At 39.7% G+C, this 114,997-nt stretch overlaps 7 protein-coding genes across 11 annotated transcripts; 1 reads left to right on the top strand and 6 right to left on the bottom strand.

The window, feature by feature from the left end:
- Positions 1 to 16,904: 16,904 nt before the first annotated feature.
- On the bottom strand, positions 16,905 to 29,683 carry eefsec (eukaryotic elongation factor, selenocysteine-tRNA-specific). The gene is made up of 7 exons (XM_034223745.1): positions 28,897 to 29,683; positions 26,853 to 27,060; positions 26,500 to 26,596; positions 25,910 to 26,074; positions 23,425 to 24,069; positions 21,818 to 21,974; positions 16,905 to 17,754 (listed from the first exon to the last, which is right to left on the bottom strand). Exons 1-7 carry the CDS (start codon positions 29,198 to 29,200, stop codon positions 17,573 to 17,575), a joined length of 1,758 nt encoding a protein of 585 aa, XP_034079636.1. The 5' UTR covers positions 29,201 to 29,683; the 3' UTR covers positions 16,905 to 17,572.
- A 113-nt stretch (positions 29,684 to 29,796) lies between these two features.
- On the top strand, positions 29,797 to 35,852 carry ruvbl1 (RuvB-like AAA ATPase 1). The gene is made up of 11 exons (XM_034223748.1): positions 29,797 to 30,113; positions 30,702 to 30,788; positions 31,164 to 31,296; positions 32,296 to 32,447; positions 32,757 to 32,846; positions 33,430 to 33,579; positions 33,691 to 33,754; positions 33,859 to 34,057; positions 34,171 to 34,273; positions 34,572 to 34,663; positions 35,477 to 35,852. The coding sequence occupies exons 1-11, from the start codon at positions 29,973 to 29,975 to the stop codon at positions 35,634 to 35,636; spliced, it is 1,371 nt and encodes a 456-aa protein (XP_034079639.1). The 5' UTR covers positions 29,797 to 29,972; the 3' UTR covers positions 35,637 to 35,852.
- A 10-nt stretch (positions 35,853 to 35,862) lies between these two features.
- Positions 35,863 to 38,192, bottom strand: mustn1a (musculoskeletal, embryonic nuclear protein 1a). Its single transcript, XM_034223749.1, has 3 exons — positions 37,603 to 38,192; positions 37,393 to 37,519; positions 35,863 to 36,783 (listed from the first exon to the last, which is right to left on the bottom strand). Exons 1-3 carry the CDS (start codon positions 37,699 to 37,701, stop codon positions 36,677 to 36,679), a joined length of 333 nt encoding a protein of 110 aa, XP_034079640.1. The 5' UTR covers positions 37,702 to 38,192; the 3' UTR covers positions 35,863 to 36,676.
- rft1 (RFT1 homolog) lies at positions 36,877 to 42,912 on the bottom strand. Of its 2 annotated transcripts, XM_034223747.1 has the most exons (11): positions 42,637 to 42,912; positions 42,471 to 42,556; positions 42,218 to 42,340; positions 41,710 to 42,001; positions 41,494 to 41,628; positions 41,114 to 41,374; positions 40,885 to 41,029; positions 40,673 to 40,778; positions 39,526 to 39,775; positions 38,829 to 39,009; positions 36,877 to 36,976 (listed from the first exon to the last, which is right to left on the bottom strand). In XM_034223747.1, exons 1-10 carry the CDS (start codon positions 42,697 to 42,699, stop codon positions 38,845 to 38,847), a joined length of 1,626 nt encoding a protein of 541 aa, XP_034079638.1. In that variant the 5' UTR covers positions 42,700 to 42,912; the 3' UTR covers positions 36,877 to 36,976; positions 38,829 to 38,844. The 2 variants fall into 2 exon arrangements, with proteins under 2 accessions (XP_034079638.1, XP_034079637.1); XM_034223746.1 differs by lacking the exon at positions 36,877 to 36,976 and having other exon boundaries at positions 38,457 to 39,009.
- A 1,230-nt stretch (positions 42,913 to 44,142) lies between these two features.
- prkcda (protein kinase C, delta a) lies at positions 44,143 to 60,253 on the bottom strand. The gene is made up of 18 exons (XM_034223835.1): positions 60,092 to 60,253; positions 56,312 to 56,441; positions 55,986 to 56,185; positions 55,821 to 55,887; positions 54,478 to 54,634; positions 53,975 to 54,006; positions 53,725 to 53,810; positions 53,067 to 53,196; positions 52,884 to 52,984; positions 51,672 to 51,768; positions 50,569 to 50,699; positions 50,162 to 50,335; positions 49,967 to 50,058; positions 47,629 to 47,691; positions 46,690 to 46,828; positions 46,360 to 46,548; positions 45,323 to 45,451; positions 44,143 to 45,200 (listed from the first exon to the last, which is right to left on the bottom strand). The coding sequence occupies exons 2-18, from the start codon at positions 56,418 to 56,420 to the stop codon at positions 45,042 to 45,044; spliced, it is 2,055 nt and encodes a 684-aa protein (XP_034079726.1). The 5' UTR covers positions 56,421 to 56,441; positions 60,092 to 60,253; the 3' UTR covers positions 44,143 to 45,041.
- An 8,183-nt stretch (positions 60,254 to 68,436) lies between these two features.
- Positions 68,437 to 90,026, bottom strand: LOC117551193 (FYVE, RhoGEF and PH domain-containing protein 5-like). 3 transcript variants are annotated; one of them, XM_034223945.1, is made up of 21 exons: positions 89,807 to 90,026; positions 86,299 to 88,834; positions 82,083 to 82,236; positions 81,433 to 81,491; positions 81,305 to 81,335; positions 80,452 to 80,603; positions 80,193 to 80,349; positions 78,176 to 78,263; positions 78,037 to 78,087; positions 76,657 to 76,715; positions 75,019 to 75,090; positions 74,743 to 74,811; positions 73,406 to 73,489; positions 73,089 to 73,168; positions 72,848 to 72,944; positions 72,084 to 72,221; positions 71,832 to 71,934; positions 71,066 to 71,199; positions 70,815 to 70,940; positions 69,917 to 70,071; positions 68,437 to 69,509 (listed from the first exon to the last, which is right to left on the bottom strand). In XM_034223945.1, the coding sequence occupies exons 1-21, from the start codon at positions 89,814 to 89,816 to the stop codon at positions 69,473 to 69,475; spliced, it is 4,392 nt and encodes a 1,463-aa protein (XP_034079836.1). In that variant the 5' UTR covers positions 89,817 to 90,026; the 3' UTR covers positions 68,437 to 69,472. The 3 variants fall into 3 exon arrangements, with proteins under 3 accessions (XP_034079836.1, XP_034079838.1, XP_034079837.1); XM_034223947.1 differs by having other exon boundaries at positions 70,842 to 70,940; XM_034223946.1 differs by having other exon boundaries at positions 78,176 to 78,260.
- A 15,750-nt stretch (positions 90,027 to 105,776) lies between these two features.
- On the bottom strand, positions 105,777 to 110,616 carry ccdc174 (coiled-coil domain containing 174). Of its 2 annotated transcripts, XM_034223685.1 has the most exons (12): positions 110,486 to 110,616; positions 110,182 to 110,289; positions 109,725 to 109,825; positions 109,590 to 109,648; positions 109,354 to 109,504; positions 109,004 to 109,099; positions 108,779 to 108,915; positions 108,571 to 108,665; positions 108,133 to 108,268; positions 107,859 to 108,011; positions 106,477 to 107,048; positions 105,777 to 106,428 (listed from the first exon to the last, which is right to left on the bottom strand). In XM_034223685.1, the coding sequence occupies exons 1-12, from the start codon at positions 110,525 to 110,527 to the stop codon at positions 106,279 to 106,281; spliced, it is 1,800 nt and encodes a 599-aa protein (XP_034079576.1). In that variant the 5' UTR covers positions 110,528 to 110,616; the 3' UTR covers positions 105,777 to 106,278. The 2 variants fall into 2 exon arrangements, with proteins under 2 accessions (XP_034079576.1, XP_034079575.1); XM_034223684.1 differs by having other exon boundaries at positions 105,777 to 107,048.
- Between the last annotated feature and the right edge of the window lie 4,381 nt (positions 110,617 to 114,997).

Genomic DNA, 114,997 nt, shown 5'->3' with positions numbered 1-114,997 from the left:
AGAGAGAGAGAGAGAGAGAGGAGAGAGGGAGAGAGAGAGAGAGAGAGGAGAGAGAGAGAGGAGAGAGAGAGAGAGAGAGAGAGAGACACACACGCACAGGCAAATCTTTACCATGCATACTGTATGATAGCAATATTTAGCATCTTGAATATCATATCCAGGTCAAAGGTTAATGTTTTTCAATCAAAGTTGGTTCAATACAAATATTAAAGTTTGTCCTATGGAAGTAAAATACATTACAGAGTAAAAAGTTTGACTTTTGAGTCTGAAATTATCTTTACATGTAAATGTGCTTGACATTTTCAGTAGAACAGTTCTTACATTTAACTGTGATCTTAAATATAATATTTTTTTAAAGTGTGTTTAATACTGAGTCAGAACTACAAAAGAAAACGTTTAACCGTCTAATCATACAAATGTTGTCCAAAACTTTTATTAAACATTTTAATCCAAACGTCTAGTGTAATGTCGCCTGATGCAAAGTCTTTATAAGTTTTATACAATTTTGATTTGATGAACATTATGAGATTAAAACACTGATTCTCTTTGGATTGGGATTCTCAAACGTTCTTGTAATGTTAAGGAGAAGTAGCAACAGCAAAACAGCATACGCTTAAACCATGACTTTGCTACACATCTCATCGGTTCTGCATGCCTCTGTCTCAGCTAGAACAAACTTACAGCGAAGCACGTTTTCTTTGGAAAGCTGTGGGACCAAAATATATTCAAAGAGTCTCAAATACCAACCCCCCACCAGTGTACTTCATTCAAAACTTTGGCAGAGCAGCAGTCGGCCAAGGACAGAGATGTCAAGCCGAATACAACAACAATCAAACACTATCAATATTGATTCACCGTTTGGCTGGTTACTTATTATTTAAGCTATTTACAATAATGGCAACGTTATGTAAGGTCCATTCAGGAAAGAAACTGATCTTTTCTTTTAAAGTATTAGACGTGAAAGGGTTGAAGGGTGAAAACAGAGTGAAGGAGAACATTTTAAACAACTTTTTTTTTAAAAAAGAGGAAACTCAGCCAGATCACAGGCTGCAATTACCCCTGCGTGCCGCGGTGATGGAGGTGATAACGTACGCTCTGGGGCGAACAGAAAGCTGCCACTCTGAACCTCAGCTCACCCCGTCTCCCTCCACCTCGAGCCCAACGCGGCCGAGCAGAAGTCCTCCACTTCTTTCAAAGGGTTTTCCCAGAGGTCAGGCAGAGGTCGTGTACAGGAAAGAGCTGGGAAGTGCACGACGCAATCAGAACATCTAATTGCAAAGCCTGCTTCAAGTTTTTGGGCTTTTCCATTTTAGTTGATTTTTTTCTGTTGTTGTTTTGGTGGCTGAGACTTTTTGGCCGAGATCCTCCATGCAAGCTTTTACTGCAATGAGAGGACTACTTTCTTTAAAATATGATCAAAGTGGAGGTCAGTTACAATCAGCTGTTGCAGGAAGCAGATTATCTTTCACAATTTAAAACAATTTTCTGGAAAATGTGGTTAGAATTAAAAAGGGGCTCAAAATGCATAGTGTGCAAACGTTAACACAGAAATCAAAAGGATGAGCCACGACATCATCCATTATGTTCGACTTAATATAAATTAAGGGTGGCCTGGAGAGTTTTCATGTATACAAAGTTATGCATACTTTCAGTCTATCTTTGAGGGCTGACAAATATGGTATAATAATAATTATAATAAGGATATGAAGTTGAAACTGTCTTTGTTTGCACCCTACTATGTTTTTTTGCATGGTATCACTGCCAACTGTTAACAACAGGATGGTGCATCACGTCACCCAGCATGTGAATCCTTATGCCTTTATATGATACTAAGTAAAGTGGGATGCACTCCAAAAAAAATTGCAGAACTACCAGTGGTCCAAAACACCAAAGCGTACCTTTAAATACTCCATCTCACCACATGCATAACAACACATACTGTATGGTTTGCCTGTATGTGCACACACACAAACACACACACACAAGCACACAAGCACACACTCACTTACAATTCACCTCCCTTTCACCCCTCTTCCCTGGGTGGGAGTCCATTTCCGTCTCCTGATACATAAATAAATAAAGGGGTATATAGTGCCCCAGGACTGGGATGGAAGAGACGGAGTGTTAAAGCAAGAGGGAGAAAGAAAAGAATAGTGGCGGACAGATGGAGGAGGAGATGAGGAGGGGGAGCTGTAATTGTTTCCCAGCTCAGGGAAGTTCAGTCCCGATGCAACCGGGCCGTCTCTCCCCACGGAGCCCACCTCCCCTCTCTCCCAGACACGAGAGGGAGGCCTCAATCAAACATATGAGCCACAGAACATGACCTGGCAAGTTCAGCAGGGAAAGAGGGGAGTAGGAGGAGAGTTAGTGTGTGAATTGATTGAATTACACTTGGCCAAAAACACCATGTGTGGGGCTGAGTGGAGGAACTGCGGCTAATAACAACTCTATACACTGATTAAAGCAGTTGTTACCACCGCTGTTAACATTGATGATACTCTGTTAACAGTATAGCAGTTATAACAGTGTGTGCGTGTGTGTGTTGGATGGAGTCTTCTAGAAATACTGAATTAAGGACGAGAATTGAGGTTAATTTAGTTTGTTTTGTTTGGAGCCAATCTAATGGCGGGTAAATGAAAGCTTTGCCCATCGGGGACTGAAGGAGTGAAACAGAAGAAGTGAATATTTTAAGCTAATACATTTGTCTTCTAGGGATCATATATCCTTTCCCTTTCTCTCTTCTCATCCCTCACTTTCCCATGGAGGAGAATAATAGCTCAAAGCACAAAAAATAATTAAGCTTCCAAATGTAATTATCTAATTTAAAATGGCCGTCCGCGCAGAAGCATTGTACATGGTGGAAAGGGTGCTTCCTTACGCTAATACTCGCTGTAAGTGTTGTTTGTGTTCGTATCTCTCACAGTCGTATCAGTGTGGGCAACAGAACATGCCAATCATAAACAACCCAAAAGCTACATTCATTAAACAGGACCCATGCTATTCTACATCAGTGAAATACAGTAACTGCATCCATGTCAACACAAAGACTGCACTATAATATATCAAGGTCCCAGAAAACTTCAGATCTGCTCTCAGTTCTTGAAACATTGTGTGTGCAAGTTAAACTTTATAGCTTGCACTGCATTGTTATATCTATTCCAATGTCTAAATGTCTCACCTTCTATTAAGTTGACTCTTTTTAGATGTCCTTCGGTATTATTTTATATATTTTCTTATTGCCATTCTGTCTTAAAGCACTTTGAATTGCCTTGTTGTTGGAAGGTACGATACAAAATATCTATCCTTGCCCTAAATATAATAGGAGTCAATAGATGACGCACTGACTCACACACCTATTTGCTTACATTTGCATTGGTCTTATTTTTGGACTGGGACATCTAGACCACATAAAGCCTCTATTGTTCATATGAATTCTGCATGAAAGGCCGCGGGGTCTGCTGGAAACATACGTAACTGTAAAATAGAAACTGCCATCAAGCATAAAAGTAAAATTGAAGATTCAGTTTTACTGACAAGACTGACTTGACTTTTTAAACTCAAGTATAGTACAACATTAGTGACAGAGTGCAATAGCCTTGTTAAAAACTGGGCCATAAAAAAAATGTTTTGTCCTGTAAGAATCTAAAAGATCCAGGCCAGCAGTCATCTCCAAATCTCCAGCATCAGTGGGATATTGCGGTTTGAATGTAATTAGTCTATGACCACTTAGTTCAGGCTGTCACTGCTAAGGTCAAATGAATAAGCCTCCATATTTGTCTCTAATCGAGCCACTAATCTGAAAGATCTCAGAGCCTGAATCAATCCTCCATTCTGCCTCTATTGATCTCATCTCCTCCGTCTACCATTTTCACTCCCGCTTTTTCGTCTCTGTCTCCTCCCCAGCATGCTTTTTGCAGTAATAGATACTGAAGATGTCAGGCAGATTTAACATTTATTGCTTATTTAAAACGGCCTCTGACCCACACACAATACCCTCCACCACGTCCCCGCAGACATGCGTTGAAAAGAGAAAGCAGTAAATGTTAAGGGGCTGTCACTCTTGTTGTTGCAGTAGCCATGAAATGATCAAGCTTGGCTAATGGCAGCCTTATCTCTGCACCAGGTTTAATATGGCTTTTCAAAGCCTGCTTCTCCAGGTGGGAGTTATGTCATTAAGCTTCTATATTACACTGAGACAGACCACAATAACCATATGGTCGGAGTTCAGAGTGAGATACTGAAAGGTTTTCAAAGCCCGGAGGCCTGGACCAATGCATCAAAGTAGGACAACCTGATTGTAAATGTCTACATGTGTCCGTTCCTCCCGTGGTAGCAATTATGTGCATGCCTATTTGTGTGTTTACAGTCAGTTGCGCCCACGTTGCTTCAGCTATTGCCTGCAGTGTTTTCTCAGGCAGCTGAATTGAGTGAATTTATTATTCAACATGTTCTAATTAATCAAATTGCACACGGCTGAACTGCAGCACTTCATTCATATGTATACAAAAGCAACTGAGCTTTTGAAAACCCAGGGGGGGAATCATCCATGCTACAGAGAAACAAAATACAGCGGGGGGAGAGTGAACGCAGGCCTGAGCCACAGCATCACTCACACAGTCCAGGACTAAAAGGCGGAGGAAAGAGAGGCACGCAAAGCTTGACTCATAAGGGCAAGTTTGTTGACAACTAGAAGGGATTTCAGTTTGACTCGGCTCTGTTGTTCTTAATAAAATGTAATAAACATGCAGCTAAACAAAACAAATGTAGGCTGAAGAAAGGTGCATAGTATAAGCTATGCTTTCTACCCTCCCGCTTCTACTAATTTTGTTTGTTTTTCGGATGTATAAACTGTCTAATTGTTGAAATAGTAGAATAAAATTAAATAAAAAATAAATAAAAAGGTAAGCAGACAAATGCAGCTTTAAAAGTTATTGGGGTAAATAATGTGCATAACCCTACTACTGTACTGTACTGTATATGCATGAGATGATGTGGGGAATGGACATTATAATTCTCACTAGTGAATATAATTGTGTCTTTGAATAAAAACAAGAATGTGAAAATAAATGTTTGACTTTATAATAAATCTTGGACTGAAGTTGAGGTTAAAAAAACTGTTTTCTCTAAGGTTTCCAATACAGAGTTAAAGTGTTGGTTGGAGAGGATTTTCTCACCTGACAGGAATCTGCACTGGACTATACAAATAAAGTGTTAGAAAAGAAATGAGGCGAAACAGAAAAGGAGGAGGAATTCGTCCACTGACAGAAGAAGAAGGATAAGAAGAAACAGAGCAACACGTTTGTGTTTGTAAACACAAAGAATGAAGAGGAAATAAAATGTTAACAAAGGGAAGGAAATGAATGAGTCATCTTCAACATCCCTATGAGTCAGTCATCTAACACTTCCCGCTGAAATTCCTTCTTTGGAATTCATCAAAGCTTAAGATTCACGGCACATTTGATCAAACAGACTCTGTGATTATAGAGAGAAACACGCAGAGAGCGGTCAGACCTTGACAATAGCCATCATGTTGTGGTGAGTGTGGTATTTACATGAACTGTAGGCATCCAAATCACTGCTGCGAAAACACACAGTGCCAAACAAAAACATACAGTGCTGCAGTGCTAAAACGAAATGTGTCAACCTCAACCGCTCCGAGACGGTGGATGAGGGACAAACTTCAGTTTTCATTCTTAATGTTTACAGAAAACAAAGCCAGTAACACAGTCTGTGTACTGAGGGTGTTTTACAGTTTGTATTCATCATGTCAGTGGCAGTTCAGGCCGTTACAAAGCATTCATACTTTGTTTAGCCTGAAAACACACTTTCTCTCTACTTCCTACTACTGTTTGTTATTCTGTGTTAAAGCTATTATTTATTATGAAATAGTCTTCAATGTCCTTATTGGATGGGTTACAAATCATTTGTTCTAGGGCTGCCACTAAAAGAATACTGTGTATAAAAAATCAAGCAACAGGGGGACTTCTAGTTTTGTTTTGGTTGTCTCTTCTAGTTTTGTCATATTAAAGGTTTAACAATGATGATTATTTTCTTATTTGAGAACCTGAAACTGAAAAATGTCTTCCTTTTTTATTTGGTCAATGACTTCTGATACTTAATGGATTACAATAAGCTTTGATGATTATGTCATTTCGATCTCTTAATTAATGACGGATCTGGGATTCATAAGCTACACAAGTTAGGGGTGAAACTACCAAAAAGAAAAAATGCCAGCCAAAAAATCTTCCTTTCTTTCTAGATGTTATGCAGCTATGCTTCCCAGTAGATTTGCTTGTTGTGGTTTGAGAATGTTTTGGTGTTTCTGTGCTGCTCATCTGTGTCTAAACTTCATCTGCCCTCATCGCTGTGTGTGATAGCTCCCCTCCTCGCCGTCTGAATCACAACTCACATCAAAGATCTGCTCAGAGCATCAATCCTGCCTTGGCGCTGGCTGATAAAGCAACACCTCATCCGTAACTCCAACCACATCCCTCACTTCGGTGCAATCTGCTCGAAACCAGCCTGTACTTGTATGTCTGGGTTTTATTTTTTCATGAAGCAAAACAAAACTGAAGAGCAGTGCTGGAAGGTGGAGAGCTACAGCAGAAAAGAGAAGGCCGGTCAGAGAGTCACACACTGAACTTTCCTGCTACGTCTGTGACATGAAGAGATCCAGTTACATGCTTTAACTTCTGTCTGGGCAAGTCGGAAGCATTCAAGACACCCAACCCCCTCCCAGATATTGCTGATTAAATAAAATAAAAAGCAAGATAATCGAAGCTGCATTTATATTTATGAAATCTTATTCACAGGCTGGTGTACCGCGGGGGGTGATGTCTCGTCCCCCAAAATCATTACCAAACAGTCGGCCTGACCCCATGCCAAATGCAGAGGGAAAAGGGTAAGGAGGAAAATAAATAAATCCTCAATCTTAATGGCTCATTTCCGAGGGACACTACCCAGACAACCCCTCAACCCGGATCCTCCATTAAATCTTTCCATCCACACACACTCGGAGGAACGCATAGAATTCAGGAGTGTATCTAATCCGATGTTTCAGACTGACGGGTGAGAGCAGGGCCGGTGAAGCTACCGGCCAAAACAGGCTGAATTCATGATTTGTTATTTCTGTGCTTGCTCGTCTGTTTGTTTTTGTGTCTGGGAAAATTAACCGAGAGACTATACAAACTGAATAATTAAAAAACATTTAAAGAGATAAGAAGTAACAGTGGTGTTTCATTAATTAGTGTAGCTTTTTTCTCAATGATGTGATTTAAGTGAGTTTCAATAATACTTATTTATTTTGTAAAACTAAACTAATAATTGTTAGTGGACTTTGCAAAACATAAACACAAAAACAACCATATAACCCAAAAATAATGATACAAATGTTAGTGTAACCACTATATTACCCTATAAGAGAATTAGCAAGTATGTGTTCACATCACATCAGATTATTTTATATAATGATGAAATGTTGTAATTTCAGTATTTTGAAGGTACTATCTCTTAAGCAAAAACCATCACCCTATGAAAGCCATAAGATGAGGTGGAAAGCTTTACAATAATTATTATAAGTGGACTTCAACTTAAGGCGACCTTTTCTTATTAGAAATGAAATCATTTTCTTTAGAAAAAAATTATGAATTTCTTCAGAGTTTTTAACACATTTAGAAACGGTTTAAACCTCATGAACGATTGCACACATTGCACACATTGGTGTAAAGAGAGATTATTTCCTTCTAAATCGCAGTAAGAATCTGATCATTTCTTTAAGCTATGTTACAATGTGTTATCAAGCACACATTATGGATGCTTTGAAAGGAATTGTTTGAAAATAAAGTAATAAACACCTTAAAATGGCTGTAGATTAAAAGTGTGTCATATAACGTGTGCGGCTAGCTTCCAGCAGCGTTAACCTACATTATTGAGAGTTGTAACAAAATAAACATTAGCCATTTGATGCTTCAGGACGCAGATGTGAAATCAGATGAAGAAAATAGAGAGGGGAGATATTTTTCTCTGTGCTATCAGTCACTATATCTGCCGTTCAGTGTCATCCTCCAATGGCCTCTGCTCCTGTTGTCTCCTCGCAATGATGTTATGTACACACACCTGATGATTAATATGCAGCCATGAAGCAGTGAAAAGAGGAGCGACGGGTAGAGAGGAAACAGAGGGGAGAAAGGCCTGATGGGAATCTTTTCGGGACAGTAAACACTGCATGAATTAACCTATCAGAGCTGACAACGTGAGGCGTGATCAGCAAACAAATGGAGAGAGGGCGAAAGGAGAAAGAATATAGTATATACACAGATTATATAATTTACTTAAAAATAGGACAATAGAGCTTTTGAGAATGTGTATATATTTAAATATAGATGTATCCTTTATTGGTTCAGCTTCAGGTCGTTCTTAGTGTTACTGCTATTAATAAAAGTCATTGTTTTCCAAAATGCTGCGTCTGCATGTGTGTAATAGTGTGTTAAGTGCGTACTCAATGTCAATCAAAGCAGTTTCTAATTAAGAGTTGCTGTGCAAGGTTAGCGATTGTTGCCAGGGAAGGAAATCACTATCAGCGGACCATTTTCATATGAATGAGCTTATTTAATTAAACTGAACAGCTAATGAGAGCCTATATCAAAAATAATACAATGTTTTACCAGCCATGTAAGAAGGGAACAAAAAAAAACTGCGATGGTGACATATAGAACGAAAAGGAGCTGAAGAGAGAGACAAACGGAAGTGAAAGGCAGGCAGATTAACTGGTTCTGAGCAGAAAACAGATATCTGTTGTCTTTGAACCTGTAATGTTATTTCTGCGCCGACAGAAGCTCAAAGAATCCAGAGGCCCAGATTGAGTTAGACTTTGGTGCACAAAAGGAAACGAGGAGGAGAAAGAGAGAGAGAATAAATGTCGACTTGCATGTTGTAAGGCTGAACCACGTCGGAGAGCGAGAGAAGCAGGAAGGGAGATCTCAGATGAAAAGCAGAAAAAAAACTCTCTTCCATTGTCGGAGTCTGTGTTGGTGTGTGTGTGTGTGTGTGTGTGTGTGTGTGTGTGTGTGTGTGTGTGTGTGTGTGTGTGTGTGTGTGTGTGTGTGTGTGTGTGTGTGTGGTGTGTGTGTGTGTGTGTGTGTGTGTGTGTGTGTGTGTGTGTGTGTGTGTGTGTGTGTGTGTGTGTGTGTGGCTGTCAGGCATGCACGCATACTTGTGTGGCTGCTATAATTTTTCCATTTGAAGGTTAATTAACGCTTGAAGTAAAAGCTACAGGACTGCAAATCAAAGACAGTAAACAGTCTTCCAGCCGCCTCAGGGGATTATTAGAAAAATAAATGAAAGCTGCGTAAAACAATTAAAATATTTGAAATGTGAACTTTGAGAGGCAGTTTTCTCTCCGCTTCACTTTGATAACACTAAAATGAACAAGGACAAGTCACTGCTATAGATCAATAAGAAAACAAGGTATACAAAAAAGTGAATAAAGAGTCAACTGAAAAATGATGCGTACGTTACATTACATTTCATTTAGCTGACGCTTTTATCCAAAGCGACTTACAATAAGTGCATTCGACCAAGAAGATACAAACTTGAAGAAAACAGAATCATATAAGTACATCAGGTTTCATAGAGCCAAACATTTCAAGTGCTACTCAACTGGCTTTAGATAAGCCAGTTCTTTATTAGTATATAAGTGCTTTGTTAGTAATTCTATCGCTCGAAGTGGAATCGAAAGAGATGAGTTTTCAGTCTGCGCCGGAAGATGTGCAAGCTATCTGCTGTCCTGATTTCAATGGGGAGCTCATTCCACCATTTTGGAGCCAGGATAGCAAACCCACGTGTTTTTGCTGATGGGAACTTGGGTCCCCCTCGCAGTGCGGCTGCAGCGAGCCGTTTGGCTGATGTAGAGCGGAGTGCACGCGGTGGGGTGTATGGCGTACAAAATTAGATACATTTAAAAATATATTACATTTCTAAAAAATGTAAGATGACAACCTAATAATCATAGAGGTTCCCTTTTTTGATACTTCAAACTGAAAACTACAGATTAATGCAGGAGCCAGTGGGCAAGCAGCAAAAAACACAAGGGGGAGGCACAAAAATGCAATTTAGGCTCCTTGAAAGTAGAAGAAGTGACAAAGTGGGTGTTATGTTAGTGGTTTGGAGGGCAGTGTGTTTGTTTGATTTGGGGCTGTGCTGCGTGCATGTCAACACCCTCAATCTGGAAAACCAGAGGGATATGGGCTAATTAAGACGGGAGACAACCGAAGGGGCAAAACAGGGAAGAAATCAAATTAAAGGAAAGAGGGGGATTAGTGAGAGAGGGAAAGTGCTTTCTACTTTTTTCTAGAGTTTAGCTCAAACATTTGAGAGGAAAAAACAAAGTGGGGCGGTAATCGGGAATGAAGTGTTAGATGAGAGCTTTTGCTAAAATTGACTTTGGAAGTTATTTCAGACCACATTTGCATCACATGAACCCCCCTGCCTTGTTTTTACATTCCCTTTATCTTTTGGTCCCTTTTTAAGTCTCTTTCCCTCTGTCTATGTCTGTCTTTCTGTCTCCTTTTAGTTCTCTCAGAGGAGCTGTCCCTGTCCCAGCCCCGGAGCTCGTATCTGATGGGCAGCGGGCCACTGTTTTCATAAACACAGTTTTTGGAGGGCTAGCATACATAAACAGCAGCACCACAGGCTGCAGTGTCAGATCTCCTCTAAACCTCCGTCACTCACTCTGCTCTTCTAAAAGCCCCATCAGGCAGTGTTTGGGCCAGCCTGACAGTCCCGGGCTTTCAGACGGGTCCCAGACAGAACCAGCGCCATGTTTGGGTCGCCCTGCCGACTCTGAGCCCCCCGGCCCGTCAGAACCCCGCCTGTCAGTCCAGGATTAACTCTGTATACACTGGTCCATTACAGTACACACAGCGTAGGCCTCAGGGCACAATAAATAACCTTTAATCTGATAACCTTGTGTTTGCTTAAAAAAGTATAGAGGGCTGTGCGGGTTTAAAATGGTATGTTAGCATCTTACTCTATGAAGAACCTTTACATCTCTAAACAGTTTTTTTTCTGATAAAAAAAAGAACTGTGTGTGGTTTCCTACAGCTGAGAGTCTGAGGTTCCTACGTGTGCTTTGGGTTTTCCGGGGCTCCAAAAACCTCTGCATGGCAGTGCAGCGGCTGTATAATACATACACACATTAAATGAATATATATTTTGTATTTATCCACCTTCATCACAATAATAATAATAATAATAATACATGGGACTTTTATAGCGCTTTTCATGAAACTCAAAGACGCTTACTTATAACAATAAGCCTACAGAACAATAGAATAACTTTTGGTAGGCTTAATCCTCCCTGTTTCAAAATCCAATAAAATAATTTAAAGCCGCTATTAATTAGCCATCGTCATTAAAGATGAAATGACAACATTTATCTGTAAGGTTTGGGACAACCAAATAACTATGACTCTGCTGTTCTGGTCAGCTAATGGAGCAATTTAGCGTCCTTCAGCGTGTACTTTTGGCTAAAGCTCAGTTCACCGTTCTCAGTCATTTTTGCAGCAGCAGCTGTTAATAGCACGAAAATAAATCTCTTTAAACCCGATGCATCACAGAGTTTACAGACAAAGTTAGTGACTAGCTGTTATAGAGTGAATATAGTGGATATTCTTTCACTATTAAGCACTTTTGTGTTAGACACATTGACGTGAATAAGACACTCTTTGAACTTCACTGATAAATTAAACAAGTCGCTAAATATATTTTAGGCTCAGCGGATTTGGGAAAGCTAGCGATACAGGCTTTAGACACATGAGGAGTGAGTTAGGACTTTGTTTATGACTATCATGTTTGATCCCTTATCTAAACACAACATCTACCTCTGGGTTGCAGCAGACCAAAAGGACTCCCCTCAAGACATTTCATTAGATTGTGAAACAAGCATGAAAATCCAAGAATAGCTGACATCTCTTTGACATGTCTTAAAGTGGAAGTGACTTTTTCACATGACCCTACACATCTCATGACCCCACCAGCAGCACTTTTAGTTGAACTGCACCCCCAGTTTAAAGCGCACGTCCCTGAAGCAGCCTGAAGTCTCCTCAGCAGTAACACAACGCTCAAAAGGGAACAGCTTCAGGCTTTTCCTTCAAATTCATTACTATGTTGGTTTAGCATAATTATAGCGAAAAATGTTGTGCCGACAAACGACCTCAAACTAAAATCCAGTAGTTTAATACTAGTTTAAACTCTCCACTGAGCTGAACGCAATCTTGACAAAAATTCAGACTAAGAGAGTATAAGTCGAATCAACTGAATCCTATCGTTTTGCAGAACATTTTTATTTTCTTGGGAAAAAAACCCATTTTGAAAGACTTCAATGATGTTGGCATGTGTTATCTGGGATGTAATGTTTAACTTAATTTACATTCAGATAGTTTTAATAGTTATAAGGGATTATTGGCCATTAGATAAGTGACTATCAGTGTGTAATATGACATAACTGTCCACTTCATTAAATTAAAATAGAGAACAGAGTCATTTATAACATACGACTTGGCTTGTTTGATCATTTAAGCATGTACTTTTCTTTGTTTTCTGTAGTGTGTATTTCTTTGTTCTATTTCATGGGAGTAAAAAGGATGTGTTATTATCTGGTGTAGTAGAATAATAAATAAAGGGAGGCTGTAGGAGGTGCTTCCTCACTATTTTGCTAGTGTGAACATTTATCTCTGCCTCCTCCTCTTCTCTACAGTATGTGAAAGTGAGTGACAGGGTACAGGCTGACATTCTTTAAGGTGATGCTTGATGCTGCAGGCGACCTCTGACCTGAACATCTGGACTCTGCTGAGCTCAGCTGTAATGATCGCTAGTCTTCCCCCATCAGCCTCTGCCTTTCACTGACTGTCCTCTCGTCCTGAGGTGACGAGGAGAGAGATGAGAGGTTGACAGCAGCAGTGAGAACAAAAAAAACAGTTGTGTGTGTGTGTGTGTGTGTGTGTGTGTGTGTGTGTGTGTGTGTGTGTGTGTGTGTGTGTGTGTGTGTGTGTGTGTGTGTGTGTGTGTGTGTGTGTGTGTGTGTGTGTGTGTGTGTGTGTGTTTCAGGGTATGAAAGCAGAATATCAATACATTGCTTTTATTGAGGTGCCAGCACTAATTAGCATTTTCTTTGTCTGCGTAAATGGGACTAGAATAGAAGTGCAAACAATACAGTGGTGGTTTTGTCTAAAACTAACTGACACACTTTGACTCAAAGAATCTGCACTGATATTAAAAATAGGTTCATTTAGAAATGTGAACAATGCCATAGAGAGACAAGTTCATTTGGAATTTAAATATAATTATAACTAACTCTATTAACGCTGTAATACCACAACTCATCACTAAGTGAGGCAGATTGAGATAGATTTGTCTCGACATTATTTGTATAAGCAGATCTACAATCCATGTCTGACTGTGCAATCTGATTATATAAATGCAAACCCACAGAATGCAGAAAGACGTTACCAGCCAGTGCTATCTGACAATGAAGCCAAAATACATTATATTTAAACAGCATAAAATGTTTTTCTCCCAAAACTGCGTGTGTGTTAAATTAAATTTGGGTTTAAGTTCAATAAACCAGTTTAAAAAATGGTTTGTAAATTGAATTTATTTATTCACATTTTCTGATTTGTGTGCTGGCTACGATTATTCTATCCAATAGCAGTTACAACAACTATAAGCAGCAACCTGACCAGCTACACTGCACGCACACAATAAGGCATCAATAAATAAGTGTAGTATCATTAAAGTCCCTTTGTTGCTAAAACTTAATGATTACTTTGAATGCAAGACACTTATATTTTTGATGATCTAACAAACTAAAACAACATTTCAGCAACAGTGAAAGCAAGTCTGACATTGCACATCAATAAAGGTGTTATTGGCAGGCCTGTATTTACGACCAGGATTTATAAAAAGCATTTTTTTTTTATTATTCACAGCTGATGGGGGGTGGGGTATGAGATAAGCAGCGCCGGAAATGGAGGAGGCGCCTGAAAGAGGCTGTGGCGGTATTAATTAAACAATGCCCTTTTTAATCATAGCTAATTATATTTGCAGGCGAGGGTTGAGAGGAGCGAGGGGGCTGAGGGTGATTCTATCTGCGTCTGTGCTCATTAGCACGGTGGAGCTGTCTGATACAGCTTCTGTCATCATATAATCAGCAATAAACATAATCTATGTCCGAGGTGATACTGTTACAACTAAGACTAACACCTAACATAGCTGGTAAGAGATCAACCACACATATACCACCAAACAATACAAACTGCGAATATAATAGTGTGAAGTAAGACAGGAATATATTTTAGTGATGAGAGCATGTTCGCAGCCTAACCATCTCCCCACTGGTTAAATTGTTAATTAATGTTCCACCCATTTATCAGTCAAACGAGTCTTTTCAATCTCTTCTGCCTTGAACCACAATTTAAACTCTATTCTTGCCCTCCTCCTTCTCCCTGTCAATTTTCCTGCCTCTGTTCCCTTCCCTGTTTCTTTCTGCCTGTTATCTCTGTTCATCAGCGACCGTTTCACATCTATAAACATTCGGGAGCTCAAATGTTGACCCTTGACTCCTGGCTGACCTGGAGGTCACCAGCAAAAAGGGAACAGGGGTATTGGAGGGAAATAAGTCTTATCTTAAATCTTGTCTTAAAGACTTTTATTTTTGCCGCTGCTTTTAATTGAACTATTCACATCTTAAACTGCACTGTAACTTTTATCCATGTATTTTTTCTTTTAATGTTTATTTTATTATCTTTTCTTTTTAATGACTGATTTTAAATGCCATTTTCTTAATGTCTTTCATTTTTTGTAAAGCACTTTGAATTGCCTTGTGTTGAAAGGTGCTATATAAATAAACTTGCCTTGCCTATCTCTGGAGTGAAAGAGGAGAATATATGGAGTCTTATGGGGAATTATTTGAATCAAGCCATAAACGCAGGTCAAGATGAGCATGAGGAACAGCAGGTGTGTGTGATCACGTTCCCATGTCAGGTATAAACCTCTTGCCCTGGCTTGGTGACTGTGTGTGTGTGTGTGTGTGTGTGTGTGTGTGTGTGTGTGTGTGTGTGTGTGTGTGTGTGTGTGTGTGTGTGTGTGTGTGTGTGTGTGTGTGTGTGTGTGTGTGTGTGTGTGTGTGTGTGTGTGTGTGTGTGTGTTGGGAGGCGAGGTGAGAACACACTCCCAGATGCAGTCCCATAGCCTTCCTGTCTTTAGCCTCCTGCCACAATCAGCTACGGCTCTAAAAGCAGCTTATGAACTCACCTAAGCTCGGAGAGACTGTGGTGTCTCTCTCTCCCCACACACACTCTCACACAGACACAACAGGATTTGCAAGCATGTTAAAACATAGTGGGGAAACGCGGTACACAGCCTTTGTGTTAATGAAACGTGAGAGGATCTTTATCAGACAAGGCGGTGGAAAATCATCATCTTCTTACGAGACTCATTGGCAAATTGATTCAGTGTTTACAGTTATATCAAGAAAGAACTCAAATAAGTGTGTATGAAATATTTTAGTTTGAACATATTCTTCTTAGATATTTGATTTGATATTTATTAAATGAATAAATTGTTTTTTTAGATCTAAAATACTTCAACTGAGCGTATTGCATCAATGACATCATATATGTATATGTGCATGATATTATTCTACCTGTGAAATGATGACATTAAGTTAAATATTTAGGAGCCTAAAAGATGATTTCTATGAGTGTCTCATGAAGAGACGTCAGGCCAGGAATGGGCAGAGAAAAAGGTTTTAAATAAAAACTAGAGAGAAAGAGAAATTGGAAAGACAGGAGTAAAAAGCTAAATCATTTTTTTCCCTGTCTGGTTTTCTATAAGAGGAACGAGAGGAGATAAGACTAAAAGGACTGTCACTCAGAGGAACAATCCTTCCAGTGTCCCCTCTTGCTCCTGCGGCTCCTCCCTCCTCCCTCTCTCTCCAATTTCCACAGATTCCTGCTAAGATAGAGTCGCTGTTCACAGGGACAGTTTGCTGACATCATCCGCTACATACCGAGCGTCCTGCACTCTCACTGCACTGCCCCACGACACTTCTGAGACAGGATGGACACACACATACACAAAACACTGACACAGGATAGGACTGGCTGATGAATAGCCCCATCAATATGTATTTTCATTCTTACATGTTTTGTTACTCTTAACAGTTTTTTCCTTTTTTACTAATTCATACATGGTAAATGAGAACATTTGCAAAACAAGAGGATGTCACGTGTACATAAAACATCATCAATCTCTTAATACTCCAGTGTACGCTTCATTTATATTTATTCACTCTTTTATAGCCACTTCAAATCCAGTGACAAAATGATTATATATTACACAAAAAGTACACAATTACCAGAGATTATTTTTGTAAGACCATGTTTTGCAGACCAGCGTGATATCATTCAGTAGTTTCTAACAGCATGCCTCTGTAGTAAGTTCACTTCTTATGGATATTAGTTACCGTTGGGATTGTTTATATATCGAATTGATTCTGGAAAGAGTGTAAGTGTGCATAACTCTCTTAAAATGTGCCCATTATGCTGTAAAGTACAGATGACAGCATAAACTAAACAGAGAGAACCGCAGGTTAGACACACATTAAAGTGTGGGGTTCCCTATGAATGGGAATAGTATCTCTTTTGACTGCTGTACATATGCCGCTGTTGGTACTGCACCAACAAACTGCAGCTTGCTGGAGTGCTTCATATTTCAAAAGTATATATTTTGTACATAAACACTGTTTTGGGTTTTTTGTGGGGTTTGGGCCACAAGTATCTCGTCCATTTTTTAAGTTTTATTATGCAATATCAATGTTCACACAGAAAATATCAGTCAGAAACACATTTTCAGCAAAGGGTTGCTTTATTTGTTTTTCTGAAATCACTCATTCATCTTAAGAAACTTCTAGACTGGGATAACCTCTATCCTCGGCCAACTGAGGCTCTACAAACTGTCAATAAAGTCAAATGAAATGACAAGGGGAAATATTGCAATACGAACAAATCCTTTTGAAATCACACAGTCAATAAAACCCAAAATAAAACATGACCCTTATCCCAGCCAGAGAGCAAGAAGCGAGTGTAGTGACCTGTGGAAATCCTGGAGTCAGTATTTCTGTAATTCTAGCTGATGTGTTTTTGCCAATCAAGGCTCAGCGAAATCAGAAACATAATGAAAAAGAAGTTTACTGCAAGTCAAAAGAATTCAGACAAAACAGTACTGATTGGTTAAGACAACTCAAAAGCATCGGGAACAAAAAAGCTGCTTCCACCCTTGTGATGAAGCAAACTGGATTAAGTCCATCTCCATGAAGGGAGACAAAAAAAGGAATTGTTTCACATGCGTTCAGCATTCCACAATCATTGCATTTCAGCAGACTGTCGCCATCACAGGAAAATGATCATACCCCTGATACAGAGGCCAGTATTCCCTTCACCTCTACATGACCTCTGGGACGGCCCCGTCTGAAGCACTAGGACACCATGACAGGGTGAAGTGAGGGCAACACTGGTCAAGACTGGACCATCTTTTTATGGGGATCGAAGACATACCGCTTGAAATGCAAGTGAATGCTGACAGGCTGAGAATCAGTTTTGGGCTCCTCTTCATTTGCTGCTCCTCCTTTGCTCCCACCCTTCCCTTTCTTCTTAGAGGTGGAGGATAACAACTGCTTGGTTTCTGGGCAGAGACCCTCTGAAGAAAAGATAAACAGGCATGTCACGTAAAAAGGTTGATTACACAAAAAACAATCGTTGAATAAACAAATCCCCATATGTAATACATCTAGATTATAACGGTCCTACACTATGTGCAGCATTTAGGCCATCTCTGTACGTATCTCTGATGCTTGATACTGATCTTTTCTTCCCTGTTATGTGTGCAGAGGCTAGGCGCTGTATCAGTGGAGCCTGTTCAGTGTGCTGACCTCGAGTTCAACTGATGCCTTCATCCTCCTGATGTAACGGATGAAAATGTGCAGAGGTCTCCTCAAATATCTGCGTTAGTCTGGCTCCTCCTGACTCTCCTCCTCCTCAGCCCCGCTGAGCTGTTCCCTGTGAACGCTGAGCTCTACATGTTCCTCTATGCTATCACACTCTCTTGTCTTTGTTTTGCACACGGAAAGTTAGAAATGTTCTGGGTAGACTCCTTTACACGCTGGCTGTTTGACGTCACGCACAATGGCGCCAGCATTCTTCTTGTTATCGTTATGCCAATGTGAGGGTTGTTATGGTTGCCGCGCAGACAGAAATCTCTTCTTGTTATCTACCATCAGCTGACAATGTCCGCTTACCACCACGGAACACACTCACACACCCAAACTTCAATGATGCGTGTTCAGATACAAGTGATAACAAGTTCACCTTTACACGTTTGTCCTCAAATAATTTACTTAATACAGGGTTCATACACTTTTTCACCAATGACTTTTCCATAACCAACGCCGTTACCTAATTTTCCATGACCAAAAAAATTACTCTTTTCTCAGCGGTACCACTGAAAATGGTTTATTTTAACATGGAACAGGAAAATAACGTCTGCATATGAAACATGTTGTGCCTATCGAAAACAAATCAAATAGGCTTACTAGCAACTAAAATCTCTCACCAGCAAAATACCTCGACAGTTAAATGCCATTTTACGTTTCATTACTATACGATACAGTATTTATTATCATTATAGTATTACTATTTCGGCGATTAGCTAAAATATAAATTATATTTGATGCAACTTTAGTTACATTTCCATGACTTTTCCAAAACTTTGGGAAACATATTTAGTTTTTAATGACCGTACGAACCCTGTTAATATTTATATAAAGAAATGTCTCCGTTCTCTTACATAACAAGAATACTGTTCATATTTAAAAAGAGAACGGGACATTTGTAGCATTGAGCATTTGATTAGAGGCACACTCAAGGCAGTGTCCAAAATATACGAGCCAACTATGGTTATAAAATGGCGCTGATTACTTAAGTGGCCAAGTTGGCAGCAGGTTTATTTTGGAGGAGCAATATCATACCAGGTTTAAAACAGAGAAGAGGAGGGCCTGATAATCTTACTGTCCCTATAAATCCATAGACAGAAGATTGCCAAACACAATCTACATCTATCTTCTCTAATGTGCAGATTTACAGATTTCTTTATTTTATTTTTTGGGTCAAACAATGGTAATGGTATCCCCTTAAGCCAGGGGTGGGGAACCTTTTTCCTCTCAAGGGCCATTTCAATGTTTTCAACATCCTCCGAGGGCCGTACATATTATTGACCTCTGCTTAAAAATACTAAAATCACAGCCCACTAATTTCACCTTTCTTTCATGCTGTGCAAAGAAAAAGCAACCTTTTAATCCAGATATTTTACCATGACTCACGCATGCATGTGCACGGTTGTGGCATGACCACCAAAACAGAAAGATATGGACACAAGATGTGTGCAAATGTATTTAGACTATCCATGTGAACATGATTTAAGTTGGGGGGACCTAACCTCCTCTAGGGGGGTCCGGGGGGCATGCTCCCCCGGGAAGATTTTTTTTTAAATGTTGAAGTTCAAAGCATCAATCTGGTGCACTTTGAGAGCAACATTAGTAGATCTATGGATACATCTCTCAACACCCAGATGAAACAGAACTGTAAGCAGATTTTCTTTTTCTTTATGGATATTTTACAAATCACTCCCCTTTCAAACTGTATTCTTGTTTATTAATAACAACTTTTTTTACTGTCATATAGTATTTTATACCTGTTTACTTTATTCTCTTATTTTTGTATAACTATAATGATCATATAAAGATGTGCCTTTACCTCACTGGTTGTAGAAAAAGCTTCTTATATTCGTTAGCATAGCTAGCTAACCAGATGCTAATAACAACAAAGTTATTGACTGTATGACAGATGAACAGATCGCCACTGGGCTTTCAACTAAAGACACAGCCACGCAAAAACTGCAGCATGTGTACGGCTCCTTATCGGTACTGCAATTTTTGGAAGTGCCGGAGCGGAGCTGCGTTCTGGTGCTCACTGCTCCCTGTCAGAACTACACCCCTGTCAGACGAGACATATACCACGTGATGACACGTTAGGCTTGTGTTGTGTTCAAGGACTCTGACCTTAGCCAGGAAAAACAGTTACTCACTTGTTTAATTATTTTGCGGTCTAGATTTCTTTAATTTTTTTCTTTTTTGCGTGTGTTTATAAATTACCTCGAGGGCCACACCAAATGGTCTCGCGGGCCGTATACGGCCCGGGGGCCGGAGGTTCCCCACCCCTGCCTTAAACTGAAGGAAATGTTGGTGAACATTTGTGGACCAAACCATTTTAATTGAATAATAGAGAAAACCAGAAATAATGCAGATATGAGCAGAGTGACAGAAAATCAAGTAAGTCTACATGAAAGCCTTCAACCTTATGTAAGCATCCTTATTAAAAGACTGAAAGTAAAAGAGATTTGGATAGAGCAACGCAGAAACGGGTACTGACAATCAGCAACAAGTCATGCAAAGACAAATATGTATTTATATTTAAAAGGAAAAGCAGAGTTGCAACATGTACATACATTTGAGAAGTAAATAAATTGTAAAGCTTTAAAAATGTCTAACTGCCAGAAAGCAAAACGTCAGAGTTAAAATACCAGCAGTAAAGATTAGCTGCACCTAAGACATTATGACATTGACGTTGGTGAAAAGTATTGTAGGATATTAGATATATTGCCATAATTTCACCTATTTTTGCCCCAAAAGGGAGAAACTATGAGGTGTTGTGTTTATATAGTGTTGGGCGATATGAGAGTAAGTACTGTGAATAAATGTGTCCACCAGATCAGGCAACACAGTTTCCACAGGGGTATCTATTGTCGCATGATTTCTAAATCTTGCTGATTCACGATGTAACGTGGGTTGAACAGACATGAGAGCAAAGAGAGGTTGATACAGAGCAGGAGGAGACATCCCACCCAACTCATGATGAGGAGGAACTCTATTACCAGACACACACTGTAGTTTCTTTGACAGTGCGTTTAGAAATAAAGATGGAGCATATCCTGTTACACATTGTGTGAGTTTTAAACTGCACGTTGTAACGTCAGGCTGTTATTTATTTGTAGTTAACGTTACATTCTGTAGCACTGGAAATTATACTTTGTTTTCAGGAAGCCCAAATCTAAAATCCCAAAAATATTTGAGTGTTGTCTTATGTAAACTGGGTTTTTTTGTTTGTTTTATATTGAACGTTCATAAAAACAAAGTATAAAATATGTTTGTTAAATTAATTTACAGAATAATAAGGCTACTACATTGTGATATGTGACATCTGTAACCTGACATGAAAAAGTATGTTCACGTTTTTGTCAAGTATGTGAGTCAGTGAAAAGGATGTAGGTGAGGTTCTCTTTCTAAATGTTTTTGTTTTCTCTTCCCTCCCGGTGCGGAGCAGTGGGTCCGAAGCAACAGAAGGTAAAATAAACACGGAACAGACTTCCCCCGGAACACAAGGCAATCCCCGGAGGAATTCTGGGAATGTGGCTCAGGATGTCGGGCCTACCACTCTTACCGCATCCTGAAAAACTGTCCGCAGAGCCCCCAACGTCCAAGGAAAGATGAAGAAAGTGCTCTCGGTGTGAGTCTTGATGAAGAGGGAGGCTATGCAACATCATCAAAGTCACAGGAGATTGATTTGCCTGACTCCGCCTGCATTAAACAGTGTCAGGAGCTACAGTAGTGGGATTGGTGGTGTCAAGTCTCACCTGAGGTTGTTCTTACCTTGCACTCGAATCTTGAACTTCCCGCTCTGTCCAAACCCACCCTCGATGACACCAGTCTCGCCCGTTGACAGTGTGACCTTTAACCCGATGAAGAGCTGGAGGTTGGTCTCCTTCTTGAACAGGTTGCGGCCAATCACAGTGTAATCATCGGTCACCTGAACACAACAGAGAGGAAGAGCGCTCCATGAGCTGCAGGACTAATGACAGTGATTAGAAGCACTTAAATGGTGTGGAAGCATGTGATCTAATCAGGGCTGTGAAAATGTCAGGATGTGCTTTAGTTTGATCTCATATTTCCTTCCTCTAATCTGGGTCTTGTGGGTTGTCATGATTTCACTGTGTCAGCATGGCGGAGTGAGGAAGAAGAGCTGATCTTCAGTCCTGTGTCCTCATCAACTGCACTACTCGCCGCAAGCCGCATTCCTCGAAGCTCGCCGCCTGGATGTCTGGCATCCTCTGTTTCATCCCCCCTGCACATTTTATGCTATATTTGTTTGTATTTCTTTCTTATCATCCATCACTAAGTCGATTTTACCCGCCACTAATCTGATAACATGAGGGCACCGCTCTGTCTCCGACTCACCCCCTCGCGCCGGCTCTTCCTCTCTCTACTGCCTAACCCTCATTCATTCTTGAACATTTGACCCCGACATCCCTCAAGCATGACTGATGCGCTGATAAAAAAAATACTGTTGCTGTTACATGTCCAACAGCCCGTCATATCTCAACAATGCCAGCAATGTGTTCTTTTACTCAAAGTCTAGAAACATAACTGGCTCTTTCTGAGAGACAGATGAAGTACACATGTAACTTTACATGACCGAGGACTGACCTCTTCTCACACGCTGTTTGACTCCTGAGTCACTGACTGGAGCTGTCAACAGCCTGAGGTGCTAACAGCAGGAAACTAGTTCACACACTTGACCCCTGACCTGAGTCTGACCCTACACAAGGGCGCACAGAAAACCTTAACTGTACAGTGCAGTATGACGAGTCATAACAAAAACATAAACTGGGAAGAGTTAGAGAGTTATAACACATTGAAAAACTCTTATATCTTATGTTGATTTCCAGAAGAAAACAACAGCATTAGATTAGATGAGATATGGATCGGTATGAACTGGAGCTCAGGATTGAGGATGGAGCGTGACAGCAGTAAAACAACAACAAATTACAACGGCGTGTGTAAGAGAGAGAGAAAACGCTGAGTCTGATGGACTCACTCACACAGGCATGTGGGTATTCCTGATACCGCCACTCAGGTGTGTCCAAACAGTGCCAACGTCTAACCGCTAGACAGGACGAGTGGCGTCAGTCTGCCACCCACACACCTCTGTGTCACAGCACCTGCTAAGGCATGCATACACATTCATGCCTCAAACACTGATCACAAGGGCGGCGTGTTTTTGTGTGCCTGTTTGTGACTGTGCAATAGGGGCTCTGTCTGAGAGGCACGCTCCATTGATGCCAGCAATGACAAACATCCAAAGAAGAACCAGAGCACTACAAGGTGATAGAAAGGGGCACGGGCAACACTCCGGGGTAAGGAGAGAGGACAGTAAGGAAAAAAAACTATTTAAATAAACGTCTGAGAGTTCAACTCACCCGTTCCAGCTGGCCCTCCTTGTGTTTGGTCTTGTAGATGCGCAGGCGAGGCAGGGCAGACTCGGCATAGCCTTTATCTTCAAACCCTTGGAGGAGACGGCCTTGGAAGGCCAAGCGGCATGCATTGGCGTGGATGTCTGTGTCCAGCTTTGAGCCAATCACCAGGCAGAGTAAGGGGCATGTGACTGGCCGCTCAAACTCCAACAGGGCCCATTGCTCTGGGTCACACCCTGGACTCGCCTCTCCCTGAGCGATGACATATTCATCCTGGTGGAAGTACTCCCTCTCGAAGGTGAAGGGTGTATCCAGCGGGCAGGGCTTTGATGGAGGTTGGTTAGTGACTGAGGGGGGCTCTGAGGCACCCAGGGGTGGCAAGCCAAAGAAGGTAACCCTCGCCATGACTGTCTCATGACCCACGGTGATGTGGAACTTGGCTCGGGTGGATAGAGAGCCCTTGAAGTAGCCGATCTTCCTCACAGAGATGAGAGCTGCATAGAGGGTGCGCAGGGACCCCGGGGTGCACACCACACCCCGCTCTAACAGTTTGGGGTCAAACTGTGTCACGCACACACCCACGCGATCCCCCTGCATGGCCCCCGACACCGGTCTCCGAAACATCTGCACCGACTTTATCTTCTTGGTCACCTGATGTCAGAGAGCATAGAAATATAATAAATAATCATATTTTTCATAATCAACACAGATTTCCAACAAAACTCAGAGAAAGATTTAAAGTATGTTACATTAAAGCTGCTAAATGTGCAAGTGTTTTTCTGTTCTTTTTGGTTTGAATTATTTATATTTGAAGTTGAAAACGTAGAAACTATACCATGGAATTCCGCATAAGATTAAATAACTGAATAACAGTTATACTTTCAATGAAGACCACATCTCTTTAGAGTGGATTAACGTGCATTTATTATGCTTTTTGATTACACTCATGATACACTGCATCTACGGTGCAACACATCCATTGTCAAAAAACAAATACATATTGATGCATCAATAATAATGCATGCTTAATCATAATGTTTCATTGTTAGAGGCGGGTAAAGAGCGATGTATTTTCATTAATTTAAAAGCATTTATGCTGCATCATCAGTGACTATTGTGTGTCTTCTTTAGCAATAAAACCCTTAAAAAGGGACAGCTCACCCTTAAATTACATATTCATATTTTTCTGGGAAGCTTCTCTAATGTATTTGTGGGTGCTTTGAACCAATGTACTTCTAACAAGTGAAAGCAGACCTGCACGGCCGGTATTTCAAACCCTGCAACTCACATCAACAACAAAATGTTGATCCTGTGAACTGTACCTTTAATGTATAAAAATGACATAATCAATCATGATAGAAAAGCAAGTTTAACAATAGGTATTTGTTCCTTTTCTTACTTTGCATGTATCATATTGTTTCTTTATACCTTAAAGATACATTTCTACAGTAGGACCGTATACCATTTACCACCAACAATCAAATGAAATTATGAGTATAAACATTATTAGAGATGCATCAATATGTACTATACTGTTGTAGTTAACACATACAATGATACTTATGATACTGCATAGACTAATATTATAAGATATGTTATATTTATTTATTAATTGTATCAGTTTTATTCCACTCATGGCAATTATTATAAAACAAAACATTGGACACTTTAAGCAGTTTTTTTTGTAGACCATGAGTAATGACTTTCATAGAAAGTGATATGAAAGTATCTCCACTGTACAGAGATGTGTTATAATATATTTAAAGGAAAATTGAAATGAAATGCACATACTTAAGTTTACACCTAATTAAATATGGACCGCTAACAGTTAAGCTACTTCTTTCTTTAAAATATCACAGAGCTACATTTAAAAATACTACATTGCCCATAAATGCACATATTGTTTTGATCAAGTTGGTCTTTAAAAATATATTTATATCAAGTTTTGTTAACTTAATTAAAGATAGTGATGTTTTTTTTACTGTACATCCACAAACCTTGTTACGAATGAACGATTTAAAGTTATCTGTCCTGCTACATGTTTATCGTTCCAACTATGACTTGGGTATTTGGCATACCAAAACATTTTCTGTTTGTTTTTGCTGTCCATCAAACACTGACCAACACAGTGGTATCTGCACAGGTTAAGGCTCCCTATCAAATGACTGCTAGTTTAGCCATTTGCTGCCACCTAGAGGTGAACATGAAAACTGCAGACACAGTTTTCTGAGCCTGGCTGATGGTGTGCATCTGCTCTGAATTACCAAACTCCTGGGCCGCCAACCCCCCCCCCCAGTCCCCTCATCCTCTCCTCACATTAAACTGACACATCCTCTGCACCCACTCGGACACCCCTTCCTCGGTCTGCCCACTTCCACTCAACTCCTCAACTTCCGAATCTCTGTGGTTTATCGAAAGAATTTCCAGCACTCAGTTACCTGCTTGTAAATATCAGAGATTCAGAATGAATGTCCAAGTTTTATAAACATACCTTTAGTGCTGGGATTTCCACAGTGTCATTGATGGCCAGCGACCCCTGCAGGATGGTGCCTGTCATGACTGTTCCCTGACCACGGATAGAGAAGCAATGGTCCACAGCCATCAGGAGGTCACCTTTGGGGTCTCTCTGGGGGAGGTACGTCTGTTTCTTCAAAAGCTGATACAGACCACCAAGAGGGCAAGAAGAAAAATATATTTGATCACACAAAAGATAACCACTGTCATTATTCTGCAAGGGTACACGATTTTAAATGTTTTTTCTTTATTTTAGTTTGGGTGCTTTAGTATCATTTCCTAAAGAGAATATGAATATATTATATATGATATATAAAACAACAAATACAGTGATTAACAGTTTGCCTTTAACCACCGCCATGTTTTACTTTCAGTGTTTACTTTGTTGATTGAACAAATAATCTATTATGTTTTTTCCTCTGAGAATTTTCTTAAGCATTTTATCACCAATTGACAATGACATCTGACTCGCAGCACTTGTTCTTAAGTGCATAAGTGAGAACTTATGTGCACTTTTGAGCTAAATTAGTAACAATGGAGGGGGACCAGTGTGTTTCCGGAATTTACCTCTATTAACTCTGGCACTGCTTGTGGCTCCTCTGTGTCAGGAGCCTCCGGGCCCCCAGGCTTCGCTGCCACAGCAATCACTGGACATTCCTTAAATCTGGCCAACAGAAAAACAGTTGTATTGAAAATATTTCATGCTTTGATGTTGAAGTAATGGATAAAGTTTCTTTGAATAAGAAACAAGTGGGTCTGACAGACAGACACTGGAATGCAGGCAGGGAGACAGAATGTGTAATGAGTGAGGAAGTCTGACAGAGATTCAGTCCTGCCGGCCACCGGGAGTACGCGGGATGCCATAACCCACACTTCCACAGAATTCCCCACCATATTATTAAACTTGCATAAATGCAGACCTGGTGTTCTCCAGGGTTTTGTGCAGCCTCTTGGTCATTTTCTCAATGGCACTCTGTCTTTTGTTGGGAGGCAGCAGGTCGATCTTGTTGAGAACAACCACCATGCGAGGGCAGGTCAGCTCTCCTATCAGCAGACACTCTGCAGTCTGAGTCTGCACGCCTTTCACCACGTCAACCACCAGCATCATCAGGTCAATTATTTGGGCACCTAGAGAAGGCAGAAAATGAAAAAACAATAATCAATAGGATGTAAGATATAACTGACTTGGAAGAAAAGCCGCAAGCAACTATGAAAAGATGTAGGAACTGTGAGTAGAGACTATGAAGCCGACAACAGCAATATAAACAGGAATGGATATAGATACCTAAAAATAACAGTTGAACAAGAAGAGAAATTAGGGGAGGGGTGCACTGAAGCAAAGAGATGAAAAGGCTAGAGGGTTGAAACCAGAGCTGCAGCTCACTTGGTTGTCTTTCCTTTCCCTGGCACACTCTCTTTCCTGTGTTCTCCTCTTTTCTCTCCTTCTATTTGGCTCCCTCTCTTTCCTGTGCTCTCCCCACTTGGGACAGAAGGGGAAGTTTAATGCATACCCCAATCCCCACACTTTCCTTCCTCCCTAATCTACAGCATGTGCCACCCCACTGGCTCATCGATTTAATTTAGAATGTGTGCAACCCTGCACAGCAGTATTTATTAAGTGCATTTAGTCTGATTTATTACCATGACTTTTACTTATATCAGAGTCTGTATATTACACTCTTTAGGTTTTAATAAGTCTGCTTAGAGAAAGCAGGTAATAGAGAAAGTGTCCCTCTGAGTTATCGTTCTCATGTATCTGGTCTTGAACCCACTGTAGTTTAGGGCTGCTCAATTAATCATATTTTAATCGCAATTACGATTTTGGCTTGCAACGATTGTGAAAACAACACTATAAAAATAAAACGATTATTTATTTATTTTTCAGTTGAATTATACTTAAAGTTCAGGGTAATCAACTGTTAAAAACATACTGTTCACATTTTATTTTTTTCAATAAATGGATGTTTTCAAAGTAAATGGATAATCGTTTTTAATAATCGTGATATCAATTATTGACCCAAATAATCGAGATTATGATTTTTGCCATAATCGAGCAGCCCTTATTTCTAACAATCCCAACATCTAAGTCAATATAGCAGGATCAACCCAGAGGCTGGAAGAGAAAAGACTCCCTCTGCTGGATAGGTTCATGTGTGTGTGATAACAGTGAGGAGGATGTAGTGTAAGCACAATGCTACTGTCACCATGACTGCAGCATTTATTAGACGAACACAGACATTGGACATTCGTATTATTTTGTGTTCTACTATGATCTGTGATTGACACACTGGTACTTATACGTAGTACGAAAACAGTTTAGGTGAACTTTATAACCTTCACAAAATGTAAAATGTATGTGTTAGGGCTGTTGTGTTGGACTGCATGTGTGTGTACTTAATATACAGTGTGTGGAACTGTGTGTGGAGGGTGAGGTATGGTTGCTGTGGCCTCAGCTTGTATTATATACCACTAATATAGGTCACCAAATCGTGACTTTATCCTATTTGTTTACCATTCTTTTATTTGCTGTCATTAGCAGTCTTGATGGAAGTAGTTAGATGTTTGACTTTAGTGAAACTGAATACCACACTGTGTACTCTGTTGTAAAAAAGTCCTGCATTGAAAATATAATTGAAGTATGTAAAAATGTACTAATGTACTTAAAGACTTCAAAGTAAAAGTGGTCAATGTAGAACACAATGAAAATAGTATGTTCTGTTAAACAGCTAGTCGATTATATGACTAATTGTTTCAACTCTACTGGTTTACGATGTTAGGTAGTGTAGTTGAATGTACAACAACATCGTAATCTATAAACTAACTAGTAACAAAGTAGAAGTATAAAGTAGCATTGAAATAAAAGGCTCAAGTAAAGCACCATACATGTGTACTGTACAGTTCTTGTGTGACTGCACATAGTTACATCTAGCACCAACACACTTGCAGAGAATTCAGAGAGCTCACCCCCAATGATAGTCCGAATAAGAGAGGCGTGTCCGGGACAATCCACCAGGGTAAACTGCAGATTGTCATACTGCTTCTGGCCTTCGCTGTCCCGCAGGTGGTCGGGAAGCTCCACCGTGAAGGAGGAGAAGCCGAGGTCAAGCGTGATGCCTCTCTCCCGGGACTGCGGGTTCTTGTCGAAGGCAGCAGTGGAGGCGGTGCTGCTCAGCGACCTGGCGAGCGATGTCTTCCCGCTGTCGACATGTCCGAGAACCCCAACGTTGAAATTCAACGTTTTTGTCCGACTGTCAGCCGACTCTGACATTTCTACACCAGTTGGATGTAATGTTAACCGGCTTGCGAATGTTGTTTACTTCGAGCTGGACCTTGAACTCAGCTCCAGCGTAAAACTGAGTTATTTGCTGTCTTTTCATTTGTTGACACACATAAAACACCTTCAACAACACGCTTTTGTTATAAGTAGTGGCTTACAAAACATATACAGCTATAAAAAAGACTTTAAAGTTACTTTAGCATTCAAACACATGAGATAAACGTCTTCCTCGTTGTCAGTGCTCTCCGTACTCGAGACAACATGCTAAAGCGGAACGGTTGTGTTCAGGAGCAAACAAATATAAAACAGCGGTTAACTGACTTGACATCAAATACACTTCATTAAAACTTCAATGTACAATTTCAATGGTGTGATGAATCCCCTCTATCAATAAGTTCTGCATTCATTCGAGACTCTTATTTACACTTTGACAAGTTTCTAGCCGTTTCTACTACGACAAAAGCAAGTGAAACACAAGCGGAAATGAAAATGTCGATGACAATGAATGGCGTGGATTACAGCCAATGAATGTGTCGCGTCAGCCGACATCAGCCAATAGTTTTACTTGACGGAGTTGGGCGGGACTTCCGGGTATCACTTCCGCTAACTTTCCCTAGTTACCCACATGGAAACCAATTTCCCTGTGTTTTGAGTTTCGGCGCCGATTGTAGCAGCGATAATTGCCTGACTCACGGGGATATTTGATTCGCCGTAAACCAGCCTTACCGTTTTTACTCCTCATATTTGTAAAGTAACAGTAACTATGAAGATCGAAGAGGTAAAAAGCACCACTAAAACTCAGCGGATCGCCACTCACAGTCACGTCAAGGGACTGGGGCTAGACGAGGCCGGGAATGCTAAACAGTCAGCATGTGGTCTGGTCGGCCAGGAGGCTGCAAGAGAGGTAATGTTCATGTTTCACTGCACTCGCTTTACTCTTGTATTGTTTAGTGGACCGCCACTAAGCGCTGAGGATATTTTCCAGCAATGATTTTGCTAAGAGCATGCAGGTGCACCACCAAGCTAGTTCCGTTAGCACTGTGGTGTCGCTGTTTCACACTAAGGTCAGAGGTGAGCTAAAGGGAAAGCACCTTAAATAGAAATCACATTCATATTTTATTGTAAGAGAATGCATGTACTATTAATAAGTACATATTCTATTTATATAAAGAGCATATTCACAAGTTGTCTACAGATATATAAATCTAGTCATCTTGATGTTCTGATTTCCAGTCTAAGGAGACACCTGACTTCTTAGGGATGCAATGCTGTCTAAAATATAGTATCACAGATGGATAGATTGGCCAGGGTTTTATTGTACTTTGGGGACAAAGCAGACATTTGAGTATAGTATCTAAAAGCTATCAGCTTTGAATTCAATTGTAACTTGACTCAGACTGGGTATCCCACAACCAGCTACTTGTATTACATTCAATTCCTGTTTTCCATTGGATGTCTATATTCATTATGTTTAATTGTTTCCACTCTCCAGGCTTGTGGAATCATTGTCGATCTGATCCGTTCAAAGAAGATGTCTGGAAGGGCAGTGTTACTGGCAGGGCCACCTGGTACAGGAAAGGTAAGTGTGTAGTGTTCCTTCAATGGCAATAGTGTCAAGGCTTTTATTGTCATTAGTGCATAGCTACAGTGTAGTTATGACAATGAAAATCTTAGGTCACAGGCTCCTCCAACAGTGCAACACAATAAACAGATAAAATAGTACAGGAAAATAAAATAGAATATAATAGAAAGTGCAGAATAGTTTATATAATTGGAATATTGATATATATATATATATATATATATATATGAGTTGCAAACAGATGAATGTTATGGATGTTCTTTCAAAAGTTCAGGTGTTTAACAGTCTTGTGACCTGTGGGATGCAATAGAGCAGTATTGCTTAGTTTAATGTTGCTGTAGATGCTGACTCTTTTTTTATTTGATCCTCCAGACTGCCCTCGCGTTGGCTATGGCACAGGAGTTGGGAAACAAGGTGCCTTTCTGTCCCATGGTTGGCAGTGAAGTCTACTCGACAGAGATTAAAAAAACAGAAGTATTGATGGAGAATTTCAGGAGAGCTATTGGTGAGTGTCACTTAAATAAGAACTGGCTCCTTGGTCATCACTTATATCCCCCAAATCAGTCAGTGGAACTGAGGGTTTGGTAGACCCTGATCTGTCAGGGCCTATCAAAAGTCTCATCGGCTGAACACAAGGGCCATTTTTATATATGGGCAAAGATTTTATCAAAAGCAATAATAAGGCCATTTTAAAGCAAATGTTTAAATGAAGGAAAATGCAGATAATAAACAGATGTCATCTTATCACCAGACTTTCTCTTAGCCGAAAAAGGTCTAATTTAAAACCACAGCAGGGTCCATGGATTATCCTGACCTCTCCACTTCATACAGAGTATGACTAGATTACACTCAGATTAACCAAGATTTATTTTCAATTTACTCTTCCTCTCTTGGTGTCAAACAACTTTATAGGGGAAGGGAAGAGTCATTGGGCAGAGAGAGCATGGTGTCCTCCTAACACACACCGTTCTCATCAGCTGAAAGGCGAACTTGACCGGGTGTATGAGAATGTTGTTGAGAAGGAAGGAAGGCTGATAAAGGGACAGGGTTGGTCTGACTGCTGATGGTACCTGTCTCAGGGTAGGAAATGGAGCTTAGGTAGAGGGAGAGGTGGTCATCAGCACCTTTTGCTCCTCCCCTAGAACAGGATACAGAGGGGGGTGGGGGTTTCATTTTGAAGTTGTCATCACTCTGCTGATAAGAGCGGACACTCCTCGCCTTACTCTTTGCTGTGTGACCCTCCCCACAGCAGATCAGCCACCTGTGTGCTGCTCATACTCCGTGCCGGTCTGCATGAAAGAGCAACAAGACTCGGATCATATTACACAAGATGATGCCCATACATATTAGTGGCACACGCACACATGCTCCCTCTCTGTAATAAAATGCTTTTTTCAGTAGACTGAAGGAAGTGGCGGCTTAGTTGACACAGGAATATAAAGACCAGATTGAGCTCTCACTCTGCACTGCGCCTGTGAGTGACTGTAATGTCGCCCACATTCAGGACTGCGTATCAAAGAAACAAAGGAGGTGTATGAAGGGGAGGTGACAGAGCTGACCCCCTGTGAGACAGAGAATCCCATGGGCGGCTACGGGAAAACCATCAGCCACGTCATCATTGGTCTGAAGACGGGCAAAGGCACGAAGCAGCTCAAGGTCAGACTGGAGCTGTAATCCTTTCCTTTCTTTTTTCTATTTACTGCATCTAAAGCACACAAGATGGTGCACTTATACACCTAGTCAAAGTAAATACATTTATGTTACGTTGTCATTTTTTAAGGTACTTTGCACATGTGTTTAACTTGCATATCAGCAATAACATTCATCTTGCAACCAGATTGTGTTCGATTTGATTCTCTCTTCCTCCAGTAGTATAGAGTATTCTTAAACCCTTTTTGTCCCCAACACTGACCAGTTGTTAAGGAGCTGTTTCTTACATGAAAACGTTTTGTCTTGTTTCCTTAGCTCGATCCTAGTATTTATGAGAGTCTTCAGAAAGAGCGAGTGGAACAGGGAGATGTCATCTACATTGAAGCAAACAGTGGAGCTGTCAAGGTATTTGTGATGTCTTTCATGTGTTCATCCCTCCCTACTGCTGTCACACATTTTATAAAAGTAGAAAGAGATGTAAATACAATGCTTTAATTTAGTGATAAGCCACAAATGCAACATTAAGACATATTTGATCAATTCAAATGTCAGTGTATTCTGTCATCTTGCCTGTCTTCTTCAGTCCTTCATGGTGGTGTCCTTTCATCTCTTTCAGCCCTGCTGCATTTCTCCTGTACTCTGAATCAAGCCTTTCTCATTCCTGCACCTCTTCATGCTCCCTCTATCTCTCCATCTCCCTCAATGCTTCTTTGACAGGCCACGATGACGGCTCCTTTAGTCGGTGCAGGTGGGCTAGGGGCGCAAATCAGGAGGGCTGGACAACACATTTGTTACTGTTGAAAGCTGTATCATGACGTGCCCTCTGAAGCCCTTTGATCCCTCAGCTGCTCCTGGCACTAGGTTCAATCATACACCTGCTCTGGCTCCATCTCTTCTTTCACTGTCCAGAGCAATGTGGCCATTACTCCCTGTGGGTCAAATGTAAATTAATTGTATTAATACATATTGTTATACTGTGTCTTTACAGAGACAAGGTCGTTGTGACACCTTTGCTACAGAGTTCGACCTGGAGGCAGAGGAGTATGTGCCGCTGCCTAAAGGTGATGTCCACAAAAAGAAGGAGATAGTCCAAGACGTCACACTGCATGACCTTGATATTGCAAATGCCAGACCCCAGGTATGTTACTGCAAAAGCCTTGTCATTTACTGTAGCTGCTTACATAAACAAAATAGTACCAGTTTACAGCTATTCCCTACAAGTTTACAAATAATTACTGTTGCATTTCAGGGAGGCCAGGACATTCTCTCCATGATGGGACAGCTGATGAAGCCAAAAAAGACAGAAATCACAGGTAAAGGAAACCTGAACGCGTCACAGTCTAGTCTACACCCCCAGCTGGATTAGCGACTAGTTGACTTGTGTTTGATTCATTACCGTTTTCTCTTCTGGTTATAGATAAGCTTCGTAATGAGATCAACAAGGTGGTGAACCGCTACATCGACCAGGGCGTAGCTGAGCTGGTTCCTGGTGTTCTGTTTGTGGACGAGGTGCACATGCTGGACATCGAATGCTTCACATACCTCCACAGAGCACTGGAGAGCACCATCGCCCCTATCGTTGTGTTTGCCTCCAACAGAGGAAACTGTTTAATTAGGTAGGAGGTCTAAAGCGTTTTGGGAGGAAAGAAAATACATTTTTAAAACACAACAGATATGATATTTTTTGATGTAAAATGTGTAGTATTCAAAGTGATTTGTTTCTCAACAGGGGAACAGAGGACATCTGCTCTCCACACGGGATTCCTCTTGACTTGTTAGACAGAGTCATGATAATCCGCACAATGTTGTACACATCACAGGAGATGAAGCAGGTGAGTCTAAGTACCTCCAGTTCAGTGTAGAACATTCAGGAAACCAGAAACTTTTTCCCTAACAATAGGGGCGTTTATAAAATATTGGGAATAGTAATTAATACATAAAGTGACTGTTTTTAAATTGAAAGCCCTGATTATTAATAAAAACATAATATTGCTGTTCCAAAGAGAAGTGGCCGGCAATCACTTGCATGTCCGGGAACTTCTAACAAAAAAATGGTTGTCCCTAAATCCCAGTTTTTTTGGTGCCTTCTGACATTTCTTAGGGTGTCACTAATGATGTTGTGGTTTGTAGATCATCAAGATCCGTTCTCAGACTGAGGGGATCACCGTTAGCGAGGAAGCACTTACACACCTGGCAGAGATCGGCACCAAGACCACCCTCAGGTAAGACTAAACTTTGCAGAGTGTGGGTGTTTCTCAATCGCGAGTAAAGCTGCTGCAGAGCCACTATTTCAAGCATACTACGTCATCGAGTGCCGCCGAAGTACTGTTCCATTGTCCAGCATACTTGGAAATCTACCGAGCCCGGCGTACTCCGTTTGGAGAAATATCGAGGCTGCACATGAGTAGACTCCGCGGTCTTAAAATCCCCACAATGCTTTGCGCACTGCCCAATTTCCAAAATCTGTGGCGGAAAATGTAAGACGGGGCCTCTCATATGACGCACACTTGCTAGCCTGTTCCACTCTTTGTTTTCCAAATGTCAGGAAGTATTCTTGACTCGCTTCTGAAGCAAGATGCTCGGCAGACATGTGCTACCAAGCAAGCGTACTCGACATTGAGAAACACCCTGTGTCATAATGGAGTGAAGAAGTTGGCAGCTTTACATTGATTGCCCACAGTGGTTTCATAGAAAATTATTTTAACACCTGAACAGGCAATTATCAAGTAAGGTATAGTGTTTTTGTTACCTAAACATTTGTTTTAATATACTTCAAGAAACGTTTGACTCTTGATAAAACAGTCTCCATGTAGTTCTGATGCCTTTTTATATGACCATTTCTATATACAGTAGTTATTCTAAATGTTAGTTATCGGTGCCACTGGTAGTTCTGGTAAATTCAGATGAAACTCCTTCAGCTAAGTATCATACATTTATTATCAGTATCATACATTTAGGACCTGCAACTTCTCCTTGAAGTGGCTTATAGTGTATATACATGTGAGATCATACTGTTACTTCCTGTTTCCTCTCAGGTACGCTGTCCAGCTGCTGACGCCAGCCAGCCTGCTGGGCCGTGTTCAGGGAAAAGAGAACGTGGAGAGGGAGCAGATAGAGGAAATCAACGAGCTGTTCTACGACGCCAAGTCTTCTGCCAAAATCCTCCAAGATCAACATCACAAATTCATGAAATAGACTAATATCATCTTTTTCTTTCACGACTCAAAGGGCTGGTGTTCATCCAGCTGTTAAATGTTTGGCTTTGATTCTTTCTTTTTTCTCAATCTTTACCCTCCATGTGGCTCATTCTAGAGTTGCCACCTCATCTACTGTAGTAGTTTTGTTCTATTCAAGTTGTATTCATTCAGTACGTTCATGAAAATATTTTTTGGAATAAAAAGAAAAAAATAACTCATTGTCATTTATATTTTTTTAACGGTTTATTACATCAATGGACAATTATAATATTGCTGGTACTTCTGACAATGAAAAGTAGAATGGGTGAGACGGAATGGGAAGTCTTGTCACAACAGATTTCCAAAAAAAGTCTTGCCGTTTCTCTCCTATTTCTCATTATTACCCTGTAGATAAATGCTTTGTGACAAAAACTGCAATAATTAAAGAAAACACCAGTATATTGGAACAAGTTTTTCAATGTATTTGTTTAAATATAATACAAATGACAGTACCGTTGTTATATGTTGAGTTGTGTATTTCTATTGGCTCATATTACATTTTTAAAAATCTATTTATTTATCTTTTGACAAAATACTTCTTTGCTCTTAGTCTTTTAACTTTATATTTTTAACATGAAGGATTGTAGTAATTCGACAGATCTGAAGTCATCAGAGCAAATGTTAGCATTTAGCTCGCCAGACCCGCCACTGTGTGTCCCTAGGAAAACACAACTTTTTCTTACTAATCTTATTTCTTTTTTTAAATGAGTAGAAGACCACCCAGTAGAATCTTCCTTTATGTCTGGTTTATACAAAGAAACACGCTGAAAATGTGTTAGCTTTCTCATTAGTTCAGGTAGAAATATTGAACAACTGAAGAAGTTAACTATCGCTATAATACACATTTCATAACCAAACATAATTAAGTGTTTAACACAGGCTTTAGAATATTGAAGAACACCAAAAAAAGAGGCTTTTACCGAGGCTTTTAGTGGCCTAAAGCACAGCTGGAAAACCAACAGATTCCAAACATGTGTTGTCCAATCATGGTCAGGGAGCCTACTGCTTCTTCCTGATTATTGGTGGACCTGCGCGTGCGTTGAGAACAGTCTCCGTTCCTGCCCTTGCTCCACTGAACACAGAGGGAGCTGCTTTACCAACTTTCTCTGTGAAGAAGGACAAACAACAATTTCATTGTTAATGTGGGAGAGAGAAGGGCAATGTCATTTTGTAGATATGCTCTGTATTATCACACACACACACACACACTTTAAAAAAGTTGTTCCCTTGATGCTTTCACGCAGTCAGTAACTGTCAATCAGCAGCTCTTGTTAGAAGCTTTCTTCCAGTTCAGTCCACCAATTTCCATTTCATTTTAAGTGTGTTTCTTTCTGTATTTGGGCTAGAGCTGGGTCCATGACACACACACACACACACACACACACACACACACACACACACACACACACACACACACACACACACACACACACACACACACACACACACACACACACACACACACACACACACACACACACACACACACAATCCCACTGGGAGACTGTTTGAAAAGAATCTCCCATCATTAAACCCCCCTGTTCTCTCTGTATATGGAGTGGAAACTTCAGCATCATGAGGAAACGCCCCTCGCACAAACTCACTGCCATGGTGTGATTTAACCAGATGCAGAAAGAAAGCTTTCCATCTGTAAGACTAGTGTCAAATCATGATTCCATGTGTGTTTATCATGGTGTTTATGTGCGTGTCCTCACCGCACTCCTGCATAACTTCAGTCGTCTTGCTCTTCGCCGGCCCACTTCTGCCAAGTTTGTTTATTGTTTCATTCAAATCCTCTTCGCTCATCTCAGGACGCTGCATTTCATCTTCTTCCTGCCCTGGCTGGAAGGAATAAAAATATGAGACATCACACATATGAGACTTGTGCAGAAAGTCTTTAATAATATAAGAGAGTGTCCTCCTACCTGAGACATGTTGGTTGAGCAGTTGTAGAAGATATCCTCTCTTGTCAGCTTTCTCTCTCTTTCTCTTGTGAGTCCAGCCCAACATACACACACTGGCATATATACACACCCTAGCAGTGATTCTCCAGAGGACAATAAATCTGTTCTTGAGACTAATAAATGACGTAATAGGTGTATACGCTCCTCCTCCTTTCTGTCTCTGTGTTCTCATGTTTCTGCTGTCCTCCCTGCTGCTTCAAAAGGAAATGATGAGATCACTGCTAGTCTGCTACAACCTTTGGCATTACATTTCCTCTAATAAATCCCAATGATGTAAGAATATGGCAATGTCTCACTCTACATTCACCACCTGGTCATTAGCAAGCCAAGCCATTTGGACTCAAAGTTCAAAAGGTATGACTCAAAAGATAAGTAACTTTCTATCAAGCTTCCCAATAAAGTTAGACCATGGCTGACTCAAGTGCAAATACATGTTCCCACCCCTTCCTGCTCATTCTCCATAATTACATCATTATTCAGCCCTCAGGGACCCTTATTTCAGCGGCCATAAGTACAAAGGAAGGATTAACGAGTAACAAAAGGTGTTTCCAAGCAACATGTCAAACAATGGCTGAACTGAAACCTCTACGGTCCATAAAGTACAAATATGTTAAAAAGCTGGTGCATATTCCCTTACAAAAGATATGTGTAGCAATGATTAACCAACATTCTAATAGTTTTGTGCCATTATGCTTTGTCAGTGGAGTTCGAAACAGATGTCCCCCTGCTTATTTCCCTTGTCGAAAACTAAGCATGTGAGCAAAATAGTGGATGTTAAGTTTAAAATAGACTTCCAAAGAAATTCAACCTGCTTAAACATTTCATGTTTTTACTTCATAAGTAATTATAACACCACAAATATAAATGTATTTTTCTTGTTTAACTGTGTATGGCAATATTCCGTTAACAAAATCATCGTTCTCAAAATACATTCATTTCTAGTAGATCAGCATTATCTAATACAACATATATCATCATGACATGTTTGTATATATTTAAATGGGCCAACACAGGATCGAACACACACACACACACACACACACACACACACACACACACACACACACACACACACACACACACACACACACAGTCAGTTTAAAAAAGTTGTTCCCTTGATGCTTTCACGCAGTCAGTAACTGTCAATCAGCAGCTCTTGTTAGAAGCTTTCTTCTAGTTTAGTCCACCAATTTCCATTTCATTTTAAGTGTGTTTCTTTCTGTATTTGGGCAAGAGCTGAGTCCTTATGAACTGAATTAGCCGAGTCTCTGTGAGAAGAACAGCCACTAACACACCGAGAAGACACGCTGCTCCAACACTGATATGGACGAGCCTTAGCAACCAGCCGCTGTCACAGCAGAACACGCCCTGCAGCCAGAGAGTAAAGAAGCACAAGTTAGGGCTCTTGCACAGGCTCCACTACAGATTAGGCATAAACAACATCAACATCTCATGTCACGATTATCCTGCCCAAAATAGTTCAAATTCAACATATTATCCGAAATATGCCTACATCTTTAATAATGACCCAATAACTTACTGGAATCATTTGAACTAAGATTTCTGTTAGAAAACAATAATTGCATTGCCTCACAGATAGGACACACATTTTTGGTGAATATGCTTTTTAGTGAAAAAACAATCCCATGGTATAAATAGAGTATAAATACTTTTTAAAGAAACTTTTTGGGAGTAAGTTCTTTTTTTGGAAACCAGGCTTTACTTTTCGCTTTGCTACCATAAAAGCCAGCTAGACAACTTTATTGCGAATTCCCCAAAAATCATGTATCGTCCCATCCCTAAGAATGATTATATAGAATACATCAAACTGAAATGCATTGGTTGATATTAAGAGATACAACTTGTTACACGACTCTCTCGTACCTCAGACAGCGCTGTGACAACGGCACTGACAGCCAGAGCCAGCAGGAGGAGCGGGGAGGGCAGCAGGCCCCGCAGAGGTTTCCACTGACTGGACAGGAAGTAGCGGTGAATGTAAAGAACACTGTGCAAGATGCGGAGGCCCATGTTAAGGCAGTTTGCCAGTATGAAGCCCACACTGCCAGCCCACCATGTCAGCATGTAGGACAGGAACAGGAAAGACAGGGAGAGAGCCAGCATCACCAAGTTATACCTGAGGACAAAACACAAATAGGGATTTAACTTACAGGTTACATGAATAAAAGCATGACAATTACTAGAAATACTGAGACCTATGTAATTCCCCTGTATGACATTCACAAGCAAAAGCACAAACATAAAAGAGGGAGGTAGGTGCACATAAAATAAATACATAAGTTAATATAAAAACAAATAACATGCAAATATAGGAGGTGATATCCTCTAGGCCAGTGCTTCTCAACATGTGGTCCACGGAACACTGGTGGTCCGTGAGTGCCCCCTAGTGGTCCTTGAGTATATTGGTAACATTTCACATTTGAAATAAATAAATACATTAAAGTTTCCCGCACTCTCGCGGGAATATCTCCGCAATGGAGCGAGCTTAAGTTTCTTTCGATTGCATGATATAGCCCAGCGCAACACCTTCATCACACATGCCACTTGTTTGTACAATTTGCAGGCGATTTGTAATCTGTTCTAGAAAAACGATGTGATTTTGGATATTTGTGGAGTTAAGTGGTCCGCGAGTGTTTTTTTATTGGTTAAGTGGTCCTTGGTGTGAAAAAGTTTGAGAAACACTGATCCAGGCAGATGAAACTGATAAACGTGCAAAATATCCCGAAAATCTGTGCATCTAAATATTTTAAATAACATTACTAAAACAAATATACTATATTTGGAAATGGCAAGCTAACCTTGAGGGGAAGGCTGTTAAAAAGCAGAAGGCTGATAACCTACAATCACCCTTGGTTTCCATTGTGGTCAAGAAACAGCTAAAAGGTTTTGATCAGCTGATCTTAGGGGCTTGGCTGTAAGGTTGGGACATTATTTAATGTAACCGCAAGCTATACCACGGATGGCCATGTAGGTAGTTTATATCAAACTGAATGTATATTTCTACATAACTTACTTGTCAACCTCTCGTTGGCTCATGGCAGCAAATACAAAGCACTCCGTTACACCATTCACAGCGAGAAGGAGAACATAGCTGCTGTAGAATCGCAGCAAAGTGGGCCCTTAAACCAAGAAGAAAAACAAACAGAGAGCCGTGACTAAGAACGCTATACAAAGCTAATTTTGTCACATATATCCAATACAACGAGTTGGTTGAGGCTCTGTTACCTGCCCCACTGCTTAGCAGCGAGCCACCATAAAGGTCCAGAGCCAAGTGAGAGTAGGCGTAGCCGAACACTGAGATGATCAGACCGACCACCAGCACCAGTTTCAGAAGACACTCCAGGACCTCTGCTGCAATCGCAACGTCTTCCTGAAAAAGAAACCCACGACATCTAAGTAACCCAATGCTTCATTTCGTGGAAGACTTATTTTTGATTATTTTCAGGAATCACACCTGTTTCTGACTTTTGACATCACGTCCCCGCTCCAGCACTTTGGCAAAGAAGATATAAAAGCTTTCCTCGATAGGCAAGAAGATAAAGCGAGCCACCATGGAGCCCAGATTGTTGACGATATCATAAACTCCCTGGTCTCCGAAGCTGAGGACATTTAAGAAGGTCATGACGTAGCGCTCTCCCTCTGTCAAGATCTGCTTTAAGAAGGACTGCTTGAAGAAGCTCCATGTGAGCTGGGCCAGACTCCAATCAACCAACGGCTATGAACAGAGAACAAGATGAGCATTAGTACTGTATGGTAACACTTTTAACTTCCAGGTTGGTTTTATAAAAATAGATTATGAATATTAAATAGTGCTTTATTGAGTTGCCGTACTACCTCTCCTTTTGCTCTACGGGGCAAGAGATCTTTGACACTGTGCAGGGGGAAACCCTTCTCCTCTGCTTCTTTAGAGCCCAAGAAACGAATGAAGTAAACAGCGTAGCACAGCACCAGGAATCCTGTGTACACCAACTAAGAAAAAAACGGTTAAAATCATTGCATACAGAGTTAGTTATTACAGGAATAATGGGTGATTACCAGCAAATGTCTTACGTGAGCAGCAGAGAAGATGTAAAGGCCCCATTCACGGGCAAACATCACCATCACCACAGTTATGCTGCACTTAGCGATCATTGCTAAACTCTCAGCGACCACTTTCAGACGGACAAACATGTGAGCTTGGGCCAGGACCCAGAGGGGCTCGGCCAGGAGCTCCTGCACTCCTGACAGAGCAAATAGCACCACAGCAGGGCCGTAGTAAGGGATGGTCTGGGGGTCCGGGACCTCTAGCAGCCACAGCCATACACAGATCAGCAGGGCAGCCCACAATGCACCAAGAGGCAACCTGAGAGGTAAGAAAGACAACACAAGACACGCAGGAAAGCATCAAAGCTTAATAATGTGTTCTACTTTCAGACATTAACTTACATAAAACACTCCCAATAAGAGGTGAAATTGTATTATCGTTATAATGATTTTGCATCTTTATTATCGTGCAGTAGAACTAAACCAAATTCACAAGTTTAGAAGCACTTTACCCATTTCATAAAAGCCAACTCACGTCAGCCATAGCAGGTTGATAACTTGTCTCCAGCTGTGGTTCTTCCCAGAAACCCCACTTAGACAGGCTCTCCGGAAAGCTTCTCTGGATAGAAACACTAATGTGGAGTACAGGAGTGTAAGCCTGCACAATAAAGACACAGACACACAATGTTACAGCAGCTGATGCATTGCAATGTGTTGGCATTGTGCTATTTTTCTTATATAGGCTGGTTGCCCTGTTCTCACAACTCAGCACCTGTCAGCATCCTTACCTGACGTTGACAACACCTATCAGTTCTTTGGACACAAACCGCAAGGTAAATGCATTCAGGAAGAAGGTGAGGACACGGAACATCACCTAAGATAGAACACATTATATTAGTCGTCGGTAAATGTAACACACTGGGCTGATATATCCCGACTGTGAGCCCCCTGTACCTGTAACAACACATTATACGATGCAAGAGTGGATGCATTCTTCAGTACATCCTGAGAACTCATCCTGGACTTCCTCTGACTCGACTTAAAAGCGTTAAGTCAACAACTTATCTGCTGCTTTCTACAAAGAAAACTCAATATGGAGTCATGCTGTCAACCCCGTCTGTGGTGGCAGCTTTAAAACGTATAATGATAGCGCATTAATCCTAACGAAAAGTTTGAAATGAGATGTGGTGAACAGCAGCAGAGGCTAGAAGCAGCATACTAGTAGTAACACTTCCGTACACATTTTACGGAACTACGTTGCGCGGTGACGTCAGAGAGTGATACGTCCAATGAGGTGTCGCTAGAGGGCGTAACCTTCCTTTTAATCATCTATTGTAGGTCAGTGAAGTCTGACAGAAAAGGATAAATTACTTGATTCTTGTAATAACTTGCAGTGTTGGCTGCTTAATATGTATCTTTTGGAGATAAAAATAGCACATAAACTCATATGCATTTATGTTAAGCTAAACTTAAACTATTCACCATTTCCTTTTTATTTATAGATTAATGGCAGACAGTCATGTATTGTGCCTACAATAACCATCCCTTTATTTAAATGTGATCAGTAGAGTTTTACCCAGGTCAAAAAGTAGTATACTTTAGTGTATTAGAAATATAATTTAAGTATACGAACAAGTATACTTTTACTTTTTGTGCTTAATTGAAAGTATGTTTAAAATGTACTTTTAAAAAGTGTAATTCAAAATAGATGTAATATAGTTCAATTTCAATGTACTAAAAATTAATATACTATTTCTGAAATACTTAAAGTGGTATTTCAGTGTGCTAATTAAAAGTGTTCTTGAATCTAAGTGTATTGTGAATTGTAAGTAAGTACACTTTCGCTACTACGTACTAAATCGCAAATACTTATAGTGGTCATTAAGTATACTGATCGAAAGTACAATTATTTTTTTGTATTTTGTTCCTATTAGCATGCTTTATTAACATGTACATTAATTTCACTTCATTAGAAGTGTATTTAAGTACTCTACTAAAAAGTGCACTTTAATATACATTTTTCTTAAATTGTACTTCATTGTACTTTTAAAAAGTACATTAACTTGCAAATACTTATAGTGGTACGTTAGTCTACTTTTGAAAAAGTTAAATATATGCAAGTCCTTTGTAATACACCAGGAGTATCCCACAGATACCAACATTCTATAAATATATTTATAGAATGTTGGATATCTTATTATTCCTACTAAAAATGTTATTAGAGAAATGTTAAACCAACATAAATAATTCTGCAATAAATATATTTTACATCATTTTACATTTTTATCATATACACAATGATATTAAAAACACATGTAAAATGATACCAAAATGAATATCCAAATGGGATTATTAAAATACAACAGTAAGAAACCTTCGTATTACGTGTCAGCTTGCACCCTCTGAAGTTGCATCTTGATTTGCGGATGTTTTTTATTTCTTTTAAATAGCACACCAGACTTGGGAGTTGATTGTTTTTTAATCAGATGTAAAGATGGAGACAGTAAAAAAAAAAGGACATCCTTAAGAGAACCAATATACATGTTACAGCAATATACATATACATTGTCTATTTACAGCATTTAAATGACTCCCCACTCATTGTTTGAAGTCACGTACCTTTACTTGACCTTTTGTACCCGACTGCAGCCCCCCTACAATGACAGGGCTTTCAACTCATCTGAGACCAGCTGTTAAAATGTGTTCTTTACATGGCACTGGAGAGTCTACCCTCACAAGTTCTTCTTGTCATTAAGACGTGATTAATCCAGTCAAAGACAAAAATAGGTAACAATCATCATTAATCATACTGTATGTATAGATTAACAGGGATTGGTTGCTCTGAGATTTGTATACATGCACTCAACTCATTCACACAAAAAATATCTACATTTTAAGTAAACAGTATAATTTATTCCTATAGGTTTCTATCCCTCAAATACATATTTATTCCCATTCGGGTTTAATTAACTGTTACCAAAAAGGAACATACAATGGCTGCAGATGATAACGCTGATGTCAAGTGCCAGGTAAGGATTTCAAGGGCAGGAGATTGAACTGAACCCCTGCCTTTGAAATCCTTATATTGCTCATATTATTACTCAAAAAGGCTTTAACGACCTAGACATATAATAAACGTGCACACAAACACAATAACATCAATATGTACAGTAAAAGGGCCCCGTTTCTACTTTCATTATTTCTACACGTACCCAAGGAGAATAGTTTGTGCTTAAAACAAGGTCACAGAAATACTGATAGTGGAACAGCTCACTGTACTTTTAACAATGTGACAGAACAAGGGGAATGCTCGTAAGCAGGAGCGATGTTACCCAGGTCTGTCAAATGTCATCACAACGTCACTTTTCCAAAAGTTGCTCCATCCTAGGGTTGATGAATGAAAAGCCAGCAAATGCCGCCTGATCCATGGAGTCTATGAAGTTCTTATCGCAGTAGGAGAGACGAGGCTTCTCGCTGAGGAACTCCCGGTCAAAGTTGCTGCAATCATTCGGTGCTTTCTGTAATTTGGTAAAAAATGGTTTTCAGCAAAATATAAAACGGGCATTCATCGTAAAGGATAAAGCACATGATTCATATTTTTTCATAATTGAATCCTCAACGACATGATTCTGGGGCTTACCACTTTGGGTTTGAAGGGGGGTTCAATCTCTTTCTTCTCTAAGGCCTGCCAGTTGATGGTCTTGAAGAAGGGGTGTAGTCGGATATTACCCACGACTCCTAATCTGCGAGTTGGGTCCCTCTCGAACAACTGCAGGGAAACAGAGTCAGTAAAAGTAAGTAACTGTTTTATAAAATTTAAAAAACAGCAGCTTTTAATACATAAATAACAAGATTCAACAGGATTTGAATAGATTTCTTTAACCAAAAAACTGAAGTATTCTCCTAAAGGGGTAGTTTGGATTTTTTGAATGAGGGTTGCATGAGGCTTTAATACGTACTTATTGTATAGTGAAGGGCAGCACGCTTTGAATTAGGAGAAACACACAGTATGGGCAAGGAGCTGAGCACTGTACTGATTTGGACGGGGGCAGCAGCAAAAAGATTTGTAGCCAACTAAAGGAAAAAGGCCAACAGTTACCTAAAAAAAAAAAATCAATATCAGTCAAAAACAGTATTTTCACCCGGCAGAACACTAATGCTATGTCCAAATCTGCCATGAAAGGTTTTTTTTTTTTCGTGATTCAGAACTAACCAAAGTTACACATTAAAAATAACTAACTAATCGAGACAGCTGAACAGGCAACTGGTCTGAAAGTGAAATTAGTGGGGTATTTTTGTTAAATGAGTCTGGTAGCTGTGACAAGAACATTGATTGATGTAACAGCTTTAGTTCCCTGTAGGAAAGGAATTGTTTTACAGCTAAATAAAACTGTAGAAATGTTACTAATAAAGCATACTCTAAAACTAACATACATTTTTGAAAACTTTGCTTAGCTCCCTTAATGTACAACTGTCTGTTTTTGCAATCTGGAGGCTTACTGGCAGCCTTCTACTGTAGGTATTCCAGGTTATACCATAAAGATGGAAAAGCACCTCATACAACCCCATGTCGCTTTAAATCCAAAACATAAAATAATCAAAAATGGAGACGCCAGATTAACCCAGGAGCAGAAATGGTGCCCTTTGACTTCAGTATTGAAAGGTTGTGATACAGACCCGCTCAAGCAGGTCCTTGGCCTCCTTGTTGATCCAGCGTGGATAGTGGGGGGTGTCCATGCGGATGGACTCAAACAGTTCATCCTCGTCATCTCCATGGAAAGGCGACTGACCGACCAGCATTTCATACAGCAACACCCCAAACGACCACCAGTCCACAGAGAATGAGTATTTCTGTCCCAGCAGGATCTGAGTTGAAACAAAGATATAAATAAGAATAATTTAGAAATTCAGTGACACATGTTTTTTATGCTGAATTATGAAACCAAATCAGGTGCACAGTTAAATATGTCAGGACAAGAAAGCAGATCTGAGTATGAAACACTATACCTCTGGGGCGATGTAGTCAGGAGTACCGCAGAAAGTTGTAGCACGATTTTCTCCAAACACGTTCTCCTTGCACATGCCGAAGTCGGCGATTTTTATGTGTCCCTCATGATCCAGCATCACATTGTCTAATTTAATATCTCTGGAAACAAAGAAAATCACATCATGATTGGTAAACATATCAAGTTATTTGAAGATGGTAATAACTTGGTAGTTTGCAATTATATAACGTTCGATATGACAGTTTTGGTTTTATCAGAATTAACTTAAAATGCCACTTAATGGTTGCATCTTTTAAATGGAAAGAGGATTTAATATGGGACAAAAAAAGAGTGCCTAAAAAGTTCAGCAAGTGGGGAATGTGAAATGAAACACCACTTGAGCCAGAAAACCATATCAGTGAGTTTGAAAGTCTTATGAATTAATTGTTGCATTTAATTGACAATTATTTTCAAAGCAGACCTTAAAATCCAAGTTTACATTTTATTAACAGGCAGCCGCTGGTTTAACTCCTTTTATCACAATTATAAAAATAGAAATGTTACAGACATCTAAATCTTGCCTTGGGTAGGTAATCAATCAATGTGAATATTTAGACCACTTTTCATGTTGTTTTTTTACTAGAAACTGTAGAAGTTATTAATGCTCTTACATGTTTATGTGATTTTGAGATAGCTTTTTACTGCAAGAAATGAACAAATTCACAGTTTCCTAAACAGTCCTTGTTCCCAACTGCATGACCACACAATGGTAATGAAACTTTAGAAATAAAATGTGTTAAAATGTGTGGGATTACTTAACAAGCGAGTTTGTAGTGTCCCCATTTACTTTCTCATTGCAATTATAATTGTACTTTATTATGGTAAAACATGAAAACGAATTAGTGTACATCCAGAGTTAATACACATTTTGATAATAATAATGAATACAGGTATTTCTGACCTGTAGATGATCCCTTTGGTGTGTAAGAACTGAAGACCACAGATGATCTCAGCAGAGTAGAACCTGGGGAGACAAACATGGCGAAGAGAGACAGATATCAACTACTCATCTCTGGTGGAAAGCTACAGGTCCGCACTGCTGCCATCTCACTGAGAGTTGGCAGCTGGACACTGGTGTCACTGCAGACTCAGTTCAGTGTAGAGCTGAATTATTGAGGAGGACATTTGTATGGAGTAGCAGAGAGGTGAATAACGCTCTGAAACCTGAGAGGCGCGGTTAGAGGAAAGATTAGCCTCTCTCTATCTCTGACCTGCTTCACTTGTCATCTGTGTCAAGGGAAACAAATGAGTCCTGAGATGAGATAGAACAGCCTCTGCTCTAACCCTGTAAATCCCTGTTCCTTGTAAATGCACAACTAACAAGCACTTCAAAGTTTTATCCACTGAGTATCTCTCACGTAAAACCCTTTAGAACAAGTTAGCAGGTGAACACATACAGTATACAGTTCATTGTACGATACAATATATTATCCAAGAAATCACAGTGCTAAATGATATTATAAAATAAAACCACAGAACCTGTGGTCCCATTACGCATGTCAACTCCTCTATTTGCTTATTTCAAACTATCGCTCTAATAAAGACTGGCTTAAAATAATGAAATAAACTCACATGACAAACACAAAATGAACACTTGGTCCCCCAAAGTGCTCTTAAACAAAATTAAACATTAGGCAAAGGGGTATAGAGGGTGAGTTATTCTTTGGTCATTTACTGCCAATCTCGTTTCTAAAAGATCTTTGTTAATAAAACTGCAAGGTAACAACATATTAGCTATTATATAACAGCTACATATAAGTTTAAAATTAGTTACAACTCCTCTGTCATTCGACCTGAACCCACAATGTGGAGCTGTGGACAATGATTTCATAATGTAAAAATTGAAGGCCTAGAGGCTGCTCTACCGCCTGAACAACTCCACACATTTAGTACAGAATGTAAAATAAAGTTTCTGTAGTATGCAACTCTCTACAGTACTGGGTCGACAGGTTAGCAGTAGCCACTGGGAGAACAGGCACTTTTTGCTGTAAAAGAGGTCATCTGAAACTCTACCGTTCATCAGATGCCCAAGGGAAAATACAATATAACCGAATGCATTGGATACTTTCAATTCCACTGCGACAACTTGGAAGCCAGGCACCAACTTCATTATTATTCTAAGATAATGAAGCAGCCCACTCTCTTTCTTCTCACTCACTAAGGAGGAATTATCCTTCCAGGCTGAATACAGTCACTGAGTGAGGAGGATTTTAGCGGATGCCAACACAAGATCAGGTGTCTGTGTTTGCTGAGCGGAGAATTACTCCTGTCATCTCCTGAGCCCAGGACAAAGTTTAACTACAGGGAATGCAATGAGAAACCCCATTGTAATGTCAGGGTTCAACCTGCTTTTGAAACACAAAAACCAGTATGTTCAAAAATAATACAAGTGTGTAAGAATGATAATGATACATGGATTGATAGTCTGGACATTCTTCAAGACAAACCACAAGCTTCACAACAGTGAATGCATTGAAGTCTGCTTTGCAATTTGTGACACTAATACAAAAAAAACATCTAGTGTAACAGTTATACTTATTTTTCTTTCCTTAAGGTGCTCAAAATGATTAAAAGAAATGTCTACAATTCCTTAACAATTGAAAAAAATACAGATGGTGGCACTAATGGTCCTTGAGGTCAACGATTTCTGTTTTCGACAAGGTAAAAGATAAAAAGTTGACACTATTTAAGTTGGAAAATGTTACACAATAGTAGGTGTAAAAGTACTTACAAAGAAATATTTCACTTCCGTCTCTGTAAATGTGAGACTTTTTGAAAACGTACTTGGCGCTGGCACATGTGCCACCAAGCGTTGGGCTTTAAAACACTCTTTACCGGTGTGCTATTGTTTTTTTCTGGAGGGATTCCCAGAGTGTGATGAGTAGAGAGGTGGGTGGTAGTAACCGATACCTCCCGATACAGACATAAGAGACTCACTGAGAGCTTCTTAGTCCATACAAGGCCAGTCTGCCAGTGCAGCAGCTAATAGACTCCAGCCCCAGTCCATCAGAGTTCATTATATCATGTAAACTAATAAAAAACCATAATGGGAGAGACATAGAGAGTCACACGAGGAGAGTAAACACAAGTTCTATCTGCTTTCCATCAGCTCAGTGATACTGTTCTGTGGGTCTCTGCACAGCTGCAGAGACACTAGAGCACTGAGCAATGATGGCAGGTAGTGTGTGTTTTTTCAAATAAAGTCAGTGTGTTAAATCTTTGTGACAGGCGTGACTCACATGGATCTGTAGAGTTCAAAGCGGCCTTTCTCCTGAATGTGAAACATCAGGTCTCCTCCGTTCAGATACTCCATCACAAAGAACAGATGCTCCTGTTGACAATGTTTACTTTGAGTATTGAGGATTCAATTTACACTAATGATGATGAATGCAATACATAAACAGTAAGACACTAATACGATGGAAGTGGACTACCTTGGTATGGAAGGTGGAGTAAAGGTGTGTGAGGAAGGGGTTTTCCCAGGCTAATGCCAAGACCCTCTTCTCAACCATAGTGCACTCCACATCGTCATCCATCAGCACGACATCTTTCTTCAGAGCCTTCACTGCAAAGTACTCACCACGACCCTTCAGCTCTGCCAGGAGAACCTGTGAGGTGAAGAGGAGAAGAAAATAATTGTTGACTGTTTTCTGTCTCATTTCAAGCATGAACCTTCTCTTGTCAAGAGATCAGAGTTACATATTTAGATGTATGCTATCATTTCAATTAGAGGTCTATTTTGCCAGTATTGCCTGGAGTGTGGTTGATTCACTTCTGGTTATCCTCTCACTCTTTGATTGTTTGTCGAAAAGCAGCCCCACAGTGAGATGGTTTTTAATACCTTTCCAAAGCTGCCTTTTCCCAGGACCTTGTGGAAAACGAAGTCGTCAACATTGATGCGCGTCAAATGGGTAATACGAGACTGAGGCTGTGGGTTGGAGTCCTCCCACAATCTGCCATAGGGAGATCCATCTGATGGAGAAACAATGACTAATTAGCACACGCAAAAATGGCTTATTCAAATAACTAGTTATAAACCGATTTTTTTAGCCCAACATCAGTATTGTCTGATAACTGCCTTGATACTGCCATGAGGACATCTACAAAAAGGGGACATTTGCCCATCACAGTGTTATTCTGTTGTGTCCCATCATTTTTATGCAGGCTAAATGTACTTCAACTTAAATGATTTGCGCTTACACTTGGACAAAGCTGGCCAAGTGTCTGGGCAAGACTCTGGCATGATGTAATAGAGCCAACTGGTGCCACGCACACATGTAGATTGTTTACAAATAAAAATGAAAGAAAATGTCAGTCATGTGGGAGTCTTTCACACCTCAAAGGAAAATCAGCCACATGCAGTTTCTATGACACCTTTCTATCTATAAATTCGGCGGCAATCGTATCTTGGAGAAATATTCACTTCCATTTTCCAGCACTATGTGCTCTTGCGTCAAAAGGACAGGGAGTGCAGGGAAATAGACTGTGCTGCAACAAGACATAGATGCTCCAAATATCTCAAGTATTAAGTTGAGTTATAAATAGTAGTCACAGTATCTCTAGAATGAAGTATAGTTATCGATAGTTAGAAAGTAAAGTCATTCTAAATGTAAAAGAAGGCTAAAATAAAGGTGGTTTAATTAATTAGTTTGATCAAATGTGTACTCATTCAAATATAGAATAGGGCTAGTGGTTTATGTATTTGTTATATTTCTATAGTTAAAATGTATCAGTTTTTCTAGCACAGAAGGGGGATAGCTCAGAACAAAAACACATAAATAACAAAAACAGAAAAAAATCATCCCAGTATTTCATAGAATTGGTGCATTTCTACAAAATTATCTTAGACGTTGAACATATTTGCATATTATTCTGTAAGTTTATAACTAGTACAGAGCCTATACAGCTCACATGAATGCATGTGACTACAGAGCAATGACTGACCATTGATATCCAGTCCAGAAAGCTTGTTAACTTCATCGTAGATTCCAATATCAGAGAGGTCAGCCAGGTTTGGATCTGAAAGTCGTGTGGATGATTTCTGATGCAAAAGAGAAAGTAAAAATAAGCATGAAACAGAAACACAAATAGTTCCCCAGCAACAATTACTCATCTAGCTGTGCTATATCCAATTTGCAAAGGATAAACAATGACTGTCTTCTTTGACTGTAAAAAGAGAACAAGGTAACTGAAAGGTTCCACATTGAGCCAGTCCTTAAACACACCAGGGCAGGAAGCTAATATGTTAGCCAGCAATAAACTGATTGTTATGTAATCACTACTAATCATATTGTGTAAAGCCATCTACAGACGTGCTGTGGCTGGGTTAGGACTGGTATTAATAATATAAATAAGCTGAAATAAGTGCTAGATTTAAATGGGGTCAAGGTTACAGCTGGGATAGGGGTCAGGCTAACATCCTGGTTAGGTTCACCACTGACCCTGTGTTGAAGATGTATTTAGGTCAATCACCAAACTATCTCCTAATATAAACATGTTTTATAAACGCTTTCTACATGTTTCTTGTCACACTCTTTTGCTTTATCCCGCACGTGATCTACAGCTTCTTCAACATGCAAGCAAAATGATAACCAATCATTTTTGTTACCATCATTTGTATTTGTGCCGGATCTTTTAGCAGATAATATAATGTAGACATGTAGTTGACAGGATGATGTTAACGTTTCTTTTTCGGGTTTTTTTCATGCACTATAACTTTATCATTAAGAAAACATTATTATAACTATTGTTGCTTTGTTGGTTTGTCATGTAACACTCTTGAACTCAAGATGCTCAAATTCAGTTTTACCAATCTCCCTTATACTCTCCTGTACTGAATAGAAAACAATGCAATTGTTTACATAATGCTTGTGTCTTTTTACCTAGGGCAGGGCATTGAAATGTTTTAAGATCTTATCTACAATTGAGTTTAGATTCTGGTCAACAAGTTCCATTAATGTTCCTCAAACTAATCTTGGTATACTAATAGCTGAGTATAATGTTGTGAAATATCCACAATATCTTAAAAACATTGGTATGATTATCTGGTATGGTACTTCAGAAAGACTTGTCATTGAAATTCTTTGGATTTTACTTTGACATGAGACTTGATTGAAGCATTCATTGAATGACTTGTGACAGTCTGCATGAACTCACCTGGCTGACTTGTGTAAGTGCCTCAGCTAGTAGTTTCTGGTTGATACCACAGAGGTTGGCCACCTTATCCTGACACTTGTGATGGACATTCATGGCACAATCTAAAAATGGGACAACAAAAAATTGTTTAAGAAGAAAGTACACCAACACTCCAACAAAGAGTGCATCATATTGGCACTGTACCTTCACACTTGAGTCCTTGTTTGACAAGACCCCACAGCAGACTTCCACAGTGGTCGCAGAAGGTGGGACTCATGTAGTTGTGGTTCTTGAAACGGTGGGGCATGTCAATTTTAAAGCGCTCCTTCTGGAACTGTGGGGACAAACGGGACACATCATCTCCATCAATAACCCAAGGCAGAGGATTTCTAATTAGTCGCCTGTGATAGCTCGCAGGCCTCCACACCTGCTTCATTTTCTCTTTCCTGTTTGCTTTATGGTCTGCTTCCCTCTCTTAGCTTGAACTGTCAGAAGTGACTAGACTGTTGGATATGAAGTTCCTGGTTTGTTGCCAGGTCTACCTCTGCACTGATTTAGAGTAGTTCCCTGAGACCACACCCCATGTGTCTGCTTGAATCAACCATTATCTAGATCAGTTGGTCTTTGATCATCTTTATCCAAAAATATTGATAATCATTAAAAAGCCTTCTGATTGGATGTGGACCCTGACTGGTGTCTTCTATTCCATTAGAGGACCATCATCCTTCCAACTGGTATGGTAGGATACTTTACTACAACAACAAAACACCAGAGTGAGAAAAGCCCACACTTAAATGAAATTGTGAGACATATGGAGTACGCTAACAGTACATGGTGTACTGCACAAATATGTGATACGTACCAAAGTATCCCGACTGTTGGCAGCAGTACCGGTACATCTGCCGATGATTTTGTCTATGCATTTCTTGTGGATGGCTGCATTGCACTCTGATAGAAAACCAAGATGAAAGAGATTTGTACACTTTGATTCAGGAACATATTGTGTACAATGTCGAGGCAAATGAACAGTAAAGTATGTAGTTTTCAATCAGTAGCTTGCCATTTCAAGAATTGCACAAAGCACAGGTGTTTTTATATTATTGTACACTTACGTCTGCATTTATAGCCTTGCTTGTTGAGTCCCCTGTGGGAGGCAAAGTTAGTCAAATAGGTCAGTCTGTAAAGTTGTTTGATCATGTGACTGTGAATGATGTGCTGATTATTCACTTAGTTAGTGATAACGAACAGCTGCAGTACAACCAACCTGATTTCTGTCTTAGGGTTTCCTTTTTAAATAAACTTCCTCTCCAGATACCAAGTTTAGAAGCACATCTATAGCCATTAAACAATAACAAACAACTTCTAAAACATGAAAAATGGGTTAACCTCATTGGCTTTATCATTAACATTATTAGCAACCAGTTTGTCAAATGTTCTTCAAGATAAACCAGCCATCGAGTGTCGAATGCCTCCAAATATAAGGAAGTTCCTAAATACTGTTAATGTCACTGTGTCGTTCTGTCTGCTCAATCAGTTAATCTGCTCTTTGGTTTACAAGTTCCCCTTTAGTTGCCTTGAAGGTTTGTTTATAGAGCGGGAAGTAGGTTGAACTAACCAGACAAATTCTCGACACACAGAGCAGAAAGTGGGCTGTCTGAAGAACGTGGCGCTGAACTCATGGTTCTTTATTAAGTGGACCTTGGCCTGTTTGATGGCCCCACGTCTGCGATGCAGTGTAGGACCCTCTTCATCCTTGGCAGCCTCCTTACTCTCTGTAGGATACGAAGAGAAAACACACATCAGTCGTCCCCACCAATACTGCAATGGAAATAAACTGATAGCCTTAATGATAACCAATGAATTGTTCACATATGAAGCCTATGAATGATAAAGTTGATGAAGGGAAAACACTGACAAATGGCTGGACAGTGTTTGTAAGTAGGGATGTTTAAAAATCAAAGAAATAGCAACTACGATGAAATTATAAAAATAGGCCTGTCGCCGGCGCAAAGCATTTAAAAAACATGAGGAAACCAATGTGTACCCCATACTACCAATCTGGTAACATGGTAGTAGCTTCTAATACTACTACAAACATGTGACAATAACTGTTGTGGAAATATTTTCCAAGGCCCATAACTTTGACCCAGTTTATCAGTTCAAACTGTCCTGACTGAGCACACGCACCTCGTAACCTTGGCTGCTGTGCTCTCAGTGTTCTGTCTCCCTGTTCCTGCCTGTTGGCGTCAGCTGATAGAGGTGTTATGATTCTATGTTCCTGCCTGTTGACGTCAGCTGATAGAGGTGTTATGATTTTATCTTGTTATGCAGCAGTTTGATGATGCTCTCAGAACTAGTTAAATACATGGGTCTGAGGTAGAGTTCTTTAAAATTGACGTGGCAACCCACCCGTGCATTCTCACCGGGACTGCTGTGATTTGTGATGTGAATGCTCCGGCCGAAACTCCAATAAATCATCAGTGTTTTGACATCAAAGCTACTGCTCCTACCGTGTCTCCTTCCTGAGTCGGTGACTCCCACTGCATAGCTACACAGAAGTTTCCTTTACAATAACAATATGTCATTTTGTAAAATGATACCAGACATCTTCAACTAGTTCCCTAAAAAGATGTTGGGTTTAGGTTTTTTTTGTAAAATCCTGTTTGATTATCTGTCGTTGAACTAAAATGATTTTTTTAAAGAATCTGATGACATTTGGTAGGTTTTTTGGATATTACATTCTAGAAATGAATAATTATTAAGAAAAAACATGTTGTGTTGTTTTGTAATATTAAAAATGTAGTGTAATAACGGAATAATTAGGATATAAAACCAACCAAAGAGAAGATTTGGTGATTATATTCAAAATGTTAAGAAATCAATGCCAACCAGAAAGCTACAGAAATTAGCTACCGAAGCAGAGAAAAAAAAAAAAAGATTCCAATGTATTTCCATTACCTGAATCCACTTCTTCCAGGAAATACTGCACTGCCATCATCACTTTACCAGAAGGATGAAGATCCACCTGAACACAGGAACACTCAGTTAGACACACAGAAGGTTACACTCAGACAGCCTGAAATATTGCGCTACAGGAAAAGAGGACAATCTGTAATGACCTACCCAGAATTCAGCGCGCCCGTTGGCTTTCTTACAGCGCTCAGCAAGGACAGACACTCCCACGGTGACCTCAGCCAGCGGCTCCTCTGCTGTCTTCATCAGCTGTATCTCCAGCACACGACCCTCGTAGATGTGGGCATCAAAAAAGGCTTTCCAAGCCGGGAACATGGTGGGTTTCCGCTGTACCAGGGCCTTACCTCGTTCTAGGGAAAGGTAGATAAACACAGGGAAAACAAATAAGTATTTTGTTTTCAAATGTAGTAAATAAGAAGAAAGTTGCAGAAATTACTTCCGTAAAAGACGGTGTATGCTAAGGAAAAGTTTCTCACCGGTTGTCAGAGCTTCCTTCATCTTGATTGCACAGAAAGGCGGGTCGGCCAGAGGAGGAAGGACGCCCAAGTCGTAAGCATTGAAGGCGATCCTCAAGAAAGGAGCCATGGTGACGACTACCAAGGTCACCTGTTTTTAGAAACAGACAAACACTGCGTTACCCTGGTGACATTTATATATAATTAGTTAAACACAAAGCAAGTTTTGCATCATCTTACCCACTTCTCACATCCCAAACACACTCATTACACACAAAAAGAGCTGGAATATATGACAATAGTGACACATTGGCAAGGGATCAATAAAATCCTTGTGCCGGGCACAAGCTGCTGCATTCATGATTTGCTGTTTGAAAAGCTCTCATGTGCCACAGATGAAACCACAAGTGTTTCTGTTTCTGTTTCTGTTTCCAGTGTTGTTACAGTATGTGCAATGGAAAAGGTGACGCCCATAAGTCTCACACATGAACTTCAATGGCACTTCAGTCGCACCCATGCTGTCTTGCATGTTTTGTCCACAATTTTAAGTATAAAATACAACCACAATGTCAATGTGACAGCCTCTGTTAAGCTTCTGTGGCTTGTTTAGTTCCCTGTCACTGTGCCTGTTTGACTGTGTAGCTTCTAAAAGGCAACAGTGGAGGTGTTTTCCTGTACTACAAAGGCTGAGCAAGCCTCAACATGTCGCTAATCCAAACACAAGCATGCAGTGCACCACAGTAGGCCTCGCTGGTATTCAGAATACTGAACTCATAACCACCCACACTGAGACCAGAAAAGTAAGACACAAAAAAAGCAAGGGAAAAGAAAGGTTTGCACAAAGAGTGGAGTGTGATGAACGACCATATTCACTCACTGCTGCTGTGAGCTGTGATGTCAGGGTTTTGGGAGTTAATCAATAGCAAACCCTGACTTATTGAGGGCGGTAGTGATTGATTTCCCAGCAAACTGTCCATGTGCAGCTTCGATTGTTCCATCTGTTCAATTCAGTAGTTATGTCCCAGGCACCAGTATAATGTAACTTGCAAACTATACCTACATTTTGAATGCTCCTTTTAAACAACCTACTAACTGATAACTGCAGTAATGACCAACACAAAAGTGTTGTAAGTAAGTTGGGGAGGGGACTACACATCCTCCACTGTGACAGGAAAAAAGAGAGAAGTAAACAACAGTAACAATGAGCGGGAGCTTGTTCAGTGAACTGCTGTATATAGGGTTGTTATGACCAGAGATGGGGTCGTTACTAAAAAAAAGTAATATATTACATATTACATATTACTTTAAAAAAAAGTAATATATTACACTACTTCGTTACTCTCTGCATAAAGTAACTCGTTACTTTACTCGTTACTTTACTCGTTACTTTACTCGCAGGGCCGGCCTGCCCCTCCCTACAGGCAGATCACGCAGACTGCGGCGCACCTACAGTGTAAACGCGCCACAGTTTTGCCTCTGCGAGACTCCACTTGCACCCCCAATTACTATTGCATTAAGGAAGACATAACACATGTCTTTCTTTTTATATGCTCTAAAATAGGCTACCAGCCTACCACAACAAGCTAACAGTCTGTGAAACGTCAAGACACTAATGAATGAAACCAGTTCAAGACGCATTATCCTAATTACTTATTTAGTATTCCATAACTTAGTAACAGAGATGGTCAAACTAAAGTGGTAGAGACATGGCAGAATTCCTACAATGAAGCGGGACATTGAACTGTTCACCCGTGAGAGGGCGATCAACAAAAGAGAGCGAGCGGCCCCGTTGAGGGAGTTTACAAATGAAAAGACTCAGCCATGTTTATGCAGCACTGCACGTGGAGATGTGGTCTCGCAAATCGCGCAGATTACATAGGCCTACATGTATATAAACCGATATAAACCTGCGGCGGAAACCCCTCTTGTCTGTCAGTGAGTGTGATTATGTTATAAAAGTAACGAAGTAACGCGTGTCGGGACAATGTTAGTAACTGTAGTGTGATTACTGAATTATAAAAGTAACGTGCTACACTACTCCGTTACCGACAGAAGTAATATTATTACAGTAGCGCGTTACTTTGTAACGCGTTACACCCAACTCTGGTTATGACCACCTCACAGTGTAAGCATGTGCAGTGTCACTAACATGACAGCTCACAATATCATAGCACACCCCTCTCAGACTTGAATATGCACTTTTTTCTTCATGACCCAGGATATATAATAAAGGACGTGTCACATATTTTGTCCCATGCAGTAATCAGCTGCTTAACAAGAATTCAGCACCTTTTTAAACTTGTACACAATGTCCTTTATCAATTTCTGACAATATGTTTTGTGAGTTTATGACATATTATGTTTTGTTCTTGGGCTTGTTAAAAGATTATGTTGTGCTCTCTATGAAAAGCAAATTCCCCAACGGGCAATAAAGATTTCATTCATTCAATAAAATTGCAGCCAGCACTGTTACTGATGGTGATGGAAAACATTTCTCACATGTTCTTTTCTGAGTCAGAGACACATACACACGGTTTACCTCTGCTATAACATATTGCAACAAGTTTTGAAGCCTGAAAACTTAACAACTTTACAAAACAATACAATAGTCCAGAACAGCTGTTACAGTAATTTATACAAACACATGAAAATTAGCATCAACCAATCAGTGCATCTGATTTTCATCTTGCAACGTTTCTCTCTCTAACGGATGTGGTTGATTGTCACTTTCAGAAGTCAATCAGTTCAAGTTTCAGAAGACAGTTAGACACCTGATTTTTAAGATGCATAACTGTGAATATAAAATGTTATTTTAGGAAAGACTCCGTTTTATTTGCTGTCCAGACCTGCCCACATTCCTCCTCATCTTTGTACTGACAACATTTCTGTGGCCTGAACTGGAATTACATACAGCTACCGCACAATTGATTACTAATAGTTAACACTGCGTTTATAGCAGTCAAGTTATACTTGTTGACATATTAGTTAGTCAGTTGATTTGTTAAATGACTTTATATACGTTTTCTGTTTTAATTAGGGCTTTTTGATGATTGGACCAAATCACCCAATGTCGCCAATACTGTTTTAATAGTAACACTTATGGAGTACATGTTTGCCATGCTTCCTATTTTAAAGCATCACAATGCCAGGGGGGTAGGGGCAGACCTGACCTGTCATTATGAAGGGAATAGACACAGATGCAGTAAACACAGATATACTGTAGGCCTATGTGCTGTTAGTTTTACCCAATCTACAAATTACAAATAACTAAGTGTAAAGTGACCCTAAATTATTCATGAAGGGTCACACGTTTTGAGAGCTAGCATAGCATTAAGTGGTGGCCCGTATCGATCGGTTGACCGAGCCGTAACCCTTCACCTGTCAGTGTCTGATAAACTAAGAACACTTTTGTTTTTCTTCATAGCAGACCCTGGGACACCATAACATCTGACAGGTAGCAGGTTTGGTCCCATTTCGGTTTATTTTAACGAGACGAACAACGGAAAAACTTGGTCGCAAATATTATTTTATTCAGAGAAACTAGTCTAGTTGGTAAACGTTAGTGACACTGTTCTAATGGCCGTACAATATATGTTTACATTAGCCTACTGTTGTGTGTAGACGTTACTGTAAGTTACCGAACGTTTTCAGTCGTTAGCGACAACGGTTACAGTTTGTTTCCCCATAGAAATACGAAGAGTGAGTAGTTTGAGCAACTTTTTTTGCAAACTTCAAATATTAAAACAACCCAAATCTTGTCGAAAACTCGACAACATCTAATATTAATAAAAGCAAGCTCACCTCAAACTCGGTGCTGTCTTTATCGTCGCAGCCCGACGAAAGTTGCTGTCTCTCTTCCTCTCGTCTTTCGTTCTGTGATTCCGGGGATTGAGGAAGTGTGTGTGTAGCGCGCCCGCAGAGGCTTTCTCTGCAAACTGTGACGTTTACCTGACACACACACACACACACACACACAGAGAGAGAGAGAGAGAGAGAGGAGAGAGAGAGAGAGAGAGAGAGAGAGAGAGAGAGAGAGAGAGAGAGAGCGGTCTGTGCCCCAGTATTTCCAATGCACCCAGTTGCCCTATTTTTGAATAGAGGCCCTGTCAGTTATTACAGTTCTATTTTCCACTTGAGTTCACCTTTTCCCACAATTAGACTAGGTTTCAGCCACACACATATTATTTTTCCATTAAACCCCCTGGCTGATTAACATGTGTGTACATCACTGCAGACCTGCTGTTGCTCACTTGAATTGTTTTATATAAAGATCTGCATTGCTGGTGACGGTGCCCTAGATTACTGCTGCAGCATAGCTTGATATGAAGGGGGAGATATGTGTTTTTGTTTTCTTTAAACCTGTTTGGTTGGCAGGGGGTGGGGTCACGTGGAAGTGTGCTAGCTGCGGGGGTAGTTTTGAGGTTTTTTAGCTAGGTTTTTGCCAGCGAGGAGGTGGCAGATTTGGCAACCAAAGGATATGTTCTTATTCTAAGCTGACACACGCACTCCAAATTATCCATATCCTTTATTTATTTAATGTTTGCACTCATCTCACAAACACACCCTATACACATACATGTGAAAGGGCAGCAATTATCATCTGATGAAACTATAGTGAAATGTTGGCACACTACACCGAAATGAGGAATGCAGCAGATACATTCCTGCAGGGTGAGTCATAAGTAAATGTTTATGTGCAGTTTAAAGGTATAATCATGCTGAAATAGTGCAAAGTAAATTCAATGTGAATCCTGCCATGACCCAGCTGACTGTGCGCAGGTGTGTCAGTGTTGACTTACCTCCTCTGAGGATTTACATAACAGGCACATTTTGAGTCACGTCAGACACAGGATGTCTACAGTGGAAATTAAAAACGACATTCCCCGATTGCTCATCTCACAGACGCACAGATGCACATTAAAAACTCAGTGATCCATATCCCTGCTGTTCCAGGTCCACCTTGAGCAAACACACACACACACACACACACACACACACACACACACACACACACACACACACACACTCACTGCTGAATAACCATGAAGTGAATTGAGTCAACTGCATCTCCAACAACATTGAATGTCTTCTCAGGTTTAGGTGTCTTAATGTAGATATGTATACTGCATTTAATTGATCCATTGGATATCCATCAATATATTTAACTAAAAACCAAAAATGTCAACCGTCGCACTGGGAGTAAAGTCAAGGAATCACCAAAGTGTAATTTCCTGGACCTGGGGACTGTAAATGTCTGGAGCTGAGTTTCCTGGAAATATATTTGATTATGATGAATAATAAGTGACACTGTTGGCCCCCTCACCTGCAAAACGATACTCAAAAGGACATGTAGGAACCAGGAGAAGGGTCAAAAAGATTAAATACTTATAAAACAAATTCAAATAGACACAATTAAACTTCAGAAAGAAACAAAAAAACTTCAAGAAGGGACTGAACATCAATAAATAGACACAGAATAACACATAAGCTGAAGCACAGTAGTTAAACAGTATTAGCTTATATGGCACATTTGTAATTCTAGAGAGAAAGAATCTTGCTCTTTTCTGGACATATGAACATGGAACTCTGCTGGATCTCCATACCAACTGAGGCCTCTCTGCTGTTCATTTCACACAAACCTACTGGAGAGAGAGCATTAGAAAACCTACAGAGAAAAAGTTCAAATTGTGAACACTAACATGTCTTCTAGACAACACCTCATTGCTGAGATGGAGCTTGTCCATACTTTATCTAAACTGACCCCAGAGGAGAGAAAGGTGGAGGTCAGAAGACAAATGTATGTGGAGCTCAAAGCAGTGGAGATGGAGCGCAGACAAAGAGCTGCTCTGGGGACCCTGGCAAAAAGCGAGAGGGACAGAGAAGAGACTCAAAAGGTGACAGAAAGTCTCCAGAAAGTAAACATGGAGACAGACAGGAGGAGGCAGGAGGCCCCAAAGGAAAGACGGCAGAACCAGTTGAAGCAAGAGAGGCTTCAGTGGCAACAGGTGATACTGAAGGGAGTCAAAAGCCAACTCACAACTTCCTCGCTCTGAATGAAGAGCAGGAGAAGAGACGAGAGGAGGCTGACATCCTGACCCCCGACCTGAAGTCACCTGAGAGAAAGAAGAAGACTCTCCACAACAACTGGGTTGCAGAGAAAGAAATGCACAGTAGGCCTGTCGTTGATGACGCCACCTATTTCCTGTTTGCTGCCAAACCAAACCCAAAGTCTGATGGTATGTATCATCAGGGTTGGAAGGGATACGTTAAAAATGTAATCCATTACACTGAAAAAACAGAGTATCAAAATGTAAAAGTAATGTAACCTGACCTACTTTTCGTTACTTTTGGATTACCTAAATATGAAGTGCAAAGCAAATAAAAGAGAAAACAAACAACAGTAACTTGTTGTAATGCTGTTACATTACAAAAGCTTAATACATTCATCAAAAGCATAGATTGTTTTTTTGTTTAATAGATCAGTTGTCTACCTACTGCATTAAAAAATAAATGTATTTAAAATAAAGAAGAATTAAAGTAGCCTAAATATAATCTACCCATAATATATGGACCTTTATTTCAAAATGTATTGTAACATTTTAATCCTGCTAGTAATCTCTATTTTTTTTAAATGCAACAGTTATCTGATTACTTCTGTCATATTCCTCAACTGTGGCCTTGTGTTTAACTTTTAATTAACATGCAAGTCAACTGTTATCTTCTTTTATCTGAAGGAAAAACAGCTGAGGTCAGAGAGACCCTGCAGTCCATGCAGAAGGACAGACTCTCAGTTGGACCCTGGGTTGGAAAGTACCAGCAGAACCACGAGAAGAAGCGGGAGAAACGCCGGCTGAAAGCAGAGGCTCAACACGAAGAATACATCGCCTCCAAGAGCCATGGCCCCCAGCAATCCGTGCTCGATGAACTGTTGGACTGGTACGTCTGCTAAAATCAACCTAAAATCCACTTTCTAACAGATTCGTTTTATTGTTATTTACCTTGTTTCATTGTTTTCTTTATTGTTTGTTCTTTAGTAAAAATGGGTTGAACAAGAAAAGTGTCTACAAAAACTGGCTTGCGGAGAAATAAATGGAGACCGAGCGTGTCACTGATAACTCCAACTATCTCGTCCTTCCTGCGATTCCAAACCCAAAGTCTAATGGTATGTCTCATCAGGGTTGGGAGGGTTACTTTAAAATGTAATCCGTTACAATAACTAGTTACACGTCAACAATTGTACTCAGTAACTTAATCTAAGTATCAAAATATAAAAGTTATGTTACCTGATTATATTCCGTCACTTTTGGATTACGTCAATATGAAGTGCAATGCAAATAAAAACAAGAGAAAATAAACAACAATAAGATGATTTTCAATCAAGTGTATGTAACAATGTAACCTAAGAAAAGAGAAACCAAGATATTTCATATAAAAAATGTGGTAACAGTTAGAGTTCACAAATGCTGTTTAAGCTTAATACATTAATCTAAAGCATAGACTGTATTTCCGTTTAATAAATCAGGTGTCTACTACTGCATTCAAAAATAAATGTATTTAAAATAAAGAAGAATTAAAGTAGCCTAAATATAAACCATGAAGACAATTATTTCAGTACATCTACCGATAATATATGAATCGTTATTTCAAAATGTATTGCAAAAAAAATGTAACAGTAATCTGATTACTTATCTTTTTAATGAAATTGTAATCGAATACAGTTTAATTTTTTTGGTAACCTGATTATATTATGTCGTTATGTGTAATCCGGTACTCCGCAAGCCTGCGTGTCATATTCCTCTACTGTGGCCTTGTGTTTAACTTTTAATTAACATGCAAGTCAACTTGTATCTTCTTTTATCTGAAGGAAAAACAGCTGAGGTCAGAGAGACCCTGCAGTCCATGCAGAAGGACAGACTCTCAGTTGGACACTGGGACTGGTTGGAAAGTACCAGCAGAACCACGAGAAGAAGCGGGAGAAACGCCGGCTGAAAGCAGAGGCTCAACACGAAGAATACATCGCCTCCAAGAGCCATGGCCCCCAGCAATCTGTGCTCGATGAACTGTTGGACTGGTACGTCTGCTAAAAACAGCAGCTTGAAATCCAGATCTAACAGATTTCATTTTATTGTTATTGTTATTTACCTTGTTTCTTTGTTTTCTTTATTGTTTTTTCTTAAAATGTTCATTTTAAAACCTGAAATTGTTCTGTCTCCTCTCTTACATAAACGTTGGTTAAGATGTGTGTAAATATACTGACGAGCAGTGGTGGTAAGTAACTAAGTACATTTGCTCAAGTACTTTTTACTTTTGAGGTACGTATTTCCATTTAATGCTACTTTGTTCTTCTACTCCACTACAACTCAGAGGTTAATATTGTACTTTTACTCATCTACATTCATGTAGTACCTTTAGTTACTTTGCAGATATAGCTTAATGATAAACAATAAGATCAATACTAAGAAAATCTTTAGATACACCCAGATTTATTTCACACACTCTGGTACTTATACTTTTACTTAAGTACAAGATCTGAGTACTTCTTCCACATCTGCTGAAGTGATGTCTATGTCATACTTTGCGTGGTGATAGTCAGCAGCCTTGACCTTTCACAGTGACTTAAGGAAATTAATGAGCCTTACCAAGAAATAAAATATAAGTTAAATGAAACACTGTTTTTGTTTGGACTACGCAAAATTAACGAATCATTCGCTTTTTTCGCTTTTTTCAGAAAAGCAACAGCAATGTTTTGTACCTTATTAAATGGAGACAGATTCAATTCAAATGCATCACTCTAAAGTCAATTTGTTTTTAGTTTAACCATTAGAAGCCTGTGTTAAAGATAATAATAACTTAAATTGATATATTGGCTTTCATAAACCAAGGATGCTTATACTGTACATGTAGATGTGATACCAAAGGGACAACAAACCACTTTCTTGATATATTAGAGGATTTTTGTTTGCTTCAGAAAAAGTCACGGCATCTGGCTGCTGCTAAATTGAAAAGATAATACATTTACAACATAGGTAGTCCAAATGTTTGGAAATGCATGTGTCTGTAATAAGAAGATGAATCCACGAGGATGTAAACAATCCTGTGGGAGCCATCAGGGAAGTAGTATGATGAGAGTCAGGCAGGACCGCAGAGACAGGTTCAGCCACGACTCGAAATCCAGGACTCATGATGCAGGACTCAGGATCCAGGACTCAGGACCACAGCAACATGCACAGCCACGACTCAGGATCCAGGGCTCGCGATCCAGGACTCAGGACCACAGCAACAGAATCAGCCACGACTCAGGATCCCGGCGTAGATAGACACCAAAAAGAAATTTGGGGGAAGCTGGGTTATTCGGAACATGAGAGTACACAGGTACAGACAGAGAGAAGGAAGAAGTAAGGTGTCCCCCGACAGTCTAAGCCTATAGCAGCAAAACTAGGGGCTGAATCTAATCAGCCCTAACTATAAGCTTTATCAAAAGGAAGGTCTTAAGCGCACTCTTAAAAACGGATAGGGTGTCTGCCGCCCGAACACAAACTGGAAGCTGATTCCACAAATGTGGAGCTTGATAAGAAAAGGCTCTGGCTCCCATTGTACTTTTAGAGACTCTAGGAACAACCAACAACCCTGCATTCTTGGAACGCAATGCCCTAGTAGGACAGTAGGGTATAATGAGTTCTTTAAGGTAAGATGGCGCCTGCCCATTAAGGGCTTTGTAGGCGAGAAGAAGAATTTTAAATTCTATCCTGTGTTCTATAGGGAGCCAGTGTAAGGCAGCCAGAACAGGAGTAATGTGGTCCCTTTTTTTTTTAACACGAGCTGCAGCATTTTTAATCAGCTGAAGCGACTCATTATTTTATGTCAGAAAATGTGATTCCATATTTCATTTAGATTTGGCCTATTGAGAAACTTTGCACAGGTGCACCATTACAAGCCAATCAGAGCAGACTGTGTTTTTTGGGAGAGAGGCTTAGAGACACAGATGTTAAAACAGAGCGTTTGAGACAGAGGGAGACTGCAGCTATAATCACACAGATAACCATTGATTTAAGTATTGAAGCTTCATTTATTGAAAGGGCAGATAAAGTGGATAGGTCATTATGGATAGGTCATCGTTGAGTAATTATTAGGCCTGGCAATGTGATCAAAATTGTCCCCTTGTAATGCTCAGAGGCATGCCAATGGTGTTTTTCAAACAAAAAAAGTTATAAACAGTTACATAGCCTATTTAATGGCAAGCATCATGGCAGAGTTGTACATCTTTGGATTGCCTATTACCTCATTGGCCGCCACATTGTGATGTCAGACTGTGTTTCTCCATACATTGATTCTGTTTGGAGCTTTATTCCCTGGCATTCTCTACAATCCTCATTGGCATATAAGCACAATACTCATTTTCACTACCAGTCAGTGCACTATTTCTGGTCTTTATGCCAAGTTAAGCTAAGCAGCTACTGCTTTACATTGAGAACTAAACCTATGCCCTAACATTGTATACAGCTCTCTGACTAACTCTGTCCTAGCTCATATTCTCCCGACAGATTATTCCTCCCTCAGTAACAGCTGCTAGTCCTGCTGACACGTGTTTAAACTTCTCTCTCTTCTTATGACAGATTGGTCACAAGAGAATGGAAAAGACGATGCGACTCCATGTTCAGACAGCAGGGATAATAAATGCTCAGTGTGCTGAAGGCTGTGTTTTTTCTCAGTTTATCCTGTTGGGAGAGAGTGGGCTATTTAAAGCTTCAATGGAGGTGGAATAGGTGTAACATTGACTTGGCAGTGTAGGCTGCAAAGAGTTTGCAAAGTGGGACACAAGAGAGTGTCCCTCTATTTTTCCTTCCTCTACACTTTTTTTTCTCTATACCTCTTCTCATCTCTGAAGGGCGCAGAAAGAAACAATACGAGTTTCAGTCCCAGAAATGTCAAGTCAATGTCAAGTGGACACAGCTTTTTTCCCTTATGTGCTATTTATCTGTCTTTTTATTTTAATCTCAAGTTGTTGCATAATAAAGTCTTTCCTTAACCCCTGAGGAGCTTCCACCCACACAACACTGTGAAAGATGAGAAGGCAGCCTGTTGTTACTCACAATATCAACACAAATATTGCATCCCTTCTCAGACTAAAACTGTAAATGGCCACAAAGTTTGTCTCTAAAAGCAGTTCACATGACTCATGTGTGATAAAAACCATAGATGAGGAAGTTCATTTCAGTTACTTTGGCATCGGCTCTTAATGACTCCTGAGGTTGAGCACATATAACAGATCTAAATGCATCCGACCTTATTGAGTAGGCTATGTGTGTCATTGATTATTTGCTTCTCTCTGCATTGCTCCTGCCTGCAGCGATATGGAAGTAAGCTTGGGTTATGACACTGTTGCTGCCCCTCTGAAAAGTGTTTTTCAACTGGACTGTAGTTTAGTATTTACTCTTCACCCTGCTGAAGTCACCATTTTCCTGCTACTTGCTGATTGAAATCATGAGCATAGAATGGTGAACATAAACACATGAATGTCCTCTTTAGTGTATTACTAGACAAATCGTGCATTTTGCTCTGAGCACCAAACAACAAATTAAGAGGGTGAATTACAACAGAACGATTAAGGAAGGAACAAGTGAAGGAAGGGTGGAGAAATAAGGACATTTAAAAAAAACTGTCATTAGAAAGGATTTTTTTGTGAATGTGTGCATTGAGTTTTAACCAACAGCAACAAATAAAAGAAAATATAACTCAGATTTTATTAAAAGAGTTGAGCTACTGAGTAGAGAGAAGGGGAAATTGGGGCTAGGGGAGGGAGAGCAGAGTGATAAATGATCTGTCCTCTAAATAGAACGAGGTGTCTGCAACTTTTCATGAGCCCCAGAAAGCAAACTTTCTGCCTAACATCATTCTGGGTCAGGTAGCCTCGGGGGGAGAAGAGAAGCAGAGCAGGCCCTTCTTTGGCCGCACAGCACACCGGACTACACAGTGTGTCCCCGAGCAGCTCGACATGTTGTCTGAAACGATCTCTCACTGGCAGTTTCATCAGATCAGGACACACATTTACTACATACTGTATCAGTGCAGACTCAAATGGGGGCAGCTAATGTTTCCATTTTCAATGTATGTACTTCGCTCATGAACAAGGACACCGTGACAGGAAGTCAATGCCAGCCTGTTGTACTTTAATGTTTAGTCCACCTGCCATCTGGAGGACATGAGGAGTATCGAGAGAAAACACAGACACAGACTGTTTCCACCGGTAAAGCCTCCTTTACTTTGCTTACAAATAATAGTGTTAGAAATTCAAGCTGAATAAATCACCCGTTACAGTCCAAGATGCTGATTATGTAGATCAGTTATCAGGGATCCATGGTTCAGTCCAGGGGGAAAAAACATCTGTATTGAGTCTTTATAAAAAATAAGAATTGACATTATAACTGTACTAGGTATTTCAACAATAAAGACATAATTGACAATATTGAATATAGTGTGTAGGGTAAATTAAGTACAGTAGCTGAAGCTTTTGGCCTCCATGATGGAGTATACTCGTATTTCTTTTACTGGTTCAATCATTTTTAGTGCAAAAAAGCATAAATGGAACATCTCCAACAATACAGTGCAGCGCAAAGCCACATCCATACTCTATGTATCCAGTGGAAGAACATGTGTTGAAATGAAGGCCTAACTTAGCTAGCATAGATACCTTTTCACTGAAGTTTAGGGGATTCCGCATCTGGGCAAGTGTTCGTATTTTTCCAGCCTCCCAGGAAATTAAGTTTTGAAATATGTATTAATTGAAAAAGTAGTTAAAATCATAGAATATATTTATTTTCCAAAAATCTATTATGTTCCCTATGATTTGAAGGAATGTCTCTGATGAGCCGCTGGGGGAAATACAGGCCACATCGATGTAATGTTCCACACTGGCAGGTATCTGGGCCAACGCCTCTCGTGGCTCACACCTGCTATAACAGCAGGCAGGGACACTGGAGGGGGACAAAGTAGGTAATCGTGTCCTCTTTCAAAGAACACCATGTCCTCTTTTTTTCAGTCCAGCCAGACATGTAACATATTGCAGACATAATCAAATGTCTTTTTTATTACTCCCAATTGTCTCGTTTTGGTTTCACAGTCTGTCTGTAGCAGAAGAAAGGTGGAGGACTTCCATATCTGGCAACCCACCCGGAGTGGCTGATACTATAAAACGGTGGCTTCCTCCATGGCATTTACCCACCTGTATGAGGAGAGGATTCAACATTAGAAGAGAAAGAGCATGAACTGCAGTATTTGTTAAAGAGTATTTTCAGTCTGCCTCACAAAGACACTCCCAACTCTGTGCCTGTCAGCATGACATATAGCTACTTTATTAACTGAGCTAATTATAAAGCGTGCTTCTGGATTTGAAAAATGATTGTATTTTGTCCTAGAGGAGTACTATCTTTAAAAAATGTATAAACTCCACACATTGCTGATATCCAATTCTGGCCCAATAAAACAATGTATGACTCACCAAGTGATGTTAAATATAGGAACATGAGCAGAAGATTATCATCAGTAACAACACAGTGATTCATCAGACTAATATATTCAAATTGTCAATCTTTAAAGATTTAGAAAATAGCTAGAAGACCTTCTTCTCACCTCTGGGCTGTGTAGGTATCCTCAGCTCTAAAGGAGTAATACAAAGTGTTTTTGTGGTAAAGATGGAAGACGTTGGCCTCCTCCTCTCCCCACTGCTTCTCAGGTAGCTTCACTGTGAATCCCAGCAGAGGTAAACTCTCGGATGCTACTTTCTCCTGCAGGCAGACAATTCATCAGATGAATAGAAAAGGATTATTAATGACTGTCCAGCGATGTTAGTGTGGGCATTTCAGCACTTTTGATTCTGATGACCCTTTGACCTCACTGAGTGAAGTCTGTTTAAAATAATTCCTTAAAGCGAACTTTGTTTTTATGCATGCCTCAACATTGAGCAAAAAATGAAATACGTTTTGATGCATTGAAGTAAAGAAGGTTCTATTTAACAACAGCAAAACTATATCAAAGTGTCCGCTAACAAACCCCTAACATACTGTAACTTGTACAGTATAATTCAAGTCTCATTTGTATAGTCTTGTGCTCAATACACCTCAAAAATATGCATTTTAGCTCAAAGCTTACTACTTAAAACATGCCCCATAGACTCACACCCTCATAGGTGAGCTACTCATCTGTGTGAGTCAAAATAGTTTTAAATAGAAACATTTTTAGCAAAAATGATTGTCTTTGTTAAGTAGAGAGCATAAGACTATAAAGATGAGCCTTGCAAATAGACATTTTTGATATAGTTTTGCCCTTGTTAAATGCCTACTTCAATTCATCAAGACTCTTTCAGGTTATTGATTCTTTCTTCACCGTGGAGGCGAAAATAACAACGTTTTCTTCAAGAGCTCAAGGTAACTTGGGGTCGGTAATTGTAATACAAATGGTAATTTTTTGGGTGAAGTAAAGTGTGAATTTGTGCTGTTCAGGTTAAAGGGGACTGCATTTTTCCCCTCACCTCTTGGGCTCGGTAGGTGTAAAGCACCTTGTCTCTCAGGAGGAACCAAAGTCTCTTCCAGTTCCTCTTGGTTTTCTTGCTGCGCTGCAGAGCGCCACTGATGGAGCCTTCCTCTGTCACTGTCACCTGCACACAACGGGAGCAGGATAAATATAAATGTTCCGCATACAACATGGCTGTCATCCACATCATCAACTACTCAGTAATCTGCACTGTGCCATGAACATGACCCCTTAATGTTGCGGGCATACCTGGGTAATGGACATGGTGCCTTTCCGATGTCTCCAGATGTTTGGAGGATGGATGTTTTGGAACACGGCAGAGAGAGGACGACTGGAGCGGTTTGGACGAGGGCTACCTCTTACTTCTGCAGACACATCTCCCCCTGCAGAGATAAAAGATGCAACTTTAATCACAGCAGGGACGAAGACAAGACAAAACGCTATACTGAATAACATCATGGCAGGTTAAGTCAGCAAACTTGGTGCCTGTACAGCAGTGACTATATAATGAACATATGCATGAGTAACAATAGAAACAATTGAAGTGACTTTTTTTCCACCACATTTAAACATGTTATTGAGAAGATCTTTAGTTAAAAAATAAACCTCAGCTACAGTGTTTTACAGTTGTCTATATGTTAAAAGCTTACTACTCAAACTGGAGGGAACTCTCAAAACTCAGACATGCAAGACAGGTTTAAATTCAGTTATATATATTTTAGTTTGGGCTTGTTTCATAGCTTTTACATGATCCTTTTCCTATACCCAAAGACTGTTAATGTAAGTAAAGATAACTACTGTGCAACAAGTACTGTATTAGTAGCCCATGACTTTTCTTTTACAGTGCTAGTTCCTTTTTGTAAATAAATGTTTTCTTATACAATAAACGTTCTGTCAGTCGGATTTCAGTCCACTCTAAGTGGGGCCAAAGAATAGCAATACTGAATGTGTGGGCAGAGTGAAAATCAAAGGGATAGATGAATTGTAAAAATGTATTCAAACAAAGTTTCCCCACCTCTCTTCTTTAGCTCGTTGTAACAGTGATCACACACTTTTGCCATGCGGTCTTTCATGTATTTCAGTGGGTATCTGTTTCTGGAGCAGCTCCGACAAACAATCTGTGTCAAACATAAATTAAACCACAAGCAGATTAAAAACAAACACACATTTAGCACACTCTGGTCAAAGACACAAGTGGTTGCCTCGCCTAACAGAATATTACAACAGATTTGTATAGAGCACTGCGTTTCATGTATGTGTGACTCACTCTTCCGCAGCCATGGCAGTGGTGTCTGCGCAGAGTGAGGCTGAAATCGGAGGTGCAGTTCATGCACATCATCACTTGTGAGACTGGGACGAGTGTCGGGGCTTTCTCTCCCAGAGTCAGACGCAGACCCTCTCTGGCCTGGAACAAATACACAGAAACAGAGAAACATGTTGGTGGTCATTGATGAAAATGACTTATAACATCAATCTCATTCTGGCTGGGTGAGGATAAGCATGACAAATGTAAGGGAGATGACTTAATGGTAGATACTACAGTTGAAGTGATTAAAACGTTCAACTTTTTATTATCCCCAGGAAACCTCCCAATATCATTACTTACAGTTATGCTGCAGTTAGTTACTTTAATAAGAAAAACTTTAGGTCATATTTGCTGAAACTGTTACAATTTCTTGACCTTACTAATTGAGTCATCATGTTCCTCTGGTGAAACGTTGGTGCATCTGAGTGCTAATAAAGTGGGGTTTACTGGCTCAGAGTATGAAACAAACTCATTTCTAGAAAATTGCCTTTAAAGACATATATTGACAATTTCCAAACATTATGGCAAAGCACAATGCAAAGCACTACAGGTGAGTAGGCTAAACAAATATCTACAGGGATAGATATTACCAGGAATGTCCTCGGCTATATTTATTACATTTAGGAAATCATTTATTTGATGGTTCTACGTAGTTAGGTTAAATATGCAAATGACACAATTCCCTTTTTCAAACTTTTGGAACATTTAAGAGAAATGTTGCTCACCTCTCCTGAGCAGCGGTTGAAGGCCACAGACCCCCTTTCATGTTCACTCACAGTGCGGCTCAGAGTGTAAAACCAGTCTTCTCTTTCAAGGAAGGAACTGCAAAAAATACACAAAAACATCACCACAGTATTAAACACTAAAGTACTAAACACGTTGATTTTGCAAGTAAGTTTTACATTGCAGTCACTACCATCACAGATACTAGCTATTATTCGAACAGCATACAGTACAGTGACCTACGTTGCAGACAAAGTGATGGAGATGTCTGGTACTTCAATCCTCAGTGCGTTTTGGACATCATCCATTATGGGTTTACTGAGCTGGGAAATCAATAAGCAGCATGTCAAGACCAGGAAGTAGAAGTGTACAGCCTGACAGTTAGAAAATAGCATATGTATTTACCATCTCACATTCCTTTTAAGTACAGGAACATCTATATATAAATACTTGTATGGCCATAGTTTATACACATGTACTGTCAGAATTAACTACATATGCTTTTGTGGGATTTTGAAAGGATATAAAACAGATCAGGCAAATCAAGGAAAGATGCGGACCTTCATGCCAGTGAGTGGCAGGTTATTCTTCAGTCTGTATTTCCCGTCCTGCTGAGGGTATGTGTACAGCAGCACATCATTCATCTAAAAACAGACGCAGTAGATAAGCACATGCAGATCAGAGGACATGTTAAGAGGATTAAAAAAGTAAAATAGCTGTAATAGTCAGCTGCTCACTCTATCACGTTTGTACGTGCATCATTTCTCCAGTAGTGGGCACTGTTATACAAAAATATACTTCAGTGAGTTCACAGTTGATTCACTGATTCACCCCCTCCATAAAATAATGATTTTCATACTTCACTTGGATGTTTGAGCTTCACTGTGCACAATAATGGAAGTGAAGAGAAAGCTGTGTTAAATTCATGCACCGAAGTAAACGATTTTCTTTGTGGGGTATCTATAAAGTGAAAACCCCTAGCTGGAATTGTTACGATCTAACATGAATAGGTTACCTCTGTAAACAAATAACCAAGCACTTGATATCAAACTGGATCATTAATTTCTGTAGCATTGTTACAGTGTGGGTTGTAAGAATTTGTTATGAGACTAGAAGACCATGTTTTATTATTCTGTCTCAAAGATTAACAGCTCGGAAACATGTGATCAGCAGCAGGGTTTATAACTGGCATGATAAAAGTTACGCAGCGCTGATTACCAACATTTCTCCAGAAGAGACATTTACAAGCTTTTTTAGTGTCGAGGCCAGACTGCAAATTTAAAAACGCCACAGGAGAGAAAAGCAATGCTCTATGATCATGTTTTATGGATCATTTGTGATGGGGTTTCATTTTTCTAATCTCTTTTGATTTTATAAATCCAGAACGATCTCTAGGTATTTTTAACCATGTCTTTTATTTAATACAGGATGTTGTGATGACCTTACTGTGACAGGCGGTGAAATATGACACAAATACATTGTTAGTTTGAACACACAACATTAAACAACATTATTGATTAGATCCTTCTCCCTACTGTACAACCCAGTTTAATTTAGCACAGTCAGCTGACTGCACTGTCTTTATTAAAGGTGCTTAAGACACATCAAACTAATAATGAACTAACAGAGTTTAAGTAATAAAAGGTCACAGGTGCACACGGATAAGGAGCTGGTGTTGACCTTCCCTGTGCTGTCAGTAAAGAACTGGCTCAGGAAGTCAGCATTCAGAAACATCCTGCCAGGAAACCTGCTCTTAATAGCTCAGTCTGGACATAGAAACACAGCAGACAGAAAATGCATGACTCTACATTTTACACAGAGATGTCTTAAGAACCCTAAATGACCACTGGCACAGGTGTCTGTTAACTTAAAACTACAAACAGGAAGCAGCATTTACCAAAAACAGATGTCGCGGCTGATGACTCTTCCTGCTGACCTTCATCAAGGTGCCCTCCTTCACAAAGACCTGAACAGAAAAACACAGGACCAGACTGAGCACTTCACGAGTCATCTGACCATGACACAGAGGCCATCTGCGGTAATTAATGTTGTTTTAAATCAGGCTGGGGATTCCCAGCTGAATGATTGTTCAAAGGGCAGCACAGGGTGGTGCAGGGCAGACAGGGTGGGCTGGCAGAGAAACAATGCTGTTATCGGAGTCATGGAGTCATACCCTGCCCGGCTGCAGCAGGTCCCGCTGGCCTCGAACACTGTACTCTATGTTGACCAGACGCAACAGGTTCTCCTGACACACAAAGACAGATAAAGAACAGGAAGAGAATTGAGGTAACAAAAACAAAACAATGAAAGAGTACTTAACCTGTCATTTTCCTGTGAACCCTTTATTTTGCTTTTCTTTTTTCTCTACTGTCTTCGTCTGGATATGCAATTGTTATTGCCATATTAATGAGAAAATGTATTCGGTTGGTATGTATTCCTATCTGGAACAATTGCAACTATAAACGTTTTCTCTGACTGTGTACTGAGCTAAATGCAAGGTCAACATCCTAAACCCTCTCAATAAAAACTCTTTAGATACATGCTTATGTTTGTTTGCATACTCCTGAATGTTGAAGGCTCCAAGCTGTGAATATGACCCAATTTAAGAGTGGCAGCTTTGATAAAAGCTAGTCGAGTTTTATGTATTTCTAATGTCCATTTAGGGATGCTATAAAAAATGAGCTCTGACTGTAAATGCAGAGATGTGTGGCATTGGTTAATTGCTATATCCCTGTCCCTATACATTTTAAATACTTTTTGTAGTCTGAATGGTAAGGAAATGTGCTTCAATGCTTCCTCTCTTATCTCCTTTAGCCTAGGTAAAACTGGACCATCCTTTACGAAAGGAAAGAGATAATGCTAGAGCAACACATCTCAATAACATCCGCTCTTGGATTGGAATAATTGAAAACATCCTTTGTAGGAGGTGTGATTTTGTTTGGAAAGGAATAAGTTGAATTGTACATCAGTGACAATGTTAAAGTTCATGTGTTTTAATAAAACATCCTTAGTATGTGCAGTCTGTTTCTTTTAGTACCTCGTTTTCTCTTACCCTGAGTCCTGATGAATTCCTTTACAACTTGCCAAAAACTCAACTGTGGTTTCAAAGAAAGTGGATTATCGTGCAAATACCTGCTTATTAGCACTAACTTAGTAAGCTGTGGTCAATGGTGATGTAGTGAATAGGTTTTAGAACTGTTCCTGCTGGTAGCGCTAAAGCAAAATAGGTGTACCACCAAAGCCATTATGGTCCATCCTCTTGAGACCATGAATGTCTGTACCACATTTGATGTCAATCTATCCAATAGTAATCGAGATATTTACTGCACCAAGCCTTACTAGATAGAAACAGGGAATGGTTATATGGTAAGAATGTAGTGTATGATTTATATTGATATTATAACTTAAGTTTTACTTTGATGAAAATATTCTCATATTTCTCCCTGTGTTTATACTTAGTCAAACCTGTACTGTGAAAAGTAGAAAGTGACGCTACATTTACTCAGAGAGCGGTTAACTTTCCTTCATGAATAATCTGTTTGCATAATGACTTAAACTTTAGGGGGATGACTGGGCAGGGATAATCTGAAAGTTATAGTAGACCTGTATGATAATATCTACAGAAGAGTCTTTTGGACAAACAGAAACAACTCATATAAGTACTAAGGTTAGACATTCTAGAGATATGTGTTTACATGTCTGTGTGTTTATAACTGGCCATTGTTTAGGTTTAAAAAAACGTGTGTAATTGTTTATTCGTATGTTTGTATGTTGGGTTCAAGAGTTACATATGCCTACATGTGAAACTTACCCCATGTTTCAGGCTGTCATTCGCTTGATCTGCAATGTCAGACACTACAGCCACAGCAGCTGTAAAAGACAAACAGAGAGAGGGGAATCAGGAAAACCCTATATGAACTGCCTTTGTTCTGTTTTGAAATGTTTATTTAGCCCTGTGTTGAAGAATGATAATAAGTGTTCTTTGAAACATTGAGGAAATAAACAAAGAAAAAATACTATGCATGAGAGAAAATCTAAATTTCATGAAACAAATTTCCGGGCCAAAATACTTAGAATATCACCACGTGCTGATTATCACCAAAATGTACTTAAAAATTGCACATAAACATACTAAAATCGCCTAACCTTACATTTTGATAAAAACATTTGTATTTCATCAAAGACAGGACACATACCTCTTTCACTTCTTGGTAAAAAATAAGGTAATCATAAATCATAATCTCATCGTGAATCCTGTATTTTTCTAAATCAGTCTCAATGTTTCACTCATCTACAATGATAGCGAGCAAGAGAGCTTTTTACAGTTGTTTGTGAATATTTTACCGACAATTTATTGTGGGTTTTTTGATTGTATGTCTCTTTCTTTTTCTTTTCTATGTAGAAGGTCACCAAACATAAAGCCTAAAATGAGAGCCTGGACGTGACAACTTCTCTGGAGTCCGGGGGCTCCCTTATTAGAGATAGCAGATGGGGTTACTGCAACTGGTTTTCTCATGAATTACACATCACAGGCTCCACACAGAAGAGTTGTGAAATGACTGTTTGGTGGGTGTCCACCACAAACAAAACATCTAAACTGGCTCTCTAATGGCCGTCTCTCAATGCCAAATGAGAGCCAATACATTCCCAGAGCACACAGAGTCACAAACACAGGCCAGTAAAGCCTTTATTATGCTCAAGCGAAGCACCGTGGGGCGGCCCTTCACAGATGTTGCCCGAGCTACGAGCACACACCAAGGCATGCTTGTTGCAGTATTCTCCATACGGTGTGTACAAACAAAACATTCTGTGAAGAAGCAGAAGTCAACAAGTGCACAGCAAAATGCCAAAGCGCAAACCTCAATGCTATGGAGGAATCGTATATCAAATATTCATGGCTTTACTCTATACAATCAAGAAAGGAGTGAAGCATTATAAAGAAAACAAATATTTGAATCCTTGGGAGGTTGAATATCCTGTATACAATAAGGCAGACATATTAACTCAATTATTGGCTTTTAAGACCTCCTGGATTGAAAATGTTCAACGCAAATTGGCCTCCTTGAAAATGCTGGGACATGTTAACAATAGAAAATTATTATTATTTAACTTCTTAATTAAAGTTATCTGCTTTGTCAGTAGGTCTGAAATAAGAGTAAACAAGTGCCTAGTTACTTTTTGTTGACAGTACCTTGGGTGTCTTTATATTCCTTGGAATCAGGAGAGAGGTTGTTCAGGTAATCTGTAGGAGGAGGTGAGATCAAATTATGTTGAATTAGATTTAGATTTTTTAATCATAAAGTATACTTAGTCGTTTACAAAAGACTCACCAGTGAGGAGCATGCGGTACTGAGCCACACGCACGATGACCTGCAGCAGCTGATGTTTCAGAGACACTTTCTCCCCAGCTGGACTCTGCTATTGAGGGGGAAAAAAACAATTCAACATTTACACTGTATCTCTGCCGCACACACAGTAAGGGCCAGATTTATTGTAGAAATCTACATGGACTTGGCCACAGAATATGACAGATTAACTCAAACAGCCGGTGGTTCACTGTATGTAAATAAAAAGTGGGTAAAGAAAAGAAAAGAAAATAATAAGACACTAGAGCTTTAAGCAGAACCATCCCGTGTGTGTGTGTGTGTGTGTGTGTGTGTGTGTGTGTGTGTGTGTGTGTGTGTGTGTGTGTGTGTGTGTGTGTGTGTGTGTGTGTGTGTGTGTGTGTGTGTGTGTGTGTGTGTGTGTGTGTGTGTGTGTGTGTGTGTGTGTGTGTGTGTGTGTGTGTGTGTGTGTGTGTGTGTGTGTGTGTGTGTGTGTGTGTGTGTGTGTGTGTGTGTGTGTGTGTGTGTGTGTGTGTGTTAGCAGGTGTGCATGTGAAAATTAGCACAACAATTATTTTCATTACTAATTAATCTGCAGATTATTTCCTAAATAAATCATTGGTACATTTCAGAAAGAAAGTAAAAACCCAAATTATTTAGTTCAACATAACACAAAAGAAAAAGAAGCTGGAAATATCTAAAAATCTAATAAGAGCATGTTCTGCCATTTCTGAATGAAAAATTGATTAATCAATTATCAAAAAGTACCTGATTGTTTTTCTAGTGATCAACAAACATTGCATCTTTAGTGAAAATCCTGCATGTCTCTATGCATCAACACCCTCTTTTTCAAGAATCACTTTATCTTTAGAGCAAACTGCCGAGCACTGCAATTCTTCCTGCCAAGTCTTCTCATCTGTGGTTTATAAAATGGACGGAAAATATTAAAAACTCTTTTGTCACTGGCTGGGTAATATTTGATGGCTCAGTGGATACTGAACATAGCCTGCAGTCTCCCTGTTGAACTGTAAGGCATAATATTATGAATCCTACTTAATTTAAATGTTATATTGCTTCCCTGACTGACTGGTTTTAATTGAGGCCAATTATTTCTCCTCACTAAAGTGTATTGTTTGGGTATGTTGGAGAATGCAACCAACATTATTTTAAGATCCCCCTGTTTTTAAAGAGACGTCCAATTAATGGTTGCACCGAGTGGCTCGTGCCGACATAAGTGGCAACTTTACATCTAAATCTGCGTTCTATGTTTTTCCTTTGGTTGCCATGACTGTTTCTTTTAACACAGTGTGAAGTAGATGTTGCTTTAAGTTAAATCATACTTGTATTCACATACAGTAGCTGTCTGCCTTTTGCTTTAACCTTTGAAGGGTTTGCATATTTTGCTTTAAGTCACAAGTGCTCTTCCACACGCACACAGACCAATAACAACACTTAGCCATCCCCAATCTTTGCCACAAATAACACACTTTATCCTTGTCATTGCACACAAACAAACACACTGAAATCTGCTGATAAGAGATAATGTAAAGAGATAAGCGAGACTCTTGATGCTATCACAGATGTTGAAAGCATACTGTCAAAGTTATATTTAATAAGAACCTCTGCAGCTTTACACCACCTAGTCAATTGATGAATATTAACATATTTTAACCATTTCAAAGGTTCACAGTACTCCTGTTTTCCTGTTGTTCACACATGTAAGCAGTCTGCAAACATTAACTTGTACCGTATAGTACTGTACAAAAATAAACATAGTTAATACAAGTGTAATCTTTTGGTAAGCAGAGATATTCATAATGGTTGTATGCCTTCCCATGAGAAGAGGATAAGGCTTTTCATTTCCAGAGAATATAGATAAGATATCTACTGATATAGTGCTGTTTGTGGGTGTCTAACTTGTAACATTGTATAGTTTCAAACATAGATTTCCTTTGACTGCGGTAAGTGTTTAATTTTGTATTTTGTGATTAGAAAAAGAGAAACACTATGCTGTAGGACTGACCTCAAACTGGTGAACAATGGCAGCAAAGGCAGGTGAAGTTCGGCAGCTGTCGTCCAGCAGGTTCATACTGCGATCATAGTGGCCGATGTAAGTGGTGAAAACCAAGAACTCTGCCTTCCTGGAGAGGTAGATGTCTGCAATCCTCTGGCTCTCCTCCCTGAATGATGGCGACACAGAGGGGATGAGGGAGAAGATGTGTTGAAGGTAATTTGTATTAGCACCTCAGTATTAACAGAGCTGGACAAAGTTCGTGTCTCACCAGTGTCGGATCCGATTCTCCAGCTCGGTGAGGATTCGGCGGTGCAGGGTGTAAACATCAGGCAGCTCATTGAGAATCTCACGAAGCCTCTCTTCGTCCAACACAGGCTCCCCTTCGTCCCCGACTGCTGCACCCACTGCTTCTCGAAAGTCCTGGGATATGGGCAATTGTGGAGGCATGGTTATTTTCTCTCATTATGTTTAAAATCTCACTCATTTTTGCATTTCTCCCCTGTTTTACCATCCCTTTTATAATAGTGTAACACAAATATATCTGAGATCAGGAAGTACATGATATATTTTATCGAGAAATGTTTTCACTGGTAAGGAGACCTGAGCTGAGGTGGCATGGGTCAGTGTCTCTAAAATAGGACATTTGCGGAATTGGAATTTGTGGGCCAAGTATAGCAGCAATACAGCTGATATCATGGATAGTACTGAGTACAACTGCTGTGATATCTAGATACATAGAATAGAATAGGGAGGGATGAAACCCTCTACATGGTCACACATGCAGAGCACACAGCACACACAGTGAAATGTGTTCTCTGCTTTTAACCCATCCTGGTACCAGGAGTCTAGTACTAGGAGCAGTGGGCAGCTATTGTACAGCGCCCGGGGAGCAATGGGAGTGAGGGGGGAAGGGGGGTGTCCGGTGCCTTGCTCAAGGGCACCACGGCAGGGCAGGAGGCGAACTGGGACCTCTCCAAGTAGCAGTCCACACTCCATATTCTTTAGGTCTGGTTGGGGACTTGAACCGGCGACCCTACAGCTCACGGTCCAAGCCCCTACTGACTGAGCCACTGCCGGAAGTTATTGAAATAATGAAAATAAAAATATTACAGATCACTTACTTCCTGGAGGAGCTTGAGGGCTTTCACATGTCTGCGGACAGAGAAATAAAAACACAATCAAACAGTGAAGTGTAGGGTACCTGATTAGTTTGAATTAGCAGAGATGTTTCATTTGACATGTTACTTACAATCTTTCTGTATCCACCAGCTCTTTTGCGACGTAAAAGGCTCTGGATCGGCCATCAGGCTGTAAACAGTCATATTTTTCACTTGTTATAAGCCCAGGGTTAGGAGGAGCTGAAGCATGTTGGCACCAGTTTAATCAATATAGCTGGCTGCCCTCTCCACATTGTCTCCAAGGGGCAATCAAATTCTAAATAATGAGGAAAACCTAGCAGTAGCCCATTAACCTCCATTAACCCACATTAAAATCCTTCCTTGTGAGAGCAATTTTGCAATTGCCCAAGGTGAAAAACAGTTCACTTTGTTTAACTTGTTTGGTTTTATCTCAAATTGTTATTTCAATCCACCCTTTGGAGAAGGGTGACAAAACAAAGAAATAAAATGATCATTATAATAAGTATTATATATTAACACGATCAATTAATCAAAGTAAAAGTATTTGAAGATTTTCATTTCAATTCATGTCTATTATTAAGTCACAATAATTGGCTACATGAGGTAACACAATGGATATCTAACCCATGACCACCAATGAAAGCCCTTGCATGTGCATGATGCAAACTTGATGTCTTCAAAATAAGAAATTCAATACAGAATATCTTGAATATTAAAACAGAAATCTAAAAGTCTAAAACATGTTAAAACATTAACTCACCTGTCTGTCATAAAGGCTGTCTGCAACTCCCTCTTCCTCCTCAGAGGTGCGTCCTTGGTCTTCCTCGCCCCCCATCTCTCCCCTGACATCGCGCACTGAGACAGTCTGTGGAGCGACGGCCACTGAACACACGTTGTAGGCTTCTGTGTAGGCACTGGTGACGAAGAAAGGTGCTATGGTGAAATACAGCATGGCTACAAAACATACAAATAGCAAGTGAACAGGAATTGGGATATGTCAACACTGACTCAAAAAAAAACTTCTGCAGTATAATATATCCAAATGTAATCCAGTGTTTCCAAACCATTTCAGCTTGTCAAACTCAAAAGGAAAAAAGGATTGTCAAAAAGGATTGTATAATTGTTCCCCGTAAATACAGGTTATACCTTGGTGTGGATATTTCGATTTTAAAGAAATTCTAAAGAAACATTTTGGGAAGTACATTTTCATGCCTTCCTTTGAAAAGTTAGATGAGAAAATGAATGCCACTCCTATGTCTATTAGCTAGGCTTATCACAAAAGCTGGAAACAGGGGAGAACAGGTATCCTTGCTCTGGCCTAGGGGAATAGATCCATCTTTGAGCACCTCTAAAATTCACAGATTAACAAGAAACCTCGGAAAAAACGTACATTTGTACAAGAGACATAGGCAAGGCAAGTTTATTTTTTATTTATTACATAAACATTCTTCTTTTTTTCCTTTGATCAACTTTAAGGTATCAACCGAAATAACCCCATCCCAATGTGATGACCCCTCCACACCACGAGGGGGTGCCGTCGGCTGTGTGTGTGTGTGATTGCAGGATCCAGTGCCTGATGAGCTGCACCTGTCTGATGAGCTGCACCTGTCAATTTGCATTAAATTATCTTCAAACCCAGATCAAGAAAGAAACAACTATTTGTATGGTTTGGCTCACAGCCAATTATGGCAAGCACTCTTTGATGTATCGTTAGAATGGCCAACTACAACAGTAGCTACAACCAATACTGTAGTTAAGTCAAGCGTGAAGTATTTAATGGAGTTGACTTGACAAGATGCCACCAAAATATTGGAAAGCACAGTATGTCAATATGACATGCTGGTGGCAATATTTTACACAACTAGATTTTCAACTTCTATTCACATGATGGGGATCAAATGAAGCACTCGGTTGGTATTGGTATTACTATGAGAGTACTAGTATAGAATCCAATCTCAGTGGTTTAATAATATAAGCTGTGTTCAGCGCCCGAACCTCCATCCATGTGAGAATAAATCAGATGAGTTTCATCCAAACCATCTTTATGGTCCTCTGTGGTTGTCTACTGAAATATCACTTTAATAAACATATGCAGCGTTAGAAGAAAATGTGAATAGATAAAACATTGCTGGTCCTATAAATGTATCATGAAAGGCCTGCAGTGACAACTGTACCCAACCAGGAACGCATATCGGTATTTTATGCTACAAGATTCTCTTCTGCAGGAAGCCATAATGAATATACTAATAGCTGCGGCTCAGTGGGGAGTGTAAGCTATGCAAATAAAAACACGTATTTAAGTTACAGTAGTGATGTAGTCGTCCTTTATGTGACCGATTGCCTTTCCAATGTTCCTGCCATGTTTTACTCCGAGCATCGTTGGATTTAACCCCACTGAGATGCAAATGAGCTAAGTACGAACAGCATATGTGAGCAGTTCAGATCCCTGCATCACACACATTAGAGCTGCACGGCCCATTACTGTTCACTGGATCAAACTTTGGATGAGACACCAGGGTGGTTTTCTACATTAGGGTTTTCTAAGACTCTACAGAAACTGCCTCTGTAACCCTCACAGTCCTGCTGGATGAAGGCTCGAGGTGAAATATGTGGAGATATATTACAGTAGGAGATAAAAAATATCCATTTCCTTTTGCCTGAGGTTCATCTGTGACTGTGAGCCTGTATTTCTTCTGATGGCAGTGATGGGGCAATGATCTCCAAACTATGATCAGCTATTATTGCTACTTCAGGCTACTGAACAACAACAGTCTCAAACAGTGACTCTGCTCCAGATGTTGCTTTGCTGGATTGCAGGTGCTGTGATTACTGAAAGTTTAGAGTGTAAACTAATTATGATCATTTAAAGGTTTTTCGTAAATTAGCCTGAGAAGCTCAGAGGCATATGTGAGATCTCTTTATGTATAAGCAATGTTATAAAAATGAGCTACTGCTTAATGATTCATTAAATGTTCTAAAAAACCGTTGACGTATTACTTGAACTAACAGTAGTAGGGGAACATTTGTCAGATTTCATGTAGTCAAGACGGTGATTGTATGCAGAGGAGTACCATTAACATATGCAATACAATAATGAAAGAAAAAATAAGAGCCAAAAACATTATTTAAAAAGGCACCTTATTTACATATACAGTATCCTGTGAAAAATAACATGCCGAAATGGTTTTCACTACACCTATAATAATTCACCTGCAGTGAGCCCAATTTGAAGGCCACAACAGTATAGTATTTTCATCATTAATCATTTTAACAATATTTTCTGGATTTATCAATTAATCATTTGGTCTGTCAAATGTAAAAAAATAGTAACGCCAAAAATAATGATTAAACACAGACAAGCAAACAATCCTCACAACCAAGAACAAATAAAACAATTATAACTTTAGAACCAAAATGATTAATCCCTTATTAGAAACATGTTTCTATTAATTACCTAAATGGTAAAACACTTTAAAAACACCAAAAAAAAGTAAGGATACAATGAAGATATTGGTATTATTATGTCCATTTGAATACAAAACAAAATAGGACATTTTAATATCAAACTAAATGACTTTTCTTCCAGTTTTTTGGATTTTTTTACAGTTTCTTTTGCACATGCAACCACCATGGTAAACATGATGAGAGGGAGCACTGCAGTGAACAACTGCTGACTACAGAACATACTGAGATATTATCTCGGCCTGTTGTTCCTAGAGAAGAGCAATGACTCCAAAAGGCTCCGTCTATTAATCATCCTGAGCGCCCTGTATGATATGGGCACAGCTAACAGGAATGCAGGGGGGGATGGGTTAATGTCAGCCCAGCATGGCTGATCATACCAACCAAAAAATAACAACACAGCAGGAAGGTGAGAGGACCTGCAGCATCAACAGGGTCCATTTTTCACCTAAAATATGATTTATGAAGGAAACCAGCACGTTTTCCCTTTGATCCAAAGACCCCCACCTTCAAGTCTACCTCCAGCGTTTCCTTCTCTACCACCCAACATGCCCCAACAACACACAGATGCATCACAACTGAGGCTTCGTACATCTCACTGCATAACATGCGGGAAGCCGCTGCACTGTCCTTCCTACCACTGATCACCACTTCCATGTCTGCTGTGATCGCAGCGTCAGGGGACTCAACATAATAAACAGTTATAAATCCTCCTCCCTATTGTTAAACCCACACAGTGGCCGAGCAGTAATAAAAAAGACTTGTGCTCAGTGTAAAAGATGGCAAAGGTCACTAATATTATATTGAGCTGCATCAATCTACATGACAATGAAATTGCACAAAGACACATGTTTTAGCTTCACTAAGGACATGACAACATAACAATCATTGGATTGAGAGCCATGAAAAAGGCTGAATCCTAATTTATTTGTGATACCTAGAGTGCTTTTCATTACACTAACTTATGCTTCCTCCTGTGACCGGAAAATCCTACATTTGAGAGATCAGAGGAGAGAGGAGGCATCTCGAGGAGAGAAAGGAAACATAGGAGTATCTTTTTATCAAGTGGTGTGGCATATAGTTGTGGCACCTCCACTTGTGAAACACAGCTGTGAAGCAAGTCATAAGTTAGATATTTTTCCTCAGACTGGTTATGGACCAAACTATTTCTCATTTGGCAATTTCATCTCCTCGCTCCTGACGTCTCTTTTTCGTTCTCTCTCACACTTTCTCGCCGGGAGGAGAAAGATGCAAGGAAGAAGCAAGAACAAAAGCAGCGATAAAACACATTAGCATGAAAAGCACCACTAGAATTTCTCTCTAGCACCAACAAAAGATCATCATTTGACTTTGTCCATGCCTTTGGTTGATGATGAAATATGCACTAAACTAAGATGAATAGGTACGGACAAACTGCTGAACATCAGCATGTAAACATTGTCATATTGAGCATTTAGTGTAACCTCACAGAGCTACTAGCAGGATTTTATACTCTTTTTGTTGTGTTTACATACCTTTCTGTTTCCTCTTCAGGAGGCTGAGTTCTATGCTTGAAGCCAGGGAGGCTGCTCATGTCCACGTAACCATCAGTGTCGTTGGCAGAGGACAGCACCCGACTGGGGCGGTCAAAGAAGTCTGTGAACTGCGGCTGCAGGACGGGCCTCCGCTGTGGGACCTGAAGGTTCTCGTAATCCGAGCTGATGGCGGGAACATTCTCATAGTCTGAGGTATCTGCGTTGGGGAATGAGATGGAGCGAGGCTTGGTCAGTGGAAGAGGTGTGAAAGGCACACGGGAGCGGTCCTCAAAGGACTCCACCCGGACAACGCTGCGATTGAGAAAGGCCACAGAGTTGCCTTTTATTTTGCTATCTCTGTAGAGCAAGAAGGTTGAGGGCGACTCGGAGGAAACATGAAGTTTACTAGCAGAGCGAGAGGTGAGCTGTGGAGAGCTACTGACGCTGCGTCTATCCAGATCCAGCAGTCTGCTGGGAGTGTGGGGGCTGGACTCTCCTGAAGACCTAAACAGAGATGGGTTGACATCCACCACAGGCTTGCTCTCTGTTTTCCGCCTAAATTTAAGCATCAGGAAACGCTTAATGGAGGATTTATTTTTCCTGTTTTTCTCCGGCGAGTCTCCTTCCGTGAAAAGCGATGGGGAACTCTTTGTGATGGGCCTCTTGGTGATGTAGGCCAGCTCAAACGGAGGAGGGATATCCACTACAGATGTGGGAGTGGACAGGCCACTGGATGACAGAGCTGAGCAGCGTGAGAAGCTTCCGGATGAACTAATGGCACCTCCCTGTCTCGGGGATCCATCCCTGAAGCTGTGGACACCCAGAGGCATGTCCTGCCCCTCCATGGAGAGGGAGCGGGGGTACAGGGACAAATAGTGAGGTTTGCTGTAGCTCTTGTGCCGTGTTGAGCTCATCATGGGGCTGCTGCTCAACGCAGGTTGTCCGAATCCACTCATGTAGGGCCTCTGAACAAACTGCATCTCCACGTTATTATTAATGCGGTGTGACATTGAGCAGGAGCGCATCTCTGTTGTCCTCTTGTGAAAAGGGAACACATTTTCCCCCTCTGAGTAATGCCCTGGCTCCTCATAGAGATGCTCTTCACTAAAGTCCTGCTCCGTGTCAGAGGTGTTGTCTAGAAATGGCACTATGTGACCCTCCAGGTCTTCCTCGAAGACATCCGAGTCACTCGGTGAAAGCAGCTGGCTTTCCGAGCGAGAAGATGTCAGCGAGGTGTCGGTATCTGTTGGCACTGAGATGGATACCAGCCTGAACCTCGGCTGGCAGTCCAAATTATCGAGAAAGTCCTCCACTGTCTGAGTTTTGGGTTCTTTAGTCCCTTTCTGATGTGTTCTCATGTTGTTTTCATCACTGTTGTAGAGGCTGAACTCAAGACTGTTATTTACCACCACGTAATCCTCATTTCCCACTTTCTTCTCATATTTCCCAGTTGATACTCCACTGCTGTTAATAGACAAATGTGGACTCTGTGGTAGGTCATGAGCTTTTTTGTTCCTTGGCATCATCTCTCTGTTAATAATGTCTTCAGAAGAGACGTAATAAGGCTCATGAGTTGGTTCCTCTTCAAGGGCAACATGCCTATTAGCTGTTCCACAGAGCTGTTTCTGGTCTTCGGGGATAAAGTCATAAAAACTAATGTTCTGTAGGTTGTCGCCCTTTTCCTTCATTTTATTGCCACTTCCAAACTGCAGGATGTTACAAGTGATACCACAATCAGGAGCAGATTCCTCTTCTGTCTCCTCTATATCGGTTAGAAATACTTGTTGTTGTGTGTAAGTGTCCTTTGTATTTTCTCTGCTGAAAACATCAGGCTCATCTGTGAGAGATTCACTTAAATCATCAGCTGTACAGTCACCTGTTTCATCCTCCTTGATCTGGAGCTTTTCCCGCCTGTCACTCATGTCTCGAGCAGAATAGCAGCCTGCGTCCTCATCAATGCTATTAACAGAAATGTCTCCCACTGAGAGGCCATCTGTGTCTGCCAGCGCCTCTCCTGCGTCACAACCGTCAGCGTCCATGTCCTCCGTCACGTCCGTGTCAACCATGTCCACCACGTCCTCAGAGTCAGCAGTGAGTCCGGCATCACTGACCAAAAGTGTTTCCAGGGAGTCCACGTCCTCTGTAACAGCGCTGTCAGTTAACCTCCAGTCCTCATCCATCTTCTGAATCCCATCGTCTTCCTCTTCCCTTTCCTCCTCTGTTACCTCTCTGTCCTCTGCACCCTGGACATCTTGTAGCGGGGATACGAGGATGTTGCCGTTAAAGTGTTTCTCTGCATCCACCACATTGTTTAGACCGTTTTCTGTCTTGTGCTCTTGGTCGACCTCGCCATAAGAACTTAATAACCCGCCATTGGTGTACCCTCCCTGGTTGCCATTAAGCTCTGGTGTGACTTTAGGTTTGGGGGCTATAAAGGGTTTGGGACCCCTGGCTGCGGACATGAGAGGGGAGGGCAGCTTCAGGCTGGCGTAACAAACAAATCTTGGCTTTGGAGCAACAGAAGGCTTGGTGCAGTCTGAAAGAACAACAGGAAAAGGAAACTGTAAGATTACATGCTTTAAAATAGCTTAGGTCATGTGTATTGTGTCCCTGTGACCTAAAACTGCTTAAACTTCACACATAATATTAAAGTAATAGTGTGTATTAAAGTCACATTGCAATTCATTTGTCCTGAAGTCGCAGTTCTTCACAAAATGTGAATAACATTTGTTGTGAACTAAACTGGCAAAATATCAAATGAATATCAGCTGGGAGTATTCCTTTGTACTTTTCAGTAAGGGCTACTCAAACTTAAATATGGTTATAAAAGGACATAAGAGACTTAAATTGAGTAATGTTTGCTTTTACAATCCTTAAAAAAGAATCGGATCCTTAAAAAAATCTAAGGGATTTCCCTGACTCACTTCCTGTGATTCAAGCGAGAGAAACCCCTCTCAGGCTCCATTTACTGCCTAATAATACAACTTAATCTACAGTGACAAAAAGCAACACATGTCATGTATGTACATGTGCCACATTTAACTCATGCACAACATATAATCACTTTAAAATGACCTGAGCAAATAAGGGACATTAGGACCACCATATGAGTATTACTAGTATTGGACCTGTGAATGACTGGTAGATTATTACAGCCACATAACATTAGCCCACTAGAGATCAATCACTTGGAAAGCTTTTTTAATGGACCAGAAAGGGAGAAAAAGTGAGTAAGTTGCCAACATTTCCCTACAGTACCTCTGCTCTGACATTAAGAAACAACGCGTTTGAACTCTTTGGTTTGTTTCACATCCTGTTGCTACCGCTGGATTCATGTTCTATACAATAATGAATTAAAAAAATATATATATGAAGATATGATAACAAATAATACACATTTCCAAATTCATGCTTAATACTCACTTTCTCAAAGTACATTAAATATCGAGCACAAATAGGAATTTAGGCTTTGAAGCAAAATCACTCTTCCGTCTCAAATAAATCTCACCTGTGTTCATTTTTGCGATGCGACCATGTCCAACATCTTCTCCACAAGAGCAGGTTCGCTACACACAATGTTAAATAACGTGTGAAAACGGAGCCAAACTCATCCGAACTGTACAAGCAGAGAGAGAGTCTGAACCACAGCTCTGTCTGATCCTCCTCGAGAGGGAAACGCTGCTCAGCTGATCGCCTGTGCGTCCTCCGGCGCGCAGGACGCGACTGCAAACCAAATGGAGAAAAAAAAGGAATCTCGACCCGCTCAACACAGAACAGGATGTTACAGCAGCAGCAGTCAAGTGTTACACATGTTAACACCAACCTACAACTGAGGGATGCTTAATATTTGTAATATACTGCAAAAGAGAACATGTTAAAGGATGTGATGTGGACGTTTTGATGCTATCATATTTCAGATTATGAGTCATAAAACCTGTTCATGGGAATTTTACTATTCACTACAGTATGTGAAAAATAAAATGTGTTGAATAGAAACTAAAAAGACACTTTAAGATAAGAAAATATGTTTTGCTTTTATGACTGGGAGTTTATAATAGTTTAAAGTTTTGTCTCCAACCTTTAATAAGAACCACTGAATGGTTGCCAGGTTGTGAAAAGTGTGCTTGATTTACGACATTCATAGCTGCAGACTTGGGGGATTCAAATATTTAATTAATTACATATTAATTCATTAACGTTTTCCCTGTCAGTGTTTCAATACAAAGACTAAAGACAGTACATCCAGTCATTTTCATTAACATATTATGCTACTGTGATGTCCATAACAAATTAATATATATGTATTGTTCCACACCCAATGGTGGGAAACCACATTTATTATGGCATGATTAGTTAAAAGAAGCAATAAACAACAGGCTAGGGGATTTTACAACCTGGCAACCCAACAGTTTTCTTATGAATTGCGTATAACTGCTCTATAAAGCATAAGTAAAATGTGTATTACCCATGAGCAAACACCATGAGTTACAACTTATAAACCATTTATAATGAAACCTTATTAGAAAATCTACCAATATATTTGTTTCACTTTAAAAACCCTATAAATCAAATCTTCCCCTCATGCTTACACAATGTCTGGTGACAACTAAATATTCTCAGTCCCCACTTGTTAATGGATATTATTGAAAAGCTATATTTATCAATATTACTGATCCTTCTCATTAAACTAAGGCGTGGTTTTAAATCAGCTCTCCTCGAATGATGAACCAGTCTTGTGTGATTGGTGTACAACGGGTTCTTTTCTACATAACAGGAAACTGCTCTCCCTGTTTCCTGCTCAGCCCAGCTTCACATCCTTAGCCGTTTATGGACATCATGCTCACATTTAACCCCTCTGTGAATTAACTGTGACTCACTGGGGGTGAAGTATAAGGGAAGCTATTTTTACTCTCCAAGTGTGATCAGCTGGTGTAATTATTACACTAAAACGTATATTTGCTGTGTGTCACAGGTTCAATATAAACAAACAGGAGCATACAAATGGGGAGTGGCTCTGAGGGGGGATCAGTTCAGAGAAAAAAGGAGTCTGGCTCTTTTTACGCCAAACAAAACACATCAGCAACACAAGAAACATGTTGTATTTGGTGCCATTCTCATTAATGAATGGACTCACCTCACATCTATACATTTCCTTTTTTTTACCAGAGATATAATCCGATTGTTACATATAGTATATTACAGTAGAGAGGCTAATCCTGAACAGCGCAGTAAAGGGTCTTCCCCGACACTACACAGAGGCTTCAGTGCTGATGAGTCTGAACAACACAATGATGAACAGTCTCGCCTTATAGTTATGTGAATCCCACTTTAGGGTCAAACATTAATCCACAGCTATACATGAGGAAATCTAGGAACATCAGTTCACTGGCATATGATTGTAAATATGTTGTCTGCTTATACTGTCTGTCTGTTGTGACCCAAACATGATCCCATTTAGATCCTGAGACACACACACCCTTCCATTAGTTTAACAGTGAGGTACCAGAGGGTTTTTTCAGAGTGTTGCTCTTGAGACTCAACAAAGTATTTTCATTGAGTGTTCGGCTCATTGAAAAACATGCGGTTGCACCTTTGACCATGCACCGTTTTGTCCATGTAATAATTGGGTTTTCATATCAAGTCAATAAATGGGAGGAAGGCGGGCTCTGCAGCCTGCATCACATGAGAATAATGACACATCCCCTGACAAACACGGCTGATATGAAATCATGTTTTGGGATGAGGGAAAATCCCCCACACACAGTTCAAATGGTTAGTGCAAACAATGTGATCTCCATCAATACTTAGCAATCGTCTCAGTCTGTGTCTCTTTCCTCTTACTCAAGATGTAATTCTTTGAAAAACTTGATCTAAAATACTCTCTTCTTCCCTGTCTATCTGCAGCTGTGTGTCCAAAAAGTGCCAGAAAACGTGAACGAATACAATTAAAACTAGTATTGGTGTCCATCTTAATCTTAAAGATAAAAATGAATAAATTGCATTTGCTACACAAACTATAATAAAAAAAAGATCAACAGTTAAATAAATATCTTATGACATTATTAGCCATAAATATTTTGAGTATTTCCTCTTATTATAACCCTTGAAGTGTTTAGGAGCACAATGAGGATGAATTTTCAACCTGCTACGAAATGTATTATCCATCTCTTCAAATCAAGATTAATGGGTGTATTTATGGATTGTGAGTTCAACACATAATCAATGAATTGTCCTTAATCTACGTGGTTCTCCCTCATAAAGGGTTGGGATGTAGATCCAGGTCAGACACACATGCAGCCATGATATATTGGATGTGTACAGAAGAATATTGAACAATTTCCGTATGTTTTTGAAAACATATTATAAAAACCCTCCGAGCCGTGTGCAGTCTGAACCCTGAGGTCCATCTCTGTCTGTGTGTCTCCTGTGTGCGTCAGGCGAGCAAAGAGTGCGTCCCCTCCTCTCTCCTGCTCTGAGGTGAACAATAAGACTGGGGCTTGAAAAAGGAACTCCATCTTGATATACTCCTTCCTGTGAGCGTTTTCAAGTCTTTCAGCTCAACTATAGCGCAGAGGGCGTAGTCCCCAGACTAAAGGATCATTCCAGTTATGTTCAACCTGGGCCTCATTGTCCTGCTTTTGACATGAGTCAAATTTTATTTTTACTTGTACGTCTATTATATTAGGAGAATGAGCGTCCATTAACACATGGAGTTACTGTGTTTCCGTAGGCCTAGACAAAGCCCTTTATATCTACATAGGAAGTTCGTCCTCTTCATGGAGTCCGGCAGTTTGCTATGACATTTCTACAGTAGTTCAGAATGGACAAAAACGTGCAATAGAGAAGGTATTTTGTGTTTTTATGTTAACTGTAGCCATCAGACGTTTTTGGACATTCTGGTAAAAGTACAGTTAAACAGCCGCCCCTTGAATTTCGTGGCCCATAAAGTAATGTTTTGTAAGGATGACTTCTGAGCGGGACAGAATTCTTAAAAGACACAACGGCCTCAACAAGGTTCTGCAGTCTGATGCTCTTCACAACATGGAGCGAGCGGAGGGGTTAACAATTGGTTGCAATCGGTATATGCAACACTAGATGCACACTGTCCCTTTAATCTTAACCCTAATAATTGTTGTGAATTATTCCAAAGAAGCTGCATATTTTCTTTGTGCATTGCCTAAATGTTTTCTGTATCACTGTTTCAAACTGTATAGTTAATCAATATATTATGTGTAAAGACTAAGTACAATCAAAAGTATTAGTTTAAATCAAATCTCTAAAAACTAAAGAACCAAATCGACATCTTTGGCATCAAGTGGCAGTTTGTTACGTCCACACCTATTTCCAAAAACATCAAACAGGAATAAAAACAATGATGCACATTTGTGTATCCTTGGAAAGTATCGTTGTCTTGTGTTGTCTTTGGCAACACTTAATCCTGTAAATGTAAGTATTTGAACCAATAAGATGCAGGAAAAAACTCTTGTGTCATGGCTGTCTAATTTTAGTTTCCCTTCACATCATGACATGAAGAAAACACAGCTGGAGAGGTGTTTTGTTCTTCTGTGAGGACTTTCTGACGGGTGCACAATGGAATAAGTTCTGACAAAGGAAAGCTGTAAAGATAAGATTTATGACGCACATTTTTTCACATGAATATGTGTGTGTAGAAATGTTTATTGTCTTTATGTGTATAATGTTTATTAACCATGATAGGAACAATTAATAGCATATAGCTTTATCGAAATAATAAAGAGTATTTCACCTGTTGACTGCACTCCTACAACGTTGTTTTACCTTATTATTGCCATCAACAACATTATTATTTCGTAATTTACTCATATGCATTCCTTTTTATGTTAATCATTTATAAAATGTCATGAGATAGTGACAAATGTCCATCTCAGTTGCTAAGATATAAAAGAGAGAGAAGCAGCGCATCTCCATATTTGAGAGGCTGAAGGGATAAACAAAATAGTTGTGGATTCTTTTTCTGTCAATTGACTAATTGATTACTGTACTGATTGTTGCAGCTCTATCACTCACAAAGAAGAGGTAGCAAATTGATGAAACCCTGGCAACTACATTTCCCAAAATGCAACTTGCATGCTGACAGTTCGGTCAAGGATCCTGGTGTGTTGTTCCTATTGCAGCTAATGTAGCCACAATGAGGAAGAATTGTCTAAATAAATCATAAAGTGCATGTCAAAGGGGTTTCCTGGAAGCTTTAAGGGGATTTAGGACAGCTTTGATTCAGGGCAGCAAAAAAAGAACAATATGACTAAGCCATCTATGCTGAAAGGAAATCATTTAAGCAAATATGAAACATGAATATCTGTCATTAATGTTTAGCAATACTTCATATTGCCTGTAACACACCTGTGTATTCAGTATCCATAAAGTAGCTTTAGCATTTTCTGTGCTGAAGGAATACAGTTGCATAATGCACATTAAACACTTTCTGAGATGTATTCATTTGCTTCGACTTTCAGAAAACACATCACTGTTCATTTGAGTGACAGCTATTAACTGATACAGAAAATACTTCCATTAGATTGTTGTCATGGGAAGCCTAATGACCTTATTGTCAGCGCGGTCAACACATCCCCGTAAAATAGGATTAACCTGAGTGTATAATGTGTCTGTGTGTTAGTGTGCCGTAGGACAGCAGCTCAGTGAAGAGCTCTGGATGCTAACATCCAGCAAACCTGCCCCAAAGACACTTTACATTATTTTAATGGAGTGAGTTTATCCCTTTTTGGGATTTTGTCGAAACAATCTTTTAGGAAGGGTCAGGAAGTCACTTTTGTTCCATCTATGATAACGGTTTTAAGCACATTAATGTAGTTGACTTACTATAAAAACAATAACTGCATGGTTGATGAAAAATGATGATACTGCTGCAGGATATATATTCAGGATAAGATATATAATTAGCTGAGTTCAGCATTAAGACAGTAGGTAACATAATCCGCTTTATAGCCCCTTTAAAGGCAAGTCTGCCTAATGTTATATATTTTGTTGATTTGTGTACTTGCATTATCCAAAATATTACCAACAATACAAAATAAAAGAAGAAGTACAGAATCAATCAAGGTAACGGCCTCTCTCATTTAGCTGCGTGTGACGGTGTTGTAAGGCCAGAAAACATACATTGACTTTTTGTCCAATTTCAAGCCACCGTTTTACAATCATCAATCATTTTTGATTATATTTGAACTGGAAAAAGGATTTTAGTCATTAGACGTTTTTAACATGGTAACTCTTCATTCAAACTTGACTTAAACAATATATAACTCATTGTAGTCTTCGTTCGGTTTTGACTAACTGATTAACTGATTAACCTCCATAACATTTGTATTGTTAACAAATCCTGCTTCCAATGTGTTTGGAAGCAGTAGTCGTTAGACACCTGAAAAATAGAATAAAGGACATAGTTTTCCTATGTTTAAAAAAGAAAGGAATATATGCACATTTTCGGTGGAAAAAGGATATTTGGGAGCTTTTGAGGTGGACTTTTATTCACCGCCAGGCTAGCTGTTTCCAATAGTTTCTAGCCTGAGTGTTAAACTAAGCTATGTAATGCTGTAGCCCTAATCCTAACCGGACATCAATAAGAGTTTATTAATTTCACAGCAATCTCTCAAACAAGCAAACCAGTTAGAGAGATTTAAATTCCTTAAATTATATTTCACCTACAAAATGCTTCTGTTTACATAAAGATGAATCGTTCTATCACTTCTGTTCTATCAGTCGTGCGTTTGAATTCAAATGTTAACTTTCTGGCATTTACATTTCATTAATAATGAAGGGAGACACAGGGTGGATAGAGTCTCCTTTTAGAGGCGATATAAATCTTCTACTGCAGGAAACATTGAGATGCAAGCCGCAACTTAACAGCCTCTGGATCAACGATCAATACTGGCCATGTGACATCGGAGTGAGCCAGAGTGACATCGCTGCTGTCAAGAAACTAAGCATCCTCGCTTTAAAGCATCTAATTAAGACAAAGTCACTGACGTCACATTTCATTATCAAACTAACCTCAGTGATCTGACAACACTGAGCACATTTTAACTCTCACTTATTATACAGCTCTTCCCTCATATGTGACTACCAAATCTGCTCAAAATAATGTTATCGATTAATAAAGTTGTTATGAAAACAATACTCAGGGGTTTGCCCTAAATAGATAGAGCTCTCCAGCTTTTGGTTTGACAAAGATAAGAAAAAAATCATCAGCTAACAATCTCCAGGTGTGCCAGCGCATTACATCTATCAGGCAGGAAATGCCACAAATGTGGGTTGTACAGTAGAAACATCACAATACAATCAATGAAGTCACTGATAAGAATGAGTTATAAAATAGATTGTGTTTAAACGACGGGGATTGTAATAATCAATGATCATTGCAGCAACATCAAAATATCAGTGACCAGCAAAAATGATGAAATAATATGATACATGACCTAATAAAATGATGAAATAATATGATACATGACCTAATAAAATGATGAAATAATTCAATATGATTACTGTTGCAAAGCATTGGTAATAGTGATTATACTATGATTATAAAGTGCTGCAAGACGATTATAATGATTCAAATTATACATTTTTGGATGCATTCGAGACATGGGCTTCATATAATGTGTTATATTATGAATCTGAGTGCAGGTAGGGTGCATGCTGGGTATTTTTAGGAAGGCAGAAGGTGAGAGTGGACTGCCAATGAGTCTACAGTCCCTTTTCTTCCTTTTTCACTCCATTTCTTCCTTTCACACAAGCAGAATTTATGAGGCTATTACAAGTGTGCATGCAGTGTCAACAGTGCCCGGCTAATACCTTCATCCCGCAGCGTGAGGAGGCTGTCAGACAACACACGCATCGCCATGGAGACAAACTGCCCTCCCAGCGCTCATCCAGTTTAAACACTTAATTCCTTTAACATGCCTCAGCATCTCCAACACTTTAGCAGGCTTCTTTAAGGTAGCCAGCAACTTAAATAATGAATTCAGCCTTAGCAAACACTTATAAAGAACAGATTTGTCAGTATAGGAGGAAACTGAAACCTGGTCAGATGCCCAGAGGATTCAAATCAAAACAGTGCCTTTTGCAAAACACCGAGATATATGTAGGTGCATGCTAACGAACGCTTAGTACTAACCAACATGTGTCTTTAGCATTTTATGGATATATTGGTGATCCTGTATTTTGTTTTTTGTATTTATTTTTTATAATCAAATAGTTGTATTTTGGTCACATTCTTTAGCATTCAAATAATAAGTTTATACTTTTTTTTTAAAAATAATTTCTTCTCTAAACTGATCTACCCATGAGAAGATACAAAATAAAAATGTGTTAGTTTGTCACCCTATACTTTATTTTCCTACCGTGTCAGTGGCTCTCAGCCCCACACCTGTACCTCTGAATTTACAGGTTACAAATATAAAGTTTAGTTATTTTTAAAAAAGCTAATGTTTTCCCAACCAACTGGGCACTGTAGTTTGTGGTTAACAATTCTCAAAAAGGTATAAATAGTGTAATTGTTGGGGACTGTTTTCTACGGTGGCCCTGAAGTGCAAGACACTACAGCATTTCAGAAAACGCCACCGCATTTCACAAAACACCACAGCATTTCAGAAAACACAACAGCATTTCAGAAAACACCACAGCATTTCACAAAACACCACAGCATTTCACAAAACACAACAGCATTTCAGAAAACACCACAGCATTTCACAAAACACCACAGCATTTCACAAAACGCCACAGCATTTCAGAAAACACAACAGCATTTCAGAAAACACCACAGCATTTCACAAAACACCACAGCATTTCACAAAACACTACAGCATTTCACAAAACGCCACAGCATTTCAGAAAACACAACAGCATTTCAGAAAACACCACAGCATTTCACAAAACACCACAGCATTTCACATTGGACGGAAAGGGTATTCCTTTAGTGATGTTTGTGATTGGACAGAGCCAGCCAGAGAAGCACTGCTGTGATTGGTTGTTTTTGCTGCCAGTCAAGAAATGACGCTTCGTGATTGGTCAACACCCGACAGCGAAATATGTCCCAACACATCAGCCGTTAGCACACACTCAGAGCTCACAGCTCCTCATATCTGTTCTGAAACTGGACAAAAGTTAAACATGTACAAACCACAGACTGTCTGTGTCATGGCGAATACAGTCGCTGCTTTATTTATGTCTGTATGACGTTGTTGTGAGTGTGGACGGAGCAGCTACAGGTTAGTTTAGCCTGATGGATCAGATTCCATTCAGAAAACACGCATTTTAAAAGCTTTTCACTTGCCGTCTTGTCTGCAGACTTGTCAAAGCGTTAATTCATGGTTTTTACTAACCGGTATCAGTATGTTGTTACTTCGGCATCACTTTGAAACGTGTATTACAATTAAATCACGGTCAAATATGTTCATTTTGTTGTAGTTGGTATCTCCCATATAATTTACATGGAGATACGCCCCGCCCCCTCTCAGCGCCTCTTGTTTGAATGACAGGAGCAAACACAGCTGACAGCCGCGGTGAAACTCGAGCGATTAGAGTGATGCGAATATTGGGTGGTCTACCATAGTATTTACATGGAGATAAGCCCCTTAAAATCCATGAATTAATAAAGCATTAATTCTGTGTTTACTCCTGGAGAGGGGGCGGGCCGTATCTCCATGTAAATCCTATCGGAATCGGATCGATCAGGCTAAACTAACCTGTAGCTGCTCCGTCCACACTCACAACAACGTCATACAGACATAAATAAAGCAGCGACTGTATTCACCATGACATAGACAGTCTGTGTTTTGTATATGTTGAACTTTTGTCCAGTTTCTGAACAGATATGAGGAGCTGTGAGCCAGCTAACGGCTGATGTGTTGGGCCAATCACGAAGCGTCATTTCTTGACTGGCAGCAAAACAACCAATCACAGCAGTGCTTCTATGGCTGGCTCTGTCCAATCACAAACAAGAAGTGTTCTCCCTAAGGAATACCCTTTCCGTCCAATGTGAAATGCTGTGGTGTTTTCTGAAATGCTGTTGTGTTTTGTGAAATGCTGTGGTGTTTTCTGAAATGCTGTTGTGTTTTGTGAAATGCTGTGGTGTTTTCTGAAATGCTGGTGTGTTTTGTGAAATGCTGTTGTGTTTTGTGAATTGCTGTGGCGTTTTGTGAAATGCTGTGGTGTCTTGCACTTCAGGGCCACCGTAGTTTTCAGATACAGATTTATAATATTTGATGATCTAGTGAGTATTTACAGCAAAAGGGATTGAAGGGAATTGCCCATTTTCATTGTAATGAGGAAACACAAAACTAACTTAAAGTAAGTGTGTCTACCCAAGTACTGTACTTAAGTACAATATTAAGAAAAGCTGGCCGATATATTGAGTATATTATTAGATATTAGATGTAGTAAATACGTATCATGAACATCAATTTTCAATTTGCCACTTATTCTTTTCAAGCTGCTGGCATGAGACTCGTTTTGTCAAATGTAACTATATATTTTGAAAGTGGTCACTTCTTGTTGGAAGACAAAATTGTTTTTGTAAAAGGTGTGTTTTATTTCTCAAAATGGTATATCAGAATCAGGGTTCATGACCAAAGCTGAAACGTTTCAAATGATGTGCAGCCCCAATGATAAAATGTGTGGTCAACAGAGAGCAAAGTGGTGTTTACAACATAAATTCAGCCGCCCCTTGGTGTGAGTTGAACAGCCAAATGCTATCATTATAGACTCCACGGGGCCTTTGTCCCTCTCTCTGTGATCCATCTGCTGCTGGGGGGGCGCTGCAGCAGGCCTGCCATCACGCTCACTGGCACTAGGCTGTTCTACATGTGGCTGCTTGACACAACACAGCAGGAGGGGCATTATGTCCCGGTGGCAAGAGCAGTTCAATAGCTGCGGCAGCATTAGCTCTCATTACACACACACCAGCTCATTACAGCTCACCGTGGGGTGATGCTGTCAGGGGGACGTGAGCCTCCATCAGAAGAGCCTCACAGTGTGCAGAGACATGCCAGTGGAACACGTTATTCACTGATGGACCATTAAAGAAGCCCACTGCAGCTAAACAGGGCTCTCGTTGAGCAGTGTGGGATGTTGAGGCAATAATGTGTTTTAATTGTCTGCCCTATGGACCCTGCTCTGATGTGAAAGCATGCGATCAAATTACTTATTTTTTTGCCTTTTACTATTATATGCAGTTTTGGTCCTTTGAATATAAATAATGTACTTCCAAGGACATGTTTTTGATTGGGGTATAAGGGGTTTATTTGGGTTTATTTGCATTAAATATTCAATATGTTATTTTCTGTAAGTAGCGGTCGTTATTAAAACCATACAAAACGAGTTTGATGCCATTGTGAAGAATCGTGAGTATCTGAGTTTGTCTTTGTGCTCAGTTTCTACCGGGTAGGACTACTAAAAATGATCAAGATTGAAAATGTGTGTCCTCGAAATGTGGCTTTAATCAGATGAAAAGTCCATTTAGGAGGATTTCTGAAAACAACATGTGCAACGGTAAACACTGTTGATAATACATAAGAACACTGTAAGAGTTCACACCTCAACAAATTAAACAACTAGGTCTAGTTGTTTAATTCACTTTAATGCAGAAATGTTACATATTTCACCTTTAAGTTGTGGTAGAAGTGATAACTGAAATAATTGTGGCAGGAACTGAAAACAATATATGAAAACATGAAACAAACAGTTTCAGAAATGAGCTGTACACATCAATTTCCCACTGCATTTCATTTAGTTTATATTAGGTGGCTTTTCTATGAGGACGAGTTAAACTCCTGCAGTGCTCCACAGCTGAGATAAGCACACAGAAGAACACCTTGCATCCCAAAGCAAGAATCACATCATGTTGAGAGGAAATGAAACAGACCTGCTGTCCATCTCCGGTGGTACAGAGCAGAAGGTGAAATTAATTTAGATGGATAAACATGCTGACATATCAGAAATTAAATGTAATAAGCCCTAATGAATGTCTGATTTTCCACCTGTCTCTCTTTAAGTTTTGCCGGACGACACAAAAAGCCCCCTATTGTTTTATGACTTCACTGAAAAACTAATCTCAAAGTAACTTTACTGCCAGTACAGCAATGTCACCTTGTGCTAGTTAGTGTGTCTTTGTTTGACCTGAATTTTGAATGCTTTGTGATCATTTAAAGTTTCATCACATTTTTGGAATATCCGGAAAAAAAAAGAAACCGAACAAAAGCACAAAAGAAAATGATATTTCGTACAACGAAGGCAAGTTTTTAACAATAATTGGTTGGGAAGAATTTAGCAACATGGCAGCCATTACACTGTACTGTACACACATAAAGTATATTTCCATTAAAGCTGTCCCAATGTTTTTTAGCCGTATCATATTCTAGTTATATTTTCCAAGCATTATTTCTCATGCAACAATGTCCATCATTTGTTCCCTCTCCATTTGTATTTAATGGGAATGAGTCTCTTTCAAATGTCTCAGAATTAACCCAGGGCACAGGTTATTAAAAGTGTTAATACACTAAATGCAAATGTACTGCTTCACTACAGTATTGTCTCCGAGGAAACATAGCGTTGTTGATCTGGACAATTCACATTGTAACTCTTCACCCATTCATTACAGAACCTTTATCCACAAGGGAGACACTATTGGACTTATGTGTGCATGCATACGCCCCACTCTGCTTTACATTTCCAACATAAACTAACTTTAATTAGGCACATTTTATAGTCTTGTAGAGGGATGATAACATCTATGGAATCATGTAATGAATACATTGCCTATACTGTAGCTTCTCTGATTTATCCCCATTGTCTGATGTCCCATGTTTCCTCATCAATTGTACAACCCAAGTCTTATTCAATGCTATCCAAAGATGTTTACATTTGTAATGTACTCAAGGACATATATCATACCACTGTGATACTTTATTGACAATACTGATAGTTGTAGGTACAAGCCTATTTATTTTTCTCTTGATTATTGTAACCTTTCATTTAAGTATCCACTTTGAAAATATTTCCAAAGATGGCCGTGTCCCTCCAGATTGGAATTCCCTCTTAATCTGTTTAACGAAATAAAAGAAGCCTTCTTCATTCAGTTTAGTCAAATGAAACCTTTTTTTAAACCACTGAGCCCGATAAACTGTATATCTATTTTTATGTTGGTGTTGTAACATATTGATGCATACTTTTTGTTGTGGAAATATTTTCCAAGGCCCATAACTTTGACCCAGTTTATCAGTTCAAACTGTCCTGACTGAGCACACGCACCTCGTAACCTTGGCTGCTGTGCTCTCAGTGTTCTGTCTCCCTGTTCCTGCCTGTTGGCGTCAGCTGATAGAGGTGTTATGCAGCAGTTTGATGATGCTCTCAGAACTAGTTAAATACATGGGTCTGAGGTAGAGTTCTTTAGAATTGACGTGGCAACTCTACCGTGAAGTCAGAACCTCTGGCTCTTGGACTTGTGATGTGAATTCTCCGGCCGTAACTCCAAATAAACCATCAGTGTTTGACATCAAAGCTACTGCTCCTACCGTGTCTCCTTCCTGAGTCGGTGACTCCCACTGCATAGCTACACAGAAGTTTCCTCTACACTTTTGATTATAATGATGTTCTGATGTACTTGAACATGTGCTCGGGTGGGATTCATTCGTCATGTTTTTCAAAACGTTTCTATTATTTATCTTTCCAATTATCCTGTTTAAAATGTCCAAAAGTTATTTCCTGAGTGTCTGTCCTGAACATATTCTTTGTACATTTGCACCAGTGTTGCAGCTATGTTTTGTTTTTGGAGTATTCAAGTTATGGGTTGTGCATGTAAACATTACATCCTGGTTTTAGAATGGCCAGAAAATGCTTTTGAAAAAACGTTGCAGTCTCCCTTTAAAGACTGCATTATTTTTATACACCTCTCATTATCCTGCAGTAGTTTTCTACATTTCTTTGTTGACTCAATATGCCTGATTTTACTGAAAAAGCTTTAATGGCCTATTATACTTAATGGAGCCAGTGGTATTTCCTTTACTCCCTTCACTTGTTTTTATGTTAATGTCTGCACTTTATTTTGAGAATCCTAAACTGATCCTATAAACTCAAAATCCTGGCTTTTTGGACTATTTGTGTCTCTTTTGTTGCATTGTAAAATTAGGTAACCCTTTCAGTTTCAACGATTCCTCCAGCTCAGTGACATAGTTTCAGAATCTGCCCTGAGACTGGGACAATTTATGATATTGAATCCCTTTTTCTTCATGTTGAGTCCAGTCCCAATCGAGAATCTGCATCATAAAAACTGCCTCAATTGAAAAACCCTTTCAGACGAGTGTCTTATCTGAGCTCGTATAAAAAGTTCAGCTCTCAGCCAAAAGTCATAAGTCATAGGAATTTCAAGAGAATGTTTGAGGAAAGGAAAATTAATTTACTTAAGCAAATGAGTTCGAGTGATTGAAGAGTTTGGAGGGAAAGATTTGTGTTTAGGCTCATTGTGTTGAGCACCATGAGTTTCTTTAATGGTTTCTACATTGCACACATTTAGAGAGCATTCCCTAGAAAATCAACAAATCAATGTGCTGTACATTTGTTAAATGGCATTTTGGTGTTATTTTAATAATTTGTTGGTTATGTTGTTTTCATATCTGGGTGCCAGTCCCATTAAAAGCTTTTCATTTTGCTAGTACACGGCAACTTTAAAATAAAAGTATCTCTTGGACCAAGCATCTTACTACTGCTGCTGCTGCTTCTGCTCCTGTGCATTTTCCTTTTGAAATTATTTTTAGATGGAGTCATTACAGATTAATACAATACAAAATGAGGGCAGACCCAATTTATAACACAAAACCACTGCACTACTTTAGTTAAATGCTCTCTCAGATCAGTGAAGGATGTATAAGGATTTGATCTTACCATGTATGAGGTTTCATTCTGCTTGTAAACATCAGAGCTTATTGACCAGACCCTTTGTCGCCTTACATCCCAATAAAGCTGTATTATCAAGAGTCCAGACCTGCTCCTCCAGACCTGCAGTGCATTAAAGACATCATTGATTCCCTGCTCAGGACGTACTGCAGAGCAGAATAACTGAGAAACAAGTGTCAGACCTCATAACCTCCCTCATAAAGGCTCCATTAGCTCCTGCACTACTGAAAGAAACATCACTAAACTGACACCTCCACTGTGTGTGTGACCGGACGTCTGATCAGTGTGTATGTGAATGCTGGTTCAACAAATAAAACATAAGAAAATAAAATGCTTCTAAAGAAAAATCCCATTATAATATAATGTAGAAAAGTCACATTAGATTGGAAGCGATTTCCATGTACTGAAGGTCGTTTAATTTCCATCATGAAAACAGCAGGTTTTAATTTTCCTCAGCCACAGCAGGATTTTACTGCCAAGAGAGAGGAGGAGTATCTGTCAGAGACACTCCCTCCTGTCCCTAATAAGTGATTTGATTCATCAAAGTGGTGAGTCAGCAGGTCAAATTAAGCGGAGAAGATGCACATTGTTATCAAGCCTGTGTTAGTTTTGAGTGCAGAGGTGATTCCACACAGAAGAGGTCTCTTGCTCTTCTCAGTCTGGGGTGGACGTTCAGAAAAATAGCTGAATACTGTATAAAAGAAGCTGCTACAGCCACAACACATAGGCCTACTGTTTAAGGCAGTTTCGCTGTCTTAATGCACTGAGGTTACATTGAGTTACACATGAGGTTACAACTGAAACACTGAGTAGTTATTAGATCATGTTCTTCTGTTATTGATTCCCTCTGCATTGCAGTGCTCTTTTAAAAGATAGTCACCACCAACATGGCAATACATCACTGCAGGAGACCTTGCAGATGCCACTTTCATTCTGCATTTACATTCTCTTCTCCAGATTAAGACAGTGTGTTCAATTGATATTATTATTGAGGTCTATTTTAGTGATCTAATTATTTGTGTCTGTCTGTGCTGTTTATTCTGTGGTACTGTGGCCTGCATGGCTGTATTCATTTGCTATACAAATAAAGCCGAGTAGAGACGTTTGAAACTCACCAGCCCAACAGGTACTGGGACCTGGTGGTCCAGCATCAGGGAGCAGTGAAGAGGTTCAGCTCTGGTGACTGATGGCTTCAGCAGGACGCTACAATCCTCTAACGCATTTCACGTAAAGAAAACATCTCTAAAATCTAAACCCACTCACAACCGGTTGCCTTTACCCAGCTGCCATGACTTCATACAGTTTTGAGAAATAAGACACAATGCAAGTATTCTTTACCCGTTTAAAAAAATAAGTATTTTATCCAAACACTAAATATAATCATTTAATACAAAAATAAAATTGTAAATTGCCTTAAAAATAATCCAAACACATTTATCCATAAATGATTTCAGTCCGTTCTAAACTCAAAACGTTTTTTCCAGTTGTGAAAATGTGCTGCTTTTGTTCCTCATGCTAATACACTGAATGTTATAAGGTTTTAGATAGACATAACAACTGTTTATTTAATGGGAGAAATTATCAGCAGATTGATGTTCATTAAAATAACAGCAGCTGTAGATGAATGTCCTTTCACAGTTCAGATATATCACAGCTGTACAGTTCGGCCACTTGCAGATATTTTCTCCACATGAAAGTGTACAGTACCATCTGGTGGATATTTTCATACTGCACAATCCTCTCTAGACTTTCAAATATCTTAAATATTTAAACCAGGAGTAACCTTTTCATGTTATGCTTTCTCACCATTACAATAGATCCTCAGAAGGCGAAGCTTTATAAGATTTTAAACTGTATAAACTGAATTAAATTAATTGTCAGAAAAAAACCAGTTACAGTATTCCTTGTGTTTATTACATGCTGAAACTGCAAAGATCTGAGGCAATGTGTTTATTGTTTCTAAAATGTTGTTAAAAAAAATTAGACAGCAGTATTTACACTCTAAATCCAAACTACACAGCAAGTAGAATCATTTAGATATCAGGTAATGCTCCTGTAGAAGGACAGCATTTCATCCATACTCTGCTCAGGCTGCTCAGGCTGAGACTGGCTCTGCTGCTGAGGAGGAACCTGAGGAGGAACCTGAGGAGGAACCTGAGGAGGAACCTGAGGAGGAACCTGAGGAGGAACCTGGGGAGGAACCTGAGGAGGAACCTGAGGAGGAACCTGGGAAGGAACCTGGGAAGGAACCTGGGAAGGAAACTGAGGAGCATATTGGGGAGCATAATGTGTTGGATATTGTGGAGGATATTGTGGAGGATATTGTGGAGGATATTGTGGAGGATATTGTGGAGGATATTGGGACGGATATTGGTTGTAATACTGGTTTGGGTACTGGGGGGGATACATGTGAGGCGGTCCAGCAAACTGAGGAGGAGGTGGACGAGGAAACTGAGGATAATGAGGGGGAAACTGGGGATTAAAGGGAGGAGCAGACACCGGAGCGGGCTCTGCTGGAGGACCTGAAGGTGAAGCCTGTGATGGAGTCTGTGGCTGTGGAGGAGGTGGGGGAGGTGGTTGAGGGGCAGGAGGTGAGGGGGCAGTTTTTGGCGGAGGAAGTGGCTTCTCTTTGCTCTCAAAGACCTCTTCTGGGCCTTTGCTCCACTTGAAGGACATCTTGGATTTACTCTCCTGAGTTTTAACCTTCACCGATCGCTCTCTCTTCCACTCAGAAAAGTACGCAGTGGGAGGGGCGAATTCTGACTCTCGCTCATCGCGACGCCGAGATGTCCACTCGTTAAACATGGACTCTGGAGGAAACAAGAAAAAGGAGGAGTTAAAGAAGTTACTTACTTCACAAAGTAATGAAACTTTACTGAAATCCCTTAATGCCGACGATAGCATACGTTGTTTATAAAAGTTTGAATTTGTGTTCCACCCATGGCACATGTCAGTATAGATATATACCCACAGCTGCATAACATAGGACTACAAAAAGAGTGAGATCAGTATCTCCAACTATATGACCTTTAACTTAATATTCCACTTGCAGATGTATGCATGTGCAGGGAAGCACCTAAATTTACCGAAAGAATGATGCAGGACACCAAAACAGTACTGGAAAGGGATCTTAACAAGATGGGAAAACGAATGATCTTGTTTGTAACATGAAGTAGGTTTCTTCTAATATAATGCAATGCATATTATTCTTTAAATAATTGTCATTGTTAAATACAAATGTTGTCAGCTTTCCAAAGTCATTGCTAAAAAGGTAAGAGGTTTCCAAACTCTCTGAAGAACTATCTGTTCAGAACACTTAAGTGCAATGTGAAATAATAAGTGTCCTTCTGAACTTAGAAATCTGGGATGTCAAACCCTTTCCCTTTCTTCTTAACTGTGCTCATTGGACTTTGGGTTTAGCAGTCGGTTTAGCCTTTGAAGCCGCTGAATGAAATGTAACCATCATTTATTTTTTGTTCTTGCATCAGTGATTTGCCATTGTTTAAAAAAGGAAGTACAAGTCCTACTTTTGCTTGGCACTCACATGTTTTCCCGACAAACCTTAATCGTGGTCCTAAATATTTTCTCACTAGAGACCTTTTAGACAAAATTAGACATACCTTTGCCTCTGTCCCATTCCCTGACATGAGGAACTCCTGGTTTGGAGTCCTTCCTTTCCTGGATCTCAACTTCCACCTTCCTCGCTCTGCTGACCTCTGGTACCTCCTCTGGTGGAGCCGGGGGACCTATCAAGTCGCCTTCGTCGTCCCCTCCTAGGACAAACAATTCACAACAATCCCTCATTAGCGTTCATGTGATCTTTGAACTGCAGCATGCATGTAGACTTTATACACAAACGGCTGCATTTGATGTGAGGGAGTTGAGGATACACACCTTCATTGTCCTCGTCCTCCGTGCCATCCAGCTTGGCCTTCTTCGTCTTCCTAGTCCTCACTTTAGCCAATCGAGCCTTCAGGATGGCCTGCCTCTTGTCCTTCAGCTGTTCCCTCTTAGTGCGCTGCTCGGTTGTCTGAAGGACAAGAACAAAGACTGAGCAAACACTCAAGACAGCATTATTCATTTTTTTAAATAAATATAGATTTGATTAACTAGATACAACAATATAACATAGACTTAAAGTGTATAGTCGGCTGAGCAAAAGTGGGTAAACTACAAATACATAATAAAGTCCATCAAAGTGTGGATTTGTGTGCATCTACATACATGCAAGAGTATGCTTTTAGTGTGGGGGACTATGTTATCCATAGAACTTTTAAAATGCCCTCTCCTAATATATATTTATATTTTAACAGGCTAGATATGTGTTCTCACCTGGTCTCTGAGCATGTCCAGAGTTTCTCTCTGCTTCCTGCGCTGCTCGGCATCATGAGCGAACGCAAAGTAACCCACACCGAGATCCCGAGCCTCTGTGAGACAGAACAGACAGAAATATGTGTGTTGAACAGCACAAGATTTACAGAACACATACCTGTATTTCAAATGTGTGCTGGAAACATTTAAGAGATGCGTTCAAAGTAACCTTGTCCTCTGATATCCTCGTAGTGGATGGGTCCGACAGGCTTCTTCATGGCCTCCTCTTCCTCCATCTCCCACTCCTGCCTCTGCAGCTCTCGGCGCATGTCCTCCGAGAGTAAGGTCTTATCAGCAGAGGCTTTTCTACATGGAAGAGTGGTATCAATAAAGTTCCCGTCATCAAGGAACCAACTCCTGCACATTTTAAAGGTTTTATCTGTAGGATATTTACGCTTTTCCGTAAAGGTTTTGGTCCAATTTCTCAAACCCAGGCAGGTCTTTCTTCATGCATCTCCGAGATCGGCCCAAAGCATCCTCATAATCCACCCTACAGATTAACAAAGCAGCAGAACAGATTACTAACAGGATATTAAAAAAAAATGTATATATACATTTAAATAATAAGTGAAGCATCCTATTGCTATTATAGGTATCACTTTAATGGTACTGGAATTGGTATGAATATCATACTTCTTTCTGACAGCCCTATAGTATTTAACATATGTGCTTTGAAACAAAAATACTAACTGCACTTTACATTTCCTAAATCAAACCCTTACAAATATATGAAAGAGACATTACCATTCCTCATTTGGGTTTTCAGGAGGAGGGACAGGAGACCTATTTCCTCTTTCCTCATCCTCTCTTTCGCTTTTCTGTGCTAGCGTTTCTCTCTTTTTGTCAATAATCTTCTGGGTGAAATCCACCAGGAACAGTCCTTCTGTCTCTTCATCTGGGGAATACAAGACAAGTTTATTATAAAGTACATTTTGATATGGAACTAAATTATTAGAAGATATCATTTTTACTCAACCAACCTGGAAAGTCTCCTTTTGTCATTTGCTCGTAGAGTTTGGCCTTCTCCTCTAGCTTGCGTCTGTTATTAGAAGATAGAGGTTTTTGTCATCATTTTATCATGACAGTGAATCTACAATATTATATGTTGAACTCACTTTGAGGTATCCAGACTGCTCTGCTCCTCAGACAGCTGCTCCGCATCTTTCTCAGCTCTTGCTGAGACTCCAGTGTTTTGTTTGATCCAGACATTAGGTTTCTACTCAAGAGCATGAAGACGAAACATCGTTAGTGATCTCACTAACATTTAATGATTATCTTCTTCATCGGTAATGGATCAAATGTCATAAAATAGTGCAAATGTCCATCCTAGTTTTCTCAATATCTCGGGTTTTTTCAGTACATAACCGGGAGATATTCAGTTAATATGATATACAAGAAGAAGGAGAATATATCTGAGAAGCAGAACATGTTATAAGCTTTTCTGACATTTATGCAAGAAAACGTACTTTTACAAATTAAAAATAATGAGTCAACCAATCGTTGTAGCTCTAGATCTCTTTCATTAAACAAACAGGTAAAAATAGGCCCCAAAACAAATACCACATAATGTACCTTGACTTTGGCTCTTGATGTGAACCCAGCTCCTGTGTTTTCATGCCCAAGTTTGTCCTGTTTGAATTGTTCCTGCTTCCTGTACAGTTCAGCTTTAAGGTCCACCAGCTGTAAGAACACACGTGATGTCAGAAATAACGTTATACTTAAATCAATAGTTATTGTTTTGCTACTAACACAGCTGTAACTCTGTTTATGTGTTAGCAACATAGCCTGAGAGTTAGCTACCGTTAGCTGTTATATTTAACTAAACGCCACACAGCAGCGATAGTAGTTTGTAAAGCTGCTTCTGAATGCCACTCACAGATGAAGCCGTCACGTTGAAGGGTTTCTTCTTTTTATCCATGTTTATCACTTCTTTAATACTCCATGATGTGCGAGCTGCTGCTGCTGCTGAGCTGCTGACATGGATGAATAATAAGAAGGCGTGCTGACTTCTTCTTCTTCTTCTTCTCTCGTTTTTGGCGGATTGCAAACCACTTAAAATGTGCATACCGCCACCTACTGTACATGAGTATGAATCATCATATCATTCCAACTCTTTAACCTATGATATAATCAAAATAAATCAAAATAAATCAATAAATCAACAAAACCATGAAATAAATAAAACAAAAATACAAATATATGTTCTTTCCTGACCTAACCTAAAATTCTTTTTCCTACCCCATCCACTCAAGAATGTAAACAGTGCCTTTCTGGTAGCTCTTACTCCCTCTCCTTTTGTTCCCAAAACACCAACCACACTCCATTCCCTCTCTGCCTCTAAAACTTTAGCCTTTAATTTTTCTCTTTCCGCTTTATAGATGTCACAATGTAACAAGATATGTTCTACATCTTCTTTTACTCCGCAGTTCCCACACTTGTCCCTGTCACTTTTCCCCATGATAGCGTACCATTCAAAGTCGTGTGATTTATTCTGAGTCTAGCTATCGTGATTTCCTTCCTTCTGTTTCTTTCTTTATAAATAAATTGTAATTGTCTTTTGTACTTTGTGATGGTCTTTGCCTTTCTGGTCTTTCTCCCACCTTTTCTGCCAGATCTCCATCCATTTTTTCTTAATTACTGCTTTTCCTTCTCCTTTACCAAGTTGAACTGGTAATGTTATTTCCTTTTGTAGTGCACTTTTTGCTAATTTATCAGCACACTTGTTCCCTTTCACCCCCTCATGTGCAGGCACCCAGCAGAACTGCAGATCTATACCGCCTCTGTGCAGTCTTAACGATTCAGTTATATGAGAATGTCTTCTCTGGCAGTTGTTGTTGATTGTGTGCTTTGTAATATGGACAATGAATCTGTGCATATTACCACCCTATCTGGTCTGACCTCTTCAACCCACTGCAATCTTATTATTACAGCAAGCATTTCTGCTGTATACACTGATAATTGATCAGACGCTCTTTTTTCAACTCCAACACACTCTTCCTTGTTCTTAGAACCATCTGTGTAAATGTGTAGGTAATTGTAGTACTTTTCGTTCAGATACATACTTGTTTTAATTCCCACTTCATTTATTTGCCACTCATTTTTCCTTTCTACAATACTCATATCTATTTTAGCTTCTGGGAAAAGCCATAGAGGAACACTGCTAAATGGGGTTGCTTTGGCAAACCCCATTATTCTCCACTCCATATGCCCTCGTTCTTTCCTTACTTGTCCAGCCAAACCCACGTCCCTGAAATTTTGCATATTCCCAGCAATCCTGTAATATTCTGTTTGAAATATTTTCTTCTCCATTTCCTTAGTCTGACCCATGAAAGAGCAAGGTTCTCTCTTCTGATCTCCAGAGGTGTTTCTCCTGCTTCTATCAGAACTGCATTGATAGGGGATGACTTTATAGCTCCAATACACAGCCGCAATGCTTTATATTGTATTCTATAAATTTTTAAAAGTGATGTTTTTGCTACTGCTCCATATACAACCATAGTCTATTGTGGACCTCATAATTGATCTGTAAATGTCTATTAATGCTTGTTTGTCTGCGCCCCAGTTGCATCCAGCTACAGCTCGCAATACATTTAATACTTTTTTGTATTTTGTTTCACTTGATTAATATGCATTTCCCATGTATATTTGCTATCAAACCACAGTCCTAGGTATTTTAACTCATTCACCTTTGTCATTGGACGATCATATATTGTTAGCTGTTGGCCATCAATCTTGCGTTTGTTTGTAAATACCATGTAGCATGACTTGCTTTCTGACATTTTGAATCCCCAGTTATATGACCACCTCTCCACTTTTTAAATCGCTCTAGCTATATTCTCCATTACGTATGGGGCATTTCTTCCCCTCATCCAAATAGCCCCATCATCTGCGTATAGAACCGATTGGATGCATGTGTCTAATGTAAATATATCATTAATCATGATGTTGAATAACATTGGACTGACTGCACTCCCTTGGGGAATACCATTTTCTATTTCAAAATAATTGGAAATATCTGCTCCAACCTTTACTCTAAATGTCATGTCTGTTAAAAATTGTACATTCTCCCTCCAATACCCATTCTACTCAATTTGACCAGTAACCCATCGCTCCACATAGAGTCATACGCCTTTTCAATGCCAAAGTACACTATTGCCATTATCTCTTTCATTTTCAATGTTTTTACCATATCATTGCACTCTTACTAATGCATCTATTGTGGACCGCCCTTTACGAAATCTGCTCTGAAAACTACTCAGCAGCCCTTTCTGTTCCAGTACATGTGAGAGCCTACGGACAATGATCTTTTCCATCCACTAGACAGTCAGTGCAGTGCGTGTTTGCACAAAAATACATTGAATATATGGCTATATGCAAAACATGCAGAAGACAGTCTGTCAGTGTGTGGGTGCATATGTGTGCGCACGTCTGTCGGTCTGTTGGTCTGTCTGTCTGTCTGTCTGTCTCCCGATCTGTCTATCTGGCTGTCTGTCTTGCACTGTCAGCCATGAACCCCTATCTTATAAAGTACGAGTGTCTCTCTGTTTGATGTTACTGACACTGCTGAATTGATGCGGCCGTATTTCCCGTTTGCGTGGTCAAGTCAGCATCGAGCCGGGTTTTTTCTTCAAAACTATATTGAAATAGCTTGGAGGTTGAGGATTGATAAACACTGTTTAGAGTACTTTTACTGTGTACTCTGTCAAACTCCCCTTTTGAGTACAATAATGCATGTTTTCTGCTATCTTTGATGAGAGATAAAATGATGTTCTGCCATAAATTCTTAATGAGAGTGATACTGATATTAAGAGGATATGGTAGACATGATATCAGCACTACTTCCAGTCAGTACTCCAGCAGCAGCTTTTACCCCTTGAGAAATCTTCAGTGAATATCCTGGGTAGCTGGTATCCTTCAGCAAAGTGACACACCCTGTCACTCTTGTTGGCCTCTTATGATGATGCTGTCTTAACCTTTAACAGCCAGCGCCACCATTTGGTAGAGCACATTTTGTGTCTTGATATCTCGTTGAAAAATAAATTAGTGTAACTCCATCTGATTCAGCCAGCTCTATCGTTTGGTTGACATGTTATGCACAATACAACCTGTAGATGTCACTGTGGTTCGAACAGAATGCCCTTCAGCTAGCTTCCACTGAGAAAGATGGCATGCTAAAAATCACTCCTGAAGAAATCACTTTTTGGTCAACTTTTGTAAGGTAACCATATAATCTTTGACATATTTTAGTGTCAGAGCACTTACTGAACAGAATTATATAACTTGATGCACAAAACATCTTTGTAACAAGGGTGTAATTATTTTTTTGGAAAATATGCTCAACCAACCGGTCAAATTGGCCTTCATATTGTAGCAATACAACTTTTTCAGAGTTTCAGAGATGTTTCCCAATAAAATATGGTAAATAAATGGCTAGATTCATGGTAATATTACTAAATCTAGTACTGCCTTATGAGTCTCAGAGTGAAAGAGCGATAATAATTTATATAGCACCTTTCATGCATGAAATGCAGCCCAAAGTTGCACACAGATGAGCAAGTTAGGCCAACACAGACAGGATATAGACATTTGCTGTTAGGCCAGTGTTTAGTTGTTAGGCCAATTCAGCATATACAGTAAGATGAGCAAGTTTTTGTTTTTATAATGAAAAACACTTTCCATTACTTTTTCCCATCTTTTTTTTTTTGTATTATAATTTATTATTTTTTATGAATATATCTGGTTTTGATTTTGAATGCAGTTATTTTACTTGTAACAGAGTATTTATTTTTTTAAGTACAATATCTGAGTACTTCTTCCATCACTGCTTTCTTCAGTCTATGTAAACACTTTGTTCTGCTCTGAAGACTATTCTCTCTCAATCAGCTGAGCTGGTTGAAGTGTTCAGATCCTTTAATTAAGTTAAAGTAATAATACCACAATGAAGAGTTATTCTCTAACAGGTAAAGGTCCTGCATTAACATTTACACATAAGGGGTGATTATATGTTGTATTATTTATATAAATCTTCAAAGCAACTGAAGTTGTCAAATAAATGTACTGGAGTAAAAAGCACAATATTTCCCTCTGAATTGTTGAGAAGTAGAAGTAGCAAGTAAATCAGGAGTATCTGAAAAAGTGACTTAAGTACATTATGCTTCAATACTGTTCTACTTTGGACTCACACTTGCACATAGACATGTATATTTAGAATATTCCCAATAACTTATACGTTTATATGTTGACCGTTTAACCTAATTCTATTTTATACTACTCTTACTTATATTTTGTATTCTTATTAACCTTGTGTGAACTCCTGCCTTGTCCTTTGGTGTGTTTCAATCTTTTTGGTAGGTTTTCATGATCTGGTTCATATCTTTCTAACTTTTTC

Source organism: Gymnodraco acuticeps, unplaced genomic scaffold (genome assembly GCF_902827175.1).
Source record: "Gymnodraco acuticeps unplaced genomic scaffold, fGymAcu1.1, whole genome shotgun sequence".
Classification (NCBI taxonomy): domain Eukaryota; kingdom Metazoa; phylum Chordata; class Actinopteri; order Perciformes; family Bathydraconidae; genus Gymnodraco; species Gymnodraco acuticeps.
The sequence above is the reverse complement of the archived record's forward strand: the minus strand, read 5'-3'. Positions and strand labels throughout refer to the sequence as shown.

Excerpts from the sequence above, each read along its gene's own strand:
- eefsec (XM_034223745.1), bottom strand. The coding sequence starts at position 29,200 with ATGTCAGAGTCGGCTGACAGTCGGACAAAAACGTTGAATTTCAACGTT. Across the intron at positions 27,061-28,896 it reads TATTCGGACTATCATTGGGG|GTGCCCAAATAATTGACCTG; the intron begins GTGAGCTCTCTG and ends TGCCTTCTCTAG. Across the intron at positions 26,075-26,499 it reads CAGTGCCAGAGTTAATAGAG|CTTTTGAAGAAACAGACGTA; the intron begins GTAAATTCCGGA and ends GGTCTGTATCAG.
- ruvbl1 (XM_034223748.1), top strand. The coding sequence starts at position 29,973 with ATGAAGATCGAAGAGGTAAAAAGCACCACTAAAACTCAGCGGATCGCC. Across the intron at positions 30,789-31,163 it reads GGCCACCTGGTACAGGAAAG|ACTGCCCTCGCGTTGGCTAT; the intron begins GTAAGTGTGTAG and ends TTGATCCTCCAG. Across the intron at positions 34,274-34,571 it reads CATCACAGGAGATGAAGCAG|ATCATCAAGATCCGTTCTCA; the intron begins GTGAGTCTAAGT and ends TGTGGTTTGTAG.
- mustn1a (XM_034223749.1), bottom strand. The coding sequence starts at position 37,701 with ATGCCAGTGTGTGTATGTTGGGCTGGACTCACAAGAGAAAGAGAGAGA. Across the intron at positions 37,520-37,602 it reads GCTCAACCAACATGTCTCAG|CCAGGGCAGGAAGAAGATGA; the intron begins GTAGGAGGACAC and ends TATTCCTTCCAG. Across the intron at positions 36,784-37,392 it reads TGAAGTTATGCAGGAGTGCG|AGAAAGTTGGTAAAGCAGCT; the intron begins GTGAGGACACGC and ends CCTTCTTCACAG.
- rft1 (XM_034223747.1), bottom strand. The coding sequence starts at position 42,699 with ATGAGTTCTCAGGATGTACTGAAGAATGCATCCACTCTTGCATCGTAT. Across the intron at positions 40,779-40,884 it reads GCTGCTAAGCAGTGGGGCAG|GGCCCACTTTGCTGCGATTC; the intron begins GTAACAGAGCCT and ends TCTTGGTTTAAG. Across the intron at positions 39,010-39,525 it reads TTGTCACAGCGCTGTCTGAG|GGCGTGTTCTGCTGTGACAG; the intron begins GTACGAGAGAGT and ends CTCTGGCTGCAG.
- prkcda (XM_034223835.1), bottom strand. The coding sequence starts at position 56,420 with ATGGCTCCTTTCTTGAGGATCGCCTTCAATGCTTACGACTTGGGCGTC. Across the intron at positions 56,186-56,311 it reads GAAGGAAGCTCTGACAACCG|AACGAGGTAAGGCCCTGGTA; the intron begins GTGAGAAACTTT and ends ACCTTTCCCTAG. Across the intron at positions 45,201-45,322 it reads CCCCCTTCAAACCCAAAGTG|AAAGCACCGAATGATTGCAG; the intron begins GTAAGCCCCAGA and ends ACCAAATTACAG.
- LOC117551193 (XM_034223945.1), bottom strand. Across the intron at positions 71,200-71,831 it reads CAACGAGCTAAAGAAGAGAG|GGGGAGATGTGTCTGCAGAA; the intron begins GTGGGGAAACTT and ends TTATCTCTGCAG. Across the intron at positions 69,510-69,916 it reads GATACCTACACAGCCCAGAG|GTGGGTAAATGCCATGGAGG; the intron begins GTGAGAAGAAGG and ends CTCCTCATACAG.
- ccdc174 (XM_034223684.1), bottom strand. The coding sequence starts at position 110,527 with ATGGATAAAAAGAAGAAACCCTTCAACGTGACGGCTTCATCT. Across the intron at positions 109,505-109,589 it reads GACAAAAGGAGACTTTCCAG|ATGAAGAGACAGAAGGACTG; the intron begins GTTGGTTGAGTA and ends TGTATTCCCCAG. Across the intron at positions 107,049-107,858 it reads GGAATGGGACAGAGGCAAAG|AGTCCATGTTTAACGAGTGG; the intron begins GTATGTCTAATT and ends TGTTTCCTCCAG.